Source organism: Asterias rubens, chromosome 12 (assembly GCF_902459465.1).
Source record: "Asterias rubens chromosome 12, eAstRub1.3, whole genome shotgun sequence".
In the NCBI taxonomy this organism is placed as follows: Eukaryota; Metazoa; Echinodermata; class Asteroidea; order Forcipulatida; family Asteriidae; genus Asterias; species Asterias rubens.
The window spans coordinates 9,016,083-9,137,363 of NC_047073.1; the positions used below are offsets into that span (position 1 = coordinate 9,016,083).

Here is a 121,281-nt window from a genome sequence, read left to right on the forward strand (position 1 = left end):
AATAATCATAAAATAGCCAGCCTAAATACGCCATACTTATAATCATTAAAATTTGTATTGTTGTTGTGTGGGGTCGGTTAACCATGACCCATCTTAAAATAGTTTTTGTACAGTATTTTGAAGCTTATTTTTAGAGGCCGTCGCTCTGTGTGTTACTCTGTACTGTATACGCCGTGTCGAATAAAATGGAAATAATAATAATAATAATAATAATAATAATAATAATAATAATAATAATAATAATAATAATAATAATAATAATAATAATAATAATAATAATAATAATAATAATAATAATAATAATAATATAATAATAATAATAATAATAATAATAATAATAATAATAATAATAATAATAATAATAATAATAATAATAATAATAATAATAATAATATAATATAATAATAATAATAATAATAATAATAATAATAATAATAATAATAATAATAATAATAATAATAATAATAATAATAATAATAATAATAATAATAATAATAATAATAATAATAATAATAATAATAATAATAATAATAATAATAATAATAATAATAATAATAATAATAATAACGAGGTCTTATAGAGCGTACAAATCCACAAAAATGCTCAGGGCGCTATTACAGAGAAAAGTCAAACAAAAATAACAAAGTACAGACTAAATACAAAAGAATGGATCTACAGACATGAGGTGTGTTTTGAGAGATGTTTTGAAAGATTATTAAGGAAACACAGTGATGAAAATGAGCGAGTAAGCGTGAACGAGCTGTTTCCCGCGGGGAGCCACGGCCTCGATCGCCCCCGTCTGTGAACATGCCCGCCCACGCAACCTTTTCAACAAGGCGTTATACAATTTATTTATTATCGTACATGCCACGCTTTGAAAAATACGTATCCATTAATGGAAACAACAACAACGAAAAACATGCGGCATTTAACTGAAATAAAAGCACCTTCAAATGTGATAGGATATCGATTAGAACCATCGGCCAGTCTAAAGGAACTCGTGTGCTCCTTTTCCTCTCTCTGTCGGCACTTCACCGGTTACATAATGGGGAATTAACAACGTGCATTAATTAAAGTCAAGATAATCTCCGAATTAAGGTCTTATTTTAGTGACGCAGATCGCATGCCCCGTGTGCCATAAACAAGTAAGTTATTCAATGAAATAAAATAGTGGATCTGCGATATAAACAACAGACTGCACTCTATTGTAATTTTAGACATATATTAATTACGCATTCATAATTGATCCATCTTTGTATTTGTTTCTTGTAACGGTATATGCAGAACTAGCAATGGCCTATCAGTTCAAAGGAGTCTGACTAGCTCATTTCGAATATCGGCGCATATTATATGCATAGTTTTAATGTGAAAAAAGACAACACGTCATGCGTTGTAACGTTGTAATACACATGATAAGGTAATTTTGTTAAGTTGATATTTTTCTCTCCAATTCCCCGCACGACAACGAAAACCATTTCGATTCATCTGAAGATGAATTCCTGATGTTGCCATAGTGACGGTATAGTGACGTCACACTTTGCTATAGACAATTGAGGTTGAGACCCATCTCGACATCACTCTTGGGTTCTTTGTGATGAAAACAACATCTTTACTTGTTATCTTAAGCCACTGAACCTTCCTCAACCCGCCCATAGGTTGTTTTCTCGTACGCAATCTTGGAATGCGTCCAAAACAACCAGCAAATCATTTGTGTTGTTTTGTTGGATCGCCCAAACTGCTTGACGTCATCCAGAGATGTCCCAACTGCCATCGAAACTGTTTCATGTTTTTCCCCAGTTTATTTCTTGAGAACGTTTTAAAAAGTTTAGTTTATTCTGTCGAGAACTTTGTTAAAATGAACATAAATTATTATCGCAAAATTTCACATGCAGTTTGATATCATAACCATGCAAGAGTCGTCTTTTCACAACATATTTACTATAGGACATTTTACGCCTGATACTGTGTATCATTCCATTACCGGTGCGTTCCACCCACCTCAATCACAAGGCAGACGAAATTACCACAGACAGTTAAAAAAAACATATAATGGATGCCAGGCATTTTAACTGAGTTTTGATGTCAATACTATTGCCTGCGCCATCAAATGACAATGTCAATTATTTAGTGGACGTAAATTTGGCAGCCGTCCAAACGGATACGTGAAATGCTTTTAAACCCGAACATGCATTCTTTATTGGATTCTGGAGGTACAGATTGAATCAAACGCCACTCACTGGAGAAATTCACTATAGATTAGTGAGTAAACCCCATGGACCACTGTTTACAATAATCAAGGGTTGAGTCACTTCACCGGTGAATAAGTGATATCGAATCAAGCTGACCTTGCCACTGCATTACGACGATACCACGTAGGTATCTTCACAAGATAGCAATGGTCCGACATTGCCTTCCTCCTAACGGATTAGTTTTGTATACACGTATAGTGTTACCATAGTGCCCTATAAATTCTGATACAAGCAACAACTGCATTTTGAGGGTCAATCAATGTAGCAACTATTCAAACATATTTACGAGAAAGTAAATACAATTTCAATCATTATTTTCTGCTGACATACAAAGTAATTATAACAATAAACCGGTACAATTTTTTTGGAATCCTCTCTCAGTAAACCTTGCGAACTGTGCTGAGACAGTTCCAAGGGGAAAGGATTCCTTGCACACACTGCAGCATTCGATTATTATTCTAGAATTAAGAGAAATTCAAAACCGCCATTGGTCGAAGGTTCCCCCTTTCTTGAATTTCCAAAAGGAACACGTTCAGTCCCCTTTTTAATCATAGTAAGCGTAAATAAGTGTTTAGAGCTGTCCGCTTTCACCATAGTCTTGTTCGTTCCCCCACCCGCCATGATGTCCTCCTGCACGTCAGTTTCCGAAACGAGATCTGCAGATTTCGAGATAATATTTCGTTGCATGATAAACTGTTGAGACTTTGTTATAAAGATTTCCCACAAAAATTTAGGCCCTACTGAGTTTTTCTGCAATATTCCTGCCCATAAAATGGTCTGCAACAGACCGAAACTGCAGCCCGTTCTGCCGTGACGGTAGTATTTTTGGTTGTGGTAGAAACATCGTCACAAAATATACGATATTCCTTGGGGAGACGAGAACCAATGGGCACATATCCCTTGCGGTTGGCGTTTATTCATGATTTCATGGAATAAGGTGAAAATTTGAACGCTGCGGTTTACCAAGAATAATAGTCTGGTTTTCGTCGACAACGTTTTTATGAAAAGCGGAATTATAGGAACAAACCCTTAGGCATAAAATTTAATTACAACTTGAAATCTAGACATGTGGTCCTTAGAAAGAAAGTGGGAAAATGTTAAGGAGTATGGGGCTGAATTAGATTGTCCATATATAGGCCTATCGTATTATAGGAATAACAAAATGGGTTGATTTTTTAAGGCAAACTTTAATCAAAGTGCAGAAAAATCCTGCCTCAAAAAATAACGTATACTGGTTCAATTATAAAGTGAAACATAGAGGGTCCACTGATCTAGATTTTGAAAAAAGACCCAAAGTACAAATATTTATTTCAAAACACTTTAACAAAATAATTGAAACATCAAAGGGTCCGTTTTCCCTTCCCCAACACAAACAAACAGCATCTCCAACCGATCTATTTATAGACTCGATTCTGCCCAGCGCCCCAGTTTTGGCGGGAAAGCAGGCCAGGCTACTTGTGCACGCGGTGTCAGTCCATCTTCATCTCGTCTGCTCATCTCAAGTTAAAGCTGGGTACGTGGGTGGAATAATAATATTCATATTCAATCCATGGCGATAATAGTAAACACAAAATTCATTCCAGTGGGAGTGTTTTGTGCCGTTATATTCCTCTTGGCCTCCCACACACATGAAGGTATATCTGTGTGAATAGCCTTGTACACTTTTCGTTCTCTCCAAAAGGCATTGAGGGTTGTCAGAAAATTTTTAAGATTCTTCCATATGTTACGTGAAAGGGGAGCCTTTATCGAAGCATATCTATTTGATGTTAGACATAGGCAGCCAACTTTGTTTTTTTCTCGTTCATTAAAAAACAAACCGAGAATAGAATAGAATAGAATTATTGTATTTTGCTATTTGAAGAGTGACCAATCAGTCACCAGGGAAACAAGACAAAAGACGGTGTCAAAATGGTAACGGTCTCTGTAAATTACACCAGTTACTCTATAATTTTCATGATTTACTTGACTGGAAAAAATGGCATAGGGGAGTAAAATAATAAAACACCACCAGGAAAATTGTGCTAAAGCAAAACTCAATATTATCGAACGATCCTAACAAGGCCGCATTTCATAGTTCCATTATATAACCCGATTCATTTTTCGTTCTTGAAAATGACAATAACAAATTCCTATAACTCCTTGACGTGAGGCTAGACAAATCTAGACGGTTGATGAACTCATTAGCATCTTTTCTCGCCACATGGGTATTTTCATTTTAAAGGGGTGAGGGATCGTAAATCTTTAGACACAATGCGAGTTAGATAGGGGCTGCCAAGGCTGTACAAAAGTAGAAAATAATCTTAAGATGTGTACAACCAGACCCCTCCTAACGATAGAAAATCATCTATATAAATTTTGTTCTGGTCACTGCATGCATAATAATGGAGTATTTTAATTTTCACCAAAATTTCACCAAATTTCACCAATATTTGCTGAAAATTTTAAGCTTAATGTACATATATATAGGTTGGCTTTAAAAAAAAAACCTTCTATAAGGCTTGGCCCTTGTTCAATACAAATTAAGAGATTTTTTTTAAATGGTTCAGATTGTATCAATACTGAGCTCCTAAATTTAGATGAATTCAACTTAAACAGACATATAATTTTTTTAATAACCAGTCTACGATGTGCAGTGTCAAAATGAAATACCATATTGAGCGACTTGTAAAAAATGCAGACCGCGCAATATCTTGACGTCACGGTTTATTTACCCATGTGACCGAATCGCTTGACGTGGCACGACGATAAAGCACACTTTGCCTCATGAATATTCATTTTAATCAGGCGAGTTGATGACTGAGAATCTGAATTGCCAGCGGCGATGTTAATTAATAACTCGGGGGAACCACTTATATTTTGTATGTGTTTATTTAAGGTCGTGCGTAGGCCTATGATTGATACTCCGAAGCTTACGAAATTTCGTGCAAATAAAAATTATGGCCAAATTACGGTCAACATTTAGATTCAAAATATTACTACACAGTTTAGGCCTATAAAACACCAAACAAAAAAGTAACCGTAAATGAACATGTGCATCATTTGATTGAATTTTGTTTAAGAACTTGCTGATAGCCACAGTACAGTATATTGATTGCACGAAACAAACTAAATCTAATGAAACATGCTGCCTGGTCAGTATAGAAAAGTGAACCCAGTACCCGAAGAAAATACCTACACTTTTGGAGTGGTTATGGAATACATTTTGGGGGATTAAGCAAACGACAAAATAACGCATAATTCACTACAAACAAGACCCACTCTCTTCCACAATTTAGGATGATAATTCATATTTCACTTGTTCCCTCTTCTCACACTAACAAGATAACAAGTTGGCAGCCCCTTAATAATATTTGATGAGTGTGGGTGGGGTGGGGTTTTTCGGGGAGGGGTCGCTCGAGATGGGCCATCAAAAGTTTACTTTACACATACCCCAGTTCTGTACAGTAATAGGTCTCAACAGACACAAACCTTGTGATTGTAGGTCACTAAAGCGGTTGAAATATTGCGTTATGCAACGATTCAAGCTCAAGTGTGGTTCGACTTGAACCACGCTGTCAAAAGCGCACGTGGGCCCATCACCCTACCAGCAATAATTTCAAATGTCTTTTGAACTATGATGGGCCTGCGGCATGTTGTTTATTAATGGTCAACTTTTAATCACCAATGTCATGAGCACGAGATAAAACATGTCATCTTCACGTGGTCATATGATCATAACAACTATGACAATAAATATGCATGACATTTTTTGTTTAGAACCTGTGCCAAATTCGGACCTGGGCCGCGTTCGGATCTGGGCCTCACTTTTAAACTTTGAACAACGTAGAAAAGATGATCATGTGAGCAAGCCGAAACTCGACCCGGCCATGGCAAAACAACCCCACACTCGAAAATTATGTTTCTTATAAGATGGCGTTTTCCCACTATAAAAATGCATAGGCCTTTTATAAATACTGGCCTCTTTTTACACAATATTGTATTTTAGCCAGCCCTGAAACAATAAACTAATAAGATAAGAATATTCGATTCCTGAAAGTTCTGGGTCGGCATAATGACCCGTTTGTGGGTCAAAATTATCCCGAATCTAAGTCAAATATAACTTACTGACTCAGGCGAGTCAGATGACCCCCAAATCGGGCCATACTGATTCCGAATCGACTATTCCTGTTTTGTATTGTCTAGTTTTTGATCAATATTTATGGCTTTGCACATTGTTTTTAACTTTTGTAAATCTCATCTTTTTAAACTGGTTGTTTAACTTTTTAACTCTTTGCCAGCTTTCTGTATCTAGATTCCTTAAATTATTTTACTGTGTAAATACTTTGCTTTGTATAAATTTCTGGTCCAGACTTTTATTGTTGTTCTTTTCCATTCTTTTTGCTATTGTTTTTGCGCTTAAATTTCTCTTTATTATTATTATTATTGGACCCTTCTTTAACACCTTTTCAGTCACCATTAAATCATGTGTTCTGCATGTTTGCTTTTACTTGAATCATATTTGAAAAGCCCAAATCGGCATAAGTTCGTTGTGTGTCATCAACAGCTGATGGGGACTCAGACTATTATTACCAGACGCTAGATGGGCTGATTGGAAATCCTGTGACATGAGTAGGCCATTCTGGCGTGATTATATGGTTCGATATCGAGTCGATGGATGTAGTCATCACGCCAGACTCTGCTTTTACTGCCCTTTATTTATACTGCGGTCCACGAGACTCCAATAAAGCTATGATAAAAAAGCTCTAAAAACAACAATGGTTTGAGAGTAAAACAAACGAACATTCTATCAAAAGCATAAAACTTTTTACTTCTTCTGAGCACGAATGTATACTGAGAATGATGGATAGTTGACGGAAACTATAACTGGCCCAAGAGGGCATAGTATTCCCACGGTTACAGTCTCATGGCAGTAAGGAAAACGACCTACTTCTAGAAGGTTTGAGAGTAGCGTATACGTGAAATTTAATAATAGTTTCAACCTTCTGTAATGTTTTTCTGAGAGTATAATGCATTTATTGGGATTTCAACGAATGCAATGAAATCATCAAAATTGCGCCTATACTTGTTTTTGTTATACCCTTTCGGTTCATAAGAACCTGTGGATAGTCATGCCAGGCTTTTATGAATGTTACTGCATTTATGGTATCTCCATTTTCCATTCAGATTTGTCACCACACTATCCATTAATAGTTTTATTACAATGGCCAAAGAGATTCGTCTCTTTAAAAACGCTTTATAATGAGAGATAGGATGATCATGGCATTTGCGAAACCACAATTTTGGCTTTGACTGGGTGTGAGTATTTATTGCTCCATAGTTATAGGCTCTGCCTGTTTGAAGCCTGATGCCAAAACCTTGGTTTCGTTAAGGCCAAAATAGGTTCAGCCATGTTGCCATGTTTTGTCTTGTGCAGTCTGTTAACAATCATTGTTAATAATAAGCTTAAAAATAAAGGGGCTACAGACTATCTCCCTTTCAAGTCTCGTTTTGGTTACATTAATGGAGAACAAAATGGCTGTGTCATACTCAAGCTGTGTGTGAGAAATTCCAATACTCTACAACTTGGAGGGGGCGTTCCTTCCCCCTATCCCCGTATATTTCCATGGCGTGGTTCCCCACAGTTTACCCATCCAGTTCCCCTTACCCGCCGTCCCACTCTGTAACAGTTACCACACTGTAGGTTGACCAAACTTGATGACACTATAACTCATGTTTTTGTAAGAAGTCTTACACTTTTTGTTCCAACTCACATGATGACTCAGAATTTCCATTCACAGACGGATCCCCCTGCTTGAACCCCAACTTCCTTACAAAATACATGGACGAAACCGAGGTAGCATGGGAGATAGACTGACCTCCTTTACGAACCAGTCCTAGTAGTTGGGAGGCTCTGGGTACAAAACCAAAGTAACACTGACAATCCATGAAGTATATCAACGACTGTACTCGATTATCTCAAAGTTGGTCAAATTAGTTGACGCTTAAAAGTTGTAAGCAAAGTTTTTAAGCAAAACAATATACTATTATGAAGCTTCAAAATTGCAGGGTTTTGAGTATCTTCACATGGTGTAACCTCACTTGGGGTGTAAACCAACTTATGCATAAAAAAGCAAGCCTGTGGAAATTTGGGCTCAATATTGGTCATCGAATTTGCAAGAAAATTATGAAGAAAAATGTATCCTTTACACATAAAATGTGTGATTTCAGTAGCTTGTGAGGACTGTAAATCTTTTAAGATTCAAATTTTGTTTGTGCAAAAAATTATTTCTTCCTCTAAAACTATAAACATTAGTTCAAATAGGTCGTTTCTAAAAATGTGTTATAACATCAACAGCTCGACAGTGCTCTTTGACCAAGTAAGCTTTTACAGCTTTTTTGACTAATTACCAAAGGACCGGTACCTCCCTTTAAAGTTATTAAATAATAATTACAACAACGTGCAGTAACGTTGAAATACCGGTAAAAATAAATAGGGCTTACTTTAAAGAAATTACAATATTTTATGATTTAATCCCTGTGATGTATTGAACGAACTAGGTCACTTTGACGTCATTGGGTCATCAGTCTGACCTCCTTCATCAGCATGAAGAAGACATCCAGGGGCGGGGGGGGGGGGTCAAACTGTGATGCTCCATGGTTGTACATTTTATTTGAAAACCAGAAGGTCTGTTTGAGGAAATGTTAAGGTCATCAACAAAAGGCAGTTTTGGGAGTCTCTAAACATTATCCGGTTTAGGGGGGGGGGGTCGTCAGTCGTCAGTCGTCAGGGGCAGAAGGTTAGCAACAGTGCAACTATCAGTGAGTGCAGTACCTTTTACCGATTGGAAAATCGGGAAAACCATTTGAGTCACACAAGGGGCAGTACTGAGTCTCTGTACAACATGGCCAAGTTTGTGCGAGGAAGGGGTGGGGGTGGGGGTGGGGCGGGGTAGAATTTAAATAGTGTCGCAAAAATAACCACCAACAGTCAAAGAATTCATGTGTATAATTATTGCCATTTTCAAAATTTAGGTCCCGCAAATAGATTCCTCCCGCATTATGATTATCGACGGCTCAATGTTAGCTATATAGAATTTGGTGGTGGTGGCGAAGGAAACGTAAGTCTAAGAAGGGGTGTTAAGTTTTTAAATTCAGAATAGTTGAAGACGATCCGTATGTAGGCCTATTTGTAAATAAACATGTATTTCCCCGATGTGCCTTGCTGATCACAACCTGCGACCTGGGGGGCAAGGACAAAAATACGCAAGCTGTGGATATTTTTGCGGGATCATGTTTACCAGCATTTTTGCAGAGTTTACATTTTTGATACACAGTGTTTATTATGACTGCAGAAAAAAAACCTGGGTTTTCAAACTTGTCTGCCATCGTGGTTTATACATTACGATAGTGATGGAGTTCAGGTGCCAGTTTAAACAGCAAAACTTAGGCGCACTGTTCAAGAAAATTACAGTCCTCGACAAAAAGGGATCCACGTTATTAATACAAGTAAACAGATCGCAATTATATTTACGGTTAATTTCCGCATAATGCACGTTCTTTTACGTTATCCGTGATTAGTTTTACGTAGGATAACCGTAAATGCTACGGTTATCCGTAAATTTTGCGGTTAGTTTTGATTTAGCGCCAAAACTATAGCCGTCAGATGAATCACCGAAATTAGAATCAGATTGTTTACAGTGGCGTCTCATACTTTTGAATAATGTCACATTTGCAGGTGATTTTAAACAATTGTATTTGCGATAAGGGTTACAACCTCATGATCATTTCCTTTTTTTTTTTAAACAGAGCAGTAAAAATGCTGTTAAAAGAAGTTTTCGCAAGATGTTTGTCTTCTGTTTAAAATAGGTCTGTTTGTTGACCTTATGTTCGCACATCTTCAAGCTGTGGTCAAGGGAACGCAGCAGAAAAACAACAACGAGCCGCATAATTGAGTTGAGTGACAGATGAGCAGACAACATATTATACGGACAAAAACAAAAGCGCGGGATAAAACAACATGTCAATCGAGCCATGGCAAATTGCGTGGGTGTGACAAATAATCCTCAAATATTTTACGATGTCCAATGCCTTTGTAAAATGGAATGGTCTTAATATACTACAAAATAATGTGTGTCCAAAAAAGAAGGGGCGTAACGAACCAGATGATGAGTGTGTGGTAGGCCCTTTATTGTAGGAGGAGCAGTTTGAGGGGTGGGGTGTGGGTGGTGGTGGGGGGGGGGGGGGGGGGGGGGGTCAGTGGAGGAAAATGTACAGTATGCAGTGTCCATGAATGCATCAGTTTTCTGTTTCTTTTAACTTACACCAAGTAAGTCAGACTTACTTGAGTTTAGAATCAATACCATAATAATTTTTTGACGGTTTTCATAATTGAGATATGAAACACAAACACACTCAACACAGATTGTAAAAGTAGTATGTATTGCATTTAATTTCGGTATTATCAAAATCACCGAACAACAAGTCCGAAGAAAAACAAACCTCACAATAAAGGATTCCAATAAATTAGAATGTTTGAGAGATGTCACATTAGGCCAAAAAAACCTCCAAATAGTAAAAACTTTATTTTGGCTTCTCCATATGGAAAATTTAAAGGAAACGTTGCCTTGGATCGGACGAGTTGGTCTAGCGTTTGTGACCGTTTTTTTTTATAAAATACATATGCTTGGAAAGATGTCTTAAAAGTAGAATACAATGATCCACACAAGTTTGCCTCGAAATTGCGTGGTTTTCCTTTTACTCTGCGAAATAATATGGTCGGCCATTTATGGGAGTCACAACTTTGACTCCCATAAATGGCCGACCGTGTTAGTCGACGAGGTAAAAGGAAAACCGCGCAATTTCGAGGCATGTTTGTGTGGATCATTATATTCTACTTTTACAACATCTTTCTACCCATATGCATTTTTATAAAAAACGGTTACAAACGCTTTTCAAAGACCAACTCGACCGATCCAAGGCAACGTGTTCATTTAATGCCAAGTCTACAACTAAATATATATCGTGGGTGGATTTCATAAAATGCAGGTGAGAGAAACAGCTCTATTAGCGCGAAGCCCTTCGACTGATCATCACCGATCGCCTCATGGTGGGAGAAAAAATGTTCGCTTGCCTTGGGGGAGGATTCGCTCTGTGCACGCTAAGGTCTGTCGCTCTCTGACTATTTCTAGCTTTGATCACGGACTGTTGGTGCTTGGTTTAATTACAACGTGCCAATCGCAACCTTTTCTGTACTTTTATGAAATGATACGTGGAATGCAACATGACATGGAGGCATGCACAAAGTCTCTCACAGTAGAATGTTGTGGGAGGTTGGACTATGCAGCTCAAAATGTTATTCTCTAATTATGCACAGTCTGATAGTTTCAACAACAATTTTTAAAAGTCTACACTAAACGCTCCAGGATAAGACTCGAATCGGATTTCGGGTTCCAGGGTGCCTGACCCAATTCAAGGCCAGGCTGACTCTGGAAAGAGGTTAATTACAAAACAAAGAATTTGAACCAACATTCTGCGTTATTTCGACTCATTTCTGGGTCATTTCTGAATTTCGGACCCCAAATGGTCGAAGGAAAACTATTAAAACATTTGTTGGTTTGTGAGATTTGAGGCTGGTGGTGATCGGCTTGGTCGTTTCGCGCATGATTTGTTGGAAAATGGTCCGTACGTTGGCTTTATGGTTATCCGAGCATCAGAAATGTTGATTTTCCAAACGTTTCGACTGCAGCGTGCTCTAGAATCTTCATCGGGTCCATTTCATGGTCCACGATGAGTCTGCTTGAAGCTTGCATTAGCTACTCTTGAAGATAAGTATAGGTCAATGCTCTCCAACACTCATTTTGCCTATTCTACAACATTCAAACTCTTAAAGAGAATAGTTATGTAATGATCATCCAGTAGGTCATTGACCCCGATGATCCGGATCTCATGGGAGCAGCAGATACACGCCCCAAGGTCAAAGCTCAAGGATTATAATGCACGTGGATGATGATACCGTCCGTTTTGAACCGGCCTCCGATGTGTAATAAGTTGGTGGATCTTTCCCTGATGTAACACAATAAATAACTTTTTGTTATTAAAATAATTAAGAACTCACCAATGTTTGGTGAGTACTTTGTGGTCGTGTCGTTGCGGTAAACAACAAAAAACAGCACACCAACACTAGGCCCATGGGCCCAATTTCATGAAGCTGTTAAACAGAAAATACTGTTAGCAAAATAATTTCTAAGCTATGCAGAAAATGGTAACAAATTCAGCACAATTTTTCTGTACTTAGCAAGCTTTTGTGCTTACAGGCTTTATAACAAAAGTTGATTGTTTAGTTTATTGCTCCATGATGTAACGAAGGACTTGTCCAAGTGACAGTTTTAGACTTTAATATTGACGTTTGTCGAGGTGATAGGCTCTCTTGCAGCCACTCCATGTTGAAAATAAACTCTCGCGAGACTGCTACTCCAGCGAGACAGTCTACTTTCGCGACTATAATGCGAGGGAAGTGTATAAATCGTGTGAGAGCCGTTACCCCGACAACAAACTCTAGTCTGACACTATCACTGTCTTTGAATTGAAATTGCTCCCTGGGATATAAGACATGATGAAGACTCTCGAGGAATCCGAAAGATGACAAGATTGAGGCTCGGGTGTCTGCCCGGGTTGAATGAGAAGTCACGGCACCGTGGTTGACATTCTTGGCATGGCCGCCGGTATCTGTGTCGATAGGTCGAAATGGGGTGGATCTTCAGAACCAAATGAGGCAACTCCTTTCTAACTTGGAAACAAATTGAGCCCCACTGTAGAACTTTCAAACTTTCCAAATCAGTTCTTTAAAGGGACTGAACACAATTGGTCATCTCAAAATAACTGTTAGCATAAAAACTTACTTCTTGGTAACGAGCAATGGGAAACTGTTTTGTATAGGCGTCCGAAAGCACACAAATCAATGGTGCAACAATCTAGGGTCTTCTTTCATAATTTTCTTGCAACTTCGATGCCAATATTGAGTTCTTATTTTTTTTTTACAGAGTTGTTATGTTATGCCTTATTTTGTTTGGGACACACCAATTGCTAGTGTCTAGTGTCTTTAAACAAGCAGCGATAACCAGTCATTTCACGCCCATTTGTGTATCCGACCTCATTAAGTTGGCAAGGACACCGAGTTGGGCGAGAGGGGGAGCTACGCCACTGTTTTGAAAGTGATGCAACGAGTTAGGCGTTTATTTACATTCATAAGGGCCGAGGTCTTCAGGTCGAGTTGTCTCCCCAGGGGCTCCCGTACCGGCTTGACCCCGGGTGAGGCACGCGTTATGACAAACCTTACCGGCAAGGTCAAGTCAAGAGTACACTCGCCCATCTGTGCCTGATACTTCGTCATCACTTTGCATCATGACCCAAACCAGTTTGGCCTATATTATTACCTTTTTAGAGCTACTAACAACAATGTCTGCACAAAACGTATTAAAGACAGTGGACACTATTGGTAATTGTCAAAGACCAGTCTTCTGACTTGGTGTATCTCAACATATGCATAACATAACAAACCTGTGAAAATTTGAGCTTGATTGGTCGTCGGAGTTGCGAGATAATAATGAAAGAAAAAATACCCTTGTCACACGAAGCTGTGTGCTTTCAGATGCTTGATTTCGAGACCTCAAATTCTAAACTTGAGGTCTCGAAATCAAATTCGTGGAAAATTACTTCTTTCTCAAAAACTACGTCACTTTAGAGGGAGCCCTTCCTCACAATGTTTTGTACTATCAACCTCTCCCCATTACTCGTCACCAAATGAGGTTTTATGACGATACTTATTTTGAGTGATTACCAATAGTGTCCACTGCCTTTAAAGGCAGTGGACACTATTGGTAATTACTCAAAATAATTATTAGCATAAAACCTTTCTTGGTGACGAGTAATGGGGGAGAGGTTGATGGTATAAACGTTGTGAGAAACGGCTCCCTCTGAAGTGCCATAGTTTTCGAGAAAGAAGTAATTTTCCACGAATTTGATTTTGCGACCTCAGACTTAGATTTCGAGGTCTCGAAATCAACCATCAAAACGCACACAACTTCGTGTGACAAGGGTGTTTTTTCTTTCATTATTACCTCGCAACTTCGATGACCAATTGAGCCATTTCTCACATTGTTTACACGGTTAAACGGTAATCAACCTCTCCCCATTACTCTTAATCAAGAAAGGTTTTATGTTAATAATTACTTTAAGTAATTACCAATAGTGTCCACTGCCTTTAAGACTGAATGTTCAGTAGCTGTTAATATTATTGATAGGATACTATTTTGGAACCAATAGAAAAGAATAAAACAAATTGTGGCAGCTGCCATGCACGGCCTTCGTTTCCGGATGTATTTTTGTAAAAATTTACGATGCCGGCAATTTCCTCTCAGAGCGCCGGCATCGTCAAAGTCTATTGTTTGGAATTGACATTACAGTTCGGATAATAAAACAAGTTAAAATATCTGCACTATTTGTAGCTAGTCGACGATCTCAACACACAGATCACGATGCTTCATGCCTCGAGAGCGTCATCAAAATGTGATGAGACAGTAATCCCGTTTGAACTGTGGAAGCCACTTTGAATCGTTTTACTCGCTGCTAAAAACTAAAAATTTTTTCCTAACAAAAAAATACAATACGGACTGTGATTTTTTCACAGTCTGGTACCTGTTACAAAAACAAAATGTTTGTAATTGTTATTTCATAGGTCAAGGAGTGAGACAAAACTGTCCTTTACACTTCTCTCTGCCCAAAATTCATTGCAGACGAGATAGTGGGAGGGGGGGGGGGGTGGTCACGCCAACATGCCTTTAGCTCAAAATGGCACAATTTATTGGAGAAATTGCGATAGGGGACGTAGTGCATAACTCAGATATCCCTAATAAACGCGGCAAACCTTACCAAAAATGCATTTTTGATGTACGACACAACTCAGGAATGTGCTGTAAATTGTATCCCTGCGGGTGGCATGACGCCCCAGAACAAAAATCACCCGATCGGCGAGTGTAACTTTGATATCGGTTCCGAGTGCGCTCTTTACGACAGTTGGCTATAGTTGTCTATTTCTACCTCATGTTCTCATGCATACATCCATATAAAAATACACTGAGCTAAAATGAGGACGTATTGGAATTATTCCGGCCCACCTTCTTTAAACTGACTTCAACATACGAATGGGTAAAACCAACTAATATTCCTTATCCTCGATTCAAATTTAACATCTTTTAAATTTTAGGTCTGACTTGTACGAAATACCATTGATTAGAAAAAAGTGAAAGTAGAATAAAATTGATCGGCAATAACTTATTAACGCTATGTTTTAATAATTTTGTGAGGCCAGTGATTTATCCGATGTATCGACATTTTTATTAGAGGGGGTGGGGCTGGGCTCGGCTGATATGAAAGTAACGCGAGTGAACTAGAAACAATGTCCGAATGAAGAAGTCGTCCCCATTCCATTCGAAGGTTGCATCAGTCACCAGTTTCTAAAGGTCAAAGTTGACAAGAATCAGGCGATCGGTTCCCAGCACTGACCGACCTCCATGTTATTTTCCTGTCTACGGGATATGAGACACACACAGATGACATTGAGCCCTACTCGCAGCGTGAGCACGAGGTTGTACTTATGAAGGTTGATATACCCCGTCAAGGTGCTTCAATTTGGCAGCCTGCCAAAGCCACGCCCATAGCTAGTTGCCCAACCACACATGCGCTCTCTTTGCGTGGGCGACACGTAATTGGGGAATTCTATTATGCAAATGAGGCTACATTTTCAGTCAGGCGTTGTGGCTGGGCAACGCCATGTACTGTATACTTGTACACTGAGATGAAATTTCAGACTGCAGCGCACAGCGAGTTGAAAAGTTCAATTTCAGAGTCGGTAGACTGTGCATTCATAGGGGGGTTGTATTTATAAAACGACGGAGGCACCTAACATAATAAGCATGCATGGACATCAATGGTCCTGTATTGTGCAAAAAACCTTGAAGCAAAATTATTTAGCTTGATGGTGAGGGGTAAAATAATTGTGCCAAAATCAACCGTTATCTATCAATATTGTTATCTGGTACATGGTAGATAAGAATGAGGAACACATACCATGTTTTGCTTGTGTTGACTTGAACACAAGACAACACATTTTTCATTGGGGAAAATGCTAAATTCTATAAATAAAAAATACATTCAATTAAAAAAAGTACTTGGAGGTGCAGGTTAAGGCAAAAAATACAACAATAGAGGACAAAGGAAAAAGGTGCAATGGCACGTTTTTTAATAGTCTTTTTTTACAAGAACAAGGTGAAAAAATAAAGAACATTTACACTTTTATAGTCCAGAATAAATCCCCGACCCAAAAAGCAATTTTGTAATTTATCTTTTAGAGTGTCGGGGCTATATTATGTGTTCTAAATATTTGCTCAGTACATTTGGAACCGGCGTAAATAAGAGCAGTACAATAACAAGCAATATGGCAAGTCATTTTTCTTTTAAATGTTACATAAAATATGACATTTTTCTTTACGTTCACCAGTTTACAACTAATCTCATGCCATATTAAGGCTGCATAAATACACGAAAATTCCACATGCCTGCTAGACAGTATATACTTCAGGAAGCTAGTAAATAGCAAAAGCATAGTAGTGTCCTTTTAATGTAAAACCCCGGGGGAGGCTGTGTATGATTTATCACGGGTATACCACATGGTCTTCAAATAAAAATAATGTCAAATGTGATTGTGGTTTTATTCGCGATCGCCAGATGTTTATTTCGACGATGTTGATAAATTTAAGCACTGTTTACATGCGGGAACATTATTCTCTCTGCGATACCCTACCCTGTTTTTTTCTCTCAAAAGTTTCCCATCAAGATGATTTCCAGCCAGAGGAAGTGCAATTTGATACGAATGATCAATTCACGGGTTGCTGGTCAGGTTTAATCAAAAATGTTAAATTTCATCATTTTTAGTCTTGGGACTTCTTACGGTAGGTGAAATAATTTGTCAAGGCTGGTGGGCGGGAAAAGCTAAATCAACTTGATAATACTTGAAGAAGAAATTTTCATTTTCCAAGTAAAGTATTTATTTGTTGATTTCGTTTAATTTGTTTCCCAATTTTTGTATGCACTTTTCATTTAATAAGTTAAAATGAGCCGGCCAACGATATAAACACGGGGGGGGGGGGGGCGGGGATATGCTATGGTCTGACCATAGAGATGGTCTGGTCTGACCATACGTGGCTGAAGGACTTGTGTCCGTGCTCCCAACCATAATGGAGGCCACAAATAATTATACTTCCACGGTCTATATATACACATGGTCTGATGACAGCATGCATATCCTGACCGGTAGTTCTGCTTAAAATTGTAACCACTTGAGGGGTCATTCTTAAGGTGATAATAAATTATATTAAGTGACCTTTAATGTAATTAAATAATGGCGGGTAAATATCCACTCCCCGAAAAGGTGAAAATAAAACGTGCATAAAAGATTAAACCAAATTAATTTGAAAACAGAGTTGGCTTTACTGCTGCCAACCCCAAAAAGTATTACCAATAAACAATGCAAAGTTTGTTTAATTAAAGTACATCATGTTTTTTTTTAAAGCACGTATTGGCGTTGTTATTGTTGTCTTTGTTAACTGATATGTTGATATCATTATTTTCGTGTGTTTTTGTTTTCCTTTTTTTTCTTTTTTTCTTTTTTCTCGAGAATCCTGGGAAAATGTACACCGGTGCTCAATGTGTACTAAACAAGAATGGTCAACAGAGGGCGTACGCAGTATTAATAGAGGTAAGGTCGCCGAGTCTATAGAAAATGCACCGGTCGGGAATAGTATTGAGAGGAGTTATCAGATGAAATAATAGTACAACACAATTCTAGATCAACATCGACCCCTCCATCCGATTTACATTTAAGCGCCAACTACAACAATACCTCTTAAAAATAACTTAAAAAAGTGGGGAAAATGTTACAGCAATCAATATTTTGTTGTCGATAACCCATTTTATGAATTCAGTCAAGAAAAAAAGCTGGTCCATCGCAGTGTTTTGTTAAAAACTAATAACCGTTAGACCGTGAACAGTCAGTCGTTGTTTATTGTTTCATTTAATATTGTTGAAACCAACAGGTGGTTGTTGTCAACATAAATTAGCCGTCGGGTGACATGTGCGACAAAGCAACACCTGTGTGTATGGCGTGTGCGCGGAGTGTTTACCAACACGTTGACGTCATCAGACGTCACAGCTTAATTAACACGGTGGTGTGCTTTGTTTTCTTACGTGGAACCGGATATAATCTCTAACAAATTGTGGGAAATACAATTTTAGTACAGTTTAAGCGTTTAATTTATATAAAATATAGATATATTTATCCTCAAAGGCTACCCTAGGCTCTGGTGCTATAAATAACCAAAGGCCTACAGCAAGCAAAGCAAGACGCAATTTCGTAATGTTTGGAGAGAAGATAAAGGATCTGCTACGGTTAAAAATAAAATGCCATTTCTAACTTTTGTTAGCACTTTAAACAAAACTACCAAACATCACAAACAATAATGAAAGAACAGGATGCCAAAACCCCATAGCAGGATCTTATAATATTGTGGTTGGGATGGTGTCAGCTAAAATAGAGGGGCACCTCCTGAATATTGGCCCGTTTTGAAAGAACCAAACTAAATCACAAAACTTCAATTCAAACTCACATTTATTTATCAACAGCAAAAGTACAACAAACAAAATTTCAAAAACAATTTTACTTTTTGGCCGATTGGACATAAGTCAAAACATAATAAGAGTAACCAACGGGCACGTTTTACAAGAAGGCAGACACCGAATAGCAGTATAGCCGGGGCTATTTTGTCACACACAGTGAAGGTTTTGCTCATCACATTTGAAGAGGGCGCTGTTTTCGAAAATAAGTACGATACGTGTTGTCTATACTGATTGGGGTCTAATTTGACTGGATTTCTTGTCTTTTTATCCGCCCTGTTTTGTTAATAAAGAAACAGCCTTTCATATATATTGCTTAGCTGTTTTGATGTTGGTAGATCTATATTTTTCATTCCAATTTGCCAGCAACAGGTATTCGCAATTCACTGGTTGATTTGAGATTGCCGGATAGCCCTATCTAGTTGTGATGTCTGATTTTAAAGCTACCGATGGGTTTATATTTGTATTTGAGTATAATTTAACTTTTTTGTATGTCTGTCTGAAATACACTCCTGGATGGGCAGTGGAGGTTTTATTGAGTCTCACACATTCTATGAAGAATTCTTTGACGCCATTGTTTTAGTATGTATTTATGTATTTTTATTTTTTTATTAAAATTGTACTTTTGTCACAGTAATGTATTGGGTGTGAATATCAAACTATACCTATATGACAATTAACTTCGTTCCAATTTACAAGAGAGGGAAATGCTCGTTTGGATGTCTGAACGACACAGCAAAACAACGACAAAGACAAACCACCAAAACAACAACAAAGACAAACCACCAAAACAAAACCTCATTCGATTGCGTTTTCAACACCTGCTGTTACTTAACGGTTTCCCACAACCATATCCGTCGTATTACAGTGAACGATATTCTATTTTCGTGCGATGTGTGTGGTAAACTTAACTGACCGCATTATTTTATCAGTCGGAATTCGCTGGTACACATTTAGCCGCCGCACAATTTTTAATCACCGGAAGTAATGGAAACGGGGTATACGTCTCTGAACTAACTAAATTAAAGGGGGAGGGCAAACTTGCAATTGCTCTTTAGGTTTTTCTTTGCCGCTGTGAATTTATTTCTATCAAAGTATAAAACGAATTTCTACTTCGTCCGGTTAAAAAGAAGGGCAGTTCTTTTCAGAACTGAGAAGTCTCCCGGAAAGAATCTACTCGCTCCGTGGTAGTATAGCACTAGTTCTCTAAAGAACAAACTCTATAATGGCAAGATGGTGTTCCGCAAACCAATCGTGCATTTTTGGTATGGTTTTATTTTAGGAAGCAATGTAAACATGGATGCGCTAGAAAGCGATATTCTCAAGGAAACATGGAAGGAAAATGCTTAAACTTTTTTTTTCACAAAAAAGTATCCTTCTGCTGAAAATCAAGGAACCAAAACAGCGACCACCACAGTCTGTGACCCGTCGATCTGAAGCTTGGTGAAGACACATATAATAATAAGTCTTACTCAGGAGCTTGAAGGATCGAGAAGGAGAAACTTAAATAAACCACCCAGTCAATGACCGTCAACCCAATTCATATGCAAGGCATTAAGCAGGATGGGTATAGTGTTGAGGTGGGCAGCTGACCTGACCACTCGGTCAGTCAGTCCTACCTCCATGGCCAACCCTAACTTCTTGGCAGACAAATTTAATCAGCGCTTCACACCAACTATAAACATTGACAATAATTAATGGATCTGCGCCAATCTTGATTATGGCGACAAACATTTTGATAACAAGTAAACCTCGTAGCGTCTTCATTATTGACGAAAACTAATCCTATGGGCAATGGCGATAAATTTTAATGGTTGAAGTCAACAAAGTCCCAGTAATTGCGGTTTACAGAAGTTAATCTTTCAACTTCAGTACAAACTAAAACACTTAAAAACTTGGCAAAGCCATTGTAAAATCTCTTAGCAGATAAAAATAAAGATTAAAAGAAAGATTTGTGTAAGTTCAAGCATAGAGAAAGGTTCAATTTAGCGTCCCCCTTTTCGCCGGAGGCCACTATGATCGGGAGATACAGCGCGCCACCAAGAGGTTTAAAAAAGCACTGGACACCAGTCCTTCGGTATTGGCAATGATAACCAGTAGTGTTCTCACTTGTTGGCGTGTCCCAACATTTTTATGCATAAAATAACAGTCTGTGAAAATTTGGACGCAATTGTTCATATTATATCAAACTTGCAAGAGATATAATATAAATAACACCCTTGTTGCACGTGCTTTCGGATGGCTAAAAGGCTTTAAGTCTGATGTGTTTTAACATTTGAGTGAACAATATTACCATTCTCCGACTTTTAAAACTATTTCTTCAGATGTTTTATACAATCAAATACCAAGTAATGTTTATGCTAACAATGTTGTTTAATAGTAATTACCTACTGTGTCCGTGTGAACAAAAAAGTAACGTTACACATGTAATTTGATGTCAAATAATTGTTGAATCTGGCCAATTGCCCAGAACTAGAGATAAGCTTCTTACCAAACACAAATCTTCCTGCGCTTTAATACGCACTTCCGATTGCAGATTTACTCTAAAAGCCTATTTAGCTATTAGGTCACACTCTTTAGTCTACCACATTTAAAGGTTCCGCGCTAATGGTTTGTTTATGTTTACAGTCTGTCTTAAGATAACACCAGTCAACAAATACAAAGTCAATATTTATGGTTTCAGAAATTTCATGAAAACGGGGGTACCACTACTTAAAAAGTCTGTGATTAATACACGACACACAGATGTTTAATTATAATGTTGTTGCTGGTTATGCAACAGTCGATTTTAATACACTCACTGACCGGTAAAATATGTTTACTAATAACAAGACGATGGATACATGCACTCAGTCCTATCTCTCACAACACCTCCCAATGCTCCAATAGACCGTATTATTATTATTATTATTATTATTATTATTATTATTATTTACTCTGGCTTTTATTCTTTGCTCTGAATTGTAATTTTCTTCATAACTATAGACATCCTCTTTATATAAAGCAAAATAATCTCCTTATGTTAGAATGCTTTTAACTTTAGCGAATACTTAAAAATAAACATATATCTCTTTGCAAAAAGGGAATGAAATAATGGAATGTAGGGAAAATAAAACTTTTCTGTCCACGCGAAATATAATCAATCATCATGTACATGTACTTTGGTTAGAACTTCTGCAAATGCATTTATTTTATAAGCCATTTCTTGTTTATGACCTATTGTTGCCAGATTGACGCCAGATTGACAGGATATAATGTTGTGCAACATCAGGTGTACAAACTTCTTCTGACAACGCCCTCATTTTATTGAAACCCCCTTTTAAATATGGAGGAGGGATTGGGGGTTGGGGGTGGGGGGGGGGGAGAGTTATCCCCGGGACACCTGCATTTGAGAAGCAATATTCAGTTAGTCTTCTTGAGGAAGAATCTAAATTAATTACTATTCCCAAACAACCCCCTTAAGTTATCCAGCCTAAATCTAGTAAAGGTTTAGCCTTCAAATCCTTGGTTTAAAAAAAAACATATTTAAAGGATCATTTTCAACCAAAAACAGTGAAAATGAAAATATCTGAAAGCACTCTAGCATGTTCATAATTACTTTCAGAATTTGCAGTCATTAAATCATTGGTAAAAAAAAAAATAATAAAATAATAAATAAACAAACTGTTGAACTACCCTGCCTCATAGTCTCCTGGATAGGGAAGCTTTCTCGTTTATAAATGAACCCAGTACTGACTTTTAAATTAACTATTTTCCAAGTTCTCAGAGGGAAAAACACACAAATCTCTAGTGGGATTCGAACCAAAGAGCCTCTGCATCCTAAAGGAGGGACCACCTTTAAAGCATTGCTTACTGCGGAACTCTGTGCTTACAGCCCATAGAGAAATATGCACAATAAAGGGTGCTGTAAGCACAAAATTATGATTACCAGCCCCAAAACCATGTCACACAAAACATTGGTGACTGGTATCCCGCTCATTTTTGCTCAAGTAGAAAGCTCTTAAAGCCAGTGGACACTATTGGTAATTGTCAAAGACTAGGCTTCACAGTTGGTGTATCTCAACATATGCATAAAATAACAAACCTGTGAAAATTTGAGCTCAATCGGTCATCGAACTTGTGAGATAATAATGAAAGAAAAAAAACACCCTTGTCACACGAAGTTCTGTGCGTTTAGGTGGTTGATTTCGAGACCTCAAGTGCTAAACTTGAGGTCTCGAAATCAAATTCGTGGAAAATGACTTCTTTCTCGGAGCCGTTTCTCACAATGTTTTATACCATCAACCTCTCCCCATTACTCTTTACCAAGTAAGGTTTTATGCTAATAATTATTTTGAGTAATTACCAATAGTGTCCACTGCCTTTAAGCAATATTTTCTGCCCAAACAGCTCTATTACAGCCAGCCCTAGTACTTTCAAAAGAACCGATTATACACAGTGCTTATCCGGACTCACACCGGTGTAAAATTAAAAACTGTTACGACAAATTGTCGTTTGCCTAATGCTCATTCTCTAAGGACTTCTGAAAAAAACCTTCACAATTATTTGTCCAAAGTGCATTTGTTTGCTCTATAAAACTTCCAAATAGCACTGTACAAACCAGCTGGGTTTTAATTTTAATGTGCTAGAAATAAAAGCAATTACAAATTACAAATCATTCCAAGAACTGTTAACGTAAAATGCTTGTAAAATGTGCTAAAAAAGGACAAATATAAATGACATAATCATCCCAAGTACTAATAACATGTAACATGCTGGCTGGTATTGTCATTGATGTGTCTAGCATCACTGTATTAATAACCATCAGAGTTAAGTTGATAATTTCAAAGAAATGTGATAATTACAATCACTCATGCGGACAGATACTACTGGTTGGTAATCTCAACAGACCCGTTGCCTAAAGCCCGGTTCATACTTCCTGCGAATGCGAATGCGAAGCGAATCTTGACGTCACAAATTCGCAACAAACAATTCGCAGCAGTTGCCCTCTGCTCTACTCCCTCGCGAATAATCGCTGCGAAAGGAGGGTGTGACGTCAAATTCACGTCAAATTCGCTTCGCATTCGCGTTCGCATGAAGTATGAACCTGGCTTAACGCGAAACGCTACAGGGTGCTGAAGCCACACAAACAGCTATCATCCAATGATTTGCCTTCCTCAGCCTTAGTAAGGCCGCTTTTTGTCCTCAGAGAGGCCGCTTTTTTGCCTCAGTGAGAGCACTTTTTGAGCGTTGACGACCTATGCAAGATGTCCATTGAGTCGAGGATTAGGCAAACGTACCAACGAGGCCCCATAAAAACTGTGACATTGCCCGGTTCACACTTTACATGAAAGCAAATGCAAAACAAGTTTTGGTGATGGCATAATCACGATAATCATGTGGCTGTTTTTCAAATTGTGACACAAAAAAATTCACCTCGCTTTCACGTGAAATTTACACATTTCAATTTTCTTGGGAAAAGTCTATAGCCTTTCATCACAGAGGGTAAAATTTTATGAATGTCACGAACTTTACTACGTGAAAACTTGGAATTACCTCTAAAATAGATGATGTGCGTGAAGAAGCGATATCGTTATGAATATCAGTCTGTAAAGAGGGCGGGGGGGGGGACCACGGGAATCCATAGTCCAATCAATTACATTTTCCACAATATCAACATATTGCACAATTATTTGTTAAGTATGACCAAAATGCAAAGCTACAGATATTAATCTAGTGCTACATTTATCCACATCAATGCATTTCTTGCAGGCCAACAATTTGTTTTGTTTAATTCATTTTGGTGAGTTACGCCAATATAAAAAAAATTATTTTTTACAACGAAAAAACACACAAACTTACTACAAAAAAAATTGATTTCGATTTTTTTTTATAGTTTTGTTTCATGTCTTTCTGTTTTTTTGTTCCTCTAAATAAATACTACATTAGTTTGTAGAACATCAAACAAAACAAATACTGATATTCAATGTATGAGTTAATATATTATATTATATAACAAACTCCCACTTTTAGAAGCAGTAAGTACAGAGCATAGAGCTATATAAGAACTTCTATAGCTCTATGGTACAGAGACTCTGATAAAACACAAAATAGACCGCCCTCTTCAGTTTAACCGGGAAAGTTCATTCTCTCTACAAGCATTCCACTCAAAATAATTATCACACTCACAACTCAACATGGATAGTTTTGCACCTTCCAAAAAGCTGGCATAAAAACATTCACCGACCCCAGAAATGCCAAACTATCTTACATGATAAACACAGCAGAGAAATAAGACCATGCCGCTTCAACTGCAAGGCAGGCAAAGTCAACCTTTTCCCCGGTTAAGTTGATACTTTTCGAAACAAGCCACTCCTAGGTAAACTTTGGATAGTGCACTGTATTGTGAACCACCCATAATGGAAAGTCTAAGTACATGTCTATCTTACTTGAGATGTCACCTCTTTGATAAAGCGATATCTTTTATTTAGCCCTTTTTGGCACCAAGACTTTTAGTTATCTTCAAAACAGACCCTTTCAATATACAGGACTTCAAACATAGGGAGGGTGCGTAGGCTGGAGTGAATATTTGTGCTTGTAACCAATAACTGTTTCGGTTGAACTTGCCATTGGTTGATTACCCGCCCTTGCCCGTTATGGGTTAACAGTTATTGGTTACGACCCTGAATTGCACCCAGGCGTCTAAGCAATTGTTTTCAAAAATGGTCGCCAGAAACATAGAATTGTCTCACCTAGAATCTTGCTTATCCTGCTGCTAAAAAGTCGTCAGAACATCAACTTTTCAAACACCATCTCTCTCCAGGAATACATAAAAGTCTCATCGAACAACTTCCATTTCCTGTAAAAAAAACTTCTTCTTATAAAAAGTCATCAGAATTTCAACTTTTCCGATATCCCTCTCAAGGAATACAGAAAAGACTCATTGAGTAACGTCCTTATCCTATACGAAACCCATCGCATAAAGTTGTCAGAACATCAACCTTTCGCACATCCAGAAATACTGAAAAGTCTCAACGAACAACTTCCTTTTCCTATACAAAACCAGCCATCGGTTTCACCAAACTCTTTCTAACTTCGGATTAATCTTAGGACTTAGGACAAGTTAAGTAACCATAGACGATAGGGCACATTAAACACATCCTAACTTGAGATAGGATTAATCCTAGCGTTTCGTAAAAATGGCTGCTGCCTCTCAAAGTCATCCAAACATCAACTTCTCACACATCGTCAAAGATCCCTTTTGCACTCTGCTGCGACTTCCCCAGCCCACTACTCCGACCCATGGTGTTATCCGACGAGTACCCGCCGCTGTGCCGTCCACTGGACTTCCTTCTGCTGCTGTAGGCCGGCACGGCGTCGGTGAACTCGGCTGCACTCTCTTCGTTATAGTCAATGGGTTCGCTGTCGCGGAGTAACTCCACGCGAGAATCTTCAGGCTCTCGTCTGCTGTATTTTGCTGTGAGGAAAATTAATTAATAATCAAATTAAAAATACATTATTATTTAAAAAATGTCAGCTTTTGAGTAACTTTAACTGTATATACAGTGATTAGACTGAAACTAATAATTTATTTTTAACTAAATAATAATAATAAAAAGCATTTATATAGCGCAAAAATCCACCTAAAAAAATGCTCAAGGAACTTTGCAGATTAAAAGAAGTAAGACAAGCAGTCAATAAACAGACTGAAATATATAAAACAACTGGAAACATAAATAGGAATTAAATGAACCCCTAAAAAAAAACCATGAAACTACTTCACTGAAACTTTCCTCAGAATGAGGAAAATAAGAAGAATTGTTAACCTAACACTGTAAAACACTACAAGAATGTAGACAAGCATAAAATATTGAGTAAAAAGTGTTTAAAGAAAACGAGTAATTAAATAATTAAATAAAAGGAATTTTATTTGTTATTCAGACAGCATCAACTGCTATCCCTAAGAGCCCTGTTTACAAACAGTAAAATAGTAAAATACAGAGCAATATAAAAGAAAAAACACTGTTACAAGGTTAAATGAAAACAAACAAGATTATCATGATTTGGGATTGAATAAAGAAAAATTGACTAGAGTGGGATTTGGACCAATGACCTCTGGATAAACGTGCGTGTGTTGCAGGGAAATCTGTCTGTCGGAGAGTCTGTCCACCATGTGGGAAATTAACAGGGGCTGGAGGTGGATAGTTGAAAAGAGGGCGCTATCAAAAGAGGTTTATGCACAGTTCGGTGGGGGGGGGGGGGGGAGACAGAATCTCCTGCCACACCGACACTCTACCAACTGAGCTATCTAGCACTACGTTGGTGGTCTCCATATCATTTCAAATTAACAAAGTCAGTTTCCCTTGTGGTTTATTATCTGAAAATGTAAAAACACATCACACAAGCAGAGCGCATACAAAATAAAACAGAAACAAAACAATGAGATCTCTACACACACCGTACATGCATGAAAGACTACATACACCATTGTAATGCAGTTAAGCAAAATAGAGGCAACTATATAAAACACATTTAAAACAACATAGAATTAAACAGAAGCCAGCAACTGTCAAAATCACAAGATTCAGGATAACCAATACACACATAAAAATCAGGAACAAAACTTCAAAATCATTAAACTTCAATTAATGAATAGGAAAGTACATAAACAAAATCAACACAAAAAGATTGGAAAGCATGAATGTAACAAAGTTATTGGTTGGAACTAACCATCACGAAAAGAATGTGGTGATACAAAGAAACTAAAAAAATACAACAGTTTGTCAAAAAATTTAAACTTTTTAAGTCCCTGTTCTCTTTTTCTGTATTTAATTCTGAACTTAAAATACCAAGGCAAAATGACAATATCATGACATTTTTATATAATATAAATTGAAAACGTCACACGCAAATTGAAATAAAAGTAAGGCAGCCGTTACTTACCCTTTGTGCTGAAAGACCCAGTGCTGGTCCGGCTGGTGTCACTGTCGCTGCCCCTGGGCTTGCTACCGAAGCGAGATCCGCTGACCGGCCCCGAGCCGTTCTCTCGAGTTGGGAACTGTTCCCGGAAGTTTTTCCTTCTCGCGTCCCCGTCAATTTGCCGCTGACGGTTTCTTCTCTCTGCGTTTGAGATGAAGAGAACCGTTAGAGTCAGATGTTTGAAAGGAAGGTATTTTAATACCGTGTGTAGGTGTGCAGCATGCTTGTGAACAAACTTGTCGGTCAACTTTTTGGGCGCAATGCTTTTGTAAATGCAAGCACAGGACTGTATAACCAGGGCCCAATTTCATAAAGCCTGTAAGCACAAAAACCTTGCTGAGCACAGAAGAAACCTTGCTTGCCAGTAACAGGTTACCAGCCAACATTCCACAAAGTTAAGATTGTACTTTCTGCTGAACTGATGTACTTTCTGCTGAACAGCTCTATGAAATTGGGCCCTGTCTTGGTGATAGAAAAACTCAATGGCCAAGCAGATCAGGGCCCTATGTCATGGCTTTGCCTATAGACAATGTGACCTCTGACGTCACTCGAAAACCATAACAAGATTCGCGCTCATACCGCCGGGCAAAACCTTTGTCTTTTGGCAGCCAGCTAGAAAGTGTGTGCAATCTTACCATGACTACGCGTCTTTTTGCCCGGTGAAACATGACCTATACAGTGTTTTGTCAACAGAGGGCCGTTTGAATGTAAACATGGGTCACATCGTCTATAGTACACAAATAATCGGCGCTTACGGAAGTAGGGAATTTTGCACTTTTTTGCTTGTGCGCGTGCATACTCCTTGCTTAGTCATTCTTAACTTACACAGCTAGCGCACAGAAAGCACACTTATTAAAGCACACAGAGAAAGGCCAGTGTAATACAGGGACAGAGCCTTTTCAAATATAGAGCCAAGTCTCTAAAATTCACTTCCTGAAGTCCTCAGACAAATGCACAACATCACCCTCTTCCAGCAGAAACTTAAAACACACTTGTTCATGCTTGCTTTCCCTACAATACTTTATCTCAACTTCTACTACACCGGCACCTTTGAATGGTTTACAGGAAAGTGCGCCTCACAGTGCTGTGTTATTATTAATATTATTAGACAGAAAAAGCTGGCCACAAACCATTTTCCGCAAAAGGTAAAAGAACGAACCTCGTTTGACAAGCTGCTGTCCTTCACTCATAAGATCGGTGGTCATGTCTTCATCTCCGACGAACTGCTGGAAACCAAGGAATGATAAGCAGCGACTGCCGAGATGGAAGTAGGTTGCAATGCAGAGAAGGACGACGGTGATTGGGTAGTAGATATAGAACCCAGCCTCCATGAACGGTAAGACGTCAATGTGACGTCCCATTATCTGTTAATTGTTGGACAATAATAATAATAATAGTGTCCACTGCCTTTAATTATTGTAAATTGTTGTAAATCATGTGCAATTTGGCCTGTTGGCCACGAAATGTGATTCCAATAAAATGAAATGAAATGAAAGGATAGTAACAGCAATCAAAGATTCATTCACAGGTTTAACTCTCAGTATCATTCACAAGCGAGTTGAGAACCATTAAACTGTGCGTCGCTTGCAATCAGTCCGAAATGCTGTTGCAAGATTAGAATCTTACAACAGGTAAAAAACTGTCCTCTCATATCACTCTCATCCAACACAATCTACACATTAGTTTCAGCATTCGGAACAAGATCAACCTCCCGACTTTCGAAGCACTTCATGGTTCAGTCTCTCCCTACCTTCAAACGTGCTTTTGAATCGGGCAGCATGCTGCTTGTTCCTGGACTTGCCATGACACTTATGGCAATAGGGCCTTTTCTGACATTTGATGTGCATGAAACTTCAAGCAACTTTTGCCAACGTGTGAAAATGTTGGCTTTAAAAAAGAAATACGCTAAATTTTTTCCCTGGTAATTAAAAAAGAAAAATGCAAATTGATGGGTACGGGATAAGGCGCAAACATAGGGTGCGTTCGTTTAGCTTCCCTGGGTCGACCCCGGTCTGCCCCGGTACGTTCGAATAGCTTTGACGGGGCTCACCCAGGTCAGCCCCCAGTGCCCTGCTTGTGGAGTGGGTCACTTGGGGGTGACCTGAGGTTCATGCCGTCACCGCGAGAGGGCGAGTGTGATCGTTCGATTAGCTCTTGTCAGGGGCTCACCCGAGTGAGAACTGCGGGGTCGATCCAGGGAAGCTTATCGAACGCACCCATAGTGTCACCCCTGGAATGATTTATTTGAATGAACTCCAGAATGAAAAGATGCAGTTTGACTTACCGATGTGTAAGACGTCTCAATCATGTCTTGTTTGCCGGTTACGTGACCATCGAGATGGATCAGCCCCAAGAAGTTCAGGCAGAGTGATGGGGTCAGACGGCACAACATCCTGGGAAAAAGAAAATAAAGAGATTGCGATATTAAGTTTGAACATTTTGGACTCTCCAATTTTAGAAGTTGACCAACCGTTTTACAACCATTCAGTTGCACATGTTGTGATGGTGGCACAACTGTGCAGAAAACAATCAACTTTTAAAGGAACACGTTGCCTTGGATTGGTCAAGTTGGTCTTTGAAAAGCGTTTGTAACCATTTGTTATAAAATGCATATGGGTAGAAAGATATTGTAAAAGTAGAATACAATGATCAACACAAACATGCCTCGAAATTGCACGGTTTTCCTTTTACCTCGTCGACTAACACGGTCGGCCATTTATGGGAGGATAAATGGCCGACCGTGTTAGTATAAGGAAAACCACGCAATTTCGAGGCAAATTTGTGTGGATCATTGCATTCTACTTTAAAAACATCTTTCCAACCATATGCATTTAAATATAACAAACGGTTACAAACGCTTTTCAAAGACCAACTCGACCGATCCAAGGCAACGTGTTCCTTTAACTATACATGATATCATATTGCAGGCTGGCATAACTTATCTTTCGTTCAAAACCACAGTGGATGATAGTAAATGGTCAGACAGTAGGAGGGTTAACTGTATGCTATGTAGATGCATTTATCAAATGCTATCGTGACGCAAGTACAAGTTGAAGTTGATCAATGATAATGAAGAATCAAAAAATTCTGAGTTCAAATAAAAATCTTAAATTTCTCAGCCCTGATTTATAGCATGGGACATGCAGCACGTCCGTCATTATGCCTGTCGCAAGTTGAAGTTGATCAGTGATAATGATGACAATGAAAGATCTAAATTCAAATAAAATTCCTTTATTTCTCATCCCTGACTTATACTTACATGCCACAGAAGAGGAGACTGTTCTCATCCGTCTGATGATGAGGAGCCAAGTAGTAATAGTTGAACACACGCACCTTGAAGACGGTGTAGTAAGAACACCAGCAGAGGTACGCAATGATGATGCACGACAAGATCTGATGGGCAGAGAGATTCAAGATTAATTTAATTTTGTTTCGTCTCCAAACGATGACTAGAGCAAGCTAGTCGAAACATAGAGACAAATTAAAAACTTACTCTGTGACAGTGAAGTTAATAACGCAAATTCCCCTTAAACCACTAAAGCTAGTAGTCCCGGCCAATTTTTTACCTTCCGCCCAGGTAGTAGTTAAAATGCAGGACAGTTCTTTTCAGAACTGAAAGGTCACAATGTGAAATTTTATAAAATTTGAAAATTTGAAAAATATGTTTCCATAGCCTTGGAAAGGTCACATTGTGAAATGATCACCGTGTGAACACAGTGTGATCTCAGTGTATTTTCTGTGTGAACCAACCATGTTTAAATCACACATCATTCACACGGTTTTCATAGTCTTGTAGTGGTCACAATGTGAAATGGTCACCAATTATCACACTGTGACCATTTTACATTGTGACCACTACCACACTATGAAAACTGTGTGAATGGTGTGTGATTTGAACATAGTTGGTCCACACAGGAAACACACTAAGATCACACTGTGTTCACACAGTGACCATTTCACATCGGCTAGGGACCGAATATACAAACCACTCAGAATAACTCAAACATTACAAAATCTCACTTGTTCGCTTTGTCTCATAAAATCATTCTTATCAATCACCACCAGATTTGATTTTCTGGTGCGAGGAGCGTCATTTGGTGCTATATAAACGTACTTTGTCTAATAATCTCTAATAATACAAACCTCAATACAGAGATAATTGTAGTCATTGACAGCGGCGTTGATGACGATAGCAAAGAGTGAGAGCTCCGGGTCGATGCTGAAGAATGTGACCTCAGACCAAACGACGACCAATGAGAACATTAACAGGAGGATTGAGATAACCTTCAACATCGTTGGCATCAACCAGACGTACCAATACCACTCCACTGATGGGGAGCACACGTAGCTAGCCACAAAGGAATAGTTGGGGTCGAACGAATGCTTGAATTGTCTGGAGAGAGACAGAGGTTGAAATTTTGAAAGTTATTATGACTTTTTGGAACCCTTTGAATAATAATAATAATTGTGGCTTCTTATATAGCGCACATGTCCGTCACTCAGTGACGCTCCTGGCGCTGTAACATACAGTATTTCCTGCAAGATGTGGGACTACGTTTTTGAATTATGAGACCTAATTCTGATAGCACAATGTAATGTTTTACAAGGTGCTGTGGCGCAATGTTCCAGTCCCATTAATGTTCCAGTCCCATTAATGTTGATATAATGTACAATCAAACTAACCCATGAAAATTTTATTTCAAAAGATGGTCGGGTTTTTGAGATATTACCGTAATTTCAGAGTGAATATGTTCACATAGGAAGAATATTCCCTTGTAGGAATCTGATAATCTTAGAAGCAATACAAGTAAGGTTTGCCTTATAGGAATCTGATAATCTTAGAAGCAATACAAGTAAGGTTTGCCTTATAGGAATCTGATAATCTTAGAAGCAATACAAGTAAGGTTTGACTTATAGGAATCTGATAATCTTAGAAGCAGTACAAGTAAGGTTTGCCTTATAGGAATCTGATAATCTTAGAAGCAATACAAGTAAGGTTTGCCTTATAGGAATCTGATAATCTTAGAAGCAATACAAGTAAGGTTTGCTCAAAGGAGCTGAGGCACAGACAAAATAAATAAGGCATTGTGGTAGGCCTCCTCAAAGAAATGACCTTTAATAAAGTGCTTTTACAGAAATGTGTATTAAAATACAAACTGAGTCTAGGCACTGTGCAAACTCGGTGGTCTAGCAAAGCAAAGGTGGTGGGTTTAAAACCCATCTGAGTGACTTGCCTTTCGTTTTCACAGAACTCAGGAAAACCACCGAGAATAAAGTGCTTAAACCACATCGCTGTAAGGGTAGAAACAATTTATATAAACTCTGCATGTTTCCCAGTCCTCTCGTCTCACCTTGTAAGGTTTGCTTCATTCTTCTGCACATCTTCAAGATGGAGTGCTTTCTTCATCAAGACGTCCCACTGAGCGTCCGTCCTCTTCTTGGCCTGAGAGGCAAAGATCAGCTTCCTGTGGAGGCGGACTAACTCCTTCTCAGACGGTATCTGTGGATGAGATAATACTACTCACTAGTTTATATGAAAAGGTGAAAAAATATAAAAGACTTTATAAAATAACATACCCTTTGGACCATCATTATTGTTTGTTGTTTCAGGAAAAAGACTTCACAGCCTGCATTGTAGGACGTTATTTTTTTGGTAAAGAAAAAAATAGCCACTGAAAGAATGTTGCAAGTGGTAAGGCCCCTCCAAAAAAGTTTTGTTTCCAGTTACCTGACTGACCCTAAATTTACGTCGCGACCCTAAACTTTGACATTATTCAGCTTGAAACAAATATGCTGCTGCCTGTTTCTCTCTCCAGTCTTTGAATAAATGATCGGCCTGAAAAAGTTGAAATTGGTTTCTTTTAAATCGGAAATCTAGGTAATTCTGGAAAAGTGGCATTTCTGAGTGAGTGGCTTTGGCCAATGGCTGTAGCCTCATTTTTGTCCTTCCAGCCAAGAGTCAGGCACAGAGCCCAGTCATACCTGAGGCCTGTTATCCGAGTAGTCTTTAAAATCGTCAAGATGTTTAGACAGCGACTCTTGAAAGTTATCAGGACACTTGCTGATGATGGTGTTAACGTGTCGACGGACAGGGTTGTTATATCGGACAGCGTCGGATGCCCTACGAATATCCTGTCAACAGAAAAATCAACAATGAGAGTCACTGCTGACAAAAAACCTGAAACTGGGATCCAGATCTTAAGAGGTACATTGAAATGATGGCATGTCCACCTTTTGATTTCACCTGGGGCCAATTTCAAAGAGCTGCTTAAGCAAAAAAATTGCTATAGCACGAAAATAGCTTGCTTATTTTACACATGTTACTGGCAAAAATTTCATGCCATATACGTTGCTTATGACTGGTATTTAGCTGTTGTTTACTTAGCATAACAATTGAGTGGAGTCTTAGCCGGTAATCTGATTTTACTAAGCAAGTTTTTTTTGGGTTAAGCAAAATTTTTTGCTTAAGCAGCTCTATGAAATTGGGCCCTGGAGTAAAAGATTCAAAGGAGCACCTGGCGATCATCACACTTGTCAATCTCTTAGTTCTGAGGGTGCTGGTCAGAAGATGTACAACCTAATACTGCCAGATAAGCCAGGGATCAAATGTTTTCAACTTGAAAGTTCATTATCTTCTCCTAGTGAGTAGCTTCAATAAATCAAATCAAATTTAAGACTTTGTTTTACCTCCAGAAGATCTTCCAATTCTTCGGTGGCCTCGGATCTCTCCAGACTGAGCTTCGCAATCTGGAAGTAGGTGAAGTTTAAGAGGTAGCCCTTCCTGGACTGGGCCCAGAAGTGGCGTGGGACCTCCACCAGGCCGTAGCCTAAGAGTAACACCAAGAGAAAGAGACCCCATGTGTTGCTCGCTGTGATGCCTATCACTTGGAGTTTGGACCTGTGCGGAAAGACAGCATGGTGATCGTCAACTTGTTGCTTTGATTAAAGGCACTGGACACTATTGGTAATTACTTATTACTAAAAACTTACTTGGTAACGAGCAATGGAGAGCTGTTAAAACAGTGTGAAAAATGGCTTCCTCTGAAGTAAGTTTTTGAGAAAGAGGTAATTTCTCACTCAAATATTGAAAAGACAAGGCCATAAGGCAACTGAAAGCACACACATTATGCAACAAGTGTGTTTTTCCTTTTATTATTCTCTTGCAAGTTCAGTGAGGACCAATATGAGTCAAAATTTTGCACAGATTTGTTATTTTATGCGTATGTTGAGATACAATAAGTGAGAACACTGGTCTTTGACAATTACCAAACGTGTCTAGTGCCTTTAAGAATACACAAGAGAGCCTTCTCACCGACATCAAATTTCTACAGTTATGCAAGGAGATCTACAATGCTGGAGTACTAACTAGCATTTAGAATATATGCATGTAGTGCTACCCAGAGTTGGGTTTTGTAGCACATTATGCACTAGCAATGAGTGTACCTGACAGCATGTAAGTACTCCAGCGTAGCGAACAATAAATCAGTGACATCATCTCATTTCAAGCTGCTTTCTCAACCGACCGAATCATAAGATTAGCCTTGATTGCGTTACATATTTGGGGGCACAGGCTGGAGCTGAGATGGTTTAAGGAATGATTTAAGGCCCAGTGACCAGGGGTAATAGTTTTGAAGCACCATGACGTCACTGCGTGACGGACCTGAGCGCTATATAAGAAGCCATTATTATTATTATTGAATTTCTCACAAAGCACTACTAAGATAGTTTCCTTACCCGTCTAACTGCAGATTTGGATTAGCAGCCACATAGATGAGTAGCACTCCGAATATGAGCAGGTAGCTCCCGTACCAAATGGCATTCTCTATGAACGCTGATTTGAGTTTACCGCTGATGGTGAAGTCACCGGCGTTTGCGTAGGATTTCATGAGAGGCATGATGATCCTGAAAATTGAAACAATTGGGTTAGAATTGCTGGAAAATCACACATTATGTTTAGTGGTTTACATCTATGGCATGCTGTGACTGAGCGGTAAACTGCACTGGACTAATTAAGCCAGACCTGATACTTCACAGAGGTACCGAAGGCGATTGCCTCCATGCCCCCTGGTCATTGCCTTGGTGCCCTTGAAATGCTCCAGTAGGAATTTACAATTTTCTCATAGGGTGCCATACCAAGAAGAAAATGCCTTGGTGCCCTTGCTCTTTTTCAAAAATGAAGCACAGGCATGTCAAGCCCTGGTGTTTCTGATCAGCAGAGTGTGGGTTCGAGACCCAGTCTTGACATTTGTGTCCTTTTAAAAGAAAAACGCTTCAGCATTATTGCCTTGTCCTTTGGATGGGACGTAAAGTCGTTAAATCCCATGCGTTGTGTAAAGCATGTAAAAGAACTCAGATACAATTGGCGCTAAGAGAGGGGCTTTGCCCTGGGCCCAATTTCTTAAAGCTGTTAAGGAACAAATACTGCTTGACAAATTTCTTTGCTAAGCAGGCAAACATTGAGTTGGGCACCATTCACCAGCAAAGAGAGGGGGGCATTTACCCTGGGCCCAATTTCATGAAGCTGTTTAGCAGGAAATACTGCTTGACAAATTTCTTTACTAAGCAGGCAAACATTGAGTTGGGCACCATTCACCAGCTAAGAGAGGGGGGCATTTACCCTGGGCCCAATTTCATGAAGCTGTTTAGCAGGAAATACTGCTTGACAAATTTCTTTGCTAAGCAGGCAATTATTGAGTTGGGCACCAGTCACAACAATATAAACTTAATGTAATTATGGCTGGTAACCTGTAACTGTTAGGCAATAATGTTCTGTGCTTGGCAAGCTGATGTGCTTACTTACAGGCTTCATGAAATTGGGCCCAAGCATTTCTGGCAGTGACTGTCAAACGCTGTGGGCATTTAATGCCCCAATGTGACTGAAATTGCAATAAGAATTCCACAAAATCTCACCACGTCAGGAGGAATGTTGTCCAATACACGATCAGCCAAATATCCGGTAGGATGTCCTCTGGAATGTAACTCCACGGCTTCTCGCAGACTTTGATCGTCGCGTCTCTAGCAACTCGCGAGGGGGAAGAGGAGCCGTTAGTTGTGGAGGTATTAAGGATCTTTGTGGTGACTGAATCCAATAATGACAATTCTTGTGTGGTGGCCATTTTATGCATACTTTCTTCCACGCATTGTTTGTAAAACGTCTGTGAAGGGAAAACAAAAAATAAACTCAAGTGACAACATAATTATTGATAAATCTGGAATACAATTCCAATATTTACTTTTAACAACATTTGTAGTATGGAACTAAAACTTTCACATTTACATCTACAAAGGCCTGTTTTGCTTCATGGAAGCATTGCAGGCAATTGGGTGATCTCCATGGGGCCAACTTCATAACACATGTAAGCAGACTTTTTAACTTACGGAGTGGCCTTTAGCAATTTTTATTTCACCAACTGCACTGCAGTAAACATAAAAGCAAGCTAGGCATACTTACTGTATTTGTTGTTACACCATGGAATAAGGAAGGGCACCACAGTGGCAAATTGTTTTAGTTTTAGGAACACCATGAAAAAAGTAAGGGACCATGGCAAAAAGCAAGAGGCACCATGGCAAAAGGCAAGATGCAAATTAGAACAAAAGCTTCTCATAGGGGCACGATAGAAAAAGGAAAGGGTATCACAGAAAAAAGCAAGGGGCACCATGGAACAAAGCTTCTTATCAAGGGCACCTTAGGAACGAAAAACCACCATGGCAACTACATGTACATGTTCTGTTGGATTGCATACTTGATTAAACTACAAGATGTACGCTGATTTTCACTGTCCTATTTTCATTCCGTTGGTGACAATCTGTGCTGGATCAAACATCTGCCTTGTGAGGAACAGTAATTAGCACCCTCAGGGCACACTGTACTACATACAATATGCAAACATAGTGACAAGACAAACCCTCGCTGTTTGAATAACGTGTCCTAGATGCAGTCGGGTAGATAATGCCAGACAAGTTCTTACATGGTTCTATACACAAGACACGCACATGCTGGAGGCAGCTACATTTATTATTCATTAGCAACATGGGCATTCAAGTATTGCTCTAGAAACCCACTAGAAACAAGTTCTAAAGAACAGGATTGGTAAAAAGAAGAGGGGAAAAAATGAAGTAGTTTCATCAGCAATTCTCCAGAGAAATGTGAAAGATTCAGGCAAACCCCTATTTTAATGAGATTTTGGTTTGCACACGGTTTTGTTTGATTTTCTAGGTTTTTTTGCTTCATTTGGCATCAGATTTGTAAATAAACTTAAAAACTGAAGAAGTTATTATTTTTATACAATGATTTTTATTCTGACAAAACAGATAAAATTATTAGCGGTAAGACAATTTATCAAACCACAATTTTTTTAAACAGGCCTACTCCTTATGGCCCAAAACAGCATAAATTTATTATTTCACATTAATTTGCCAGCTTTTTGTTCACAGGTCCATATTACATACAAAATAGAAGCTTTTTCAACACTGGAACTAGCCAGCTGGACCACTTGGAGATAATTTGAATTGGCCTTCTGAAGTTTTAATTTTCCCCCCAAATTGGGCTATGCATCTACAAAGTGAAAAATGAAATCACTCTTTCAAAGACCACCAATGTATTTGACATCAGCCTTTAAGATCAACACGTGGCTGTGTGATGTGCCGTTAGGCTATTCACTTTCTAGCTCTTAGGGATGTACATTGAGGGCAACCAATCTGTCATCTCAAACACATTGGACAGTTCAAGTCTTTCTGGATGGTGAACCCCCTTTTTTAAATGTCACCAGAATCATAAAAAATATTGTTGGGGTGGAAAATACTTGTTAGCATTTCACAACAGATGCTATCTTCCAAAAACCACTGTCTCGTTGTAATCACCTTAAAAGCAGTGGACACTTTTGGTAATTACTCAAAACCTCACTTGGTAACGAGTAATGGGGAGAGGTTGATGGTATAAAACATTGTGAGAAACGGCTCCCTCTGAAGAGGCGTAGTTTTCAAGTAATTTTCCACGAATTTGATTTCGAGACCTCAAGTTTAGAATTTGAGGTCTCGAAATCAAGCATCTGAAAGCACACAACTTCGTGTGCCAATGATGTTTTTTTCTTTCATAGTTATCTCGCAACTCCGACGACCAATCGAGCTCAAATTTTCACAGGTTTGTTATTTTATGCATGTTGAAATACACACGTGAGAAGACCAATGAGGAAAAAGAGGGACTTAAGATTGCAAATGTTTATCGGACGGTCAGAGGCAAATGGCACTCTCGACTTCGCCTCCTGTGGCATTTGCCCCCCTCTGGTGTACAAATCACCAAGGACCCCATCACAGCGTGCAATAATTATATACTGATAACTTCCCCATTTGTTATAATTTCTGTCACATCAAGCATCATGACTCAAGTCTGCCCAGAAAGGAGCCATCTCGACTTTCTGGAGGGATTCATGCAATGTCCATCTTAAAATTGTGATTAGAGTTTGCAGTGTATGTACATGTAAGAGCAGAGTAGAGATGAACAGTCCTAGACCCTGTGGCAATGACTGGTGCACTGCAATCAAAGTGCACAGGGCAATATGAGTGCAGTTCTCTTTGAGCGAAAGTTCATTTGCCAATGTCAGTTCAAACACCTGAGGAGCAGTTTGTGTTTAACCTTTCCTTGTGGTCTGTATGAAGGAATGATTTTGTCTGGCAGCAATTTTGCATAGCGAAATAATTAGACTGGGCCAGATGTTCCTTCGCACACTGAATGCTAATCAGTTTGCTCGTGGTAACGATTCTGTGATGTTGTCATATATCCGTAGCCTTTATTTAGATTTAGATTTTTTCTATTTTTAATAATGCTCGTAATATTTAAAAAAAAATATTTTTTCAAATTTTGATGTTGTTTGTAGCTGCTGGGCACCTCTGAAAAACAGTATTTAACTGAGAGGTCGGAAAAGCTGAAATAAAAATAAATAAATAATTCATTCAATGGAATATGTCGCATCTGGCACATTTTGTGTAGCATTTTACTTAATAGATCTATGCAGGCAAAAATTGTTCACTGTGTCGGACAAGCTCTGTCTGAAAATTATGCTGGGAAAAGGACCCATATTTATAAGCACCCTTCAAGAAGCTGAGTGATGTCCTATGAAAGCAAGCAATCTAGTGATTGTTGAAAAGACAAACTAACCAGTCGGTTGAATTGTGATTGACTATTAGTTAAGGGTAAACCCCTTAAAGGCAGTGGACACTATTAGTAATTGTCAAAGACTAGCCTTCGCAGTTGGTGTATCTCAATATATGCATAAAATAACAAATCGCTCATCGAAGTCATGGAAGTTGGGAAATAATAATGAAAGAAAAAATCACCCTTGTCACACAAAGTTGTGTGCTTTCATATGCTTGATTTCGAGACCTCAAGTTCTAAACTTGAGGTCTCGAAATCAAATTCGTTGAAAATTACTTCTTTCTCGAAAACTACTCCACTTCAGAGGGAGCTGTTTCTCACAATGTTTTATACTACCAACCTCTCCTCATTACTTGTTACCAAGTTAGGTTTTATGCTAATAAATATTTTGAGTAATTACCAATAGTGTCCACCGCCTTTAATGATATTCACAATTTCACAATTACAAGTAAAGGGGTCATTAAATTTTGTAAGTGGATTTGAATGCAAATTGTACAACAAATTATTGTACCGACAAAATAATTAAAGCCTCTAAACTTAAAAAATTCTATATAAATAATGGTCACACACGATTTAAAATCTCAAGGGTCTTTCTCAAAATCCCTGCTGTTCCCAAAAGTGCTGCCTTATTATTATTATTATTATTAATATTATTGAAGGCGAGAATTCAATTCTCCACATTCATCTGGGGAAACCAGACAAGAAAACTCCTTCTAAAATACAGTATTAATGTATGAAAACGTTTTCATACCCTGGTGCACTTGAATGAATTAAAGGGAAGGTACACTATTGGTAATTGTCAAAGACCAGTCTTCTCACTTGGTGTATCTCAAAATATGCATAAAGTAACAAACCTGTGAAAATTTCAGCTCAGTTGGAATTGGTCGTCGAAGTTGCGTGATAATAATGAAAGAAAAAACACCCTTGTCAAACGAAGTTGTGTGCGTTTAGATGGTTGATTTCGAGACCTCAAATTCTAAATCTGAGGTCTCAAAATCAAATTCTGAGGAAAATTGCTTCTTTCTCGAAAACTACATTACTTCAGAGGGAGCCGTTTCTCACAATGTTTTATATTATCAACCTCTCCCCATTACTCATTACAAGTAAGGTTTAATGCTAATAATTATTTTGAGTAATTACCAATAGTGTCCACTGCCTCTAAAGGTGAGAATGCAATTCTCCACATTCATCAGGGGACAACAGACAAGAAAACTCCTTTAAAAATACAGTTTATAAAAAATGGCAGTGTATAAAATGTTTTCATACCCAGGTGCACTTGAATGAATTAAGCGAGAACAGTGCGAATGAACCTACCCATAGGCACTGAATTAAAATCCACAAATCCTCTAATTCAAGCTAGCAAACGACTAATGATAGCGTGTTTGGGGGATTTTACAATGTGGCTCTACTCTCGTTATTCATTTTGTGATGTGGTATTCCTGAATATATCAGACCTCAGTGCTCTGCCTAACTTAATTGATTTCCATGTCCGAGTTGCCGCATAAAAAATGCTCGAGGGATAATATTGTCTGGGTCTGAAATTGTTTGGAAATTGTGTTCAGGAGCAAATTAGGGAATTTTGAAAAGTGGGTCATGAGTGTGTACTTTTCAAGCCAAGTAGGTCCCTCAACGCTATACTACATATTATATTACCCATGATGTTCATCGGGCTCTTAACTTTCCTAAACCCATTTGAATTCCTACGGTGTATTACAGTAGACCTGGAATTACACAGTTCTAAGCCAGAGAGGCCATGGTCCTGTTGCCTCTGATCCTGGCCTTGGTGTCCTTTAAAAAAATTCTCATCGACTTTAAGGTTTTCAAATGGATGCGCCCTGTGGAAAATGAAAATGGCCTTGCCCTCTCAGAAATGAAAAGTTGCGTGTGCCTTTAGAGTAAGGGTTACACTTCTTACAGTATGTTTTGGACAGTCAGACTTTTTAGGTCCTGAGTTTACTGGCCTACATGTAGCGTTTTTTTAAAATAAAATCACTGGCCACTGGCCTGTGGTCCAGTGTAAAATCAAACCCTGCTTTGCGATGCACCTTTTCAAGCCAAGTATGTCCCTGACCATCCCTCAAGAAAGGGACACGTTGCCTTGGATCGAGGGAGTTGGTCATTGAAAAGCAATTGAAACTTCTATGATGGTTGAAAAGTTGTTTTAAGAGTAGAATATAATGATCCACACAAATATGCCTCGAAGTTGCATGGTTTTCCTTTTATTTTGCAAGCTACATGTACCACGGTCCACCATTTTGTAGAGTAAAAAATTTGACTCCACAAAATGGTGTGCCATGTTAGTTCACGACTTATAAGGAAAACCGTGCAATTTCCAGGCACATTTGTGTGCATCATTTTCTACTTTTAAAACACCTTTTCCAACCATGCATTTCATAACATTTCAAAGCATGTTGCCTTGTCTTAAAAGATTGGGGGGACATCGAAAGTCGTAACATTTCTTCAGCGCCCCGGGAAATTTTTTAGGCCTTAGTTGCTCTCTGGTGCAATCTAGGGACTCTGAAGGGTTAGGTGCCCCCCTCTCAGATGTTGGAATTTAAGGCCTATTTCAAGTTATGATGCACCATTTTAGATGCTGCATACATGTACATGTATGTGGGGCAATTGTAGGCCAATAACAGGCATAATTAATGAAACAGAACATAAAGCCTTTAAATGTGAGCATAACCTTTTTGTTGAACAGCATCTTCAGGTGTGGATCTATGACACCAACTTTAGGGGGCAAATCTGTCAAGAGTGAGCATGCAAATGTGACGCCTCTACGGCAGTGGATTTCTTGGGAGAAAAAGGGGTAGTGAGATTAAGATTTAAGTGATCATACGAACCGTTGAGACATCCAATGGTATCATGAAGATGATGATGAAGGAAAAATACCAGGATACAAATGTGGTCACGGTAACCAATATATGCTGCTTCCTCCAGTCGCCATATTGGTGGAGCAGAAAAGCGGATAGAAGAAACACACATGTGATCTCGCCAATTAGTGGTCCGACACTCATGGTGGAGATTGGGAGGCTTCCAGTTCAAACGACCAACAAAAAGTGATTTGTAAAAGTTTATAAATTATACATTTTGGATGGACCTATCAGTGGTTTGTCATTTTACAGCAGATAAGTCGTAAAATATCTGTTAGAGCTTTTGAGCTGTTTATCATCAGTTTGTCGTCATCTCTAGCGAATCTTCAAATACTCAACAACAGTTTTTCAAAATTGTCTGGTATTTTTTTTAGATTTAAGAAACGTTCCTCACTGGATGCTTACTGTATTCGAGTTTGTTGGGAGATAAACTATTCACAGAATAAGTTCACTGAAATCAATTCCTTTGGTACAACTTTTAAAGCCATCATGAGAAGATCTAAATTTGAAAAGAGTTAAGTATCATCTTTCACTTTCAATCAATCCAACTGTTTTGAACTGGCGTTAGATTGGTCGACAAGAAGAGACAAAAGAACCTTGCAGAATTCTGTAATAAGAAAAAAATGAGAGAAAATTTGTTAACAGTTATTGTCCAGGGTAGTTTTTTTTTAAGGGTAAAGGTATCCTTGAAGTACATTGCGGTAGCAACATGCAGCCAATCAAAATTTCTTCAACAAAAGTAATTTTTATCAAAGTATGACTCATTTAGGCCATGGAGGAAGGAAAATACATTCCCGAATCGTGTTCAAACATGTAATGATTTTATTTAAGCTCCAACGTTTTTTTAATTTTTAGTTGAGATGCAATAATCCTAAAGCTCCACCTTCCGGACATTTGCAGACCGGAGGGATACAAGACAACCCATCCAAGCAGTAACAAATCAAATGTGGACTCCATAAATTGAAATTTTAAATATTTTATTACAAATAATTTATTTTGTTCCTTTTTGTAAGTGGGTCATTCCGTGTCAAATCACCCAATGGGTTAAACCCTACCCTCTTCAAATTTGATCAAATTTGGTTTATGGGGTAATCCTGGCTCAACAAGCTGAAATTTTAAATTTCAGCTCCATCCGATAAACGGTTTTCGCGCTACGGCAAGCTCTTTCTCAGTGATTTCGGGCAAAATGCGGCTGACCTCTGATATTCAAACGACCATTAATCGGTAACCTTTAGGTCAAATTGGTTGAAATTGATGTCTTTGGAAAGGAAATTGCGTAAGCTTTCCAAATCTGCCTTTACTTTTTTTGTAGGAACATGTCTCGGTATTATAACCTTTTGACCTCTACTTTGACCTTGTGGATCGCGTGATCCGGCAATAAACTTCGGCGAAAATTTACCCCCATATGTTTTCTCCACAATATAAAAAATTTGTAATATAATATTTTTGGCTTGCCTTTCAAGCTCCACTCAAAGTTGCCCTTCTTGCCTATTCCGATGCAAAGTACATGTACATTACATACATGTCCATACGTAACGGTATGTACATATCAAGCAAGGCTATGGTCCCCAAGCAAAATCATGATATTATACGTAAGTGAACAAGTATGTAATGTAGTTTGCATAGGAATAGGCAAGTAGGGCAACTATGAGTGGTGGAGCTTGAAGGCAAGCCAACATTATTACATCTCTAATTTTTTTATATTGTGGAGAAAACATATCGGGGTAAATTTTCACCGAAGTTCATCGCTGGATCATGCGATCCACAAGGTCAAATTCAAGGTCAAAAGGTTATCATACCTAAACGTGTTCCTACAAAAAAAGTAGGCAGATTTAGAAAGCAAATGCAATTAGCTTTCCAAAGACACAAATTTCAACCAATTTGACCCAATGGTTACTGATTCATGGTTGTTTGAATATCGGCAGTCAGGCGCATTTCGACCGAAATCACTGAAAAAGAGCATGCCGTAACGCGAAAACCGTTTATCGGATGGAGCTGAAATTTGAACCTTGAGCTTGTTGAGCCACGATTATCCCATAAACCAAATTTGAGCAAATTTGAAGAGGGTAGGGTTTAAAATTGCTTTCTTGGGGGGTGATTTGACACGGAATGACCCAAGTGCACCAACCAAGCTTAATGTTTATTAATTAAAAATTTATTAAACTTTTAAAGGCACTGGACCAGTTGGTTATTGTCAAAGACCAGCCTTCTCACTTTTTTAGTAAGTGTATCTCAATACAATGCATAAAATATTATTCATAAATACCTCAGACAATTTCGCTATTCCTTTTGGTGGAGAGCGCGTCACGTGGGGGTGTTTAAACCTTTGATAATGACCAGTGTTTATAACCGGTTGTGAGCAGATACTCTGCGCTAGTCTTGGTGCAAGACGTTTCTTGTTACGGGCGATGCGGGCGCTGTCGGTGAGTTGGCCGCGCTGTGTGTGAAAGGAAAACGAGAAAGTGTTGCACCAAGACTATATGCGCATGAACCATAAACTGTCGGAAATAGGCATCTCAGATGAAACAATGCAACACACGGACATCGTACATATAGAGTTCAAGCACGTCAGAAACAGAGTTTCTTACTATATTTATACGCCTTTTTAACCACAAAGGCATTTATGAATGGGAATAAAAGAGTAGTGACCCGTTCATTAACGGCTGTTTAAAACCTTGCAGGGTCGTTGCAGTGTGATAAAGGCCCTCGCCTTCTTATCACACGGCAACAACCCTACCTGTTTTAAACGGCCGTGAAAGACCTCGTCGCTACCCCTTTATTCCCTTATTATAAACAAACCTGTGAAAATTTTGTATAAATTTGTCGTCGAGCTTGCGAGAGAATCATATAAATAAGAAAAAACACCCTTGAAATGAATGAATCAACTTGATAAGTATGGGCTTTCGGCTGGGATAACTTTCCGTATTGCGCCACCACTTTTTCACTCATTTTTACAAAAAGGGATATCTCATTGAGGTAAATTAGATACTCTATTGTATTTTATTTCATATCGAATGAAAAAGTGGTGGCGCCGTACGGAAACTTTTCCTTCAGCTGCCTTATTTCTTCCTCCATGCTTGAACTCGAGACCTCTGAGCTGAGGTGAGCATGCTGAGGAGAGTGAGAACCTGACAACGTGGAGCCTATCTACATGATCTATGGATGGGCTGTTCAGCAGTGATATTGACATAGACACATGACTAGATCATATCAGTCATCTCGCACACTGTAAATTATTTTTTATTTACAAATAAAAACATTCAATAATTACTGTTTCCCATCTCAAAAATAATTTCCAATCAAAACATGGCGTTGGAGAAACATTGCTGAACAAACAATAATTCATATTTGGTAAAAAATAATGTTTTAAATGGAGTAAAAACATGGTAAATGTGGCTACTTACCGTATGTTTCTTGCCACACAATCACTCAAAATCAGCCACATATATTATCATGAATATTCATTATGTAGGGTCAAAGTTGAAAGATCAAAAGATTATAGTCTGGTATCTGTTTATATTAAATGATCGTTGTTAAACTGATATTGAGTGAAAGGTGACTAGACTGCATATTGTCCACATGTTAAAACTAGGTGTATTCCCGCGGTGCTTCTGGGCGCTCAAAAATGTTGTTTGGTCATCACTTATTAACACCAGACAGTTAAGAATCGACAACACTGGTGGAGAAAATCCCTCTGCCGATAATATGGCTAATAAAGATGAGCTGAGGAAACGTCTGGTTTGGGTGGATCTCGAAATGACTGGCCTAGATGTGGACAAGTGCCATATTTTGGAGATGGCCTGTCTAGTCACGGACAGCGACCTCAACGTTGTGGCTGAGGTAGGTCCATGGGTGGGGCCGGTTGGACGGGGGGGGGGGGGGAAAGTTTGGGTTACTTTATAACCGAGAATTATATTATACAAACATATTCTTGAAATATTTGGTTGGCAAGATTCGTGAGTTTGTTTTTAATAAATTTATATGAATTTGATTAATGATTTGAACTTGTAACAATGTATGTAAACTGAAGTTATTCTGATCCTTTTCTTAAAAAAAAAAAAAAAAATGAAAACTACAAAAGTACTCTATAAATAATGTCTATGACGGTACAAGGATTACTTTCCGTATGGCGCCACCACTTTTTCACTCATTTTTACAAAAAGGGATATCTCATTGAGGTAAATTAGATACTGTATTATTTCATATCGAATGAAAAAGTGGTGGCGCCATACGGAAACTTTTCCCGGTACAATACAAGGAACTACAAGTTTGCGTGAAACTATTTTAATAAATTCTAGTCTCAAAATCCAACAAAGATTAGAATGAATATTTATGAGCCCACAATTCTTATCGAATATAATAATATAAATACAATCATTTCATTTGACATAATTTTGGTTCAAAATCAAATACTGAAGTGAAATGTCTATATATGGATCCGCTAAAGTCAAATGCCTTATCTTATTTTTCGGTCGGAATCAAGTCATGGGCTATGCAACTCTCATACATCTGGTAAAAAAACTAAGTGGGACCATCCATGGTGAGACTTGCATGACCTGTTGGATTTCATGGGCAGGATAAAGGTCTTGATCCTTTTTACGTTTTCTTCCTCAATGCTTACAGGCCCCTAATCTCATCATAAATCAGCCTGAAGAGAGATTAGCGGAGATGGACGAGTGGTGTACAACGCATCACACTGACTCTGGTCTTGTGGATGCAGTCAGGGCAAGCAAGGTAAGGCCATGTCCGAAATGGCGACTTCGGCTACAGCTACGGCTAGATCGTGCGCATCTGCCTCTTCAACACTGGCAGACACACCGATCTAGCCATAGCTGTAGCCGGACACGGCCTTTATACCAACAAAAGCTTCACTTTATAAACATTTCAAAGGAGGCCAAAACAAAGCCTGTATGAGAAGGTAGCGATAGTAGCGAACCACCCAAAAGCTTCAGCACAAGGATCCCTCCCCTTGGAGGCTAGACCCCTGCCACACAGGACGACAGAGTTCCAAGTTTGGCTGCCCTCCCAGAGTTTAATTAGACCTAGACTCAATTTTATCATAGAGCTACTTAAATAGACAAAAGTGCTTCATGTTCTGCTAAGCAAAAATCAGCAGGAAACCCGTTGCAAACTGTACAAAAGGACATTTGGTAACCTTGTTCAATAAGCACAATTCTTTTTGATCAAAGCTTTGTTAATATTTTGTTCCAAAGCAGCTCGATGTAATTTGCTCCAATGACATGATTGGTCTTGCAAAATCACTGTCTATAACTTTTCATTCCCCAACAGGTTTCAGTGCAGCAAGCCGAGTATGAGATGCTTGCGTTCATTCGTCAACACACCATGCCTAAAAAGTGCCCCCTGGCAGGCAACTCGGTCCACGTTGACAAGACTTTCCTGGAGAAATACATGCCACAGTTTGTTGAGCATCTTCACTATCGGATAGTTGATGTTAGCACCGTCAAGGAATTATGCAGGTGTGCTTTCACATCTACTATAAACCCACCCATCTACTAACCCTTGCCTTTACTTCAGGCATGATATTCTTCCCACTTTAGTCCAATTTCTGATTTTTGGGGCCTCAGAAATTGTAACAATTTTTTTTATGAAATTGGCCTGAAAAGTCTGTTAAAGACTGAACCATAATTATGTAGGTCAACTCTTGTCCTACTTTTTTCCCAAGGGCCAAATACCATGCCTGTTAACTAGGTCATCTGTGCATGCTTTTGGACGAGCTATTCATCCTGTGATGGGGGGGGGCTGGACTTTTTTAAAACTAGAGTGGATTGTTGGCTCAGCGTTTTCTATTCCTGCCGTTCACATTGATTGACCCTGGTTCACATTGATTGACCCTGGTTCACATTGTTGACCCTGGTTCAAATCTCATGGTATGTAGGTTGCGAGGCAGCAAGTCGCTCTGCCATACCAGTTGTTCACAAATAATTATCCACTGTTTCTTTGTTATTGTTTTCTCATTGTTTGCTCATGAGGGAGATATAGACAAGAAAATTATTATCTTTCGGAAGTTTTGTGAGCATGGTTTTCCTGCCACATCCAAAACAGAACATTTTCTTCTCACTTTCTATTTGTACTGTTCTTTAAATTATATATCATCATACTTTTGTTCAAAATCAAATGGCGACACTTAAAAATAAGTTTATTTCTCAAAATAAACAAAGTACAGAGTGAGTATCAAAATGCTGGATTGAAGATAAGTGGATTTAATTTGGCCGATTCTCTTATGAAAAACAACTTCTCTTTCCTGCTAAAAACAAGTTAAGAGCCCAAGTTCAAAATTGTTGACCTCTTGTGAACTCTGACCTCACATGTACTTTTTGTAGGCGCTGGTACCCTCGGCAGTGGAGCGATGTCCCCTACAAGAAAGGCGCTCATCGAGCTCTTGATGACATCACCGAGAGTATCAAAGAACTGAAATACTACAGGACTAAAATCTTCAAGTGATTTTGAATCAAGGAAAGTTTGCATTTTGGCTGGTTGCATTTCGGCATTTCCTGTTTTAGGTGAATATCGGTGCCAAGACAACTTTTAGCCAACAAATTTACTAAGCACAGCATAAAATTGCTTAGTAGATTTTACAGGGGACCAGGCAAAATGCAGTATGTGTATTCTGTTTCTCACTGGTTCTCTGTCAACATATGCTTGCACAAGTTTTGAAGACTCTGTGAGACAGGGCCCTTGTTTTAGTACAAACAAGTTGAAGGCTTTCAGTATAATTTACAAGTACAGTACAAGTCAACTTTGGTGTTGTTTAAGCTAATTTGCCTAAATTTTGTATTCCTAAATATGTTTACGAGGGCGACAGAAGCTGTATGGCCTCCAACAAACCTAATACTTTGTTTTTGTTGGGGCAAGGTAGTTGTTTTAAGTAAAGGGCACCTCATCTCATTGAAGGAAATGTAAATTTATATCGGAATATTTCAATGGGGCATAAAGGCAGGTGGCTCCTTGCCCCCTGCTCTATTAGAAACTTCAGGGCAATATATATAATATAATATTTCATTTTAGTGCTCTCTAAAAAATCAAAATAAAAGAGCATGTCCTCGTAAAATGTTCTTCATTCTGAAGCTGTATTAGAAATCTTGAATTGTGTATGCAAGATTCAAAACCTTTGAATAGTGAAGAAATTGTGAAATAATTAAACTAGTTCATCAGGCCTGGAATTTCATCTTTGAAAGGGCAAGACCATTTTCGTTTTGCAAAGGGCACTGGAAAATCTTAAAGTCTATGGAAAACTTTTTCAGGGGCAGCAAGGCCAAGATCAGGGGTAACAGAGGCTGTGTAATTCCATGCCTGGTTTATGGCAGACAACCAAGTTGATAGAGGTGGTGTTTTTCTCTATGGAAGAACTTGACTCCCCTCTATCTTCACATATTCACCACTTCTATCAAGAAGAAATTATGATAGTCGTCCATAAATTAGTTTCCTGGGTCTTTAAAATGCGCAAAAGCTTTTCAATTCCAAACCCCCATGGGTCGATTTCACCTTGACTTTGAATCAATCAACATCACAATACAGATAATATGGTGATACTGAAAACCAATCTTAAGATCAATCTTGGTGATTTGTGAAATCGAGCCCTGGAAACTCAGCAAATGTAATCAGTAATAAGCCACAAGGGAAACTGACTGTGTAAATATTAACTATTTAGGGGTTGAACAAAGAACAAATGATACGAGTGGGATTTGAACTGTGACCTCCAGATCAACCTGCCAGTGCTCTATCAACTGAGCTACATGTTTCTAGCCCCAATGATGGTGGTCTCCGTATTCTGACAAGGACATTGACCATTAATCGGGAGACCGTCAATATTGGGGCAAGAAAGCTCAGTTGGTGGAGTGACTGGGTGAAAATAGTTAGATCCCGTGCAAGGATTGTTTGCCCATCGCAAAATAGTAGTTTGCCCAAGGCGAAAAAAAAAATGAACCTGTGTGAAATAGTTTTTTGCCCTGGTGAATTAGTAATCCAGGATTTTTTTCTGTTATGTCCAAAATAGTTTGTAAGGACGTTCCCGTAGAAATCAATGATGTATTGAACCTTTATAGGAAAAGCAAAACAGTCCAAATAAAAATAAATAATTAATGTGAGCAACAACAAAATCAGCTAATGTTATTCAAAGGTTAAAGTCATTTATTTAATGGAGTACAATAAAGTAAACTGTGTATAAAAATCAGCAGTAAATGTAAAAAAAAAAAGCCGAGTTGTCTTTAGTCATAATTTGTTCAGTACTTTTTAAAATATGAGATCAGCTTTTCGTCTGTGGTTCAATGTCAACAGTTTAGATTTTAAAAGAACGATAATATAACATTTGTAAAAAAGTTGAACATTTCAACCAACAAGAAGATAAAAATGGCTCATCGATAGTTGTGAAGTACTTGATAAAACCTAAATGTTATTGCTTATGTACCAAAAATTAATCCAAAAATTTTCAAGGCACTTTGTTATTTATACAAAATATTGCATGTATGGGAGGAGTACTTGGTAAAATTACTCTTTACTTGAGCAATAACGATGGCTGAACAAGAAAGACATAGAGCCTTTGGGTGTGTTTGAGTATTTTGTATCCACGTTAGTTACCCAGTTTCACACTTCAAGTGTTTATAGATCAAGCTTTGGCCATAAAACAAGTGAAACTCACTGTGAATGAAGATGTATGTACAGTAAAATAATTTCCCAATAGAAATTTCAGCCTCAATAGTCATAAAAAAAAATGAAAATAACAGAGCAATGTTTTCAAGAGAGCCTGTAAAGCCGTTGTTCATGCTAAAAAATAAATGGTGAAATTGTTTCACTCATTTCTCAAAAACTACAGCACCTCAACTGGTAATATTTTAAAGGCTTTCTTCCGACATAATCTTTAAACCGTAAAGGTTCATGTAAAAAACTGTGGACCTTTGTGTTTTGTGCCATACAAAAAATACCCAAACCCTTTTAAAGCCATTGGACACTTTCAGAACAGAAAAAAAGTTAAAAGGTTCAGTGATTTCCAAATAACTTACAGGGTTTACAGAAGGTAATGATGAAAGACTTCTCTTGAAATATTATTCCATGAAATGCTTTACTTTTTGAGAAAACATTCATACAATATCAATCCTCGATATCGAGAATTACGGATTTATTTTAAACACATGTCATGACACCGCGAAACATGCGGAAACAAGGGTGGGTTTTCCCGTATTTTCTCCCGACTCCGATGACCGATTGAGCCTAAATTTTCACAGGCTTGTTATTTTATATATAAGTTGTGATACACGACAATACTGTTTACCGAAAGTGTCCAATGGCTTTTGAAAACCATTGAAACAGTAATTATCTCAATGTATCAATTAACAATCGCTGTGACAACGATAAATACAAAAAGAGTTTTGTCGAATACAAGATCTGCAAAAGTTACTCAATATTTATCCGCAGTTCATTTTGTATTTTTGCAACAAAACAAAGTGTAACAAAACAAAGTGTAACAAAACAAAGTGTAACAAAACAAAGTGTAACAAAACAAAGTGTAACAAAACAAAGTGTAACAAAACAAAGTTTAACAAAACAAAGTGTAACAAAACAAAATGTAACAAAACAAAGTGTGCCCATAATTGTGGCTGTGCAATGATGTTTATAATTAACTGATCCGCCATTTTGTTTTCTCTTTATCCAAATCAATGGTACCATAGTGAGGCTTGAAGGAAAATTAGTCTGTCCCCCTTGCTTTCTAACTATGCTTTAGCCAAAACCAGGCATAGGGAATGCAACTTTCTACAATGTGTGCACAACCCTTTATATTGCAAATGATGGGAGACTTTTGAACGCCAGTGGCAGCAGACTTACCAGGTAAATTTTCAATTGCAAAAACCCATTGCGGAAGCGCTAAATAATGATCGAGGTGCATGCTGGTCTCGCTAGCGAACAAGCTTGACTCGCTAGCTAATTAGCATGCACCTTATTTCGCGCCTAATGCGCGCGTACCGATTATTTGCGATAAGGTCTCTGTTAACGTCATTCTGAGCATGCTCACATTTCCAAGTATCATGAATTTACCTGGCAAGTCTGCTGCTACCTAAAGTCCCCAAATGGAAGAGAAGAATGTTGTTGGAGCACCTTTTACTCGTAGCAAGTAATCTCCCAGATGGAATTTCGTTTCCTCGTCGTCGTTGGCCGAGCGATCGACGAGAAGGGGTAGATATTGATCTGCACCCTGGGAAGAATTTCCTGAATCATCCCGTCTTCATGGTTCAGCCCAAAGACATCTATGGCTCGGAGATGAGCGAGGTTAGTGAGATTACTGTTGGTGTAACAATACAGATTTGACACTTGTAACAACTTAGCCTGAACATCCGACATCACACTTTGAAGCTCGTGAATATGCCAGAGACCGACCTCCAGCCGGCGTGTACATGCACCTTGAACCTACATTCATTTCACATAGAGATACGCAGTCACATTCTATGGCGGATGTGATAGGAGTGTACTGTTTGGGCATTTACTGAAAGCTCATGTCACTGCACGTTTAACCAATGAGATTGTGTCAAATGGAATAACTGGATCTGAGTAGCAGGTACCTGTCTTTATAAAGACAATGGCCTAGTCTAGTAACAACTCTACATCACTGCTCTGAATTGCAAAGGTCGTGGGTCCGAATCCCAGCGGAGTAAAATGCCTGTGATTTTTTTCACAGGACTCGGGAAAGTACTCAGTATACAGTGCTACACACATCGGTGTATATGGGTAAAAAAACAAAAATTAAAAACTCTACATCACATGGCTCATACAGCCTCTCACCAACAGAGGGAGCTACTGACGAACCCTCATCAGTCAGTTTTCCTTGTGGTTTATTAAATGATATTGTAACGCTTGAAATTGCAGGTGGACTGATGTCTGCTGGGTGGGGGTTGCATTAGTTGGACGGGCTGGTGAACCTAGGATGGTGGAAGTGTGAGGCACACCAAATACAAGCTTACAATTACAATCATCACAAAGATATATAGGATTTGAGGCATTGCATGGTGAGGTATCAATATATATTTGGTTTGCGGTAACACCATGTGTGTATCTACTTGCCAGGTAGAGTTGTTCTTAGGGAACTGTCTTGCTTTATTCTACTGCCGTACTTAGGCCCCGAGTCCTAAAAAAAATATCACAGGCATGTTACTCGGGTGGGATTTGAACCCATGACCCTTGCATCTAGAGCAGTGTCTTACCATCTAGACTACCGAGGTTGCCCGGGAGGGATGACATTGTTCAGACTTTTGGCTGAATTCACACTTTTTTTGTCAGGGCGGATGGTATAGAAATTAGACTGGACTAGCTTATAGGATCGTAATTAACTGTCTCCTGACGATGACTAGAGCAAGCTAGTCGAAACGTTGAGACCAATTTCAGAACTGACTCCGCGGCAGTACAGTTAATTACGATCCTATAAGCTAAAGTAGTAGTCCAGTCTAATTTCTAGATCGGCCCTGGTAATAGTTAAAAAAACAGGATAGTTCTTTTCAGAACTGAGAAGTCTCCCGACCCTCCGATTATCTACTCCACGGCAGTAGAATAAAGCAAGACAGTTCCCTAAGAACAACTCTACCTGGCAAGTAGATACACACATGGTGTTACCGCAAACCAAATATATATTCATCACAAAGATATTGACAAAATAGGGGACACAACCAATGTACATGTAGGGCTAGATAGCTCAGTTGGTAGAGCTCCGGCACGTTAATCCGGAGGTCTTTGGTTCAAATCACACTCTAGTCAATTGTTTGTTCAACCCCAAAATCATCACAAATGATAGACTTACAAAAACGATGCGCGGGGTAGACTGTAACATCTACTCAGGGAAATATGCTGTAGATCGGTCATGCACTCAACCATAGCCTCAAGAGCCGTGAAGCCGATTGATGTGGAATCGCTCAAGTCTAGCTCCTTCATGAATGGACAACGATTGCGGGCAAGTGCAATAACGTCTGTGAAAAAAGGATAATGATGGTTACCAACTCTCTGGTTACTCAAAACAATTGAAACTGACTTGGTAATGAGCAATAGAGAGCTGTTGATAGTATAAAACATTGTGAGGAACGGTTCCCTGTGAAGTTACATAGTTTTTGAGGAAGAAGTAACTTCTCGCTGAAATTCATTTTTACATTGATCTTGTAGTAAGACGCTTTAGCATGGCAAATATTTTTCCTTTAAATAGTTTTCCAGAAAACTGACAGATTTATAAAAAGCAGACAGAAAAATTTGTTTTCCAACTTTCATCATACCTTCATTTTTCAAAGTTTGTCTGCAACCACTTAAGTTTAACTTCTCGAGGCTTGTCGGTGCACATTCAACAAAGGCGAGCAATTCTTTGCGTGATAGGCTGGTCCAGGCAAGATTTAAGGACTTTAATCTGTAAAAAAAAAAAAATTACATCGGGAGAATTAAGTGCAGCTCAACGAAGTGTTGGCCATACATCTTTTAGGCAATATAGGAGGGTTACCTGGTACGCTCGAGTCAAGTTCTGGAAGCTAAAAATATCGGGTGTGGGTTCGACTCCCGGTCATGACACTTGTGCTCTTGAGCAAGATACTTAACTGAAACAAATTTTGCTGCCGGTGTTGCACACTCGTAAGGAGCTGTGCAGGTTTCAGGAAAGTGTAACTGTCAATGAAGTGTTACAATCAGGGCAGTGTCATAGAGCTGCTGTTAAGCCTGGTTAAGCAGAAAATCATGCTCAGTAATTTTCTGCAACACAAACATTAACAGGAAACCATTCACATACAGTACATGCAGAATGGTATTTTGGCTGGTAACCTTATGCCAGGGGTCATTACTAACAAAAAAGTCTGAAACTTGGATACAAATTCAAAGGTATGTTGAAATGATGCCATTTCTACCGTTTGGTAAGCCCTGGGGTTATATAGATTCCATGGAGCTTTTGGAAACAGTATCCAAAGCACTAGAGAAGTGACCAATGAGCAGGATTTCTTTATTTGTGGAAAAAAATATTGTCTGATTTTCTTCACCAGGCTGACAAAAAAAGTGTGAATTCAGCCAAAAGTCTGAACAATCTCATCCCTCCCGGGCAACCTCGGTAGTCTAGATGGTAAGACACTGCTCTAGATGCAAGGGTCATGGGTTCAAATCCCACCTGGGTAACATGCCTGTGATATTTTTTCTCAGGACTCGGGAAAGTACTGAGTATACAGTGCTAACACACATCGGTGTATGGGTAAAAACCAAAATTAATATTCTTTATCCCCGATGCAAATTTAACATCTATAAAATCTCATCCCTGTTGTGCTTAACTTTTTTGTTGGTGCTAAAAGAGCTCTACGAAGTTAGGCCCTGGACAGCTCTGCCATAACACGCATTAAAGTGAGAACAAAAATAAAAAAATTCATGAAGGTTTATCTTCTCACCTTTTGCAGCTCTCAAACATGATCCTCACACCATCTTCCTTTAACCCAGTACTCATGCAGAGGTTCAACTCCTCCAAGCTCCCACCTTGATTCGCAATGCACTTCACCAGGTCTTTGCTCAGCGGACAGCTCTCGAGGCTGAGCTTCTTCAACTGGTTGCTCGGGCAGTGAGCTAGAACCTCGGCAAGCTGCTCTGGCGTAGCGTCACTGGCCGATAGGTCCAAGTATTGCAAATGAAGCTTGGGCTGGAATGAGTTCTCTTGGAGTTCTTTGGATCTTCAGCAGATAAGAAAATAGTGAGAACTGTTTTCATCGTGGAATCAGGGCCCAATTATTGGGTTATTAAAAACATTCAAATCGCAGCCAAAGGCTGAATTGTGTAATAGTATAAAATAGTTTTGTAGCGGATCATGATCTGCCTTTCACCTTCGCAGACCCCGGTTAGAATCCCACCTTAAGCCCGGTTCATACTTCATGCGAACACGAATGTGAAGCGAATTTGGCGTGAATTTGACGTCACACCCTCCTTTCGCAACGATTATTCGCAAGGGAGTAGAGCAGAGTTCAACTGCTGCGAATTGTCTGTGCGAATTTGTGACGTCAAGATTCACTTCGCATTCGCATTCGCAGGAAGTATGAACCGGGCTTCAGACAGAACCTCAAATGTAGACTTTCACTTCCTACCTGATTGCAAGGTTTTCCTTGTTTGGGGTTTTTCCTCCCACGACAGAACATTTGGTCGCCTTTGTGCAAAAACTAAAGTTGCCAGTTGAAATATTCAGAATGTTGTAAAACAGCCCAGATGTACACAAAAAACAATTACTTGCCGAGATACGCTGCTTTTGCAGATGAGAGACTTGTAATTTTGTCTCCCACTTTTATAAAGGACTCTATCTACTGGAAAATAAGTGCCTCACAAAAGGAATTCTAACCTTCTCAAAGAGCCCCTCAAAGAATTATAATAAAAACTGGATTTGTATAGCACCAATTTACCAAAGGGTGCAAGGCGCTTATTCGGGGAAATGAAAGACCAAATTAATGGGGACAGCCAGCTACAGATTTGAGAGGAGGTGATAAAAACTGGATTTGTATAGCACCAATTTACCAAAGGATGCAGGGCGCTTATTCGGGGAAATGAAAGACCAAATTAATGGGGACAGCCAGCTACAGATTTGAGAGGAGGTGATAAAAACTGCATTTGTATAGCACCAATTTACCAAAGGATGCAGGGCGCTTATTCGGGGAAATGAAAGACCAAATTAATGGGGACAGCCAGCTACAGATTTGAGAGGAAGTTGAGTCTTGAGACCGTTTTTGAAGGTCAGATATATACAGCAGAACCACTTACTGCTCAGATGTCCTGGAAGATGTTCTGGCACCTCTCGCTGATGATGATGATGCTGATGAAGCTTGATCAAACACTGAGCCTTTGATGGAGCATCTTGAGAGCTTTGCAGCCACCGTACCACGCTGTAGAACTCTCCCCAGAGTCCCAGAAGAAAAGATCTTAGAGGCCAGATCAATGTGTCTCCAGAGACTGTCATCAATGCTTTAATTGGTTTCAACAAAGATTTGACCATTTGAAAAACAAGGAAAAATATTTTAAATTAAAGGGTTTATGTATCTTTTTCATCACCAGTATTTCCTCTGCCCATTCTAATGTGAGGCGGCCCACCACACTACTTTCACCATACTCTTTGCCAGTATCACAGAATTCCGCAGACAGTAGGCCTGGGCGAATTATTCGAATATCCGGTTAATGGCGAATAGGTTTTCCTATCCGTAACCGCGAATGCCTTTTTTTTCTTAACCGGATATCCGCATAGGGCGCAAATACCTATTTATAAACCGGATAGTTCTGTAATTACAACCAAGTAACCGGATATTCTTTAATATCCGAATATCCGCGGACGTCGGGCGACAACTGATAGGAATGTTTTGTCTGAATCCTTATGAAACTTCTATTAAGACAGCATAAAACAGCATAAATTAAGTATTTAATTATGCTCACCTCCGTGAAGAGCTAAAACAATGACATTTCTGACGTAGTTTATTCAAAGATTTCGAAAGTTTTCCTTCATGTAGAGTCAATCACGATCAAAAGAAAAAGCAAATCGCCATCTTTAAATTAGATCCGGTTATTTTTATGAATGAACCGAGTGACACTGTCTAAAACTTATATCAATCCGCCCAAAAGATCTCATTCACAAACGAACAGCGCCCTCTAGCGGCAAAAAACTATTCAAATATCCGGTTAATTTCGGGTAGTTGGCCAGCGGTATCCGAATATCAAAATTTCACTATTCGCCCAGCACTAGCAGACAGTGCCATAAAAATGGGCCCAGGGAAGTAGTTTTTAACTTATTTTTTTACAGATCAGTAAATATTTTTCCAAAAGAAAACCATCTGAACAAATGATGTTGATCAGACTTTTCACACTCACACAAGATGGTTCCAGCGTTTGCAAACTCTAGCACAACTAGTCAGCGTAGTCTTGGGAAGCCATTGGAAGACACCTAGCATGATTTCATCTGACAAGACGTAAAACGGATCTGGAAAAACAGATTAAAAGGGATTGATGCATAAACAGATGGTTTATCAATAACAGTCCACAATCTTCAACCAAGAACATGTACATGACCGAAGCTCACTTTGAAAAGGTGCATGCATTTCTGTAAGGATGTCGGGCAGGGCTGGATTAAGCGTTCCGCAGAATTTGGCACTAGTGATCAATAGGTTCTATCTAGGCACTAGTGATCCATAGGGATCAATAGGTCATATCTAGGCACCAGTGTTCTATAGGTCCTAGGTACCAGGTGTACCATAGGTCCTAAATGTAGGCACCGCTGTTCCACAGGTCCTAGGTACCAGTGTTCTAGAGACATTGGTGATCTATAGGTCACAAGTAAGCCTTATTAGACACCAGTGTTCTGCCCTGTTGGGCAATATGAACCTAGGTTTGGTAGGCCCTTGAGCGCCAGTGTTCTGTAGGTTTAAGGCAATAGCAATAATGTTCCATAGGTCATAGGTACATGTGTTCCGCAAGTACAAGTCACCAGTGTTCCGTAGGCCCTAGGGCAATTTCAATTATTTTGCAGTGCTCTGACCCCCCCCCCCCCCCACTTTGTTGTTGCCCTAGACGCAGGACAACACTTACCATTCTTTTTCTCTAGTTGTAATTGCTTTTGGCAGCTGCAGACATGACCGTCATGTATGTGCTCTTTCATCGATTTGACCTCACATGGAGAATCATGCTGATCTTTGACCTTGGGGTCAACACTAGTACTCTGGGAGAAAAAAAAGAGAGAGAAAATTACCAGATGTTTTTTGTTTGTATTAAGCGTACTTGGTCCTCTAAGCTGATTAGCAGTTTTGTAGGAAATGCACTTTGTACATGATTTCTCAATAACAAATGGAAAGTAAAGAAATTTGCTAAACATTTTCTGCTGCGTATCTTTATGAAATCAGGCTCTAGTGAACAAAAAATCACATAAAATCACAGGTTTGACTCACATGCTTTTGAAGCTCTCTGGATGCATTTCTTTTATTCCTAGACAAATGTGACCGATTTGATGCTGTAACGTCTGATGTATCTATTTCCTGTACACCGAGGTCGTCGTAAATCTGCTTTCTGTCTGTCTTGGCAACATCCCAAGTGAATGTTGGGGCAAGGTGCTCGGTTCCCTGAAGAACCGTCTTTGTCCTCTTGACACACGATTGGGAGCTGTTCCTTCTGTTCAGCTTTGAGTTGACGTTACTACTGGTGGAGGATAGTGCCACATTCGGTGCAGTGCGGGATCGTGTTCGGCGACTGTTTTGTGATTAAATACAGTTAGTGTTAAATTATTACTGAAATTTTGAAGATGTTTGTTATAGGAGCACTACCGTGTCCCAGCAGCAGAGATGCCGACATTTGCATCTTCTTGCAATTTAGGAGATTTTGTACAACCATTAGGGAGATATTTCACATTTTACATTCAACGTACATGTAGTACTAAAGTCTAAACATCGTATTTGTACAAATAGGGACAAAGTTTCCAAAATCAGGGAGATTGTCAAGTTTGTTAGTCCGAACATGGAATGGAAAGATGTTTTTCGTTTCCAAGGAACTTTCTGCAGTCATGAGGGTTTACGCCTTCCGGCCGGCTAAGCTGAGTGGGATAAACTATTTCGCACATTTGTTGTTGTACCATGGAGGTAGAAATCTATTTCTACCTCCATGGTTGTATCAACTGCAAAACAAAGCAACATTTCAACACACAACAGTTAACAAAAATACATAGTCGGAAAGATTTATGTATCATGCCACACCTCTTTCACTTATTTTTATCAAATAAAAGAGATTAAATATTTATATGGTTATTTATTTGACTTTTTTTTTATTGAGTAAATTTGAATATATTCACAATGAAATGAATACAAACAGTGGTGAAGTCGGTTAGTTTTTAATTGTCAATAGTGCAGTCTAGATTATTAACAACAACCGTTACTACACTACTGCCTGGTGTCATTTCTTTGGGTGCGTTAGTTTAGCTTCCCTGGGTCATTGCCTGGGTCGACCCTGGTGTATGGCGGTTTTTTTTTCCCAGGACGAACGTGGGTAATTATCTGCACACGTTTGTCCTGGAAAAAGAAAAACGCCACACACCGGGGTCGATCCCGGGGAAGCTAATCGAATGCACCCTTTATTTCGTGAGCCTGCCATCCATCATGCATGTGATTGTGTAGTTGCGATAACTTAACCCTCCTCGGTTACGTTATCGCAACTAGTGATTTTGAGTACTGACCCTCCACTAGCTGTGCATGCTGTGTGTGGTGCGGCAATGTACCAATCGTGTCAAACACGGAACTGATTTTGCTTTCAATATCATTTAAAAATCATTATTAAACCACCCACAATAAAAAATCATACTTAAAAATTAGAATACTCACATCATCGTTATAACTTCCAATTACTGTTTATGTCACACAAGTCAATATTTGGCACGAAAACAGTCAAATTTCAAGAGGTAAACGCACATGAAATGTCGTGCTTGTTTTCTTTCTGCATTTGGCGGCAAATCTGTAAATCAACCAATCAAATGTGTTTAAATCCCGGAAGTAGGTCAACACGCTTATTTTCATACGGCTGTTGAATGAACTTTTCAATATCTTAACCAACAGCCGTTGAATATCTAGGCAACATACATTTTCCGACGACCTTTGTATGTTTGATAGATTTTTCCTAAAACAGCCGTTGTTTGAAAACATTGTTTACAAACATACACCAACGGCAGAATTGGTCAGAATATTTCACAACAAACGGTAATATAGCTGCCGAGGACTTAATTTGTGCTCGTATATTGGCCATTGTTTATACAGATGTAAAACATAAGCACACATTGTTAACACCGGGTAAAACGTACATTTTGGCTTTCTCTGACTCGATTTTTCCTCGCTGTTTTTGCCTGAATTCGAGAGAGTGCCACCCTACCCGCGCCCCTCTTGCGCGGCGGACTGCCTGGCTGGTCGTCTGTGTATCGTTATCATCATCATGCCTCCAAAGAGAAAGATGCCGCCTGCAAAGAAGGCTGAGAAAAAGACAAAGTCCGTAGAATCAGCATCGCCAGAGGCAGCCGGTGGGGATGCTACAGAGGAAAGGTACACATTTTTCTACACAGTGAAGAGTCCGTTTAGTCAATTTTATCCTGCTGAATTCACGGTGGACGGTGTCAAGTACATGCACGCTGAGCAGTATATGATGCATCAAAAAGCAGGTAATGACTTTGGAAATATTTTTGTTTATAATAATGTTAGGCTCCTGAATACTTTATTTTTTGTTTTTTTTTAAATATTTTCGATCTACTACTTGTCAGGTTTTTCTATAGACTATATAATTATATTTATGATTATTTTTGTACTGCCAATGCAAAGTTTAAAAGTTAATAACTTAATCTTTTACGGCATTAGAACCAGTATATATGTGACTGACTGGGGTGCTGTAATTATTTACAAAAAACAATTTTGACATCCACATTTTGTCCTAGCTAGAGTAGGTAATTCAGATGTCAAAATTGTATAAGCATCCCAGTTTCTGGATCTGTATTTTTGGAGTATTACTGCAAAAAATGTCTGAGCGTTTCCCTCTCCCCCAACTGAAAGCTGAACTGAGTGAAATATGAAAATTTTCATGAACTGGATGCATGACATACATGTGATGTATATTCCTCGGGTTCTATATTAACAACAGAAATGTGACATGGCTCCATATAGCATGATGGTGGAGAGTGCTACTAAAGAAACAGTTGCGATAATCGTAACCCTTCGCTCTGCCATCGAGAGGAGAAGGGTTACTATTATCACAACTACCAGTACTAAAGAAAAGGAGCACAAGGCCCGTTAAAAAACATCTGAAATGTGTAAATTCTTATAGATTTCTGATGTATTTCTGATCTTCAGTCTTGTTTGGCGATGACTCTATAGCTGAACAGATGTTACAGGAAGTGAATCCACCTGCGTGCAAGGCCCTCGGGAGAAAGGTGCAAGGTTTCGACCAACAGCGATGGAATGACAACAGATGCATCATTGTCAAGAAAGGCAACTTTGCAAAGGTACGTCTGGGATAGATCTTAAGGGTCGGGCCGTAGAAGTTTGAGGAAGATTATAATGTGGTTGGGTCACTCCCCATCCTACAAATTTACAAAAGATGCTAGGGTATGGCTCAATTTGAACACCTCATAGGGCAGAGGAGAGGTGGGCGGTGTTCTCCAACATGTTTAACAAGTTTCCATGGCACCCAAGAAGTCGCCGTCAGGCCATATGTCCCCCCATCCCTGCTTTTTGTTTTCAGGCATTTCAGAGTTCAAATGCAATCTTAAAAATCTGTTATCAACAGATCCTCTCATAAGATCAGTTTCCTCCATCATAAGATCTCTTTCCTCCCAACAGTTCTCACAGAATCCAGACTTAAAGAGATTGATCCTTGACACTGATGGTACTGTCCTCGTGGAAGCCAGCCCCAGGGATTGCATCTGGGGTATCGGACTGGGTGCCGACAACCCAAAAGCCCAGAGGAAAGCAACCTGGAGGGGGAAGAACCTTCTAGGGTACGCTCTGACGGAGGTTAGGGAACAACTGAAACAGGAGTAGAGCCGCGGAGGGGATGGACATGGGTGTGAACAATTAAATCCTGGAGTCTGAATGCTCTTATATAGCGCTCATATGTGGTGCTCAGTGATGCTCAAGGTGCTCCAACGTTCTGTTGTTACCTGCAAGGTGTGCGAGAGACTAGATGCAGCCAATCAAACCAGGAACACCAGGGTGGTACCCTTCTCTATTCAATTAGTGCACTGTATTCATTTATGTGCGTAAACACCACACAGGACCAATGGCTTTACATCCCATCCGAACCAATCATGGGCGACCAGGACTCGAACCCCCACTTTGCTGATCAGAAACATCAGAGATAGGCCCTGTGGGGCTTCTTTTGGGCAGATGGAGTGGAAATAAACTGAACTGGACTGAACTGAAGCTTGGATCCAGTGCAGCTAAAAGAAGCTTGTATTCCTTATTCCCAGCTACTTCAATTTCCCTAAACATCCCCTGGCAGGACCACATGAGAAACTCCAACCTGTATGCTGGCTGGCCAAAGGCCACAGAGAAGATCCGTGAACGCTGCCTCAAGCTTGCTGGGCACTGTGTCCGCCACTCAGAGCTTGCCGCTTGTCCAACCATCCTCTGGGAGCCCACCCAAGGCAAGGCTTCGAGTTGGAGAAGATGTCTCTCCTTTGTAGACACACTAAAACGAGACACCGGCTTGACCGGCGCTGAGGAACTTCGCTCCTGCATGCTGGACCGGAACATCTGGAGAAATATCACTGGGCAGGCTCGAGCTTCTAGATGGCGCTCTACATGATGATGACTTCAATTAAAAACTATTTGTGTGAGGTTTTGTCATGTCTGGTACAATGGCTTGAATGGTCCACAAGTTGCAGGACCCTCAAATTTGATTCCCAAATTAAAAGACAGTTTTGAAATATATATTTTTGACAACAGATATTTTAAACAATCATCAAAATTATCAGAAGATCTTTTATTGCTAGCTGCAAGAAGTAAGTTTATTCAATACCACTTCATAACAAACTAAAATATAATTATTGGTATTCAGGTAATTGGTTATACTGTTTTAAATAAAGTTCTAATTTAATTAATTTTAAGCACCATTATCACAATCCTAAAGCTTCCTGCGAATGCGTTACGAATGTTGACGTTACAAATTCGCAACAAAAAGTTTGCAGCAGTTGAACTCCGCTCAACTCACTTGCGAATATCGCTGCGAAAGGAGGGTTGTGACGTCAAATTCGCTTCGCATTCGCATTGGCGTGAAGTATGAACCGGGCTTAACACTGGGAAAGGATTTAAGGAATAGATTTTTCCCAACAAGGTATTCTTATTTTGAATAGACCATGTAACCTTGTGTACATCAAAGTTACAAAAGAGCCACAGAGCCTGTACTTCCTGCATGCTTAATTTGTGCACAGATCCCAAAGGAAGAAAACAACAAATCTTTACAATACTGTGGAGATTGCATAGTCTGATTTTTATCAACTGTTGATATGAAGAAAGGGGGCACGTCTCCAACCTTGTACAGCTGTTACTTTAACTTTTGAATTTATATGGAACATGACACCAAATAAAAGGTTTTTCACGTGGCTAGTCAGTAGTGTAGTATCGTGTCAGTTAGAAAATGCCCTGAAATCTACCTGGACACTATTGGTAGTTGTTTTCATGTTGCTTTCGAGAGGTCTCAAAATCAAATTCTTGGAAAATTACTTCTTTCTCGAAAACTACATTACTTCAGAGGGAGCCGTTTCTCACAATGCTTTATACTATCAACAGCTATCCATTGCTTGTTACCAAGTAAGTTTTTATGCTAAAAATTATTTTGAGTAATTACCAATAGTGTCCACTGCCTTTAAGGTTACATAGTCTATTGACTACAGTACTCCTAGCGTATTGAAGATGGTGGGCATATCCTTATTTGTGTACAAACTTGAAACGGATCTTGAAAACTGTGCACAGCTATTTTAGGCCAAGTAAAAAAAAAACATGTTTCGCGTCCCTGCCCGCTTCCTTTTTACAGGCCGCCTCCTTTTTTATTTTATTTTTTATTTTATTTTTTTATGCACATTATTATTATTTTTTTTAAATAGGGTTATTTTAAATGATCTCAGCAAAAACAATCTGAATGTCTTGTCTGAATGCCTCGACTAAATTGTTTCATTTATGTTTTGTGTATTTCAGCAGTAGAAAAAACAATGGATATTTGACATTTTAACAAAGAATGGCAGCCATCTTGAAATAAAAAATAAATAGCCCCTCTTCCTCCTTTTTTTGAAAAACCCGGACGTGAAACATGTTTTTTTTTTTTACTCGGCCTTACAGCTGTATATTGATACCTTTGTTCTTTTCTGGGCACACAACAGAAACTAAATGTTTAAAATGCAAAGTCAGTGACTTTTTGCGCTTTGCTCTCAACGCGCAGCACATCTGTCAGTTTCAAATATGAACGCAAGTTCTATTACTACATACAAGCCGCAAACATGTCCACATCAAGGATGCTTCAAAATATTAGCATGTGGACTCCAGGTTTTAGCCCGGTTTTGGTAAAAAAGGTTGTAAAACCCCCTCGGGTAAACAACTCCTTATATTAAGGGAATGCTGTGTGCGTCGCACGTATCGCGTGATGTGGCACAACTGTCCCGGCCGTTGCTCTCGACCAATAGGAATAAAGAAACTGTCTTATAAGGACAGGTGCAAGCTCGTGTGTCACGCCCATGTTTCAAAACTTTTTACTGGTTATAAACAAAGGTTTATACACACCCACGTGACGTGCACTCCACCAATAGGAATAGCGAAACTGTCTGAGGTATTTATGAATGACAGATAAAACAGGGTGTCCAAAACGACACACAGACACCCCTTTGGCTAACACTATGTGTTGACTCCAAACTTAGTCCTCTGGTCTTAATAAGCAGTTGAATGAAAAGGCAGGTTCATGTAAAGTGAATGGACATCGCAAATCTACAATGAGTACATTTTAAAATATACTACTATTTTACCCCCTGCATTCATTTCCTGCAAACTTTAACATGATGTAGCTGTCTTCGTTTTCATTCATTAAACCAACATGAGGCTGGAAAAAGAAATTGGTCTGGCCCCTCTTCTGCAAAGTGAAAATTCCAACATTGATTGTTATTGTATACAGGACACCAGGTACAGATGGCTGTGGTAGGATTAAGTCTCTTTGCATTTGGAGATCATTTCAAAACCACAGCTTGGCTCTGGCTTAATAGACCCCTGATCTAAATTTCGTACCCAAAGAGTACATTTCCAAAATTACTGGCAGAGTCGAAGCCAAAGTTTCGAAAATGGCCTGTAATAAAATTATGAGCCTATTTTGAGTAGGATAACATTTACAAAGTTCTACAGTTCACACAATCTGAAAAACGTTTTGCAATTTCTACACCAATATCTAACACTGCATTAACTAAATTGAATGCAGGCTGGTACTTTTTTAAATGCCAATTTCGAAACACCTAATACACTAAAATCCAACCAAACGCAACTTTGTAGTGGGAGAATTTTGAATGCTAGGTTGCAGCAGACATGCAAGGTAAATATCCACTGTTTATGAAGTTATGAGCATGCGCAAGTTTGGGAGAATGCGCATAGTTTTCCCAAGAACGATGGATTTTCATGGTATGTCTGCTGCCACCTAGTGTCCTTGTCTCCCGGCCATTTCATCAACAAGCTTCCTCCCGCTGACGGAACGGTCTTCCTGCCCCTTTTAGAAAAGCTGAGACTGTTCATGTCCTTCAAAAGGGTCTCATTCCAAAGCCAATCTGACCCCATAACTTGAATTTGTCTTTCTCCATAAAGGGCCTTGCAACCTTTGGTAGTTTGGCGCTGTATAAATCCAGTTGTTATTATTATTAATATCATGATAGCATAAGATTCAACTGAGGAGTGGAGTTTAAAAATAAATGCATAGGAATATTTTTCACATATATTTTTTATATAGAACAATTATTGTTTTTGGAAGCGTAAACTTATTTCAATCACTCAATCACCGTGGTATTTTTTACACATAAAATTGAGTGTAATTTGGTAGGCAGTGTTAAGCCTCCTCGGAGTTGGTGTCTGCAGCAGTGGCTTAAACGTATGCTTGATTCTTTGCTTACGGTAATAAGAACCATGAAATTGGACACAGCTACAGTAAACTTGGTGAATTTGCTCGTCGAACGGATGAGAAAACCCTTTCAAAGACCAACTCATTAGAGCCTGTAAAACCCCGATCCCACTGGATCCACAAGATTAGTCGCAGGTGAGAAATCGCGGTCGTGTTCCCACTTGAGTATGATCGCGCATTGTTCCCCCTTTTTGGGAACGGAAATGGGTTCAAAAGAACAGTTTTGCTAGCAAATTGCAGGGTCTGATCGCCCTTCGCGTTCCCACTAAACTTTTGATCGCCCATTAATCCACAAGGGCGATCAGATCCCGCTTTAATCCTACTCCCGAGGAGGATCAAAATTGGGTGGTCAGATCCTGATCGCCCTCGCGTTCCCACTGGAGCTTATTTCTCTTTGATCGCCCTTTCGGGGTATTGATCCCCCTTTTCTCGAATTGGGAGATCAATGCGGGGTCCAGTGGGAACGGTCTAAGATGAGTATCTCTCAACACAGAGAATGTTTCAAATACTGAAACTGCTGCCAATGTTTCGGTTGTTTTCACATTTACTGTCATTTTACCAAATCTGCAAAGTGACTGCTTTAGACAAAACAAAACAGTGTTGAGTTGGACCAGGACATTCAGAATGTGTTGTCCAATACCAATCAAACTTTTGTGCATGAGAAGACTTCAAAACCATGATTGCTTCACTCCACCCAGGAGTGACTTGTAGGAACAAGCGTCAAAGGCTCCTAAGTATAGACCATGTAACAACACATATTTACAAAAGAGCCACAGAGCCTGGGTTTCCAGCAAGCATGATTTGTACACAGCCCAATGGAAGGAAACATTAACTCTTACATTTCATGGAGATTACACTGTATGATTTTTATCACTTTTTGATTTGAAGAAAGGAAGCAAATCTCAAAACTACCCCAACTGTTAATTTTGTAATTCTTGAGGTTTTATGGTAATTAAGACACACAATGTTAAGTTTCCCATAAAACCAGTGTAGTATCTTGCCTGCAGCCAGGGTACGTGGTAAGAAAGTTCTTTGTAAGCAAAGGTTACATGGTCTATATGATCCATCTGCTTGTACATTTCAACAACTTAAATATTTATGAAATAATCTTGACAATAAACACAATAAAAGCACCACTGATAACTAAACTTTACCAAAAATAAAACAAAATATCAAACTCACATTATCATAGAATACAACCCAAACCACTATTCATCTATATAATATATACAAATATTAGTATTTGTATTGCTTACAACTAAACAACACATGGATCACCGCTCCCTCATAATCTTAATTCAGTAATGTATTCTAGTCTGGGAAAAAAAGACGATCAGTGAGCTAATTTGTAATTTCAAACACATTTTCAAGGATGAGGTAAAAAGAATTCCCGAAAAATGGCTCGCGACTTGGGTTCCCCCTTATTCTAGACCCTGCACCTCCCAGATGCTACAGCTCAAGCACTTCACAAACTGTGCATCAACAGAAATACCAAACTACAGGTTTGGACGTAACATCAACCATCCCTTTCTCCCCTTTTTGATTGCTTCCACTTCTTTCAAGAAAATCTGAAGGCTCAAGGTGATTCTGAGAATATCTTGAAATTTAAGCAAGCACACCTCCATGGTTAGGGTTAAGAAATTCTATGCGCACATACAATGTTTGCTAGTTTTGCTCATCTACAAGGCAGAAGATTCTAAATGGCCACACATAAATACAGTTTGGGAAATTGGTATCACTTTTTTATATCAAAAGGTCACTAAACAACACAGAAAGTTGTAAATAAGTAACCTAAACCAAATCCCTCAGGTACGCTTATAAAGCAGCCCACAACAATCCTAAAGATAAACCGCTTAGAGGGATTTGTTTGCATGCGTTTCAAACAGTTAAAAAATAATGATAATATGTGATGGGATTGTGCCTTTGGTGATTACACAGCATGGAATTTCGCACACAGTCGGAGAGTATGTCATGAGAAAGATATTTGGCTACAGGGCTATCACAGATTTTGAAAAAAATATAGCAAGTTATTTCCAAAATTTTCAAAATGGCTGCCATTGATTTGTATAATACCAAAACTTTTGTTAAAGACAAATCTGCCGAAAAGTCCTTTTGCCAAATATATTTCTCATGACATACTCTGACTGTTTGCTAAATTAATGCTTGTATTAAGTATCATTTAAGACACAATTCCCCCAAAATTATTTCCCCTCTCTGCCCCACAAATACAACTTGCAAACAATTATCTCAGAAAACTAAACATGCGATTGCAAGATATTTAAAGACTTTCTATAAATCCAAACTGGGATTCGGATTTCTTGCCCAAGCCCCCAAAGAGAGAATGAGAAAGTTTTTAAAGTGGTGGACACGATTTCACTAGGCAGCCCTCAAGTTTCAAGCTGCTAATTAATAGACTGTGCAAGTGTCCCCCCTGGTCCCAAATTGGTCCCAGCCATCATGAGTTGTACGTGTGCCAGATTCTGTTTCTTCAAATAATTAAAAATGATCATCGGTTTATGGCCATAAAGTTTATATCATAATTCTGTGTGTTGGGAAAGTAAAAATTTTCTATAAAATATATGAAAGTAAAATAAATGTACAAACACCAACAAAACAAGACAATAAGACTCGACCTCTATTTCCTATTCAAACAATTTAGAATTTTCCCCAACTGACGTTCTTGTCATCATTAAAAATAGTGTTCCTCAAAAATGTGTGATTGGCAGAATGGGGTTTCCACAAAAATAAAGCATCCTTGTCCAAAATTTTGTTTCAATGTGAATTTTTAAAACAATTATTTGTACTGTTTACAAATTCAAATTGTATCGATGGCAAATTGCTACGGGTGATGTACTTTTCAAGAATTTGGTATAAACATAATTTAAAAAGAAGATTAATTTAATTTCATATAAAAATAAAGGCTTTGTTCAAGTTGCCGTCTTGTTTTACAATACATGCGAAACTTGCACAGTCTATGGACCCAAGCCAGCTATTCATTTTGCACAAACTCACCAAGCTTGCTTTGTCTAACTTTTGCATTTCATAGTAACTGTCACAAGGTAGACAAGGCTATAGAACAATATAATCTCTTTCACTAAACTTTGTTAATTATACATTTACAATCTTATGGGATATAAAGATTCTTATTTGCTATCAGTTGTTATTGAACATAATTTTATTTATATATATATATATAGATATTTTTAGAAGAAATATTGCTACTTTTTTTTTACACAAACAGCTGTCTATTTATCCACTACCTTTTTGCATATTTTTGTTACAACGATTCTGTTACAAATATTTCTGTTTAAGAAAGACTCTGCTAGGGTTGAAACGTCAAGCCCTCAACTATTTCTTTTTTGCATTTACAACATAGGTCCTTTCGATTGGTAAAAGCAGTTTGCAACAGCTAAAACAATTTTCTAAAATATAATATTGGAGAGAACAGGAAGTTTGTTTTGGGCTGCTGTAGAACATGTGGGTCACTCACCAAACACAAAGTATGCAAGAAATCATCTCAGCAACTTTAAAAGTAACCCATAAATGTCACGCAAAGTATTTTTGGCTGGAAACTATTGAGTGGTAAGCTAACTAATGTGCTTAGCTTAAACAGCTCAAACTCACTCAAATAATAACAAATTTCAGGCCTGAAGCCTTTTATTACGCATCTGAAAGCAAAGTGGTGTACACAACAAATGGTGTTTTTCTTTCTCTTGCAACTTCGATGACCAATTGAGTCCAAATTTTCACAGTTGTTATCTTATGCAAAGGTGTCCAGTGCCTTTAGGGTATACAATATACTAAAAGTGAATCTGATGGATTCGGAAATGTTCCGAGTAAAATCACTGAGAGATTTTTTATTTTATGAAAGTGTACTTTTTCATGCATCCTCACTATGCACGACCACCTAAGGTTGTCCCTCCTAAAAACTAGCAACCTGCTTTGATGTTGATAAACTTCAACTCGTAAGCACGCACTATATGGTAGGCTTACAAAATACACACGGCTGCATTTCATTACCAGGGAAGACATTTTAGCTAGCATACAATACTTCAAAGCTCAAACACAATGACCTTCACTCAAAGTCCACACCGAATTCTACCAATAGAGGGCTCCCCACTCATTGCGAACAAACCAAATGATCTAACAACTACTTGAGTGACAACCAGTAGAGGGGTAGAACTGCAAGCTTCCTCTCTGCACAGCCTCAACTGAAGTGATGAGTAGTATTTACTTCACAGGGATGTGATGATAGACTGTTGAAAAAAAAAACCTGAACAATGAGTGCAGAGCGTGAAAGTTTGCGAGCATGAAAGCTTCCGTGTGCGAAGCCTGCTTTACATACATTTATCTTGTGTTTCCATAGCCCTGCTCAGCAATATGAGGTGTTCCATATTGTTTTATCTTCAGTTTCTAATGAATTTGATTTTATAAAATATATTTAAAACCAAATTCTAACAAATTATTATTATTTTATTTGTATTTTTATTTTTTCGAGGTGGGGTTTAAACAAAAACCTGGATAACATCCCTGAATTCATGCCGAACTGACCTCATTTGGCCGCTAACTGTTCCAGCAGCTTGTCCGATTCGTACAGCACCTCCAGTATGCAGCCCATGGACCATGCCTGGGTAGGGCAGCTATCCTTGCAGTACTTTCCGTCCGAGTTGGTCAGCTCGGGGAGACCCTTCCACGCAGACGTCTCGATCTCAGTGTGGTGCTTCGTCAGCGTCTGTCGGATGAAGGTCACTGTCGACTGGAACAGGTCATCGGAGGATATAGACGGGTCCGGTTGAACGAGACGAGAGAAGTGCAGCTTGGCCCGGAGGAAGTATCCAATTGGCCAAACCCATTCCTAAAAAAAGAATCAGGGACGAATAAATATATTCTTCCATCTCAAGATTGAGAAAATTGCTGGTCTCTGAGACCGCGTAATAAAGTTGTAAAGGTTTGAATTTTTACTCACCGGACCATGGTGGTAGTTAAATCCTCTTGCTTTTCTTGCATCATGGCCATCATAGGAATTATCATAATCACCTATGTATGCCCAATCCCTGAATAGGAAAAAGAAAAACTATGATCAGACCATAGTAATAATAACAGCTATCAGTTTTTATATAGCGCTTTATCTGCAAAAGTCTCCAAGTGATTGCAATTGTGTGTTTTCTTTTAAAACAGATATGGACATTTTTTAAATATGACACCCATTAGCACCTTGTAAAGGTTGACAAGATGATGCAGTACAATCTGCACCCACTTATTCCAGGAGCATGGGAGCGAGCCCCTTCTCTTAACGACAACTGTGATGGGTTATTTTACGTGTGTTACACAACACACAGGATCAACACAACAATTGTGTCAACACTGGGACCCACATTCTGCTGATCAGAAACGCCAAAGTAAGAGTTTGGTTTGCTTGACCGCACAGCCACATTAGCCACAGTATAGAAAATAATGAACAAACAAAACTTAATTTAATACTATCAATCTGCACTATACCTACTTTAAAGGCAGTGGACACTATCGGTAATTACTCAAAATAATTATTAGCATAACACCTTTCTTGGTAACGAGTAATGAGGAGAGGTTGATGGTATAAAACATTGTGAGAAACGGCACCCTCTGAAGTGCCATAGTTTTCGAGAAAGAAGTAATTTTCCATGAATTCGATTTTGAGACCTCAGATTTAGAACTTGAGGTTGCGAAATCAACCATTTAAATGCACACACCTTAGTGTGACAAGGCTTTTTTTTTTTTTTCATTCATATCTCGCAAGTTCGATGACCGATTGAGCTGAAATTTTCACAGGTTGGTTATTTTATGCATATGTTGAGATACACAAACTGTGAAGGCTAGTCTTTGACAATTACCAATAGTGTCCACTGCCTTTAAAGGCACTGTACACTATTGGTAATTACTCAAAATAATTAATAGCATAAAACCTTACTTGGTAACGAGCAATGGAGAGCTGTTGTTAGTATAAAACAATGTGAGAAACGGCTCCCTCTGAAGTAAAGTAGTTTTTGAGAAAGTAGCAAATTCTCACTGAAATAATTGAATTGAATTTAAGACCCGAGGTCACAAATTAAAGCATCTGAAAGCAAACAACTTGTGTGACAAGGGTGTTTTTTTTCTTCCATTATTATCTCGTAACTTTGACGACCAATGGATTTCAAATTTTCACAGGTTTGTTAGTTTATGCATATGTTGAGATATACACCAAGTGAGAAGAATGGTTTTTGACAATTACCAAAGGTGTCCAGTGTCTTTAAACAAGCTTTACAAATCACACTTACGATGGATCCAGAGTCTTCATGCCAAGAGGTCCAAGCAAGACTTTCTCTACCATCTCTAGAGCGATCCAAGCCCTGGAAGGGGTGAATAACTCTGGGGCCTTTCGGGGGAAGAAACCAAATCAAGAGTCATGAAGTGAGTCGCTACTTAATAATTTTGCCTCTATTCACTCCTTAAATAACAAAATAATATACATAATAATAAATAATTTGTATTCCTACAGTGCACATTCCCTGTGGTCATGGCACGTGACAAAAATACCAATAGGCCTAAATTAGAAATAAACAGGACAAAGCAATTTACAGAACTATTCTTTAAAAAAATCAACGGGTAATACAAATACTTCTAATAATAATATTGACCATTTATAATGCGCCATGTCTGTCTAAAAGACACTCCTGGCGCAGGAGAGAAAAGAAACAGAAAAGACAAGATAGACAAGTTGCACGAGACAAAAAAACAAAACAAAACAAATTAATTATGTAAAAAAAAGAAACAAACAAACAAAAGATAAACATTTTATAAGGAAATCATAAAGCAATCGGGGTAAGCAAACACACATGATGAGGACCTTTCTTTTGCAACATCATAGCTGTAAAGCCCGGAATATACTTCCTGCAAATGCGAATGCAATTCGCAATGAATACTTCACATCAGTTGAAATGTGCTCAACTCCTGCAAAACATTCACTGCAGAAACAGCCCTGGCCTGTGGCATCAAAATGTGCTTCCCATCGCATTCGCAGGAAGTATAAAATAGGCTTAAGGTTTGCCAAACCATGGTTGGTGAAAAACAGGCAGCCTTCATGATCACTGCCTCAGAAATACAATACCAATGCTATCATACATGGTTGATAGCAGTGTTGTAGCCATGTTGGGCGGTGCTGAACGGGCTTGCCCAGGACTCACAATTTTTGCCCAGAACCAGAGCAAAATACATTGTGCCGCTCAATGCAACTATTGATATTAGAGTATCAAATGTCACAGAGAAAGAACACAGTCCATTCAACATATTGCATTGCCCCATTATTAAACATGAACAAATTTTCGCTTGTGGTGGACCTCGAAAAATAAATGTATTTATTGCCCACCACTAAAGTTGGTCTAGCTACAACTCTGGTCGCTACTATTAACTCACCACGACCATTGCAATTGGGAAGTTGGGTCTGAGTTGGTAGTCTGCCCAGAACTGAGTGGCTCCCACACTATCTTTGTAGATTCCTCTTCGGTTGATGAGCTCATCCTTTGTTTTGTCCGCATCCTGCGGGATCCAGAACTTCTTCTCAAAGTTTGCCTGCAACTTGGCGTCCCATTCCTTGTAACTCATCTGGCTCTGCTTGCCTACAAAAGAACCCACATTTGTTTAAAGATCTGCAGGATTTGTTAACAATCATCATCAAGCAGAGTAAAGAGGGCAGTATGCAGTAGAGGAAAGGCGCCAACGACGGCAGGAATTATTGGCCTCTCAGTTTGACAACTCTCACTACTCATGTGTACAATCTGTGGCTGTCTCTGTCACCCACTGATTGGCCTGGCTTCACACACGTGATCTCACCAGCAACGTGACAACCTGGCATCTGGAAAATAGTCTTCCTCGACATCGAGGGACAGCTTATACAACAGACATTCAAAATTAAAAGAAAATCATTCTTTTGGTTCTAGCTTACCATGAACCCTTAGAGTGACTCCAGTATGGGGATAAAGGCCAGCCTTGTTGAGTTTGGCCAACCAGCGGACAGCCGCTTTGCACAATCCAACGATTTCAACTGCTGAACCGTCCCTGCAGAAACAGATCAAAAGAATGGAGACATAAATAACGACCCAGGGTTACATTGTGACAGGAATGTAGCTTTGTACCAACCCCCCAAAACAGAAAACTGATGTTGACAACAAAATAACTTGTGAGTAGCGCTTATAGCACAAGGAATAATTGTTTCCCAACCATTTGCAAAAATGAGGCAAGGTTGCAGCAAATTGGACAAAGTTGGTGTCTACATATGGAGTTATCCATATTGTTAAGAAGATATTTTAAAAGAATTTTACGAGTGCGGGTTGGACTAGTTTTCATCTCTTTGTGTTTTTGGTTTTTTGTGAACAAATTTCAAATGACATTGATAAATGAGCGAGTTATATAAAAACACATAATAAATGCATTTTAGTGTTGAATTGTCGCACAATACAATCACTTAGTGAAATCTAGATTTACCATTTCACTTGGCAAGGCACCACCCCTCCACCCCAAAAACTTTCTAATTGACAGTGCCCAAGTAAGAATCTCACCTTGGTGTTGCAGGCGTGCCGCGATTCCCAGCCATGTCAGACTCGCCCACTTTGTCCATCCATGTCCCACAATTCCACTTACTTCCTCCAAAAGGAAACCCTGTTTCAGGATCCACACCGATGCTGACATTGAAACCTAGTGATGGGGGTTGAAATTGACAAATCGAAATGAAGGATAGTGCTGCAAAAATTCATGTACAGTTTTGCCATTGCAAACATAATTTCTTTAAATATAAGATAAGGACTTTTCCTGAATACTAAAACTCTGGCCCTTTTAAAAAGACCTAATCTGACTTGGACATCAGTAGAGGCCTGATTCATACTTCCTGAGAGAGTGAATGCGATATGAATGTTGTCGTCACAAATTCGCAACAAATAATTTGCAACAGTTGTAGCCCATTTCAAACCTCCTATGTAAGCGAAAAATTTACTGCAAAAACAGCCATGTGACGTCAACAATTGTTTCGCTTACACAGGAGGTATGAAATGGGCTTTAGGCTCCGTCTGTCATTTTACAAGGGAAGGAGTCTAGGCCAGAGACAATACTACCTTCTTAAGACATGTATTTAATGCTGCATATTCATACATGTCATAAAGATCATCACTGCATATTCATAAAATCCTACCTTTATAAGACACGCATTGATCACTGTATATTCATAAGGATCCAGCATTGATCACTGCATATTCATAAGATCCTACCTCCATGAGGATCCAACATTGATCACTGCATATTCATAAGATCCTACCTCCATGAGACATGAATTGATCACTGCATATTCATAAGATCCTACCTTCATCGAGACATGTATTGATCACTGCATATTCATAAGGTCCTACACCTTCACAATGTATTTATCACTGCATATTCAGAAGTATCTTACCTTCATTAGACATGTATTGATCACTGCATATTCATAAGATCCTACCTTCATCAGACCTATATTGATCACTGCATATTCATACGGATCCAACACTGATCATTGCATATTCATAAGATTCCTACCTTTACAATACATGTATTAATCACTGCATATTCATAAGTATCTTACAATGTACCTTCATGAGACATGTTTTGGTCCAGCCCTTTGCCAGCATGTCTCTCTCTATATGAGATCCCTTCTGCATGACGCTGCATTGCCTCTTGGACAACATCACTCAACAATTGCTCCTGCATTACACAAACATAAAAGCCATACATGCTGACATGGAAGATTGAGGCATTGCATGTTGAGGTATCAATGTATATTTGGTAACACCAAGTGTGTATATACTTATTGAGAAGATCTTGTTCTTTTGAGAACTTGTCCAACAAACTATATACTCTCAACAAACTATATACTCTCTATATACTCAGCCCAATATTATAGAGCTGCATTAAGCAGAAAACTTTGGTTAACACTTCTCTGCTTAGCGAAAACAAGCAGGATACAGCACAAATACTGGCTAAGCACACATTAAATACGCTGAAGAGAATAAGGTTACCAGCCAAAATACTTTGTAACATGTAGAGAATAAGGTTACCAGCCAAAATACTTTGTAACATATTACAAAGTATTTTGGCTGGTAACCTTATTCTCTTCAGCGTATGTTAGATGTTACAAAGTATTTTGGCTGGTAACCTTATTCTCTTCAGCGTATGTTAGATGTTACAAAGTATTTTGACAGGTAACCCTTGTCTCTTCAGCGTATGTTACATGTTACAAAGTATTTTGCCTGGTAACCTTATTCTCTTCAGCGTAAGTTACATGTTACAAAGTATTTTGGCTGGTAACCTTATTCTCTACATGTTAAAAAAGTATTTTGGCTGGTAACCTTATTCTCTTCAGCGTATGTTACATGTTACAAAGTATTTTGGCTGGTAACCTTATTCTCTTCAGCGTATGTTAGATGTTACAAAGTATTTTGGCAGGTAACCTTTGTCTCTTCAGCGTATGTTACATGTTACAAAGTATTTTGCCTGGTAACCTTATTCTCTTCAGCGTATGTTAGATGTTACAAAGTATTTTGGCTGGTAACCTTTGTCTCTTCAGCGTATGTTACATGTTACAAAGTATTTTGGCTGGTAACCTTATTCTCTTCAGCGTATGTTAGATGTTACAAAGTATTTTGCCTGGTAACCTTATTCTCTTCAGTGTATGTTACATGTTACAAAGTATTTTGGCTGGTAACCTTATTCTCTACATGTTACAAAGTATTTTGGCTGGTAATGTTCTCTTCAGCGTATTAAATGTGTGCTTAGGTACTATTTGTGCTCAATAACATGTAGCTCTATGAAATCTATCCAAGACAATAAAGAAATAAATTTCTGCTTACAACAAACCCAGCTGGCTGAGGTTCATCTTCGTCTGTAGGGAAGATTCTTGAGACAGGAGACTTGAGGAACGCTTCTCCTTCCTCTGACATCTTACAATAAAGCTGGATACAATACAGCCACCACCAGACGGCATCACGGCAGTTGTAGCGGGCATGGGACCCGCCTCCGAGAAGGTTAGGGATCACGCCGTGGCGTAGGGTCGCCCCGAAAGAAAGAATGAGATATCTGCGATGACAGGAAAATATGGATGACCTTAAACATTTGACCTTTAACATTTAACCTTTTCGCTGTATGACCCGTCAGGGTGCACCCCACTAAATAAGGAGCAAACATAATATTTTGTAGGCCCCAAAAAATTCTATGTTATACCCCCGACACACCGAACTCACTACATTCTGAAAAATGTAGCCCAACAGGCTAAAACTGTTGTAGCTTTTGAGGACTAGTTATTTGGAGAGCTAAATAAAAGGGGTACGGTGTAAAACAAATTCCCAATTGTGATCTGGGGGTTGTTGACTTCCAACATGAGGTATTTTTGGTGACATTGACCATGACATGCAGACAGGTGTAAAGACATTTTTCAAGATTGATGCTCAGATGCTTCGAAAATAACATACCTTGCAAGAAAAAATACTGTGTGGTTTGATACGTTCCTCAGGGGTGTTATAAAGTGCTATATAAGAGCCAAGTATTGTTATTATTAACATTACTTACTTGGCCTCCGCCATTCTCCCAGTCACCAGCAATAATCCGGGAAGAGCAATGAAAGTGTCCCTCCCCCAACTCCTCATGAAACCTCCTGAGAAATGGGGCAGTCCGGCCGCCAACGTAGGGACGCATTGTTTCCTTCGTCCAGACTCCTCGTCCACGATGGTCGGGATTTTCGGGAGCTTGGGAGAAAGGTCCGGCAAGGGGGCAGTGTTGACTATGCCACACATCTGAACTGAGCCGAGGGCGAGTGCACCAATGAAGGAAGAGCCTTCGGAGACAAATCTGAAAATAGATTGAATTTTTTTATCAAGACTTCAGAGATGTTTTACATTACGAAAGAAAAAAACGCTTATTGCAAAGAATTGTTTCCAGATGCCTGAATGAGACTAGCTACATGCATGGAGCCTTTCTCACATTCAAACTTTGGGGGTGAAAAAATATCTCTTTCTCTAAAACTACACTACTTCAAAGTTAGTTGTTTCTCATTATGTTTTATACTATCAACAGCTCTTCAATTCTCCAAACCAATGATCATCTTACTGTCATTATCAAAAGTGTCATTTGTTGTGTTTACTTTGTGCCTTTTTGCTGTTGTTACCATTATAACAATAATACTGTTGCTGTTGTTGTTTATTTAATTGTTTCTTGATTATTTTGTTAAGGGCTTGTGCAAATTTTATGGAATTGGTGCAATTGTTATTATTATTTGCCTTTAAATTTTTATCCAATTTGTTACTTTTTAAAATTTTCCTTTCTGATGAGAAGTAAAACTTTCAAACCTTGACATAGATTTCCAGCAGAGATCCAGTAACGCCAAGTACGCTCCTACCATGATGGCGTCAAAGTAAGACGGGATAAGGTACCTGGGTATGAGGGTGAGGTTAGCGAAGGTCGCCTGGTACCACTTGCCAAGCTATGACAAAATGAGTAGAAACATTAATGGGTGGGGCACAGACTGAAATGGGTGTGAGATGAATACCATAGAAGTTTACCATGGTAATATATAACAAGGAAGGTAAACCATTTAGTGACCAATTTATGACCAGTTAGTCCAAACAACGCCCCTCTTTGTCCACCAAAAAGAGTATAAAAAAGGCAGTACAGCATCGGACATATTTTTTATTTTTCCAGATGGAGGAAAACCAGTGTGTCCCGAGATAAAAAACCTGTTGGCATAGGAGAGAAACAATGCACAACTCAACTCACATGGCCTTACCCGGGAATCGAACCAGCGCCACAGCATTGTGAGGCGAGCGCTTTACACACTAACCACCCATGTCACCTACAGTTACAGGACACTTCATCAAAGGGTGTCGTGGCCGAGTGGATAAGAGCACCGAACTAAAGCTCTGGTGCTTCTGTTCAGCAGAGTGTGGGTTCGAATCCCGGTCATGACACTTGAGTCCCTGAGCAAGACATTTAACTATAATTGCTTCTCTCTACCCAGGGGTAAATGGGTACCTGTGAGGGCAGAGATTGTTCTTGTGAATGATTTAGCCGAGTAGAACAATACTTGTCGTACAGACCGTATACTCCCCAGGGAGCTGAGATGGTTTAAGGAATGATTCAAGGCACAGTGACCAGGGGCAATAATGTTGGAAGTGCTTTGAGAAGCCCTCGGGTGTGAAAAGCGCTATATAAATACTGGCTGTTATTATTGTTATTATTATTATTATTATTATTATTATTATTATTGATATTAAACTCTCAGACAGTTTTACGAACCTTTTTAGTGCTTGGGTGGAGGAGTAGTCTGTTGGCGACGTAGTCGGTCATCCAGTCTCCTTGACGTAGATTCTCACAGAGAGGATGACCTAGGTCATTCTTACTTCGAATCTCATTAAGAATCGACATGAATCCTGACGGTAGAACAAAACAATGTACGGTTAGGAATCTACCATCTTGAAATAAAAATCAACAGTAAACCTTTATTACAAGCATAGAGCTATATATATTGACTAGAGCACTAACACCCCGTTATACACGCACTAAGGTTTTGAAGCCGTGTGGGCACATCCATGTTTATGTACAAACCAACACAAAAGCTTAAAATTTTGTACGCCAACTGTACGGCTATTTGCAAGATAGTGTGTTTGTTCTTTTTTATGTGCCATCGAAGCAAAAAATGCAGCAAATGTGAGCGCAAAATCTGCTGATCAGCGCACAAACTGCGAGCGTCATGTGCGTCATGATTAAAAGGCGCGTTTACTTTTTTTAGTACGGCAATCAAGTCGAAGTTACGGTTTTCGTAGCGCGGACGTACGTGAGTGGACAGTTGCGCATGTAAGCGCACACGCCGAATGTAAAATAATCGCGGTAATGTGTGTTCTCCTAAAATTCTGAATTCACGCAACACATCAAACATGTCTGCGCCCAGGGTGACTTCAAAACGCAGAGCAAGTTAGCGCTCTAGTCAATATATATAGCTCTTTGGGAATCTACTATCTTGAAATAAAAATCAACAGTAAACCTTTATTACAAGTAGTATCAGAATTTGTAACTAATAATACCAATGATGTACCTTATTTTCTAGGCCTGCTGTCGATTTCACAAAACTTCTCCTAACTTAGGATTAAATCTTAGGACTTTAGACCGAGTCAAGTTTAGTATCCGAAGATGTTAAGACGCATTGAGCCCATCCTAAGTTGTAGGACGGGTTACTTGTCCTAACTCGAAAACTTGAGATATGATTAACCCTAGCGTTTTTGTGAAATCGGTTGCTGGAGCTGCAGTTTGATTAATATCACCCTAACTTAATTCAAACATAATGGTGGTTACCATTACCAGTTTCGTTTAATACTACCAATGCATCTTGTGTGTTCTATGTCACGCACCAAGTTTGCTTGAAGATAAATACGTTATCACACGCGTGCGCGGGAAGAACGGAAAATATAGGGCGTCTGCGTCCCATATCCAACTCGGCCTTCGGCCTCATTGGATATGGGACACAGAAGCGCTATATTTTTCCATATTCCACTCGCGCTTGTGTGATAACTTATATTATATCCCACGCTGGCTGCTGATCTCATTCACACATCTACTCTTCCCCAACTTTTTGATCAAGTATTGTTTTGCTGGCAGACTTTTTAAGATTAATTTCATATACTTTGTACAGATTTGAGGCAGACGAATCTACATGCTTGTGCAATGTGTATAATTGCCTTTTTTATATTCTTTACATTTTTATTGGGTATTTACCAGCTTATAGTTATTGTTTAATTGTTGTCTTCTTAGACTTTGATGTTTTTATCTTGTAAGTTGTCATGCAATTTGACCTTTTGGTCAAATGTGATAATGTTAACAAAATATACTCACCCTGCAAGCCGCAGTACACCAGTGGGCCGTTCCCCGGTATGTCGTACGCCCCGGATCCCTTCCCATCATCCCTCTCTTCTGCATCGCAGCGGTACAGCACACGGTTCATATCGGCCAGAGACAGACTCCCAGCGATGGCGTGGAAGTTTGTGCTGGGTGACATGGACGGTGAGTTACCGCTGAGTGTTCGCACACGATAACCAAACTGTGATATGCAGCTTCGGAGATCGGACAGTGCCTTACGGGATGTTGATTTCAAAGTCACCCTGGGTGGAATACAAGAATAATTCTGACATTTTAGAGACCATACCAGCTTAAAGCAGCTTGAGGCGAAAACATCCATTTGCGGTTGCAAAGAAGGCCCAATAGACCGATCCATTAAGCGCTGCCCCATTGCGTATTGACCAATCACAACGCAACGAAGTTCCCACAAATAAGTCCGACATGCATGTGCGTATGCTAGGCTCGCGCGGCAGCGTTGTGCAGAAAGGCATTGGAGAGGCGCATGGTTCTTGCACACACGTGCGTTGTGGGCGGAGCCTAATGGATCAGTCTATTTCTTAGAGCTGTTTAAGCACAAAAACTAGATAAACACAACAAAATTGTGGTGGATGAAAAAAAAATATATATATATAAAAAAAACAGACTGGTATACTGCAAATATTACGGTAGACAGATAATTTGCATACATATGTGCATACTTTGACAGGGTTCTGCAAACTTTGTTGCTAGGCAGAAAATTAGTAATATTTTCTGCATAAGCAGCTCTATGAAATTTTGCTCAGATTTTGACCTACATGTAGTGTTAGTCAACCAAACAGGTTCCAATTTCATGCAGCCGCTTAAAGGTAAAGTATACCTTTGGTTTTTGGAATCCCACACAAGTGTAATGTAAACAATAAAACTAAGGCCATGTCCGAATCAGTGACTTCGGCTACAGCTACGGCTAGAACGTGCGCGTCTGCCTATTCTGGCATACGCATTGTTCTCAAGGCTGTAGATAAAACGCGGCCTCCCCTTTTAAAAACTTCCTTTAAGAAGGTTGTCGCATGTTTGAGAGTGCCTCACTCCTTGATCAGACTCACCTAAAAGCGATCACACTCCCAGGTGGGAAATTGATGAAGTCGATTTCCTGTACGGGCGAGGGTCCGTCCGCACCCTGGTCTGACAGCTCCACCATCCTGCTAGAATACAGGTGGATATGGCTCTGCAGGTCCACTGAGAAGTGCCCCAGGCCGTTGATGTGGGTCTCGCTCTTAGGGGGTGGGTTGTCTGCTCGCTTGATCATGCAGGCTTCAAGGATGATCTCCTCAACGACACCTGGGATTAGCAGGAACAAAGAGCGGATTAAGATCTACATTTTGTTTAAACACTTTTGAAATGTGTATGATGTATATTTTTGTAAGGAATTGTGTACATGTTTTTTTATTATGTATCTTACCTGGGACACATAGTGGTGGGATATAACCAGTGTAACCGGGATTACTAGGATGTTTGAATGCCGTACGCGCCATGAGTATAACAGACTGGTGGGTCATTGGGTTGTGTCTGGTCACGGCGACGATGTTATTGTCTACTTGATCAACGTACACCTGTAAGTATTAACATAAGAGGTAAGTGAGAGCGTTTTAGGCACAACAATGGTTTCTGGAAACTATAGCGGATATCCGCTTTAAAGCGGAGATTTCACAGGCCCGAGTTACGCCACTGGGTGTCTCACCTGTGTATATCCCTTAGCACCGAGCATATGATGCAGTATGTTTAGATCCCTCTTAGCAGAGATGATGCCATGGTTAGCCCCTACTGCCTTCCCATCAGTGACATCTGCATTCTCTCTCCATGCGGTGTACGGACATTAGGCAGGTGCCCCCTTCCCCGATCCCCCTATAGTTACACCACTGGGTGTCTTACCTGTGTATATCCCTTAGTACCGAGCATATGATGCAGTATGTTTAGATCCCTCTTAGCAGAGATGATGCCGTGGTTAGCCCCTACTGCCTCCCCATCAGTGACATCTGCATCCTCTCTCCATGAGGTGTACAGACGATTCTCATCAACTACATGAATCTAGAAAAGACAAAAGAATGAGCTTTGTTAACAGTCTTGAAAGGGAAGGGGTCTATTGGATTGACAACAGAAACATTCCTATGCGCCTAGAGCGTACCAGTCTTGTCCTGACGCTTCCTGGGTTTTAATACCATCGGAGTAATTTGCCTGTGATTTGTTTTCACAGAACTCAGGAAAGTACTGAGTATACAGTGCTTACACACATCGGTTTATGGAAAAAACCAAATGATATTCTTTATCCCCGGTGCACACTAAACATGCTGATGACTAGTGTGGTACTTACATGTTCTGGTACCAGTTCATCGTATCCTTTGCTGGATCCCACGGCGCAGCATGCCATACACACCAAGGCAGCAGTTGGCAGTAAGTCATAAACAGATCGAGTCTAAAGAACAAGATAAAAAACATGTTTTAAAATCTGTCTACTATCAGTGTACTCGAGACAGTACTGGGTATACAGTTCAAAATACACATTGATGTAAGGGTAAAAAACAAATTACATTCTTTATCATCAATGCAAAACCCCTCTATTGCTAATAGTGTGTTCCTCCATACAACCAACCCATCACTCTACCACAACAGTGGCATTTGAGGCACACATGTAGAGAGTAAAGCCATAGCGAAAGTGCCTAAATGAGATGGGTAAACTGGAGAAGCCACTAGGGGGGAGTGCATTTGAAATTATGATATCTACTTCTTTTATATAGCCCCATGTAATGGTTTACAAGGTGCTGTGGCTCAATATGCTGCCAATCCAACCAGGAACACCAGAGCGAACCCCTTTTTTTTTTGATAAGTGCACTGGGTTCTTTTACATGCGTTATATAACATACGGGACATATGGCTTTACGTCCCACTCGAAAGACGAAGCAATGGTTAAGTGTCTTGCTTAAGGATACGATTGGAACACGAACACACACTCTGCTGATCAGAAAAACCAGAGTTTGAATTCGGTGCTCTTAACCACTCGGCCACGACACCCTATATTGACACACTTACTTACCATGATCGGGCTCTTGTTGTCGTGGGTCACGTCCATCAAAAGGGCGTGGCTCATGCTGGGGGCTAGCGGCCTCTCATGAGGTTGCAGGAATGACCCCACTGGTTCCCCGCCGTACCGGTACACGAGACGTCCCAGCTCATGCGAATCTGAGGCATTTGATGCCTCTGTGGAAGACAACAAATCATTTACTGGTTAACTAGAGCTGCTTCAGCAGAAAATATTGATTGCAAAATTTCTGATTAGCAAAATTAAGCAGGGAATCTGTCAAAAACTGTGCACATAACATGGTAATTTGGCTGGTAACCCTTTTTCCATAAGCAAAAATGTTTGGTGCTTAGTAAAATTTGTGCTTAAGCAGTTGCATAAACTTGGTCCCTGAATACTCGGAAGTATTGTATATACACCAGATACAAATGAAATCACAACAGTCAGTTGTTCACACAGTAACAGAGCCCTGAGAATGTTGACTGACCCGTATCCGCGCAGCTAGAATTCTCACCCCCATAATGTTTTTTTATTTTATATTCATGTATGTCAAAACTATATCAAAGGATAGCGTGTATGCCAAAAGTCAGATACTATTTGGATTGGCCAATAAAAAAACACCCAGAATGTTTGCTGAGCATCGCCATTTTGAGGCATATAATGCATCATGTGATATCATTTTGCAATCCCTGTGTGTCACCCACAGCGAGACACAGAGAACAGTCACAGCAGTCACTGCACCCCTGAATGACATTAATTGTCAGATACTGTGTGGTTTATTAGTGCTGTTTATTATTATTATTCTCTGCGGGACTTTTGGGACACAAGGTTGCAGCAGATTGACCGGGTTAATCGATTGTTCTCAGTGATGCCTGAACGCTCAAAACTACGTACACAATGGACTTTTACCTGGTAAGTCTGCTGCCACCAAGTGTTCTACCAACTTGCACATCTTTTACTAGTATGTCTATGTAGCCTGAACATCTGACGTCACACTTCGAGGCTTGTGAATAACGCCAGAGACCTGCCTCCAAACCGGCGTGTATTTTCACCTTTGACCTCAGTCATTTCACATAGAGATACGCAGTCAAATTCTATTGCGGGCGTGACAGCAGTGTACTGTTTGGGCATGGAAAGCTCATGTCACGGCACGTATCCAGTGATATCATTGTATCCAATGGAATCACTGGATCGAGTAGCAGGGACCTGTCTTCATCCTTGCAGATAAAGACAGGAGCCCAGTCTATGGTCTACATTTATGTACTGTACATTACCTCGTATTAGAGAGTTAATTCCTAGTCTGTTAATGAACATATTGTCCACATGCTCTGAAGCCGTGAACAGCTCAGCAACAACGTAGAGATCCGGTCTAACTCTACGGGCTTCATCCAGAAAATACTGAAAGAAAAACATCAACAGGGTTCACAAACAAACTGAAATGCTATTATTCTTTCCGTACCCAAACTCCAGAGGGAGCACTCCATGGCTTGCAGGTTAGCCTCTTTACCAACCTCGTTCCCAGGGGTGATCGATCTCACCGCGCCATTTTTTCCTAGCATGCCTTGCTTGATCATAACCCCTGGAATTGGCTTATTTAAATGTGCTATATGCTAGCACATTTAAATGAGCCATAAATGAGCGTATTCATTATTCAATATTTTCTACGCGCGCACGCATGTCTTTCGTCTTAAAGAATGTTTTTGTTTTTGTGTTTGTGTCATAAAAAAAGCGGGCGTGATCAACAAACAAATATCTTAAACCTACGCGCGCACGCACTTGGCATCTAATTCATAACCAATTTCCTGAGCCAATCAGTGTTGTTTCCTAGTACATGTACATCCCTCTCAGGGGTTAGTGACGAGAGGTATCGATACGGCCCATGGTGGCAAGGCTGCCTTTTCTGCCTCCGAATGGGTATTGCCTGCAACTCCCAAGTCCTCAGGGCCTAATTTTAAAAAGCTGTTTAGCAGAAATACTGCTTAGCAAATATATAAGCGAAAAATGAGTGGGGTACCAGTTGCAACACTTTATGGAATGTCTGCTAGTAACATGTTTCTGCTAAGCAAGATTTTTCTGTGCTTAGCAATTTTTTTTTTGCTAACCAAGGTTTACTCCAGGATCGGAGTTTACCCTCATTAAAGATGATGTAAATAAAATAAATAAAAACAAGACGTTTACCTCAGCGACATGTATCGGCGTGCTGTGGCAGTTGTCAATCCTTAACCCATGAAACATCCTAGCCATCGTCCTCGAGTACTCCAGCATTCGATTCCAGAGGTACGGGCAATCCTCGGGCTTCTCTCCATACCTCAGCTTGACCGAGTCGCCCCAGACTATCAGCTCCCTCCTCAGGTACACATTGGACCCCGCCTCGGCAAAGTTCTTCAAGGGGTCGGCGTCCATGACCCAGCCGTTACCTATTTGGATGAAGGGGGCCTTGTCGGTCTCCATGTAGGCTTCTTCTGATTTGGGGTCTGTCAGGTCCCAGGGGTGAAGGAAGTACCTGTTGGCATGGCAATATTATTGACAGGGCATTAAAAACTGCAGGGCCCTAGTAGGACGTTAATAATTACAGGGCATTATTAATCGAAGGGAATTAGTAACTGCAGGGCATTATTAATGGTAGGGCATAATCACCTTCAGGGCATTATTATTATTGGCAGGGCATTAATAACTGCATGGTATTAACATTGATGTGCTTTAGTTCATTCAAGGCAATCGATAAATTGGCTGAGACATTAATATTGGCTGGGCATTAATAAACTAATACAGGGCATCAATGATGGTGAGGCATTAAAGACAGTTGGGCAATAATTCATGCAGAGAAATAAAAGCATGAGGTAAGAGTATATGAATAATCCAAGGGCAATTAAAAACTTCAGGTTATCAATAACTGCATTAGTAAAAGGCAGGATTTTCCCGAGGGGGTTTAGGATATTGTCATAAAACAAAACGTAATGTTTACTTTGGTACAAGTGGGTTCTTTTGCGAAATTTTCTTGAAGCGAGGTCCGCTTTCCTCCACGTGGTGGTAGCGCACATTTGCGGTGACATTATTAAGAGCATTGTGGACATCATCTTTCATCTTGTCTGCGGCCCTTGAGTTCAAGTTGCGTAGATGTTCAGCAAACGCTCTGCAGGATATGTCAAGCTGCTCTTCTTCATCTTTCGCTTCTTCCCTGAAGTTAACAAATATTCATAAATACCTCAGACACGTTTGTTATTCCAATTGGTGGAGAGTGCGTCACAAGGGTGTCACGTATAAACCTTTGTTTATGACGGGTAAAAAGTGTTAATTCATGAGCATGACACGCGACCTTGAGAAGAGACTAGAATCAATATGAGAAGAGACTAGAATCAAAATGAGAACATGGTTTTATCATCTGAGTTGTTTGATTGTAAACAAACACTATGAGAAGATTTGTCTCTTGTGTTTTATTAGTGATTTTGCAGGGTTGAAAGATATTTGTGATACTTAAACTCTATATTTAAACGTCATTCCTTTGAGACAAAGATGTTGAATTACAACAAAACAACAAATTAAGACCACCAGACTTGTCCTGTCTTGAGCTTACTGGTGCCGACACTGAAATCACTGGCTAGTTGTCCAGTGAAAAGCTTGAGCCCTGCATTTTGGGAGTCAATGACCCTATTTCTTATACAGTTTAGTGCAATTGTACATGCTTAAATGCACTGGACACTATTGATAATTACGCAAAAAAATTATCAGCATAAGATCTTACTTGGTAACAAGTAATGTATAGTATGATAGTATAAAATATTGTGAGAAACAGCTCCCTCTGAAGTAATGTAGTTTTCGAGAAAGAAGTAATTTTCCACGAACTTGATTTCGAGACCTTAGTAGAATTAGATTTTGAGGTCCCGAAATCAAGCATCTGAAAGCACAAAACTTCATGTGACAAGGGTGTTTTTTCCCATTATTATCTCGCAACTTAGACGACCAATTGAGCTCAAATTTTCACAGGTCACTTGTTATTTTATGCGTATGTTGAGATACACCAAGTGAGAAGACTGGTCTTCGACATTTACCAATAGTGTCCAGTGCCTTTAAAGCCAATGGACACTTTCGGTACAGAATTTGTTTTTAAAGTTCACAGATTTACAAATAATTTACAGGGTTTACAGAAGGTAATGGTGAAAGACTTCTCTTGAAATATTATTCCATGAAATGCTTTCCTTTTTGAGAAAACATTAAAAGAATATAAATTCTCGATATCGAGAATTACGGATTTATTTTACACATGTCATGACACGGCGAAACGTGCGGAAACAAGGATGGGTTTTCCCGTTATTTTCTCCCGACTCTGATGACCGATTGAGCCTTAATTTTCACAGGTTTTTTTAATTTTATATATAAGTTGTGATACACGAGTGTGGGCCTTGGACAATAGTGTTTACCGAAAGTGTCCAATGGCTTTAACTGCTGACTACAAAATGTGTTCGACGTGCATGCAAGGAGTCAATATATAGCTATATAGCATATCTTACACAAATTTTGCAGGTACAGGATTCAATTTAAGGCTACTTTTTACAGCAGAATTTTTTTTTTTGCTTAATGGGAAAATAAGCCTAGAACCAGTTAAACACAGCATACCACTGTAACGTTTTGGCCAGTAAACAATTGCTGCTACAGGAAAATTACTTGCTGCTTAGCATGAGGGACAAACCATAATTTACCTCTCGACATTGAAGCACTGTAAAGCTTTCTCCATGTTGACTGACCCCCCAAGTCGCTTGTACATGGGATCTTGAATGAGCTTCACATCCTCTGACATTGACTCCTTAGCTGCCGGCAATTTACCTGAATCATCAAAAATCCAAAGATGATGGCCACTTTAATAAAGATGGTGGCAATGTGGGGGAACAAGACTATGTTCAGACTAAAGATAATAGAACGGCACAAGATGGTGGAACTTGTGCTGAAATGTGAAATGTGCACTGGATATCATTTCAACAAGCAACTCTTAATTGATACAACAATAGGTCAAAGCAGAAAATGCCCATTACTATCAATGATATAACAAAAAAACATTTGCTTGCTGAAATGGCACCCGCCGTATGTATTTCATGTTCCAACCACAAATTTTTTTAAGCACCTTTGAAACTGTTTTCCCCCAGATTTTGGCACTTAAAAATGTTTTCTGGTTGATAAATGAATGGTCACACCTCCTATCTCCTTTAAGATATTCAATTCAATGAAATTCGATTATTTATTCACCACGCCAGTATAAAATTCATTACCTTGGTTTGAACATATTAAAATATACTACACATAACAAATTAAAATTTAAACGGGACAATAAGATACACTTCAGCATTCTCCAGAAGACGATCAGAGCATACTGATCGAAACGTCGAGTTAATCCAACGGTTCTTTTCAGAACCACCCCAACTCATTTAGAGATTGTTATTACATGGTGTTACCGCAAACTTTTCTATAAGATACACTTCAAAATAAGAACGTCATAGTCATAATTATTGACTTTACCTTTTGCGGCCGTTCTGAATTTCTCAACTATCACTTCAACATTAAGCTGGTAAAACTCTTGCAGTTTGTACGTTGGGAGGACTGTGTCTGCCAGAATGCTCCAGATTCTCTGTAAAAAAAAAAAGGTTTAAGAAGTGTAGAAGCAGATCATGTCTCGACCAAACCCCATGAACTTTTGCTTTGACGTGTTGACAGCAGAATTTGAGTGTTGGTCCCATGTGTTGTACAATGCATGAAAAAGAACCCAGTGCACTTATCTAAAAGAGAAGGGGTTCGCCCTGGTGTTTCTGGTTTAATTGGCAGCATATTGCGCCACAGCACCTTGTAAAGCTTGAGGACACAGGTGTCACGACTGGGATTCAAACCCACACTCTGCTGATTAGAAACATCAGAGCGGTGTCCTGGTCATTTCTGCTTAGCAGACAATTGTTAAGCAACATTTTCTGCTTATGCAGCTCTATGAATTTGGGCCATGGTGTCAAAGGGTGTGGCGTGGCTGACCATTTTATAGGCTTGGCTGACCATGTTATGGGCGTGGTTGACCATGGGCTAGGCTGACCATGTTTTAGGCGTGGTTGACTGTGTAATGGGCGTGGCTCACCTGTATCTGCTCCTCATTGTTGATGACCGGGGGTATTCCTTCCCCTGCCCACTTCCCCTCAATCACCTCCAGAGTGAAATGCCACAGCACCCGGTCAAGGACGTAAGCCGGCCGGAGGTGAGGTGAGTTGCGGACATTGTACGCGCACTCTGGGTGCTCCTTGAGCCAGGGACTGTCAAAGGAGGTGTGGTTCCAGACGACATCGCACAGACTAAGCATCCCCCACTCGTACTGGAGCTTGGCGAGTAGTTTGGATACATCATCATTTGATACAGAGGCCTTGTCCTTGCAGGCAAATCCTGGATTTAGCTTCAGCTGGAAACCAAAAATAAAGATATATTTTGAAGAGGCCAAAAAGAAAAGCTATTCCAAAATCTTTAAAATTAATCCCCTGGTTCCTTTATGGCAGGAGGTTTTAAAGTGAGGATCATTGTCTCAGTGGTCTCTTTCCCAGTCTTTCACCTCTGTGAACCCCGGTTCGCATCGCACTACGGACCGGGTCCTTGCATGTGGATTGGGTGCCATGTGCCGACCTGATTGCATAGGTCCCCCTCCCCCGAGGTTTTCCTCCCACATCTAAAACTTAACACATTTCGTCTTGATCCTATTTATTCAGTTAATGGCGATAATTGTGCTGTTGGATGTGTCATAAAAAATATATAAATAAATACAAAAGAAATTAAAAAGTAGAAGTCATGTTTGTGTGTATAAGCCGTACCTGGTCTCGGATTGAATAAGATGAATTGGATGCACCAAGTTCTTGGATGGGAGTGAAGTGAAGGAAGTTGTAGCCTGTCTCCCTGGCGGTGGCCAGACGGTTCTCCCAGCATGAAAGGGGGCCAAGACATTTCGCCAATACGGTCTGCAGAGTGACGCAGTCCAGGGGGAGGGAGTCTGTCTCGCCAGTCAACTTCAGGGTGGGGTCAACGATGAAGTAACCTGATCCCTGTGGTGTGTTACTGGACGAAAGAAAAAGGAGAGTTAGGAGGGGAACATCTGTAGGGTTTCAAACTATCGCTCACTTTTAAGCGTCAAAAAGATTGAACCACTGGTTTGATCAAATATGAATAGAAAATTCTTGATAAATCAGGGAAGGACGTGTCCCTTTAGAGCATGTTGAGTTACAACAACAAAATTGATAACTGAACTTTTGTTACATTTACACATGTACAACGATAAACAGACTCTCTACATTCACTTCCACTGTAATTTTAACTACATATTGAATTCCAGATTGAATTTACCTTGTTCCATGAGTGAAGTAGTACTGGAAGGAACCAGCAAGATGCAGGCGAACCTCACAGTACTGATCCGACGTGTCACAGCGAGAATTTGACGCAGCGAGCCATTGCAACTCGTAGAACTCCCCTCGGTTGAAGGGGCGCACCACTGGGGTGTGGCCAGGGGGGTGGTTGGTGAAGACGTGAACCTGCTTGGACTGGAGGGAGGGTCCAAGGACAAACTGGAGTTTCCATCCTATGTGGACAAAAATAATAATAAATAAGGAACATGTTAAATAAGCCTGAGCAGTTTTCTTTACAAATTTGTTTTCTTTTATGAATACACATGTAAGTAACTTTCTGCAGGAAAAGTAAGTCTGAAATTTCATCTATGAGAGAGCCATTTTTATTTTGGGATTGGCACTTTCATCGGAAAATGTTAAAGTATATAAGGGCAACATTTGAAGGGGCACAAATGCGAAGACCAGGGGCAATATGGCTTAGTGGCATCATGTAATTCCAGGCATAAAAGGTATTTGCCAGATGTGTAAATAAATGCTTACATCAAGTACATGTTCGTATACGAAAGCCAGATGAGGACAATTTCAGGAAAACTACCAACCAACAAAAAGCTTTCTAAGAACAAATAATTTGCCACTTGGCAGAAATCATTTACCCGTCAAAATACATAATGTAGTTTCTAAGTACGTAAGAACTATTGAGTCTAAGACTGGTACTCAGTGAATTTTGCTAATAGCTCAGACCAAACCAACGTTTTCTACTGGCAGAGCTGTAGTTAGGCTGCTCTGAATAAGGCTGAGGCATGACCCCACAAAAAACCCAGGTCCAACCTGTGAATGATCATGTTTTAAATGTGGACACCCTGTTTTATCTGTCATTTTGTGAACAACTTGAACACCCAGCTTTTAAATTTCCAGCAAATTGGGGTGTCTGTGTGTCTTTTGGACACCCCATTTTTAATTTTGACATTCTATTTTTTTGTGTTAATATGTAATGTATTGTATAAGTGAACAATTATGACACACAGTTGTTAAATTTCTAGCAAATGTGGACACCCTTAATACCAAATCCTGGCTAAAACCTTCTCTTGTATGCTTCCAGCTAAGCGAAATGGTGCAGAAAATGTTTCAGTTGCACCTCCAAATCAACATTTGCTACCCTATATTAGCATTTTAGTACACACAAAACTAGTTCAGTCTGATTAATTGAACTATGAGAGACTAGTGGGGCTTTTTCCAAATATCGACATAGGCTCCGTCACTGCCCCAGGCTTCGTTTGATGTTAGGCACACCGTACAAAATGTACAATGTTCTGAAACTGATGGCCGAGCCCAATCTCCTGGACTGCACCTGGATTAAATTGGTCTTCGCCGACCCCCTTCCCTTGGGAAATTATAATAATGTGTCGGGAAGTACATTTTAAAGGAGCGCGATGAGGAAACATAATCAGGTGAAAATGGAGGCAGAGGCAAGGTTCTCTCGAAGGAGCTCGAAGATTGACGATCCGAAACCCACAAAAATCATTAATATAAATTAAGCCATTGAACATTGTTTTAACTGCTCCCTTGTAGATTTGGAAGATAAAATCTACAAAATTCATAAAACAAAACCATTCAAAATTTTTAATATTATGGTTATTATTATTTATTCGACCAAAACAACACAAAATGTACAAAAATAGATATATTTAAGCACAAAATAATAAATATGTACAATAACAAAAAACAAACACAAGAAATACACCTACATACATAAACATCTTAAAAGGGCCAGTACAATATTAATACAACTAACCAAGGACGAACCAAAATGCAAAAACCAAAAGAATCGATAGAAACTTGCATTGGAGATAAAGAATATTAATTTTGGTTTTACCCATACAATCCCAATTTATCCATTAAAAATTTTGCATTTACATTGCACAGTGAAGTTTTGAAAACAAACATCCATCAAGTAAATCAACATGTCTCAATTCGACAGGCTTCGGCCAACTTGCAAATGTTTTGTAAAAAATACCTTAATTTTGAAAAATCCAGTGGAGAACCATGGAGGTAGGATCTAACATCCCATGGGAGAACCATGGAGCAATGACCTCAAACACCCCACACACAACATTCACCAAAGGGCAAGGACGACTTGCAAACTACTGACGTGTGTATATTATGATAAAGAAACCTAAAAGGGTCTATGTACTTCTTTTTGTTGGCCAAAAAACACAATGTCCACAGATTTACACAAAACTTACACAGTTTGAAGAAAATGATGGTAGAAAGCTTCCCTGAAAATATTACTTGCTGAGCTGCTGTAGTTTTTGAGAAATGAGTAAAACAATGTCATGAAAATAATTTTCGTCTCAGTGATCATGAGACAAAAATTATTTTAGCATGTAAAAACGTATTTTCATGACATTGTTTTACTAATTTCTCAAAAACTATAGCACCTCAGCAACTAATATTTTAAGGTAGCTTTCTACTATCATTATGTTCAAACGATGTAAGTTTAATGTAAATCTGTGGACATTGTGTTTCGTGTTACAAAAAGTAGGCCTAATATACCCACATCCTGCACACACACATAGGCCTACAGCACATACATCCACCAAAGGGCAATGACTACATGTTGCAAACTACTGTTAGGCCACATTAAAAGAGTGCACACACTGATTGCTGTTTGTCATGTTTGTTTGCAGTCGGATACATTTGACAAATATCCGGGCTGGCATTATTATACCAATACGTTTGACCATGGTTTGACAGTGTTAGGGAAAAAATCTGTCAGGCCTTTCATGTTGAAAGGGCAAAGGCCGTTTTCATTTTTGCAAAGGGCACATTCATTGGAAAATACTTAAGTCAATGGTTAACTTCTGAAGGGCACCAAGGCATGGACTCTGGGCAATGGAGGCCGTGACCTCCGAGGTCAGAGTGTAATTCCAGTCCTGATTATTGGTTTGAACTCCAATTCAACAGAAAATATTAGTAGTGACTAACAATATGTGTGCAAAGCATGTAACTTAATAATAACACACAGTTCCTACATAGTACATACTTTGCTAGGCATGATGGGCATCTCAAAGTTCTCATAATTTGTTCACGCAAAGGTACGTGTTTGAGTTAATAAGATCATTATCTAGCACCTGCTTTATAATGTAAGGGTTGACAAGATGACAGTACAACCTGCAGCCAACCATGCCAGAGACACGTAGTGAACTCCTTACTCGTATCAAGCCTGTGCATGCTTTTTTGAAAAGGGCAAGGGCACCAAGGCATTTTCTCCTTGGTAAAGGGCACCCTATGAGGAAATCGCAAATTTCTACTGGACAGAGCATTTCAAGGGCACCAAGGCAATTACCAGGGGCGTGAAGTATCAGGCCTGCTTAAATAAAGTTGCCAAAATTTACATCTTGCAATAAGGGAGTTATGTACAACACACAGGGAGATAATATATTTAGAAAATACACTTTTAGTTTTAAAACATAATAACTAAATAAGTTGTTCATCAACAGAACATGGGCAAGATTGGTTTATTTTCAGGGAACTTTAAATGCAGAATCAGGGAGAGTTTGCAGTTCCGTGTATTATTGAAATGACACAACACACAGGGCTGGTCTGTTCATCCCATCCATGGATGAACCATGTGTTTAAACACAACTTGGGAGGGGGGGGGGGTCTACAAATCCTAACAATTAGCCTTAAAACGGTACAGCTCTCTAAACCTCTACTTCTTGAGATGTGAGCATTTTAATTTGAGAGGTAATTGCTAATAGCTCAAGGTTGATTTAATAGATGTTAAATTTGCATCGGGGATAAAGAATATTAATTTTTTGGTTTTTACTCATGTATACACCGATGTGTGTAGCACTGTATACTCATTACTTTCCCGAGTCCTGTGAAAAAATCACAAGCATTTTACTCGGGTGGGATTCGAACCCACGACCTTGCAATTATGAAAATGAGGCATGTTACATAGCGCCCTCATGTGATCATGCCACGACCATACTAGACTGGGCCTCTGTCGTTATCCGCAAGGATAAAGACAGGTACCAGCTATTCAGATCCAGTGATTCCATTGGGTACAATGATACCATTGGATAAGAGCAGTGACTAAAAGCTACCGTAGCTGGGTTTGTTTTGATTGGTCTGAGGTCACCTCGGTTGGCCAATCAAAACACATGTGGAAGGCTTACTTTCGGTCGTTCGCATCCACGTGCATTGACGTGTGTGGGATGATGCATGGTGGATACAGTACTTGCTTGGTAATGTTGGTGTAGAATTTGTATACTACATGTATCTCTATGTGAGGTCAAAGGTGAATCTACACGCCGGTTTTGATGCCGGTCTCTGGCGTTATTTACAAGACTCGAAGTGTGATGCCAGATGTTCAAGCTACATTACATGTACCACCACACTAGCCAGATGGTTTAAGAGTCAAACAGGCTTGACCTTTTGCTATTCAGTCTGTCCCGGATAATTTTAATCTCTGTCAGGAAAATGGATACGTGTCGGAAGGTTGAAGAATGACCCAGCCAGGTTTAGCTTCCAGTATGTATGACATTACTACTACACACTCTATGTTGGATGATGCACATGCTCCGTTTACTATTACACACACAAATTCAAGTTAAATATTTCCCAGCAACATGAGCACAGTAAAATAGGTGTTTAGCCACAGGGGTGTCTGGGAGTCTTTTGGACACCCTGTTTTAAAATTTGGACACCCTGTTTTATCTAGGTCTCTGACATGTAATATTGTGAAGCTCTGTTCTACTTCTTGCAATGTAATACAAATTTTGATTTTCAGTGCAGTAACATTTATTGTCCGACATATACAATAAAACACAATAACGGAATACGAACTGACCTAACTGACTCAAATCACACATTTTTGCAATTTTTTTTTAAAAACAAAATATTGACAAACTCAATGCTTAATAACATTATCAGCAAGTTTCAGTGCCTAATTGTAATAGTTTGGTAATTACACTAATTAGTATGAACGACGCATCGCTGGACTTGCCATTTTGTCTTTTCACAAAGTGACCTATCTAGATACGTCGCTTTACCAATGGTTAAACTATGCGCTACAGCACGCGCGATTAGGGCGCGCGTGTAAATTTTCGTACCACGAAATGACCTAACTGGGGAGCGTAGTATTTTCACAAAGTGACCGATCTCGACAGGTCTCTATTACGCATTGGTTTGTACACAGCGCGCTGCAGGCAAAAAGAAATTTTCATTTTCAAAAAGTGACCTATCTGTTTAGGAATTAATTACTAATTAAAATAGTTTTAGGGATGAAACCACATTGATAGTTCTGTATGGATAAAGTATTCAGTTTGGTTTTCGTCATAAAATAATACAATAAAGTTGGTAAGCAGACTCCGAAACAGCAGTTTGAAAAGTAGTACAACTTCAATCGTGATTTTCTCCGAACACGTTTTTTAAAACAGTGAACGAGTTAGGTCAGTTCGTGGTACGAACGACGATATGTTGGAATAACAAAAGCAATTTAGTATGGGGTACACAATGGTTCAGTAATAAGTAATAATAGCGCTGGGCGAATAGTGAAATTTTGATATTCGGATACCGCTGGCCAACTATCCGAAATTAACCGGATATTTGAATAGTTTTTTTCGCCGCTAGAGGGCGCTATTAAAAAACAAAAGAAAAAAATCGTTTGTGAATGAGATCGTATGGGCGGATTGATATTAGTTTTAGACAGTGTCACTCGGTTCATGCATAAAAATAACCGGATCTAATTTAAAGATGGCGATTTGCTTTTTCTTTTGATCGTGATTGACTCTACGTGAAGGAAAACTTTCGTAATCTTTGAACAAAATACGTCAGAAATGTCATTGTTTTAACTCTTCACGGAGGTGAGCATAGTTAAATACTTAATTTATGCTGTTTTATGTTGTCTTAATAGAAGTTTCATGAGGATTCAGACAAAACATTCATATCAGTTGTCGCCCGACGTCCGCGGATATTCGGATATTAAAAGAATATCCGGTTAAGTTTCCAGGAGATTTGGACACCCTAAACACATTCCTGCCAAAAACCTTGGGATAGGCAGATATTTGAACGAGGAAGTGTATTGTAATTTAAAATTTGACAAGGAATACTAGTACATGTAGGGCTAATTACATTTGGCAGAGCTCAGACGTTACACTTGAAAATTATAAGCGTAGTCGGGTCAGTGGGGCCAGACATTCATGGGTCGAACAAATTAGGCAGTCTTTGTGTCTTTTCAATTGAATAATAACACCTCACTCTATGCTTCTACATTATTATAATTGTTATGAAAGAATTGTTTAAAGAGGCTTGATTTGATTGAATCTGATCAGTAGGCCCTATCCTTTCATTTATTTCTAATTCAGGTTGTATATTAAAGGCTGTGGACACTATTGGTAATTACTCAAAATAATTATTTAGCATAAAACCAATTACTTGGTAATGAGTAATAGGGAGAGGTTGATAGTAGGCCTATAAAACATTGTGAGAAACAGCTCCCTCTGAAGTAAAGTAGTAGTTTTCGAGAGAGAAGAACTTTTCCACGAATTTGATTTCGAGACCTCAGATTTAGAATTTGAGGTCTCGAAATCAAGCATCTGAAAGCACACAACTTCGTGTGACAAGGGTGTTTTTTCTTTCATTATTATCTCGCAACTTCGACGACCAATTGAGCTCAAATATTCACAGGTTTGTTATTTTATGCATATATGTTGAGATACACCAAGTGAGAAGACTGGTCTTTGACAATTACCAATAGTGTCCACTGTCTTTAAAGGGACACGTTGCCTTGGATCGGTCGAGTTGGTCTTTGAAAAGCGGTTGTAACCGTTTGTTATAAAATGCATACGATGAGAAAGATATTTTAAAAGTAGAATATAATGATCCACACAAGTATCACTCAAAATTGCGTGGTTTTCCTCTTACCTCGTCGACAAACACAGTCGGCCATTTATGGGAGTCAAATTTTAGACTCCCATAAATGGTCGACAGTGTTAGTTTACAAAGTTAAAGGAAAACCACGCAATTTCGAGGCAAATATGTGTGGATCATTGTATTCTACTTTTAAAACATCTTTCCAACCATATGCATTTTATAACAAACGGTTACAAAACGCTTTTTATAGACCAACTCGTCCGATCTAAGGCAACGTGTTCCTTTAAATCCAAGATAACCCAGAAAGGCAAACTTAATCACTAAACCAGCCACAAACTCAGGAAGAAAGTTCTAATTTCAGACGTGGGAAGGAAGCCCTAGTGAAACTTATTCCAGGAAAAACCCATGCAATCACAGGTACAAAAACCAAATCCACATTATCATGGCCCCAGTGGGATTCAAACTGGATTTTAACTGGGGTCAGGCAAAGAAAGATAGTATACAACTACGCCAACCCTACTGCTTGTTTCAATTCTGTTGAGTATCTTCCAGGACTGTTCAACTGTTCAATTTAATGTCACCTCTCGAGGGTGGCTTTGTTTACATTAGCCAAAGAGACACTAACACTCAACCCACTCATGTTTTTGTTTTGTTTGTTTTTGTTTTGTGGCCCAGAGGGATCAAGAGTGAAATTATAGCAATATAGGGACTTCAAATTATTATAATCACTAATTGATAGCCTTACTTCCCGGAGACCACTGAGGTAGGTAAAAAACAAATTATGAGAAAAATAATTTAACAGGTCACAGCGTAAAAAGACAGAATTAACACTTTGAGCATTAGCCTTGATAAAGTACAGAGAAGAAATCCCATTTATAATAGAAATTAGCCAACTAATCGTTTAAGTATTTTATTATTTTTTCCATGACGTAATAATTCTTTTTTTACTGATAATTTCCTCCTAGAAGTGACCTTTACCACTGAGAAATACCTTTCATGTCTTGGTGCCCTACCTCTTTCAAGATTGAAGCATTAGGGCCTAGTCTTACACACCCGCTTAAGGCACTGGACCCTATTGGTAGTTCACTCAAACTATTGTTAGCATAAAAACCTACTTGGTAACGAGCAATGGAGATCTGTTCATAGTATAAATTATTGTGAGAAACGGCTCCCTCTGAAGTAATGTAGTTTTTGAGAAAGAGGTAATTTCTCACTCATGATGATAAAAGACTTCATGCCTGAAGCCCTTAACATGTATGCATCTGAATGAAAGCACACAAATTTGTGCAGCAAGGGTGTTTTTTCTTTCATTATTCTCTTGCAACCCTCGATGACCAATTGAGCCCAAACTTTCACTTTTTATTTCATTTTATGGATGTTTCGATATACCAAGTAAAAATACTGGGGTGTGTTCCACCCACGCAAACGTTGCCAACGTTTGAGCACGTTCGCCAACAATTTCCAGTGGAACGAGTTGTGCGCCACGACCGATGGCAAGTTTACGTGAACATACTTCTGAGGTGTTGGCGAGTGGTTTTTAAGATGGCGGACAAGCATACTACGGTATCATTTTTTGTGTCACAAACATAGTTACAGTGTATTTTCGATGGTTGATAATGGAGATTTGAAATAAAAAAGTTGATGTCATGATGTACAGAAGAGGAAAACATGTACAGCATAAACAAAACAAAACAATAACTTTGTACGGTGTCGCCATCTTCATTTCAGGGCGCCACCATATTGACATCGCGTAGTGTGCACTAATCGTTCCAAAGATAAACGTTTGCTCGAACAGTTGCAATATGTTTGCGCGAGTGGAACGCACCCCTGGTCTTTGACAATTTACCAATTGTGTCCAGTGCCTTGAATAGTATAGCTCGTTTGTAATTTATACCCAAAGCATTTATTTTTCAGTATTTTATCACAGAGTTGCCAATTTACAGAGTAACAAGGTGTCAGAAAAGGTGAGAGAAACAAAGTACAAACCATACAAATAGGCTGTTCGTAAAAAAAAAAAAAAAGATATGAATTGGAGAATGACATAATGTGTAAAACTGTACAATGTACAAGATGTACAAACTTAAAGGAACACGTTGCCTTGGATTGGTTGAGTTGGTCTTTGAAAAGCATTTGTAACCGTTTGCTATAAAATGCATATGATTAGAAAGATATCTTAAAAGTAGAATATAATGATCCACACAAGTATCACTCGCAATTGCATGGTTTTCCTTTTACCTCGTCGACAAACACAGTCGGCCATTTATGGGAGTCAAGTTTTTTGACTCCCATAAATGGCCGACCGTGTTAGTTCGCAAAGTAAAAGGAAAACCAAGCGATTTCGATGCAAATGTGTGTGGATCATTGTATTCTACTTTTGAAACATCTTTCTAACCATGCATTTTATAACAAACAGTTACAAACGCTTTTCAAAGACCAACTCGACCGATCCAAGGCAATGTGTTCCTTTATAGGAAAGGGAAGAACAGGTAAATCAACTAAAATAATGAGATCCAGGCAGTGTAATGACTAATGAACTGAAGTCAAAAACCTTTCACTCAAAGTGTGGGCTTTGGTGATATTACCTAGAATATCATCTTTGAGAGGGTAAGGGCATTTTATTTTGCCAATGGGCACTTCAATTGAAAAATCTTAAAGCCTACTATGAAAACTATGGATTGAAGGGACACTAAGACCAAGACCAGCATAGGCAACAGAGGTCATTGCCGGCAGTGTCATGGCCGAGCGGTTAAGAGCACCGGATTCAAGCACTGGTGTTTGATCAGCAGGGTGTGGGTTCGGATCCCGGTTGTGACACTTGCTACATAAAATTGGGGAGGTAGTGCTTTCTGCTCTACCGGCTAGGCTTCGAATTGAAGATACCCAAGCCTACATTCGTATGGACTGTGAAAGGGGTAACCCTGTTTCAGCCCTAGGGAGTAGGCGGCAATGGCCTCTGGAAAAAAATAATTGTAGCCCACACCTTGAAGTGGCCTTGTGTGTCAGGTGACTTGCATAAAAAAATAAAAAATTGAAACATGTCAGTCTACTGTGGCAACACAAACATGTGCATCGTTTCCTCAGTATACTCTGCTCCTGTTCAGGTTCTCCTGAGGACTAGCGGAGTACTGTTCGAAACATCAAGACCAAACTAGCTCTTTTCAGAGCCAACACTCCGTCAAAGAGAATTATTATAGTTGTACTGGGGTGGATTTCACAAAGAGTTAGGACTAGTCTTATCTCGAGTTAGGACCAGTTACTCGTCCTAACTTAGGACTATCCATGCAATTTGTACATCTCTCGGGAACTCTTTGTGAAATCGACCCCTGCAAGTTTACTAAAATTAGTTTATTTTTAATGGGAATAAAATTTGGGTTTATACCACATACCTTTCTTTAATCTGTATAGAGTTGTATCTTTGTGGTCTTTGTCATTGAGGGTCTGAAGCCGAATCTGTTCCATTGCTTAATGGTGACCAACTCCAATGTTTTCTGTGAGTGAGAGAGGACAGTTAACATTAAACTTTGCTCTTGTTCTAACGGTTTGAGATACATCAGGGACATGACCCTCGTTTAGTTGCTGAAAGGCGTTGACGAGTACCGGCATAGATGTAGATGTAGACCCACTTTCATGGCTCTGTTTAACGCTAAACTCTGTGCTGAAGATCATCATTTTCAGCTTACAGGGCAAAGTGCTGAATATCTGTGCTAGCTGTGTAAGCGAAGAATGCCTTGTAACGTGAAGTCCATACATGTACGCATGCCCACAAGCAAAAATTACATACTAACCTTTAAAATACACTGACGTAAGCATGGAATTCCCTGCTTACGTAAGTGTCAATGCGTTGCTATTCGTTAAACAGAGCAACGAAATTTGGCCCTGGTACACAAAGCCAACAGTTTTGCTGTCTGATTCAAATACAAGGTGTAGCCATCGGGCCTTCATCTTTGAGAGGGCTGCCGTCGATTTCACATAGAGTTACATTTGTAGGTCTCGTCTTATCTCGAGTTAGGGCGAGAAAGTTAGGAGGAGTAACTCGTCCTAACTTAGGATCAATCTTAAGGTCTGCATGCTACAGTGCAGGGTTGGGACTCGACTTAAAGGCAGTGGACACTATTGGTAATTACTAAAAATAATTATTAGCATTTAAAACCTTTCTTGGTGATAAGTAATGGGGAGAGGTTGATGGAATAAACCATTGTGAGAAACAGCTCCCTCTGAAGTGCCATAGTTTTCGAGAAAGAAGTCATTTTCCACCAATTTGATTTCGAGACCTCAGATTTAGAACTTGAGGTCTCGAAATCAACCATCTAAACGCACACACGGGTGTTTTTTTCTTTCACTATTATCTCGAAAGTTTGATGACCGATCGAGCTCAATATGTTCACAGGTTTGTTATTTTATGCAATATATGTTGAGATACACTAACTGTGAAGGCTAGTCTTTGACAATTACCAAGTGTCCACTGCCTTTAAGTCATAAGATTAATCCTAAGTTAGGAAGAGTTTTGTGAAATCGACGGCAGGGTCATTTTCATTTATCATCTTTTAAAATGAATCGTAGTGCTTTGTGAAATCCAGCCCATTGCGACACATGCCGTAACTTCAAAGTAATTCCAGACCTAAAGCCATCTTTGAAGCTGTCATTCAGACCCATGAAACAACACAGAGGCAAGGTAGGGAAAATGTCTGAACCTTTCTTGGGGTTGTGAGCAAAAAGTATTGTTATTATTGTTACCATTTTACAATATCGGGACAGTAATTTTTTTGCGTACATTTCTGCCTGCAGGAAAGTCCTTTTTCCAGTAAAACAATTGTCCTTATATGTGTAATGTTGTAGAGCATAGGAAAATGCTACACAAAATGTTGCTTTTAAATCAGAAAAGTTACTACTTGCTTACATTATACTAGTATTGCATTAGAAGTGTTGCTTCACAAAGATTTGGGAAAAAATCGTTCCCTGTAATGTCATGAATGTAGTTAAATGTGAGTGCACAAAACATGCTCAGTCAAACTATTTTGCAAGATCTTACATGTATGCAAAATTGCAGGGTCCAATTTCATGGCTCTGCTTACCGCCGAATTCTGCGCTTACGATCACGATTCCCCGCTTACGTGCAAGCGCCTAATTTCTGCGCTAGCCTTGTAAGCGTAGAATGCCTAGTAAAGTGGATTACGCACGCGCAGAAGCCCAATATCGCCGCTAACCCGTGAAATACGCTTGCCGTAAGCACAGAATTCCCTGCTTCCGTAAGCGCAGATTCCGTGCTTACGGTAAGCAGAGCCATGAAATTGGGCCCTGGATGGTTCGTTCCCTGCAAGCATCGCAGCCATGACAGCTCTGCTGTGCAATGACCTTACACCCTACCTAAAGTCTATGGTATGTCTGATCCCTCAATCTCTTGCCTGTAGATGGCTTTAAATGTACATCCCATTCGAAGGATAAAGCGATAATGGTTTGACTTGTCTTGCCAGATTGGGACTTGAAACTACACTATATGCTGACATGTCATGGCAGAGCAGTTTTAAAAAGAGCACACCGAACTCAAGCTATCTGGTGATTCTGATCAGCAGAGTATGTGTTTGAAGTGTCCTGTTAAAAGCAAGGTACTAAAACCTCATAGTTTGAGACGATAGCGGAACGGTCATCATAGTTGTAGCAGTTCTAATCATCATTCATAGAATAGAATAGAAACCAGAAACCCCAGAGATTGAGCCACTTTATAACTGCATGCTAGACCATAACACACAGGCTGACTAAACTATAAAGCCTGCAGCCGATTTCACGAAACGCTAAATTAATCCTAACTCGAGTAACCCGTCCTAACTTAGGATGGCTTCAGTGCGTCCTACGTATTTTGATACGGAACTGACCCCGTCCTTACTAAGTCCTAAGATGAATCCTAAGTTTGGAAGAGTTTGGTGAAATCAACGGCTGGTTTAATACTTCCTGTGAATGCGCAGGGAAATTTTGATGTCACATGGCTGTTTTCGCAGCGAATGTTTTGCAGGAGTGACACAATTCAACTGAATTATTCCTTGTGAATTTGTCATAATTCATACTCATAATTTGTACCGCAATTGCATTCGCAGGAGGTGTGAACCAGGCTAACTTTATTAACATAGGCCTAATTGATATATATAATATGATTGACAGGGTATCTAAACACAAAACCCACATAAAACACACGCATTTGGTAAATTCAAATAAAAAGGGGGCGTGGCACTGGGTTACAAACAAAATGATTACATTAGATCATGGATATGGAGGTAGGTAGAAGTAATTGAAAAATTATCATAAACAAATCACTGGCCTTTCTTAAAGCCAATGGACCCTTTTGGTTCAGAAAAAAAAATAAAAGTTCACAGATTTACAAATAACTTACAGGGTTTACAGAAGGCAATGGTGAAAGACTTCTCTTGAAATATTATTCCATGAAATGCTTTACTTTTTGAGAAAACAGCAAAACAATATAAAGTCTTGTTAACGAGAATTACGGATTTATTTTAAACACATGTCATGACACGGCGAAACGCGCGGAAACAAGGGTGGGTTTTCCCTTTGTTTTCTCCCGACTCCGATGACCGATTGAGCCTAAATTTTCACATGTTTGTTATTTGATATAGAAGTTGTGGAACACAAAGTGTGGGCCTTGGACAACACTGTTTACCGAAAAGGGTCCAATGGCTTTAGAGACAGTGTACACTGTACACTATTGGTAATTGTCAAAGATCAGTCTTCTCACTTGGTGTATCTCGAGTCAACAATATGCATAAAATAACAGACCTGTGAAAATTTGAGCTCGATCGGTCGTCGGAGTTGCAAGATAACTATGAAAGGAAAAAACATCCTTGTCACACGAAGTTGTGTGCGTTTAGATGGTTGATTTCGACTAAACTTGAGTTGAGGTCTCGAAATCAAATTCAGAGAAAATTACTCCTTTCTCCAAAACTAGGTCGCTTCAGAGGGAGCTGTTTCTCACAATGTTTTATACCACCAACCTCTCCCCATTTCTCGTTACAAAGTAAGGTTTTGTGCCAATAATTACTTTGAGTAATTTTTCTGCTATTTTATTTTTAATTTTCTACAATAATATTGGTTGGCCCAAAGTCAGGTGTTCTTTTCTGATTTTGGCTCACAGGCAACATGGGCAAGGTAGGCGAAACATCCTACCTCCATGGGCCAAGCAAGGATTTTTTGAAGGGAAAGTCCCCACCCCCCCCCCCCCCCCCTCCCCCCCCCTCCCAACACTACAGCCCAACAAAAAAATATATAAAAAATGATCCACTGCTTCTGCTGACCAGCAAGACCAGGACTACCGCCTCCTCCCATGATGTGTGATGGCGTCGGTGGATTCAGGGGAATCCGATTCAAGTAAGTTCAAGTAAATATTATTAATACAAAAATTTCATCCATGTTATTATAATATTACTAAGTAAGTTTAGAGTTAAGTTTAATATAAAGCCACATTATTAATGATTTATTTTTAAAACCCACTAAAATTAAAAACAGACAAGACACTGGTGACACTGACAGTGACACTGATGATAGACACTTACCTCTTTCTTATTCTTATGTATGTGGTGGTGGACCACTCATTTGCTGAACAGAAACAACTGTGATATTTTGGCGAACTGTTTCTGCCAGTGTTTCCGCCGTACAGTACGGAAGAAACTCCAGTAAAAATATCACCTGAGTTTGAGTGTGTGAATAATCCAGGCACCCGGCAGAATACACCAATGTCATTCACACAGAGGTCGAGGAGCCGTTTGCGGTTTCTTTCTCAACCTCGTCTCTTTTTTGTTCGTTTCACCCTCGGTTACTATTATCAATAATACTGGATTGATGGCAACCGAGAAAAAAAGGTTGTGAAATGACAAGGGTATTTTTTATATAATCAACAGAGGGCGCTAGATAAGCAACTAAGGGTCCTACTATTATTAATTAAAATGTTTTGGCCCTATTGTCAAAACAATAATAATAGATAACAAATATGATTAACTATCAATTATTAACCATCTCTGATTTTTTGATTTGATATTCGGCTATCTTTGTCGATTGGAAACCGATAAAATAAAAAGGGTGTGAAATGGCAAGTGTAGTTAGTTAACAGAGGGCCTATAATGCAAATAACGGTCACAAGTCAGAAACAAATAAAATACCAGTACTCTTGATTAATATTGAATTATTAATGCATGTAATATATTTTATTCATTTATTTATTTATTAATTGAACATTTTGTTGTATAACATCACACAAAATAATGAAGCTTTTTTTTCAAAATTCACTCAAACTCGAGTCCATTGTCTCTGGAAGCGTGACTGAGGCAAGCAGGTTACTTTTGGCTAACGGTAAATGAACGAGTATAATGTGTTTTGCATTCTGGGAAGAGCCACACAATGATGTGAAACTCTAGATGGAGAATAAAGACGACCATCTAAATAAAGTGATTCTCAAACTGTGTAAAAAACCGTATAATAGGTCGCATTAGGATAAGCGTTAGAGTAAAAAGGGTCAGGGTTAATGGTCAAGCGGACTATAGGGGTAAGTATAGCAGGGTTTTGGTCAAGCTTAGTGTTATAGAACTTTGTTAACACCGATGGACACTTTTGATAATTACTCAAAATAATTATTTGCATAAAACCTTACTTGGTGAAGAGTAATGGGGAGAGAGGTGGATGGTATAAAACAGTGTGAGAAACGGCGCCCTCTGAAGTGACAAAGTTTTTGAGAAAGAAGTAATTTTCCACGAATTTGATTTCGAGACCTCAGATTTAGAATTTGAGGTCTCGAAATCAACCATCTAAACGCACACAACTTCGTGTGACAAGGGTGTTTTTTCTTTCATTATTATCTCGCAACTTCGACGACCAATCGAGTTCAAATTTTCACAGGTTTGTTATTTTATGCATACTATGTTGAGATTCACCAAGTGAGAAGACTGGTCTTTGACACTAATACCAAGAGTGTCCAGTGTCTTTAATCAAATCAGGGTTAGGGTTTAGTTGGGGTTGTGTTTTTGCCAGGCTTAGGTAACCCTATAGTTAACCATACCTATGAATTATGTGACAAGAACCAATGTCCATTTTAAGACACACCTGTATCCACTCTGCTAAATATCATCCTTTATACAGAATAAACGGCAGACTATAGCACACGCTGTGTTTGAATATTGCCACATTCACACTTGTTACTAGATGAGAGTCAAATTTCACATGAAGCTAGCACATCGTACGCGCTGCCATGCAGACGACCGAAAGTGCAGTATGACAAACATCACCACGGACCAATCAAAACATAATAGACAAGCTTATGTCACTGCACGTTTACCCAATGAAGTCATCGGTTCAATGACGTCATCGGTTCAATGAAGTCATCGATTTCAATGAAGTCATCGGTTCAATGAAGTCATCGGTTCAATGAAGTCATCGGTTCAAAGAAGTCATCGGTCCAATGAAGTCTTCGGTTCAATGAAGTCACCGGTTCAATGAAGACATCGGTTCAATGAAGTCATCGGTCCAATGAAGTCATCGATTTTTGGGGTTGAACAAAAATTTTGGGTGTGATCCCTGGCTACACGGCAGTTAACGGTTGTATGGCTTCTGACTGGCACCCCCGAACAAAGATATTGACAAAATAGGGACACCGCCAATATAGGGCTAGACAGCTCAGTTGGTAGAGCGCCGGCACGTCAATCCGGAGGTCGTTGGTTCGAATCCCACTCTAGTCAATTCTTTGTTCAACCCCAAAAATCATTTACAAATTTACCCAGTCAGTTTCCCTTGTGGTTTATAGTGATTGAATTGTGTGACACGATCATGGAGAGTGTAGGCCGCCAAAAACGTCTTGGCTTTTGTGAAAAATACAGCATACTAGCAGGGCTAATGTTTGAGCCAACATCTTCATTCCAAAATTTTACACTAAAAAAGTTGGCTCAAAATATAGGAGTGTACAATATGGCGAAAACAATCAGGACTTATAGATTTCCACACTTGTGACGCAAGATTTTCTTGCGCCAGCAACAAACCGTCGGCAACGGCGTGCTTGGGTCACAACACCCGAGGAAAAAATATATCGTGCGCCTTCGATTGGTTCCCGACCGTCAGGATCACGTCGTAAAAGTTGAAACAGTTCTACTCTTGCGACTGTTAATTTTTCCGAGCGGCAACTGTTTCAGATTGTCATCGCTCAGGTCGTAAATAATCGCCGACTGAATCAGGCGCAGTGTATGTGATCCTGCGAAAAGTCAGTTGCCGACTGTTTTTTGTTGAAGTTCGACCTGAGGCCTACGGCAATTTATTTATATACAAACAGGTTTGTAAAAAATTTAACAGTTACCCTACTGGAAAGCTGCATATAAAGTTGTCTGTTTATATTTATTTTTTCCAATCCAGCATAAACTAGAAATCTACCCAAATTGGAATCAGTATGAAGCTGTTTTTCTTCATCGTGCTTGTAATGATTGTGAAGTCTGCAGAGTTTGAGGGCAATCGCTCATCACCTACGTTCAGTGATGAGAGCGGAGATTCCCTAGAATGTGTTTGCGAGCAACAAGTGATCACCATCAACCCACTAGCATGTTCACACTTTCTTCCCGGAATAAGCCGCATCGTTTCAATGGAGCAAACGGTAACTAGACAGCTTGGAGAACTGCAAATCGCAGTATCTACCAACCTTGGAAATGTTTCCTCTGAATTGGAAGGTACTAAACGTAAAGTGGCTGATTTGCAACGTGCAGTATCACCAGGGGGAAATTGTACTTTCGGAACTAAGCAACACAACACAACAGGTGAAAGACACAATACTTCAAGTGGAATAGCTACAAGTAACGGTCTCTGGAAATCATGAAAGTGTCACCTCTGAGATGCAGGGTCTAAAACGACAGCTTGAAGAGCTGCAAGTGTCAGTTTCTGCTGTAGTGGAATCCCTTCATGGTAAGTTTAAATTGTTTACAGTGCCACAACGTCTACTTACCAATACAACAACAACATCAGCTTACAAATGTATTATGTCGACTTTATCTCTCTAAAATAAAGACTTTTTGTCTCTCTCATTTACAAAAAGTACCGATAACTATATTTTGTTCAGGGTTGTAGGAAGCTCACAATTTGGTCGCGGGTTTTTTATTTATTTTTATTTTTATTTTGTATTCTCCGGACAATACAGTTATAACAAGCAGAGGCCGTCCAGGGAAGGGAAAAATTTCCCAAAAAATCTTTATTTAAAAAAGATGTGCCTTCCAAGACTTTGCGTGCTCATAAAAAGGGTAAACATTCATATTTACATGTAATGTTAGTAGTATGGGAGGCGTATATATGACCTCCTTTTTGAGAGGAGGGTCATGACCCTCAGTCATGAGGGTCTTCGATCCACTCTAGCAGACTTTGGACTGGGTTTCTCGATTGCTGTGTAAGGGGTGTACTCGTCTAGAAAATTCTTTTGTTTTATATTAATAAAGAAAAGAAAAAGAAAAAAAAGTTTTGATCGTATCGTGTCTGAACCTGCTCTAAATGTTCGTTTGTTGTTGTTGTTTGTATTGTTTTCAGCTAACAATGGTTGAAAGAAGTACATGGGTCATTTCTCGATTTAGATAACTCGTTTAAGAATCACCCCTCGGTCAAGAGTGACGTGTCCACCAGTTCTTTTGATCGTGTTCGAACTTGCTCTCAGTTGCCGGACCGACAACCGAGCGGAAGGCCCAATTAAACGTACGTGGCGTATGTTTCTGTATTGCGGTGGATTAATTGTTTCCTTCTTCTTTTTTTTCAAAAATAAAACGGTTCTGTTGGAATGTCGCTACAAACCATTATTTGAGTATCAATGTATACGTCTAATAATTGTTATTTTTGTTTACTCTTTGTATTATATCCATCCACAATTCGGCTTTTTGACAACAATGTTTACATTTTTAATGAACCAATAATTATAATTATAATAAAAATAACCCTTGGTTTGTTTAGGTTAAGATATTGTATACATATAGTAATAGAGTAATAGTATCATAGTTGAATATAATTACACTGTATTGGAAAATTTCAAATAAATAATACTGTTATAACTTTAGGCCTATCTAATAAATCAGTATACCATACGAAAAGCAATATAGCGTCACAACCAAAGACCGACGATATATAAACACGGTCGTGTTTTTGTTTGTATACATCGAACGATTTTACTTTTGACGACAACACCAGTGATCTACACTAATTTTAATAAATAAGAGCCCCAACGTGTGGGTACAACCGAGTTAGGCATCGAGAAAAAAGGTGAAATGCTTAGTTTGTTTTGCATTTAGACGCTGTCCCTTTTTTCCCTTTTTTCACAGACACACAAGCACCCCAGTATCGGAAGCCAATCGAAAGCTTGTCCCAGTTGTGATAAGGTGTTTTCCACTTCAAACAATTTGAAGAAACACCTTCAAAATCATAAGGAGGATGAGGAGGAGGAGGAGGAGGGGGACCTCCACAAAGATGCTAGTGGCGAATCCACAGAAGAGGAGGATTCTGAAGACGAGGACGTGGAGTGGGAGGAGCTTCATGAAGACGATGGTGATGAATCAACATATGATGATGATGATGATTTTGAAAATGAAGACGTGATGGAGGAGGGGGACGACCGTGAAGATGATGATAGTGATGGACTAACAGATGATGATGGCCTTGAAAATGAAGGAGATGAGGAGGAGGAGGAAGCGTTTCTTGAAGACGATAGTGATGAATCAACAGATGATAACATTTATGAAAGCGAAGAAATTGAGGAGGAGGAGGAGGAGGAGGAGGAGGGATTATGTGAAGACGATAGTGACGAATCAATGGAAGATGACTATTTTGAAGATGAAGAGGAGTCGGAGAAGGAAGATGACGATAGTGATTTATCAACAGACGATAGTGCTTATGAAAATGATATAGAGGAGGACAGCGGGAGACGTCCAACGAAAACACTTAATTTTTCGATAAAGAATGCTAAACTTATTATGTTTAAATGATGAATTTTTTTTTTTTTTTTTTTCAATCCTACACGCCCAAGATTGTATTGTTTGAATAATAATACAGAACAGTATTATCAACGGAAGTTTGTTAAAGCATAATATTCTATCAACTGTAAATACTATGAGGGCTTGAATAAGTGAACTCGTCTCACATAAAAAAACAAAAACAAAAATTTAATAAATTAATAAACAAAATTTAACACAAATAACAAAATAAATATACTGTTAATGTCTTTCCTTTAGTTTTCAAAATAGGCAGGCGCGGGTCGGTGGGGTCTAATCAATCACCTGCATGCGAACGCAGTTCAGTCGACATATTTCAAAGTTCTTGTCATAAATGGGGGCGGGGTCATCATGTACAATTAATTTATGTATTGTGGAGGTTATAAGCAGATGCTAATGGAGTGTTATATACAGAATAACTGTGTTGTTGTTTTTTGGTCCAAAAAGTGATAACCTTTGTGTTTGTTTTTGTGTATACTTGTTTTCTCTGCAGTCCCTCTTGGCAAAGGTAAACCTATCCTGTGCGAGCGATGGTGGTACATGATGTGGGCATGGAGTTAAATAAAACAAAGATAGCTCCACTGTATGGGGAACAAGAACTGACGCGTTTGGCTGGTAGACCAATCAGTTGTGACGTCATATATTGACTACCAGATGGGTTAGTGATCAAGGGTCATCGCGGGTTGTGTACACGAAGTGAAGGCCACGGGCAATAATGGTTACAGATTAGGATAATATTAGATTCTATTGTCACACTTTACTCCATTACTATTAATTTAACGTTTAATCTTCACAAAACGGGGGGGGGGTATGACCATTTTCAGAAACCTAGGATATACGCGACAATTTAATTAGTCCGTACAGAGCATAATATGGTACGTACACATAATTGGGTTTTCCGCTCGGGTCTTTGTTGGCCGGTCCGACAATTAAGGGCAAGTTCGAACACGATAAAAAAAAAAGGGGGAAAAAAGGGACAGCGTCTAAATGCAAAACAAACTAAGCATTTCACCTTTTTTCTCGATGCCTAACTCGGTTGTACCCACACGTTGGGGCTCTTATTTATTAAAATTAGTGTAGATCACTGGTGTTGTCGTCAAAAGTAAAATCGTTCGATGTATACAAACAAAAACACGACCGTGTTTATATATCGTCGGTCTTTGGTTGTGACGCTATATTGCTTTTCGTATGGTATACTGATTTATTAGATAGGCCTAAAGTTATAACAGTATTATTTATTTGAAATTTTCCAATACAGTGTAATTATATTCAACTATGATACTATTACTCTATTACTATATGTATACAATATCTTAACCTAAACAAACCAAGGGTTATTTTTATTATAATTATATTTATTGGTTCATTAAAAATGTAAACATTGTTGTCAAAAAGCCGAATTGTGGATGGATATAATGCAAAGAGTAAACAAAAATAACAATTATTAGACGTATACATTTGATACTCAAATAATGGTTTGTAGCGACATTCCAACAGAACCGTTTTATTTTTGAAAAAAAAGAAGAAGGAAACAATTAATCCACCGCAATACAGAAACATACGCCACGTACGTTTAATTGGGCCTTCCGCTCGGTTGTCGGTCCGGCAACTGAGAGCAAGTTCGAACACGATCAAAAGAACTGGTGGACACGTCACTCTTGACCGAGGGGTGATTCTTAAACGAGTTATCTAAATCGAGAAATGACCCATGTACTTCTTTCAACCATTGTTAGCTGAAAACAATACAAACAACAACAACAAACGAACATTTAGAGCAGGTTCAGACACGATACGATCAAAACTTGGTAGACGACATCAACATTACTGGCCTCGCACACTCTTGAAGGTATGTGTTACTAACGACGGTTGTTTGCATCGAGAAATATCTTTTTAATTTCCTTTATCTCACCATGCTAGTTGATACAAATTAAAAACAAATCAAGAATAACCAAACAAAACCAAACAAACAAACAAACAGGCAAAAAATAAAAATATTTTTTTTTTCTTTTTCTTTTCTTTATTAATATAAAACAAAAGAATTTTCTAGACGAGTACACCCCTTACACAGCAATCGAGAAACCCAGTCCAAAGTCTGCTAGAGTGGATCGAAGACCCTCATGACTGAGGGTCATGACCCTCCTCTCAAAAAGGAGGTCATATACGCCTCCCATACTACTAATGTTCCTTTAAATACTTCTCATGATTTGGCCCCCTCTGAAGTAACGTAGTCACCTCTGAGTATACAGGGTTTCCCGGTGTACTGTGATATGGAAACAGACGGTGGTAGCTGGACGGTAAGATATATGGTAAGGTAATTGTCAAAGACCAGTATTCTCACTTGGTGTATCTCAACATGCTAAAAAAAAAACTGTGAAAATTTGAACTCAATGGGGGACCTTTCGGACGTTTGGTGGCAGTAGATATACCAGGTAAAATTATTTGTACTCGGTAAATTGCGCATGCTCATAACTACATAAACAATGGAAATTTACCTGTTGGTTTGCTGCCACCTAGCGTCACAAAGTCTCCCATTGGTCGTCGAAGTGCAAAAACACCCTTGTCACACGAAGTTGTGTGCTTTCAGATTCTTGATTTCAGGACCCCAAATTCTACTTATGTGGTCTCGAAATCAAATTCAAATATTTTAGTGGAAAATTACTTTCTCGAAAACTACGTTTCTTCAGAGAGGGAGCCATTTCTCACAATGTTTTATAGACTAATACTATCAACAGATCCCCATTGCTTGTGACCAAGTAAGTTTTTAAGCTAACTATTTTGAGTAACCAACAGTACATTTAAGTAATTGCAGATAAATACACTATTTTTGGTTTTTATACTTGTACAGTGGCCCCTGCCCCTCCCCTGCCTCCAAAAGACTGTTCCGAGATTCTTGCGAGTGGTGTATCGATCAGTGGCGTGTACATGGTTCAACCTGTATGTCCAGGTGGGGCTTTCCGTGTGTATTGTGATATGGAAACAGACGGTGGTGGATGGACGGTAAGATAACACGTTAGTGAATGAATGAGAGTACTCATTTTAAGAGTGTAATTGAGATTTATGTTAGATAAATAATTGAAGAAGACTATGATTTAAAAACCAAGTTTCCTTTGACAGGTTTTCCAGCGGCGGATGGACGGCAGTGTTGATTTCTATTTGGACTTTGCAAGCTACAGCCGTGGCTTTGGGAGTCTAGAGGGAGAGTTTTGGCTCGGCAACGACAACTTGCACAGTCTGACCGCTCAGGGCGAGTATGAACTCCGCGTCGATCTCTCAGATTTCGAGAGCGAATCCGCGTATGCGGTCTATGACTCGTTCTGGATCGCTGATGCGAGTGAACAATACAGGCTGAGAGTAGGAACTTACTCTGGAACCGCAGGTAATAAATCAGTACCATTCCCATAAGTTTAACAATAAAAAGAGCCTAATATAAGTCTGCATTTTTCAAAAATAAAATCCTTATTTAACTGAAAGAACAATTCATTTAATCCACATGTTTCAAAGTTGTTTATTTGCTTTGTTACCAATTTCATAGCCTTGCTTAAGCAAGGTTTTTTGCTTAAAACGGCGAGGCAAGCAAGCAAAAAGGGTCCTTAAAGCCCATTGCTTAAGCACCCTGTTTAAGCGCCGGGCCCAGTTTCAAAGAGCTGCATCCCGTAACGGTCGATTTAGTGCTTTATAACGGGCGCACCTAGAAAATTTTTCATTTCATACGCTTGCTTAAGCAAGATTTTTTGCTTACATAGGTAAGCAAACAAAAAGGGTCCTTAAAGCCTCTATTTTGCTTAAGCACCCTATTCACACAGGTCTAGTGCAACACTCATTGCAAACGATGTTATTGTGCCGGCACAGCGGCGATTGTACGTGTGTTTGTATGGTAGGTGTAGCGAATAAACGAGTGTCTAAAATGCTTCAGAATCTTGCTGTACAATGTATTATCTTCTTGTTTACTTTCAAGTTAGTGTGTAAACCTTTCGAGGGGCACTTTTAACCATTACACATAATACATATCAGACACAGAAGGTGATGAATTTTTTTTATCGCCACTCGAGTGCACTCCGCATTAATTTCGCCCGCCATTTTGTCAGCACCTTCCCGCGCGCAGATTGTTTACGTGCTTAAGCTCGTGTACGTTTAGCATGGAATCCGAATGGTTTTAAGCAATTATTTTTGCTACGTTAAGCGAAAAAATTTGCTTACCGTTAAGCAGCTCTATGAAATTGGGCCCTGGTCACTTGGGGCTGACCCGGGTGAGCCCCTGAAATGACGTCAAAGCTATTCGATCGAACGCACCGGGGCAGATCGGGGGTCGACCCGGGGAAGCTAATCGAACGCACCTTTAATGAGCAAGTTATGGCGGCAACTAGACTTGACTACATATAGACCCCATAGAGCACAGGGAGTTTGACACACTGGAGCATGGCGATATGGTCAACTTGAAGACACTGGACACTATTGGCAATTGTCAAAGACTAATCTTCTCACTTGGTGTATCTCAACATATGCATAAAATAACAAACCTGTGAAAATTTAAGCTCAATTGGTCGTCGAAGTTGCGTGATAATAATGAAAGAAAAAACACCCTTGTCACACGAAGTAATTGTGTGCTTTCAGATGCTTGATTTCGAGACCTCAAAATCTAATTCTGAGGTCTCGAAATCCAATTCAAATATTTTAGTGGAAAATAATTTTCTCGAAAACTACGCTACTTCAGTGACGTAGTTTTCGAGAAAGAAGTAATTGGTATTTCCACTTGATTTAGAATTTGAGGTTTCGAAATCAAGCATCTGAAAGCACACAACTTTGTGCGACGAGGGTGTTTTTTCTTTCATTATTATCTCGCTTATGTTGGGATACAGCAAGTGAGAAGACTGGTCTTTGACACTTACCAATAGTGTCTATGCCTTTAAGCTGTTGTTGATTCAATATGGCCGTCCCTGAAATTAGCAGCTGCGGCTATGGCTCCGTCTGTTTCTAAGGTGTTGTTATGGACATAACTGAAGATCAAATCAAAGGAGGAGCCGCGTTGGCTGATTCGGACACGGCCTATGACAAGATGAATGCAACTTTAAAAGTCCAGCCGGCAAGGTAAGGCACAAATTGACATACTTTATTTAAGCAGCTCAAATACAAAACAAAAACTGAAATTTGACCCGGATTCCGGTTCCCAGTTGACCTAACCCATATCCGAGAGGGTAAACCTTTCTTCGGTACGGCAGTGAGATGGAATAGCCCATATTATGCATGTCCCGCCGATGCGCATGACCAGAACCGCCCGAACCACCATTTTGAAGCAATGTGGCCGGTACACAACCTGGCATATTTATATTTAATGAAAACTTCTACATGGCGTCCAGATTGGCAGGTTGAATGTTTGTGTTTAACTCTAGGCCTCCTCGGTTTCCCAAGATGGCGGTAGTGTATGCCTATGACATATAGACAGACCGATTGCGCTACCAATGTTTACATGTGATCACGTGCACTATAAAAAACGTTGGTATAGAAAAACACAGCTACACAGTAAAGATATGGGAAGACTCGTACCGATGGCTCACAATTGGCTGTATTTGCAATAAATAAAACTTTTGACTAAAAGCGGAGCCCTTTTTATAAAGTTGAATATGGTGACATTGATTTAAATGACATTTGCTGTTTGATGTTTCCAGTATTCTACTACAAAAGAGGTTTAGTTTGAGAGTAGGGTTAGACTACGTAAATTACTGGGGTTTGAGCGAGCTCCTCACGCGCAGTGGATTTTGCGTTGTGCACGGCGTGAAGTTGGGCTGTGATAAGGGAGATCGCGAAGTTGTCCGACTCATAGCTGACAGCTACCCCTTCCAATCAAATATTTGAGGGTGAAAATAAAGGGATTTGCAGCTTCATAATTATGTTTTTTTGTTGAAAATATTGGCAGGAAAATCATTAGAATGAGGGCATGTAAAACCACACTTTCCGTGCACAAACACATGACATCGTGTGAAGATTCTCTTGGAATTTCCTATTTGGTGGAACTTTGTTTACCCTCACTGGCATTGTTTAGCCATTGGTAAGGTCTCATATGACAAACTCCGGAATATACTTCAGTGATTTCAAGAATTGAGTCTCTATTGAGCCAAAAATGGCAACAGTAATCGTGTCTTCTTATAGCACGTTTATATGCAGTACGCCGTGTTTGTTTACATTTTACCCACTATTGTCACGTGAGGCACTGAGCGCAATCGGTCTATTGATTATGAGCATGAAAACACCAGTTTTTAAGCACCAACACTGTAGCGCAGTGCGTAAGGTGCTGGGACTGTTTCAGCAACTCGGATCATCCGGTCCGGGTTCGAATACCGTCTGTCTCTAATATAGATTCAAGGCTTTTTGCTGCCCCTGATGGGACAGTGTGATTGGGATCTGCCTTGCTTTCTCCCCTAAAGGGACAGGGCCCGCGTAGTGGCTAGGGTTCGAGGCAGGGGGGGGGGGGATGTGCTCTGGGTCGGATGCAAGTCCTGAAGGGTTCTATATGGCAATGGGGAGGGGCCAGTGTGTGCCATTAACTGAACCGGCGCCTGAATGCCTGACACTTCCGGAGCGTAACCTTTTCTATTTTTCCACCAGATTAAATAATTTGTATTACTAAATTTCTTGACTTAGTTCGGGCACCCTCGGAATAGAATAGCAAGGGTCCTGGGTTCGAATCCCTCCCGAGTTATTTTTTTGCACAGGACTCGGGAAAGTACTGAGTAATAAACAGTGCTAACACACATCGGTGTATGGGTAAAAAACAAATTTAATTTTTTTTATATATTTATATATATATTTATTATTGTATGTTGTTATTATTTATCACGCATACTAGTAGGACTGGTATCTAATCTCAACTGGGTGTTCCAACATTTGTTGTGATTCACTTAAAGAATTTGTTTCAATGAAGACGGGAATAAAACTGAGATTGGGAAAATCAAATTATATCTATCTCTCTCGCAAGACGCGCTACAATTCTAGATGTGGTTTTCACTTAGAATTTGCAGTGCGCCGTGTTTGTTTACATCCAATACCCACTATACACGTAGGTCATGTGACGCAATCGGTCTGTTGTTAACTCTAAAAACTGACAGCCAGCCTCGTGTCTCTTCACTTCTTTAAAATTCTAAAAAACAGTTTACAATAGTTGAGGACTAAAATAACACATAATACATTAATACAAATCGTACATAATTATAGTCAACGGCGACTTCCAGCATTGATGCCCATTTATCTTGCCTTCAATGTGTGCTTGGAAAATCAGGAATTCTTTAGAGAATTGGGGGGGGGGGGGGTGGGTACTTATGTACAAGAGGACAATAGTGTGCTGTAAAATCTGGAACAATGGGGATTGGTTGGGGGGGGTACCCTCTGCCCCTATATGGGGCATGTCATGCTTTCCATAAATGAGATCACTTGGACGGGTACCCTGTATACTATTGCCTACAATCATTGGGTGCGTTCGTTTAGCTTCCCTGGGTCGACCCCGCTGTGTGGTGTTTTTTTTCCAGGACGAACGTGGGTAATTATCTGCACACGTTCGTCCTGGAAAAAAAGGCAGCCACACACCGGGGTCGACCCAGGGAAGCTAAACTAACGCACCCATAGAATTGAGAGGGCTCAATCTACTTTCGACAGTCGGCGGGTCTTTTCGAAAAACGGCTTTTGCAGACTCTGACTTACAGTGGATGCTTCTTAAAACCAGCGTTGTCTGCATAGTGGCTTCATAAGCCCTGACCAGATTTAAGTTGGAACCGAAACCAGAGCCAAAGTTACCATGTTTCTGCTTAGGTCTAGACCTATAATCTTTAGGACAGACTATAATAAAGTCATACATAGAAAGGTGTTATTATTAAAATGGACCCAAACATTTTATAAAAATGTAACGCCTTCTCCCAACAAACTTGTAACCATAGAAACAAATCTTCAAAAGGAAGAAAAATAAAAAGAAGTGCTATTATGGCAAAAAATAATCGCAAACAATATTTTATACTTTGATTATCTTCTTTAAGATCGGAGGCTGGACCCCGTTCCCTTCGGGGTGTTGATCAGCAAAAACATGGCACAACATTTTTGTTGCTACTTAATGTCCAATTCTGATACTGAGTTTAACATTCCTATATGACCTATGAATGGCCGCCGAAGAACTTTCAAACTTGTACGCTTAGTTTTTAGCATTTTTTTGCTCATTAAAGATTGCCTAAAATAAACTTTTCCCCGTTTACTCTTTCATCTTTCTTTCAGTCACAAGACGAACATACCTGGTTTGGGCGGCACACCATTCCTCATGTATTTCGACAGCAGGAAGGATTCCATGGTCTGACAAGCGACGCCCCCAACGGCAGAAGGTGGTTCGTCCAGCATCTCCAACGCCACGGTATTCTTATCAACAGGAACCAACTTTGACCTTGTTTCCACAAAGTTATAACAAGTTATTTCAAAAGTTATTTCAAATTATTACACGTTTTTTATATTGTCACTGACCTCATGAAGTTACAAAGCTTGAAAAGCATTCCTTT

The 121,281-nt window shown here is 39.3% G+C and overlaps 6 protein-coding genes across 7 annotated transcripts; 3 read left to right on the plus strand and 3 right to left on the minus strand.

Moving 5' to 3' along the window:
• Nucleotides 1-24,784: 24,784 nt before the first annotated feature.
• On the minus strand, nt 24,785-46,431 carry LOC117297434 (G-protein coupled receptor-associated protein LMBRD2B-like). 2 transcript variants are annotated; one of them, XM_033780468.1, is made up of 13 exons: nt 46,340-46,431; nt 42,906-43,542; nt 36,822-37,066; nt 35,646-35,813; nt 34,599-34,809; nt 33,894-34,043; nt 33,263-33,411; nt 32,055-32,304; nt 31,171-31,304; nt 30,196-30,304; nt 29,071-29,275; nt 27,876-28,052; nt 24,785-26,409 (listed from the first exon to the last, which is right to left on the minus strand). In XM_033780468.1, exons 2-13 carry the CDS (start codon nt 43,077-43,079, stop codon nt 26,171-26,173), a joined length of 2,211 nt encoding a protein of 736 aa, XP_033636359.1. In that variant the 5' UTR covers nt 43,080-43,542; nt 46,340-46,431; the 3' UTR covers nt 24,785-26,170. The 2 variants fall into 2 exon arrangements, with proteins under 2 accessions (XP_033636359.1, XP_033636360.1); XM_033780469.1 differs by lacking the exon at nt 46,340-46,431 and adding an exon at nt 45,202-45,226.
• Nucleotides 46,432-46,443: 12 nt separating this feature from the next.
• Nucleotides 46,444-50,866, plus strand: LOC117297436 (oligoribonuclease, mitochondrial-like). Its single transcript, XM_033780471.1, has 4 exons — nt 46,444-46,775; nt 47,559-47,669; nt 48,225-48,412; nt 49,277-50,866. Exons 1-4 carry the CDS (start codon nt 46,515-46,517, stop codon nt 49,395-49,397), a joined length of 681 nt encoding a protein of 226 aa, XP_033636362.1. The 5' UTR covers nt 46,444-46,514; the 3' UTR covers nt 49,398-50,866.
• Nucleotides 50,867-52,463: 1,597 nt separating this feature from the next.
• On the minus strand, nt 52,464-61,396 carry LOC117297435 (S-phase kinase-associated protein 2-like). The gene is made up of 9 exons (XM_033780470.1): nt 61,268-61,396; nt 59,849-60,146; nt 59,493-59,622; nt 58,779-58,887; nt 57,684-57,884; nt 56,336-56,611; nt 55,196-55,323; nt 54,733-54,898; nt 52,464-53,226 (listed from the first exon to the last, which is right to left on the minus strand). Exons 1-9 carry the CDS (start codon nt 61,270-61,272, stop codon nt 53,046-53,048), a joined length of 1,494 nt encoding a protein of 497 aa, XP_033636361.1. The 5' UTR covers nt 61,273-61,396; the 3' UTR covers nt 52,464-53,045.
• A 236-nt stretch (nt 61,397-61,632) lies between these two features.
• LOC117298089 (N-glycosidase YbiA-like) lies at nt 61,633-64,629 on the plus strand. Its single transcript, XM_033781331.1, has 3 exons — nt 61,633-62,091; nt 62,774-62,925; nt 63,263-64,629. Exons 1-3 carry the CDS (start codon nt 61,869-61,871, stop codon nt 63,461-63,463), a joined length of 576 nt encoding a protein of 191 aa, XP_033637222.1. The 5' UTR covers nt 61,633-61,868; the 3' UTR covers nt 63,464-64,629.
• Nucleotides 64,630-71,280: 6,651 nt separating this feature from the next.
• Nucleotides 71,281-107,508, minus strand: LOC117297380 (glycogen debranching enzyme-like). The gene is made up of 28 exons (XM_033780374.1): nt 107,324-107,508; nt 103,154-103,255; nt 92,890-93,121; nt 92,364-92,604; nt 91,646-91,960; nt 91,045-91,153; nt 90,234-90,357; nt 88,502-88,714; nt 87,715-88,039; nt 86,811-86,934; nt 85,552-85,715; nt 84,832-84,933; nt 84,393-84,548; nt 83,923-84,073; nt 83,567-83,801; nt 82,482-82,747; nt 80,892-81,025; nt 79,946-80,079; nt 79,170-79,448; nt 78,455-78,680; nt 77,198-77,309; nt 76,139-76,274; nt 75,526-75,638; nt 74,997-75,199; nt 73,862-73,959; nt 72,532-72,619; nt 72,117-72,420; nt 71,281-71,821 (listed from the first exon to the last, which is right to left on the minus strand). The coding sequence occupies exons 2-27, from the start codon at nt 103,224-103,226 to the stop codon at nt 72,118-72,120; spliced, it is 4,656 nt and encodes a 1,551-aa protein (XP_033636265.1). The 5' UTR covers nt 103,227-103,255; nt 107,324-107,508; the 3' UTR covers nt 71,281-71,821; nt 72,117.
• Nucleotides 107,509-115,726: 8,218 nt separating this feature from the next.
• LOC117297737 (ficolin-1-like) lies at nt 115,727-116,158 on the plus strand. Its single transcript, XM_033780885.1, has 2 exons — nt 115,727-115,753; nt 115,871-116,158. Exons 1-2 carry the CDS (start codon nt 115,727-115,729, stop codon nt 116,156-116,158), a joined length of 315 nt encoding a protein of 104 aa, XP_033636776.1.
• The last annotated feature ends 5,123 nt before the right edge of the window (nt 116,159-121,281 follow it).

Bases quoted from the DNA above. Each gene is read 5' to 3' on its own strand.
- LOC117297434 (XM_033780468.1), bottom strand. From the start codon at position 43,079: ATGAGTGTCGGACCACTAATTGGCGAGATCACATGTGTGTTTCTTCTA. The intron at 34,810-35,645 runs GTAAGGAAACTA...CTTTCCGCACAG, and splicing joins CCAAATCTGCAGTTAGACGG to GTCCAAACTCCAAGTGATAG. The intron at 29,276-30,195 runs GTAAGTCAAACT...AACAATTAACAG, and splicing joins TTGAGACGTCTTACACATCG to ATAATGGGACGTCACATTGA.
- LOC117297436 (XM_033780471.1), top strand. From the start codon at position 46,515: ATGTTAAAACTAGGTGTATTCCCGCGGTGCTTCTGGGCGCTCAAAAAT. The intron at 47,670-48,224 runs GTAAGGCCATGT...ATTCCCCAACAG, and splicing joins ATGCAGTCAGGGCAAGCAAG to GTTTCAGTGCAGCAAGCCGA. The intron at 48,413-49,276 runs GTGTGCTTTCAC...TACTTTTTGTAG, and splicing joins ACCGTCAAGGAATTATGCAG to GCGCTGGTACCCTCGGCAGT.
- LOC117297435 (XM_033780470.1), bottom strand. The intron at 55,324-56,335 runs GTGAGAAGATAA...TTTTTTTTACAG, and splicing joins ATGTTTGAGAGCTGCAAAAG to ATTAAAGTCCTTAAATCTTG. The intron at 54,899-55,195 runs GTATGATGAAAG...CTTTTTTCACAG, and splicing joins ACAAACTTTGAAAAATGAAG to ACGTTATTGCACTTGCCCGC.
- LOC117298089 (XM_033781331.1), top strand. From the start codon at position 61,869: ATGCCTCCAAAGAGAAAGATGCCGCCTGCAAAGAAGGCTGAGAAAAAG. The intron at 62,092-62,773 runs GTAATGACTTTG...TCTGATCTTCAG, and splicing joins TATGATGCATCAAAAAGCAG to TCTTGTTTGGCGATGACTCT. The intron at 62,926-63,262 runs GTACGTCTGGGA...TCCTCCCAACAG, and splicing joins AGAAAGGCAACTTTGCAAAG to TTCTCACAGAATCCAGACTT.
- LOC117297380 (XM_033780374.1), bottom strand. From the start codon at position 103,226: ATGGAACAGATTCGGCTTCAGACCCTCAATGACAAAGACCACAAAGAT. The intron at 84,934-85,551 runs GTAAGTAAGTGT...CTTGTTCTTTAG, and splicing joins ACAACAAGAGCCCGATCATG to ACTCGATCTGTTTATGACTT. The intron at 84,074-84,392 runs GTAAGACACCCA...TAATACTTACAG, and splicing joins GTACTAAGGGATATACACAG to GTGTACGTTGATCAAGTAGA.
- LOC117297737 (XM_033780885.1), top strand. From the start codon at position 115,727: ATGGAAACAGACGGTGGTGGATGGACG. The intron at 115,754-115,870 runs GTAAGATAACAC...TTCCTTTGACAG, and splicing joins CAGACGGTGGTGGATGGACG to GTTTTCCAGCGGCGGATGGA.